This window comes from Lithobates pipiens, unplaced genomic scaffold (assembly GCF_037356315.1).
Source record: "Lithobates pipiens isolate NorthernLeopardFrog02 unplaced genomic scaffold, aLitPip1_a1.2 Scaffold_3, whole genome shotgun sequence".
Taxonomy (NCBI): Eukaryota; Metazoa; Chordata; class Amphibia; order Anura; family Ranidae; genus Lithobates; species Lithobates pipiens.
In genome coordinates this window covers 141,161,567-141,305,745 of record NW_027507790.1, presented here as the reverse complement: position 1 = coordinate 141,305,745, position 144,179 = coordinate 141,161,567, and the positions used below count along the sequence as shown (strand labels likewise).

General features: G+C 43.4%; 1 protein-coding gene across 1 annotated transcript; it reads right to left on the bottom strand.

Annotated features, from left to right (window-relative positions):
- Nucleotides 1–31,096: 31,096 nt before the first annotated feature.
- Nucleotides 31,097–141,258, bottom strand: SLCO4C1 (solute carrier organic anion transporter family member 4C1). The gene is made up of 13 exons (XM_077462334.1): nt 140,584–141,258; nt 110,817–111,080; nt 103,338–103,532; nt 102,859–102,955; nt 99,758–99,879; nt 80,220–80,335; nt 59,816–59,960; nt 54,562–54,757; nt 52,760–52,916; nt 46,541–46,737; nt 43,800–43,864; nt 41,916–42,053; nt 31,097–34,471 (listed from the first exon to the last, which is right to left on the bottom strand). The coding sequence occupies exons 1-13, from the start codon at nt 140,999–141,001 to the stop codon at nt 34,347–34,349; spliced, it is 2,235 nt and encodes a 744-aa protein (XP_077318460.1). The 5' UTR covers nt 141,002–141,258; the 3' UTR covers nt 31,097–34,346.
- Nucleotides 141,259–144,179: the final 2,921 nt, after the last annotated feature.

The following is a 144,179-nucleotide window of genomic DNA, read 5'->3' as shown; positions in this document are numbered from 1 at the left end:
CAATGAAAATTATGATGAAATCACATTTTTTACATACAGAAATCTAGACACACTGGATGATGATATAGGGGCACATAGTATAGAAACAACTTATATAGGGCACTAAGGGGGCACACGAAATATAATAAAGAATTTTTGCAATAAAAATCTCATTACCCCTTTGTAGAAATAGAAAGACGTGGACACTTATCCCAGCGTCAAAAGTCATAAATTAATTTTAAATTTCTCCACCCAAGCTGAAGGGGTTCACAAGCAATATGTATAGTTATGTAAGACCCATGTATGTTTATAGCAGGTTAGGAGCAGGCACCCAAGAGTATAATATTTCCTGGATAGGAAAATAGATAATAAAATAGGCTAAGTAGAAGTTTTTGCCAAGGTCAAATGTTGCACAGAGACTCCACAGAGGAAATCCAAACGTGTATAAGTGAAATATAATGATTTATTAAGGAAAGTAAATAATATAAATACAACCACATAGTGCAATAAATCAACCAACCAACAGAGGCCCCAAATAACAACAGACAGATATGTACAATAAATGGGAAATACCAGGATTATAAACGATAGGCAGGCCAGGGTCATGCACAGAGGATCAGTAGACAAACACAGGGCAGTCCAGAATCAGAGGCACAAGCCAGGCCAAGGTCATACACGGGGAGATCAGCAGATAGGGTAAGGACCAGGACAGGGAAACAGGATCAGAAACACGGGTCACAGGTTCAGGACACAGGAACAGGTTCAGAATCAAGATCACAAGCAGCAGGTCAGGGCACAAGGACAATACCAAGGCAAACATGTGAATGCTTGCTAGCTATTTATAGGCCTGTGATTGGCCTCAAGTGACACCTGATTGCAGGAGGTGCTGTCTTCTCCACACTGCCAGGATCCATCTGCTGGTGGACGCCAGTAATGCAGCCCAAAGATGACATAACATCAGCAGGGAAAAGCACTGTCAGGAGTTCCAAACTGCCAGGAGACACCTGCTGGTGGACCTCAGTACTGCACGCCTAAAGACAGATATTATTACCGGATAGAACATTTCCTGACAGTACCCTCCCTCAAAGGAGCGGCCCCAGACGCTCCAACTAGTTGCTGCTGGGACAAGTCCATGGCATCAAGCTGGGCAGCAGGTGGAGTCACATTAAGCTGGATATGAAGACAGTCTAAAATATTAAACCAGGCGATGGGCATCTCAAGCTGGACAGCAGGCGAAGACATAACAGGCTTAGCAGCAGGCACATCGAACTGGCGGCAGGCTTCGGGTCGTCGGCAGGGTCCGGGTTGTTGGGCTTGGCAGCAGTCACCTTGAACTGGGAAACAGGCACATCAGGCGGGGCAGCCGGCACAGGCACATCAAGCGGGGCAGCGAGTACATCAAGCTGGGCAGTGGGCACGGGCACTTCAAGCTGAACAGCAGGCACAGGCACTTCAGGCTGGACAGCGGGCACTTCAAGCTGGACAGCGGGCACAGGCACTTCAGGCTGGGTAGCGGGCACGGGCACTTCAGGCTGGGCAGCGAGCACTTCAAACTGGGCAGCGGGCACTTCAAGCTGGGCAGCGGACACGGGCACTTCAAGCTGGGCAGCGGGCACAGGCACTTCAGGCTGGGTAGCGGGCACGGGCACTTCAGGCTGGGCAGCGAGCACTTCAAACTGGGCAGCGGGCACTTCAAGCTGGGCAGCGGACACGGGCACTTCAAGCTGGACAGCGGGCACTTCAGGCTGGGCAGCAGGCACAGGCACTTCAGGCTGGGCAGCGGGCACTTCAAGCTGAGCAGTGGGCACAGGCACTTCAAGCTGGGCAGTGGGCATAGGCACTTTAAGCTGGGCAGTGGGCAGTGGGCACTTCAAGCTGGACAGCGGGCACTTCAAGCTGGACAGCGGGCACTTCAAGCTGAAAAGTGGGCACTTCAGGCTGGGCAGCGGGCACTTTAGGCTGGGCAGCGGGCATGGGCACCTCAGGCTGGGAAGAAGGCACGGGCACCTCAGGCTGGGAAGAAGGCATGGGCACCTCAGGCTGGGAAGAAGGCATGGGCACCTCAGGCTGGGCAGCAAACAGGAACACCTCAGGCTTTGCAGTAGACAGAAGCACATCAGACCGGGAAGCTGGAACATCGGACCGGTATGCTGGCACATCGGACCGGGAAGCTGGCACATCGGACCGGAAGGCAGGCAGCAGCACGTCAGGCTGGAAGGCAGGCAGTGGCATGTCAGGCTGGAAGGCCGGCAGCGGCACGTCAGGCTGGAAAGCCGGCAGCGGCACGTCAGGCTGGAAGGCCGGCAGCGGCACATCAGGCTGGAAGGCTGGCACTGGTACGTCAGGCTGGAAGGTCGGCACTGGGACATCAGGCTGGAAGGCTGGGACATCACGCTGGACAGCAGGCACTGGGATGTCAGGCTGGAAAGCAGGCACTGGGACGTCAGGCTGGAAAGCAGGCACCGGGACGTCAGGCTGGAAAGCAGGCACCGGGATGTCAGGCTGGAAAGCAGGCACCAGGACATCAGGCTGGAAAGCAGACACTGGGATGTCAGGCTGGACAGCAGGTACTGGAACGTCAGGCTGGACAGCAGGCACTGGAACGTCAGGCACATCAGACTGGGGCACAGGAACTTCAGGTGGAGACACTGGCTGGATAGCAGGCAGATGTTTTGCAGAATCAGGTGGGTGATCAAGTTCAGCTGGCATGCAGCCAGACTGGAGCAGGTTGGTTAGTGTGGAGGCAGGTTGTGTTACTGGCAGGATCAAATGGGTAGGAAAGAACTTCCGTCTCTTTTTAGATTTAGCTACAGAAGTCCTGTAGGTAGCTGAAGATCTATAGGTAGGGGATGAAGCAGACTGGAGAGAAGGGTTGGAATATGGCAGGGAAAAGGTAACAGTGGCTGGGGGAAGTTCTTGAGGGATAGTAGGCAACGGGAAAGAGGCAGTTGGATTAAAGGCAGGGTATGTGCAGCAGGAAGAAACAGGGTAAAAGTAGTGGTTGTACAAACTGCGGGTTACATATTACCTGTTTGACAAGGGATTGTACAGAATCAACACATTCTATTATCATCTGTTGGGAACAGGCTGTGTAATGCTCAAAAAAGTAAGGAGAATCATCTTCCAGAAGCCATACCAGTGATGTGACCTGATTAAAGTGGAGGTGATATATATGATATACATATGAATGCCACCTTTAATTACATATCAATGCAGCTGGCCGCAATCATTTACTTATGAATGCTGACACTATTTACATATGAATGCTGGTATTTACATGTAAACACTGGGTCTGCAGGTGAATCATCTGTACACAACAATAGGGCAGAGCTGGGCAGCCTTAGTACCAGCACTTCAGACTGAGATATTGGGACACAGCACAGGACTACCACTTCAAAGGACAAGGGAAATTTAAACTGGGATAGTTAGCAAGTATGAGGCAGCTGCTTTGGGCCCCACATCAATGACAGGGCCCAGGGCAGCTGCCCCTTTTGCCCTGCCTTAAAGACAGCCCTGATTGCCCACATTCTGTATGATGATTGGGACACATTTCTGGCTTTAAAAAAACAGAAGCTTATTGTAGTTTTTTTCATTGATATGCCTATGTTTGCTATATATGTTGTAGCTGCATGTGCAATATGTTAGCATACTGTACCAGAAAGTTTTTCTGTCACCCAAACATGTTAGCTCAGGTAGAATAATGTACTGTATCGCCATAACCAGCTATTCAGCAGCTATCATTTTGTCCCTTTTACAATAAGTTTCTTGCTCGCCCTAATAACAACCCAATATCATTTATCATCTGTGTATGGTGTGATATTCCATCCCTGTATAGTGGTTTCTAAAACAGTACGCACTATCATTTGTGTTGTGTGATAATCCATCCATGTACAGTGTTTGCTGCCAAGATTTAAGCTATCATCTTTGTGGTGCCATATTTTAAGCTATCAGTTGTGTCATTTTTTTAACCCTGTATGGTGGTTTCTATGCTGTTTTTTTTTGTTTTTTCAATTATTTTATTTATTTTAAACATAGGACAGACTCAAGAGCATACATAAGAAAAGAGTAGAAAAAAACAAAAACATTCACAGGTTTATACATGCTTAAAACACAATTTTATATCATCCAGCAATAAATCGAGTCTACTTCAAAGATAACTCCTAGTCAACCCAATATCCTATGTACTGCCTCCCTTGTATTCCCGAGCTTGGCCCAGTCAATTTTATACCATTATATATTAGCAAAGCAGAACAAACAAACAAATGTAGGGGCCATAACCCTTGGCAGGGCGGCCTTAACTTTTGGGCTTACCGGTTACCTCCACTTGGCTTGCTCTTCCACGTATAGTACCCAACAACTTTGGACGCTGACACCATAAAAGTCCTTTAGAAAAGGTTTTTATTTGCAGGGGTAACATCCAACAACACAGTCTCATATGGGAACAGAGGGCAAGGGTGAAGAAACTCAGGCACCTTGAACCGCTAATATCAGAAATTCTCTAATACCACTCAGAGAGTAGCCACTCGCAGCTGGGCACTTCAAGGCTGAGCAAATCTCTAGCCAGAGATTATGGCAGTCAGCACTTTGATCAATAACTTGTGAAATCATTGACCTTGAGTAACTGGTAACAGAAGTGAACAGAAACCTTTTTCCTCAGTACCTGGAACATTCTCTGTCTCCTTGGCAGTACTGGAAAAAGCGTGAATTCGTCAGTGTCCTTCACAACCCAGCAACCAGGCACTTCTCAGGATGCCAGCTTGTTGGCCCTCCTCCGAAGAGTCCTCCCCCGGTCGCTTACATGAGCTGCGGTGCCCCCCCCCCCAAGCTGAGAGCACACCCGGACGCCTTGAATCCTCCCTCAGTTACTGCGCCTCGGACCAGCCGGTTCCAAGACTCAGGAACAGACTGATCCCTACCCCAGACCAGACGGATCTATTGGGGTTAGCCAACCAAAGCATGTTGTGGAGCGACGAACGCTCCCATGACCAGGACCCCCCGCAGGGCTACCCCGGTCCAGAATCAGGAACAGGCCACTATGGCCTCTTGAACAAACAACCAGAACACGTGACTTCAAAATCTTAAGTACCCTTCCCCAGACTCCTCCATGGGGCCCGGCGCACCCACTGATTGGCTCCGGGGAAGCTGATACCCAAAACATCCAACCAGGCCTGGTTCTGGCCTGTCATGTGCACCTAACTGTACACATGACCAGGCAGAACTCTACCACAGCCCAGCCAAACTGATGTCAAAGTTAAACCCACACAATTAACCCTCAGAACCCCTTTACTGTTCTGAGGCAAAAACTATATTTGTACATGACAGACACTTTGTCCAAAGTGTCATCGCTACACAAACAAAAAAAGAGTCAATCCATGGAAAGCCACCTCTAGTATACCTACCTCCCCAGAAGAGTTGTTAAGTAAGATCCTTAAATGTCTACCTTAACTATTCAAATTACCATCAAGAAGGGTACTTCCCACCTCTGAGACCAAAGAAGTATTCCAAGGGGACCAAGTCTCGGAATATCTCTCTTGTTTTTGTTGTGTAGAAAGTAGGGATGAGCTTCGTGTTCGAGTCGAACATACGTTCGACTCGAACATCGGCTGTTCGCCCGTTCGGCGAATTCCGAACATTATGGGCCGTTCGCGCCAAATTCGTGTGGCGCTCGCAGCCCACAATGCACTGCGATGGCGCAGTGCATTGCTGGCTCATGATTGGCCAAGCATGCACTGTGACCCCGCATGCTTGGCCAATCACAGCGCCGGCAGCGAGGAAAGCCATGATTGACCACAGGCAGGATGCCTGTGGCCAATCATAGCTCAGGCTGTGTAGTACACGCCCCACACTATATAAGGCCGCCAGCGCGGCGGCCTTGTGTAGTGTGTTGGCGTCTGAAGCAGTTAGTGGGTATTCTGTGTACCTTCAACACAGTATACACCGATCGTTATCGGCCGATTTTTTGATCTTGCTCTTCTGTAGTGGTTGTTGTCTGCGTGCCCTGACCGCAGTATACACCGCTATATTCACCTCACCTATATAGCTAGCGATATATCTATCTTTTATAATAGAGCTTGCAGTCAGTGTTAGGAGCTTGTGCGTGCTGTCTGCGTGCTCTGTACCCAGTACACACCGCTATATCCACCTACATAGCTCTTCTCTATTTGAGCCATCTGCCACCCGCAGGAGTTATTGAAAGTTGTGCGTGCCTCCAGCACAGCACAGTATACATCTGTATTTACCCTTTATTGCTGGTGTTCTATAATAGGCATCTGCAGGAGTTAGTGGGTGTTGTGTGCCTCCAGCACAATATACACCTGTATTTACCCTTTATTGCTGTTCTCTAATAAAGCCATCTGCAGGGCTTAGTGGGTGTTGTGTGCCTCCAGTACAGTATACCCCTTTATCTCTGGTGTTTTATAATAAAGGCATCTGCAGGAGTTAGTGGGTGTTGTGTGCCTCCAGCACAATATACACCTGTATCTACCCTTTATTGCTGTTCTCTAATAGAGCCATCTGCAGGGCTTAGTGGGTGTTGTGTGCCTCCAGTACAGTATACCCCTTTATCTACCCTTTATTGCTGGTGTTCTATAATAAAGGCATCTGCAGGAGTTAGTGGGTGTTGTGTGCCTCCAGCACAATATACACTACCCAACTGCTGTTTTACCCAACTCCCTTCAGGCCATTACCATGTCTGGAAGGCCAGCAAGGAGAGGCAGACAGGCGCGAGCCGATAAAAGAGGGCAAGCAGGCTCTGTGTCTAGAGACAACAGTGCTGGTCGTGGACGTGGTGCATTGTTATCAGCACGTGGCCATGGGACACGCTTGTGCTTCTTTTCGGCAGCTGGACATGTTGAGACGCAACATGCCAACGACTTGGTAAAGTGGATGACCAAGCCCTCTTCATCCTCCTCATCATCTCTCACCCAGTCTCAGGGTACTAGCAAAGCAGCTGCCAACGCATCATCTTCCCTCGTCTCAATGTCATCATCAGTGACTCCTTCCCTAAACCCACCACGTCCTCCTGAGGAGTCTCCTGAACTCTTTGAGCACAGTGTTGGGTACATGCTCCAGGAGGATGCCCAGTGTTTTGTAGGCTCTGATGATGACACTCAGCTAGAGGAAGGCAGTAGCGTGAATGCAGAGAGAGGGGATGCTCAAGAAGGACAGCAATCTGGCAGTCATGTTCCACAAGCTGAGGCATACTGCCAGGTTTGCTACAGCGATGAAGAGGGAGGGGATGATGAGGGCACTGACTCCATGTGGGTGCCTGGTAGGAGAGAGGAGGAGGAGGAGGAGGCACATGTCCAACGAGGCAGGATGCCCTCCGGGGGCCAGCTTAGGGGCAGCACACCGACTGAATCACACCGCAGAGCTCCGCCTGTGCAGGGCGCTGCCTCTGCGCGTTATTCTAAAAGTTCTTTGGTGTGGGCCTTTTTTGAGATGAGTGCATCAGATCGCACCACTGCCATTTGCAACATATGTCTCAAGCGTATCTCGCGTGGCCAAAACATCAGCCGCTTGGGCACCACATGCTTGACCAGACATATGTTGACCTGCCATGCAGCTCGTTGGCAAGCGTACCTCAAAGACCCACACCAAAGAACAAAGCGGACCTCTCCTTGCTCCTCATCAGCTGGCATCTCCAACCCCACTAGACCTTCAGTCCTCTCTGAAACCTGCTCTGAGAGGAATGAAGGTGTAGAATTAGGTGTGTCACAGCCAAGTGCTTCCAGGCACTCTGCTAGCAGTACACCCACGTCCGATTATAGCAGGCAAATGTCCCTGCCCCAGCTGCTGGACCGGCGAAAGAAGTTCACTCCCAGCCATCCACATGCCCAGCGGTTGAATGTTAGCTTGGCTAAATTGCTAGCACTTCAACTGCTGCCTTTTCAGTTGGTAGACTCGGCCCCCTTCCGTGAGTGTGTACAATGTGCGGTTCCTCAGTGGCAGGTCCCCAAACGCCACTTTTTCTCACGGAAGGCGATTCCGGCTCTCTACCGGCATGTGGAAGGCAATGTCCTTGCCTCGCTGGACAGGGCGGTCAGCGGTAAGGTGCATATTACCGCTGACTCATGGTCCAGCAGGCATAGACAGGGACGTTACCTGTCTTTCACAGCCCATTGGGTCACTCTTCTGGCAGCTGGGAAGGATGCAGGACAAGGTGCAGTAGTGTTGGAGGTTGTTCCGCCACCACGCCTCCAAAATGCTACTATTGGTTGTGACACATCTCTCTCCTCCACCCCCTCCTCTTCTTCTTCCTCCATGGCCTCTGCCAGTGCTCTGTCCTCAGAACCAGCGGTGCTCCATAGGCGTTCCAGGGGATACGCAAGTACGCAAGCAAAACGATGCCATGCCGTGCTTGCGCTGGTTTGTTTGGGGGACAGGAGCCACACTGGGGCGGATGTTTTGTCAGCTCTGCAGGGGCAGGCCGAGAGGTGGTTGACGCCACGCCAGCTTAAGCCAGGAATGGTGGTTTGCGACAATGGCACCAACCTCCTCTCCGCCCTCCGACAGGGACAACAGACCCATGTGCCCTGTGTAGCTCACGTCCTTAACCTGGTGGTGCAGCGGTTCTTGGGCAGGTACCCCGGCTTACAGGATGTCCTGAAGCAGGCCAGGAAAGTCTGTGTGCATTTCCGCCGATCATTTAATGCCTGTGCTCGGCTGGCTGAGCTCCAAAAGGAGTTGAACCTGCCCAAGAACCGCCTTATATGTGACATGCCCACCAGATGGAACTCAACATTGGCCATGCTGCAGCGGCTGCACACGCAGCAGAGGGCCATCAATGAGTACCTGTGCGACTACGGCACCAGGACAGGGTCAGGGGAGCTCGGTTTTTTCTCACCACGCCAGTGGGGCATGATCAGGGATGCATGCACTGTCCTGTCACCGTTTGAGGAGGCCACAAGGATGGTGAGCAGTGACAGTGCATGCATCAGTGACACTGTACCTCTTGTCCACCTCTTGGAGCATACGCTGCGTGGAATAATGGACAGGGCACTTGAGGCAGAAGAGAGGCAGGAAGAGGAGGACTTGCTTGCCTCTCAAGGCCCCCTTTATCCAGACAGTGTTACTGCTGTGCCACCCATCACACAGGAAGAGGATGAGGAGGAGGAGGAGGATGATTGTGTCAGCATGGAGGTGGAGGCTGGCACTCAGCATCAGCAGCATCAGCAGTCTTGTAGGGATGATTTACAGTCCCAAGAAACCCGTGGACTTGTACGTGGCTGGGAGGAGGTAGCTGCGGATCATGTTGTCCTTAGTGACCCAGAGGACTCCAGACCGAATGCCTCAGCTAACCTACGCTGCATGGCCTCCCTGATCCTGCAAAGCCTGCGGAAGGATCCTCGTATTCTTCGGATCAAGGAGAGGGACCATTACTGGCTGGCCACTCTCCTTGATCCACGGTACAAGGGTAAGGTTGCCGACCTTATCTTGCCATCGCAGAGGGAGCAGAGGATGAGACATCTCCGGGAGGCTTTGCAGAAAGGTTACAAACTCCTGGTCCTGGACAACATGTTGCTGAGGCATCGGTCAGAAGGAGCGGTGGAGAAGGTGGCCGTCTGACTGATGCTTTCAGACAATTTTTTAGTCCGCAGCCCCAAGGTATGATCGGTTCCAGCAACCATCGCCAGGGTCTGATTTACATGGTGCAGGAATACCTAGGGGCAAGGTCAGACTTGGACACCTTTCCCACCGAAAATCCTCTGGCTTACTGGGTCTTGAGGTTGGATCACTGGCCAGAGCTTGCACAGTATGCAATTGAGCTACTGGCCTGTCCTGCATCCAGCGTTCTTTCGGAACCACCTTCAGTGCTGCTGGTGGCTTTGTTACCGATCACAGGGTGCGTCTGTCCACCGAATCAGTTGATCGACTGACCTTCATCAAGATGAATCAGTCTTGGATAACCCACAGCTACCAAGCACCTGAAGCTGATGTAACCGAATAATTTTTTTGAAATATCACATCCCTTCAAGACTGCCTATGCTGATGCTGAGTGACTGTCCTATTATGTTGATTGTCTATCCTCTTCCTCCTCCGCTGATATGTTGGAAGAACATTTCTGGTTCTGGGTGATGCCATCAGCCCAATTTTTCTGCCCCTGTTTAACAGGGGCATTTAATTACAATTTTTGATGCAATGCTTTGCAGCAGGGCTAATTCCTGCAATAAAACTAGAGTATATGGGAGAGGTTGCAGTGTCGTGGCACCAGCACCAGTGCCTAAGGCCCAATTTTTCTGCCCCTGTTTAACAGGAGCGTTTAATTACAATTTTTGATGCAAATGCTTTGCAGCAGGGCTAATTCCTGCAATAAAACTAGAGTATATGGGAGAGGTTGCAGTGTCGTGGCACCAGTACCAGTGCCTAAGGCTCAATTTTTCTGCCCCTGTTTAACAGGGGCATTTAATTACAATTTTTGATGCAATGCTTTGCAGCAGGGCTAATTCCTGCAATAAAACTAGAGTATATGGGAGAGGTTGCAGTGCCGTGGCACCAGCACCAGTGTCTAAGGCCCAATTTTTCTGCCCCTGTTTAACAGGGACATGTAATTACAATTCTTGATATAATATTTCACAGGAGGGCCCGTTCCTGTGCCCACCCAGAGTAACTGTGAGGACTTATAGTGTTGTGGCACCAGCACCACAACCACCAAAGGTCAATTTTTCTACCACTGTTCAACAATGGCATGTAATTACAATTCTTGATATAATCGTTCACAGCAGGGCGCTCCAGCGCCCACCAAGAGTCACTTTGAGGGCTTACAATGTTGTGGCAAAACCAACACCTTGTTCCGCCATTTCTGCAGAGCATATAGGGCAGGTCCCTACTTTCAAACATCCAACTTACAAACATCTCCTACTTGCAAACGGAAGGAGACAACAGCAAGTGAGATGAAAAAAGATGTACGACAAAACAAATTATACAGGGGTGATAACCCTTCCCTATGTTTTCCAAAAAGCTTAAAAATAGTTTTTTTGACTGGAGCTACACTTTAAAAATGTACCAGTTGAAAATTACAAACAGATTCAACTTAACACAACAAACCTACACAGTCCCTGTCTTGTTTGCACCGCCTGTATACTGCTGTTCTGAGTATATAGGGCCTGGGGGCCACACGCATTTCCTTTTTTTAATATGGATACGGGGTTCCCCTTAACCACTTGCCGACCGCCGCACGACGATATACGTCGGCAGAATGGCACGGGCAGGCATATGGGCGTATATATAAGTCCCTGCCTTCCCGCGGGTGGGGGGCCCGATCGGGCCCCCCCCCCCCCCGGTGCCTGCGGCGGTTGGCATTCGTTCGGGAGCGATCCGGGATGAGGGGCGGCCATTCATTCATGGCCACCTCCTCGCGATCGCTCCCGACGAATAGAAATGCTCCGTGACATGTGATCTCTCCTCCGTGTCGGTATTTTTCGTTCCGGCACCAAGGAGAGAGGATCGGTGAGTTGCACCAACACACAACACGTACAGTAGAACATGCCAGGCACACTCACACCCCCCCTTTAGCCCCCGATCACCCCCCCCCCCAATTACCCCTGCCCCCCCCCCCCCCCCAGTCACAGTGACACCAATTGCATTTTTTTTTTGCATTGGTGTCATTTGTGACTGTAATAACTGTTAGGGCAGTTAGGGTTAGCCCCCTTTAGTTCTAATGTGCCCCCCTAACCCCCCCAATAAAGGTTTAACCCCGTGATCACCCCCCGTCGCCAGTGTCACTAAGGCTGGGTTCACATTGCAGCGGTTTATGAGAACGAATGTGATTCGCACCGCACTGCAGTGCAAATCACATCCGATCTCTGTGCGATTCGAGTTCAGCCATACAGATAGTATGGCTGAATTTGCGTCCGCACCCGCCGCACCCGCCGCAAATTCGCACGGGACCCTTTTTTTGGTCCGCAGCAGAATCGGATCGCATGGGTGTTCACACCATGCGATCCGAGTTTGCAGATCGCACTGCGATATGCGAACTGATCTGGGGGTGTCATTAACATTTCACTGACACTCCCAGCAGTTCGCATAGGGCAGTGTGAACTGCCGCCGGGAGGCATGCGATGCGGGAACCCGCCGCGGATTCGTGGCGTTCCCGCATCGCTCCAGTGTGAACCCAGCCTAATAAGCGATCAGTTTTCTGATCGCTGTATTAGTGTCACAGGTGACGCTAGTTAGGCAGGTAGGTATTTAGGTTCGCCGCAACTTTTTATAGCGCCAGGGACCCCCATATACTACCGCATAAAGCCCCCGATTGCCCCCTAGTTAACCCTTTCACCAGTGATCACCATATAACTGTTACAGGTGACGCTGGTTGGTTAGTTATTTTTTTATAGTTTCAGGGCACCCGCCATTTATTACCTAATAAAGGTTTAACCCCCTGATCACCCGGCGGGTGTCATTTGTGACTGTAATAACTGTTAGGGCAGTTAGGGTTAGCCCCCTTTAGTTCTAAGGTACCCCTTAACCCCCCCAATAAAGGTTTAACCCCGTGATCACCCCCCGTCGCCAGTGTCACTAAGACTGGGTTTACATTGCAGCGGTTTGAGAACGGATGTGATTCGCACCGCACTGCAGTGCAAATCACATCCGATCTCTGTGCGATTCGAGTTCAGCCATACAGATAGTATGGCTGAATTTGTGTCGCACCCGCCGCACCCGCCGCAAACTCGCACGGGATGCTTTTTTTGGTCCACAGCAGAATCGGATCGCATGGGTGTTCACACCATGCGATCCGAGTTTGCAGATCGCACTGCGATATGCGAACTGATCTGGGGGTGTCATTAACATTTCACTGACACTCCCAGCAGTTCGCATAGGGCAGTGTGAACTGCCGCCGGGAGGCATGCGATGCGGGAACCCGCCGCGGATTTGTGGCGTTCCTGCATCGCTCCAGTGTGAACCCAGCCTAATAAGCAATCGTTTTTCTGATCGCTGTATTAGTGTCACAGGTGACGCTAGTTAGGCAGGTAGGTATTTAGGTTCGCCGCAGCTTTTTATAGCGCCAGGGACCCCCATATACTACCGCATAAAGCCCCCTGATTGCCCCCTAGTTAACCCTTTCACCAGTGATCACCATATAACGGTTACAGGTGACGCTGGTTGGTTAGTTATTTTTTTATAGTTTCAGGGCACCCGCCATTTATTACCTAGTCTCACTAGTGTACCCCTAAATTTAGGGGTGTCTACTTTCCAAAATGGGGTCATTTGGGGGGCGTTTGTGCCATCTTGGCATTTTATGGCCTTCAAAACTGTAACGCCCTTAGAAAGCCTGAAGGCGGTGCTTGGATTTCGGGGCCCCGTACGCGGCTAGGCTCCCAAAAAGTCCCACATATGTGGTATCCCCGTACTCAGGAGAAGCAGCAGAATTTATTTTGGGGTGTCATTTCACATATGCCCATGGCATGCGTGAGCAATATATCATTTAGTGACAACTTTGTGAAAAAAAAAAAAAAAAAAAAAGTTTGTAATTTTCCCGCAACTTGTGGGAAAATATAAAATATTCCATGGACTCAACATGCCTCTCAGCAAATAGCTTGGGGTGTCTACTTTCTAAAATGGGGTCATTTGTGGGGGTTTTGTGCCATCTTGGCATTTTATGGCCTTCAAAACTGTAATAAACAAAAAAGAAAAAGTGTCCCCAAGGTGGGGCTTTTTACCAGCATGTATTACCTGTGGAAGCTAATAAATTTAAATGTAAAGAGATACTGACATGTTGCAGAGAGGCTAGTAATATAAATATTTTATTGATAAAAAAGGAGGATTACAGTGGTCAGGAATTGAGCTCCACTATGTGAATAAAAATGCATAGTGTTACATGTATAAGCAAAAGTACACATATACATACAATTATAATGCTTGGAACATAGTATCAATACAATAAAAGATATATGCGTATAGATAATATAAACCCTTTACGCGTTTCGACCCTCTCAGGGGTCTTCTTCAGAAGGTTATTATCTATTATAGAAAAGGGGAAAAAACAAGCATAAGTATATATCCATACATGATACACTGTGTTGTGCTGAAGATGGTCTGCTGTAAGCAGAATATACATCAAACTTTGTAAGATTGCACAGTTAGCGATCAAGTAATGTATATTGTAACAATAAATACCTATATTAATCACAAAGGGAATCCTCTTTAAAAGACCGGACAGGACTCCGTGACTTCTCCCATAACCTTCATGGATGTGCCGACTTTGTGTAGCTGGAAAATAATGACTAGCTCTACCACAAAGGGAGAGCAAGAAAAATGGATCCAAGGGGTGAATGGCTTACAAGGGATCACATCCCTATTGCTACCTCCAAAATACGATAATGGAGGAGGGTATGGGTATGGATGAACAGGATTGGGAGACGGGCAACCTACAGAGAAAGAAAGAGTATGAGATATATATATATGTATATATATATATAAAGAATGGCCCTATTTAGGAGCTATCACTTCTGTATAGAAAGATAGAAGATACCCACATGCAGTGTCAGTAATATACACATGTCAGGGGTATACGTATGTCACAGTGAATTCTACTATTTCAAAGTAGGGAGCTGCACTCAGTTAGAGTATAAACAAGTACATGCCCAGAGAGAAAACCAACACCAAACAGGAACACCATATATAGAAAGAGTAAAAAAAGAAAAAGAGAAAAGAAAGAAAGGGTGAACACAAACTAGTGCAAAACAATCGTGCAAGGTAGACAAGACCCAAACGTGACTAAGATGGGGAAGTGAAGGAAAATTAGAAATAAAAGTGCAAAGATGTTGCAAAGTCCAATATAACCCAGCGTGACCACGGTGATGCTGGGATTGGGCAATATATGTGTACCTGTAACCGATTTCCAATGGGTCCACATTGAATAGCAGAACCAAAAGGAAAATACTATGGTAGTTAGTGGTAACGTGATTAAAGGTGATGGCCTTTACAATAAAGCCCCTCACATTCATATGTTTTCATAAAGCGAAAGAGGTCTTATGTCTGCAAATAAACAAGAGATAGTTTTATGCTCCTGCTAGCAGGACTATATATGGTGCAAATAAAGAAAGTAAAAGGGCATTGAATGAAGAGACCCAGGAACTTACCCCGATACGTGAAAACAATGCAAGTGTTATCCTGTGGTTGAAGGAATAGTTTACCAGTGTGAGAGGGTGGGGTATATATAGCCCAAGTTGAGTTGATTTGTCAATCATAATCTCCACCTGTTATACCATAGCCCTTATTGGTCGCCTTGACAGCCGACCGGATGTGGTCCCCTCATTGTGGAACCCTTCATTGGTCCTATGGGCTTTTCAAAGTAGGGAGCTGCACTCAGTTAGAGTATAAACAAGTACATGCCCAGAGAGAAAACCAACACCAAACAGGAACACCATATATAGAAAGAGTAAAAAAAGAAAAAGAGAAAAGAAAGAAAGGGTGAACACAAACTAGTGCAAAACAATCGTGCAAGGTAGACAAGACCCAAACGTGACTAAGATGGGGAAGTGAAGGAAAATTAGAAATAAAAGTGCAAAGATGTTGCAAAGTCCAATATAACCCAGCGTGACCACGGTGATGCTGGGATTGGGCAATATATGTGTACCTGTAACCGATTTCCAATGGGTCCACATTGAATAGCAGAACCAAAAGGAAAATACTATGGTAGTTAGTGGTAACGTGATTAAAGGTGATGGCCTTTACAATAAAGCCCCTCACATTCATATGTTTTCATAAAGCGAAAGAGGTCTTATGTCTGCAAATAAACAAGAGATAGTTTTATGCTCCTGCTAGCAGGACTATATATGGTGCAAATAAAGAAAGTAAAAGGGCATTGAATGAAGAGACCCAGGAACTTACCCCGATACGTGAAAACAATGCAAGTGTTATCCTGTGGTTGAAGGAATAGTTTACCAGTGTGAGAGGGTGGGGTATATATAGCCCAAGTTGAGTTGATTTGTCAATCATAATCTCCACCTGTTATACCATAGCCCTTATTGGTCGCCTTGACAGCCGACCGGATGTGGTCCCCTCATTGTGGAACCCTTCATTGGTCCTATGGGCTAGGTATATAGACGACATCCTCCTCCTATGGAACGGCTCCCCAGAGTCTTTGGTTGAATTTTTTGATGATTTGAATCGCAATGACAGGGGTATTTCACTTTCCTTTGAAATGAGTTCCTCCAAGATTAATTTCTTGGATTTAGAGATAGAGATTGTGGATAGTAAATTTGTGTTTAAGACACATTTTAAACCAACGGACCGAAATGGCTTTATTTCCCTTGACAGTTGTCACCATAAATCATGGTTGAGTTTGGTTCCACGCAGCCAATTTTTACGCCTGCGGAGGAACTGCACCGACCTTGATACGTTTAAGACTCAGGCAGAAATCCTCAAGCAAAAATTTGAGGTTAAGGGGTATGATGCTAGGATTCTGGATGGAGAAATACAGAAAGTTATTGACACCAACAGGGAAACTCTCGTTGCGGAAAAAACACATAGAGAGTCTGATGACACTTATAGATGGTCTATGCTGACATCTTTTTTCGATACAGCATAGACAAATTAAGACCATTATAAACAAACACTGGGATGTGTTGAGGAGTGATCCGGTTCTAGGCTCTAAGTTGCCAGAACGGGCTAAGGTTCTCTTTAGGGGAGCACCCTCTTTACGGAATTTGATTGCCCCTAATGTTATCAATCCACCTAGGCGCCCATCGTTCTTTCATAATCTAACGGGCTATTATCCCTGTAAGAAATGTATTGTGTGCCAATTTAACACCGCTGGTAGGCATAAAACAACCGAGTTCACATCGACAACAACCAATAGAACACATACTATTAAGTCATTTTGTACCTGTAACACCAGATACGTAGTGTATCTAATAACTTGCCCATGTGGGAAACAATATGTGGGGAGGACCACGAGAACAATTGCAACTAGAGTAGGAGAGCATATATCCCTGATAAAAAGTAGGATTTCTAAACATACTGTCCCGAGACATTATAGGGAATGTCACAATAGCGACCCTACAGGCACACAGTTTTTGGCTATCGATAAATACACACCCCCTTGGAGGGGTGGAGCCATGATTCGTGGTGTTTCCCAGTTAGAGACCTACTGGATATACACGATCCGATCCCATTTCCCGTTTGGTTTAAATATAGAATGGGACATTAATGCGTTCATTAATGATGGGTAGGTCTAAAAAATGGCAAGGTTCTGATGGTTCTAGCTTCCAGCTGTTTGAATTTTTGTTGTTCGCCTTATGTGAATATGGATTTTTCTGTATATTTTATTTTCTGTGTAGCTGCTATTTATGTAATGTATGGTTCCTGGGATAGAATTCTATCTGCCTTTTGTGTCAACGCATTGGTTTCTATGTGTTTACTGACATACAGTAAATTACGGTGTGTCTTATATGCACATATGTGTATTACCATGTACATATTTATTCTTGGTAATTTCTGGGATTTAAGTTCCACTTTAGTGAGTTTGTAGTAAAAATCTTTTTACTTTGTATAATCTGACATTTTTGACAAGCATAGTCCGGCATGTAATATTTTTGCCAAATTTAAAACTGGCATGTAATATATTTGTTACGTTTTTTTACATTTTATTTTATTTTTTATATTTGTTTTTGCTTTCTTGATATGAGGGTAGTATATTAATTTTATTTATTTTTTCGCCTTTTCCTTTTTCTTTTCTTTTTTCTTGTACCGTTTTTTGAGACCCGGAATTGTTATAGGTTCAGTTCGAATGTGTGCGCTTCGGCGCACGTCCATTTGCGCTCCACCAGCAACCGGTAGTGGGGCGTGTCTATTGACATCATTTCTGGTGTCTGATGTATCCCCACATTAAAGTTTTATTTTACAAGGTGTGCGCTCCGGCGCACGTCTATTTGCGTTCCATCATTAACTGGCATTGGGGCGTTTCTATTGACATCACTTCCGGCGTCTGACGTATCCCCACGTGGGAGTTTTATATGTGCGGTGCGTCTTAGCCTCTGTCTGGTCGTAGCCCAGCGTAGACCGGAAGTGATGTCTGAGTGGCTTTGGGTCGCCCCTCTGATTGGCTGATTAGTTTACTGTTACCCATGACCCGGAAGTGACGTTTAGTATATAGCGTCGCGGTCTTTAAATACTTATTTTTCTGGGTCATGGAGCGATCTTAAAGTCAGTTGTGATACTAATTATGGAAGGTTATGGAATTATGGAAGGTCTTATTCTCAATATTTCGGGACATATGATTATGGGGTCGTTTATATGATAACACGGCAACGAGGCGTGGAACGCACGCCGGACGCCATGTCAAACCGGAAGTAACATGCGGTGACACAGGCAGATCGAATTTTCGCCCAGATTGATATGTCCAGTATATAAGTAAGTGGTCTGCAGTGGAGTAGTACCCCAGATGACGTCTTTTGAAGATGAAACGCGTCGGGACTCCTACTGCAGCTCTGTTTTTTATATGATATAAGCGCTTAATTCATTGGATACATGTAAGTTCATTACTTATTTTATTAAAATTTTTTAAACGGATTTACACTATTGTGGCCCTCATTTTCTTTCCGTATGAGTTCTACAATGTGCGTTGGATTTTAAAGCGGAAGATTTTCTCATCATTTGAGTACTTGATTGAAAATTCCCTGGAGAGTCTTTTATGTCGGATAGCTCTATATAAGAGTGTTCAAAGCCTGAGTGATCCTTCGAATGTATATTCGTTTGGATCCATTTAATCTGGTAAGCTTACATCCTATTTGGTGATGGAAATGCCACAGGGTGTCTGCATGCGGTCTTCATAAGAAGAAGGTTGATGGTTCTTTCCCTCTCACGTGTGGATTGGATTTAAATTAAATAAGAGACTTTTTCTTGTATATCATTTTTTGGACTTTTTTTGGATTTTTTCACATTATTTGATCTTTTTCATTTCACTTTATTTTTTCACGATTCTATGCAAGTGTGGTGTATTCTGAGAAGCATCATTTATGAATGTTATTTAAGTTTGACACTTATATAATATTGTTATATCACTAAGTAGTTATAAATAGGTTACTTTTCTTTTCTTTTATAGCGCTACACTATAATTTAACATTTGGAATTTTGTTCACGGTTTTATATCCTTGTGATCGTGTTAGCAGCTTCTTTTCGTTTATAGTTTTTGGGGATAGCGCAGTGTTGATTGTTATTGACAGTTTTTGGATACTGATCAGTTCAAGCAACCATCGCCACCATCTGCATTATATGGTGCAGAAATATTTAGGGGCAAGAGCAGACTTGGAGACTTTTCCAACAGAGCATCCACTGGGTTACTGGGTCTTGAGGATTGACCACAGGCCAGAACTTGCTCAATATGCAATTAAGCTACTGTCCTGTCCTGCCTCCAGCGTGCTTTCTGAACGCACATTCAATGCTGCTAGAGGGTTTGTAACAGATAAAGAGTGTGCCTGTCCACAGACACCGTTGATAGGCTCACATTCATAAAAATTAATCAGCCTTGGATCAGCAGCTACCAAGCACCTAATGCTGATGTAACTGATTGAATTTGCTGTGGATCTGGGATCCCTTGACGACTGCCTATACTGACTATTCTATTCCTCCTCAATCTTGATGATGCTAGCTTCCAGCAATATTTTTGGTTTAGAGCACCACCATCAGCACCCAAGGCCCAATTTTCCGCCCCTGTTTAACAGGGCCATGTAATTACAATATTTGATATAATATTTCACAGCAGGACCTGTTCCCAACAACAGCAACTATGAGGGGTTACAGTGTTCTGGTACCACCAACACCCAAGGCCAAGTTTTTCTACAGAATATATATAGGGCAGGCCCTATAATTTTATATATATATATATATATATATATACATATATATATATATATATATATATATATATATATATATATATTGTGACAGAGCGAGGCTCTGTCCCTGTGAAATTGGAGGAAAGAGGGATCTCCAACCCTGTGTCCAGGTCTTGGTGATAACGAGCAGGGTGTGTGCCCAGCTGCACACAGGCCATAAAACAAAGGGGCTGTTGGGAGTAGAGTGTGAAGGATGGTGGAGTGGAGTAGCTTGCTGCTGTGCATGTCCAAAGAGCCCAAAGCTGTGTGCGTTGAAGGGTTGAAGCTATGTGCGTCCAAAGAGCCCAAAGCTGTGTGCTTTGAAGGGTTGAAGCTGTGTGCGTCCAAGGAGCCTAAGACTGTGTGTATCCAAGCAGCTCGTTTGAGGGGCAAGTACCTATAGCAGCACTACTGCTGAAGAGTAGCCAGGTGGGCTAGCATTTTCGTTTGGATTTTTCTGTATTTAATTTAAGCTTGGACCCCTGCGTGGGATTACTGGATGGACTAATATTTTGTTTTTCTTATAATAAACGTGGGCTACCAGGCCCTTAACCATCAACGCCTGCCTGATGTGGACTAAAAAATGCATCTACCAATTGAGCTAAACACCCCAATGTCACAATATATATATATATATATATATATATATATATATATATATATATATGTTCAGAGTATATAGTATATATAGTGTCTGGGGGCATGGGAGACCCCCACGCCATTTTTTTTCGAATTTTGGTGCGAGGTTCCCCTTAATATCCATACCAGACCTGAAGGGCCATCCACACCATTTTTTTTGTATTTTTGGTATTTTTATATATTTTTCCGGGATCCAACAATACATTACAGCTGCAGGCAGTTTTAAATGAATTTTTTTCCTTTAGAAATGTAATTTTGCTGTGCCACTGTTATAAACATGGGAAAGATGTGATACTTTACAAGCATGCTAAGGACACCCCCCAGGCATGATATTTAAAGAAATATTTCATTTTTATTGTTTCACTTTAAGCATTATTAAAATCATTGCTCCTGAAAAAATTGGAGGTTTTCAAAACTTTTTTTGCATTGATAAATGTCCCCTGGGGCAGGACCCGATTGCCCAAACACTTTTTATGGCAATAACATATAAGCCTTTGAAATGAGCACTTTTGATTTTTTACATTCGTGTCCCATAGACTTGGTGTTCACACAAATTTTTTGCCTGTTCACATGTTCTGCTGCGAGCCGAAGCGGGGGGTGTTCGGCTCATCTCTACTCATAACTAAGGTCCTGCAGTCCCTTTATAAGCTTTGTTGTCCTTCTCTGGACTCTCTCTAGTTCCAGCACATTCTTCCTGAGGCCTGGTGCCCCAGAACTGGATGGCATACTCCAGGTGCGGCTGGACCAGAGTCATATTTTTGGCACCCAAATGCATTGTTTTACATTTTTCTACATTAAACCTCATTTGCCATGTAGTTGCCCACCACATTCATTTGTTCAGATCTTCTTACAAGGTTTCCACATTCTGCAGAGAAATTATTGCCCTGCTTAGCTTAGTATCGTCCACAAATACTGAGATTGAGCTGTTTATGCCATCCTCCAGGTCGTTTATAAATAAATTAGATAGGATTGGTCCAGGACAGAACCCAGGGGTCCCCGCTTTCCACACCAGACCACCGAGTACTCCCCATTTATCACTACCTTCTGAACTTGCCCATGTAGCCAGTTTTCAATCCATGTACTCACCCTATGGTCCATGCCGACAGACCTTGGTTGGTACAGTAAACCTTTATGGGGAACTGTATCAAATGCCTTTGCAAAATCCAGATGCACCACGTCTACAGGCCTTTCTTTATCTAGATGGCAGCTCACCTCCTCATAGAAGGTTAATAGGTTGGTTTGGCAAGAACAATTCTTCGTGAATCCATGCTGATTACTGCTAATGATACTGTTTTCATTACTAAAATCTTGTATATCATCCCTTATCATCCCCTCCAAGAGCTTGCATACTATTGATGTTAGGCTAACAGGTATGTAATTCCCAGGGATGTATCTTGGGCCTTTTTTTAAATATTGGAGCTACATTGGCTTTTCTCCAATCTGCTGGTACCATTCCAGTAAGTAGATTGTTCGTAAAAGTTGTGAACAATGGTCTGACAATTACATGACTTAATTTCTTCAACTACTTCAGAAGTATTTACCCCCTTTCTAACCAGAGAGTTTTTTGCGATTCGGCACTGCGCCATTTTAACTGACAATTGCGCGGTTGAGCGATGTGGCTCCCAAACAAAATTGGCGTCCTTATTTTCCCAGAAATAGAGCTTTATTTTGGTGGTATTTGATCACCTGTGCGTTTTTTATTTTTTGCGCTATAAACCAAAAAAAGACAATTTTGAAAAAAAAAAACATTATTTTTAACTTTTTGTTATAATAAATATCCCCAGAAATATCTAAAAAAAAAATTTCCCTCAGTTAAGGCCGATACGTATTCTTCTACATATTTTTGTTAAAAAAAAAATCTCAATAAGCGTTTATTGATTGGTTTGCCCAAAAGTTATAGCATCTACAAAATAGGGGATAGTTTTATGGCATTTTTATTAATATTTTTTTTTCACTAGTAATGGCGGCGATCAGCAATTTTTATCACGACTGCAACATTTTGGTGGACACATCGGACAATTTTGACACATTTTTGGGACCATTGACATTAATACAGCGATCAATGCTATAAAATTGCATTGATTACTGTAAAAATGTCATTGGCAGAGAAGGGAGTAACCACTAGGTGGCAGTGTAAGAGTTAAGTGTCCCTAGGGGCGTGTTTCTAACTGTATAAGGGCATGGCTGTGTGTGACATCACACTGATCTTTGCTCCTGATGACAGGGAACAGACGATCAGTGTGCTGTCACTAGGCAGAACAGGGAGATGCTGTTTATATTGGCATCTCCCCGTTCTTGAGCTCCGTGATGCGATCGTGGGTATGCCCGTGGCGATCGAGTCTGTGGGACCCGCGCGCATGGCAGGAAATACAAAGTAACGTACGGGTATGTTACTTTGCCCAGCCGTGCCATTCTGCCAACGTATTTATACAGGAGCTGGTCGGGAACCGGTTAAGGACCTTCGGGTGCAAGCCATCTGGTCCTGGTGATTTATTCGTTTTTTAAGTCTATTTCCAATTCTATCCTCTGTAGCCATTAAGGTGCTTCCTGTGATTTGTCATGAGGATAAACATTGCAGTTTTGGTTACTGAAGCCCCCCCCCCCCCCGTTTCCCTCATGAAGACTGAGGAGAAGAATAAATTCAATACCTTTGCCTTCTCTCCATCCTAGTAACCAGATTCCCTTCAACATTCTTTATGGAACCAATATGGTTCGCTATGTGTCTTTTGTGTTCTGTCTTGGCTACCCTGATTGCACCCTTACATTTCTTGTTGCGTTCTTTGTAAAGTTGGAATGCTGGTGATGATCCCTTAACCTTGTGTTTTTTGAAGGCATTCTCCTTTGCTTTGGGATTTAAGCCACCCAGGACTTTTATTAGCTCTTTTAAATTAAATTTTCCATTAGGATACACTGGCTAATACCCTTATTTTATATGCTTCTAAAACATACCCATTTTTCCTCCATGTTTTTTGTTCCCAAGATTTTATCCCATTTAGTATATTCTAGCAAGGATCGTAGTTTAGGGAAGTTGGCACTTTTCAAATTCAGTGTCTTTGTATTTCCCTTATGTTTCCTATTTGTGTGATTTATACTGAAACGATATGACCTGTGATCGCTGTTCCCTAAATTACCCTGTATTTCCACATCCGTGATCAGGTCTGCATTCTTGGTAATTAGTAGGTCTAGTAACACTTTGTTTCTTGTTGGTGCATTTACCATCTGACCCATGAAATTGTCCTGTGAGACATTTAGGAAATGACGAGCTTTCGATGAATGTGCGGTTCCTTCTGCCTAGTTTATGTCTGGATAATTAAAATCCCCCATTATAATGACACTTCCCATCGTTGCCGCTAATCCAAATTATGATAGGAGGTCTACCTCCCCCTCCTCCCTTTGGTTAGGGGGCCTATAGCATACGCCCAGTATTACTTTCCCCTTGGTTTCCTCCCTTTGTAGCTCTGCTCATAAGGATTCCACCTTCTCCCTTTCTCCATTAGTGATGTTGTCTCTCACATTCACTTGTACATCATTTTTGATATACAGGCATACCCCTCCCCCTTTTTTACCTTCTCTATCCCTGCGATATAGGGAATACCCTTGAATGGTTGAATAATGCTTGAATAACTGTGGAAGATCAGCTGACAAAATAAAAGTATAGTTATTAGATGGAGACAGGATAGGCTTCTCTGAAGAGGAAAGTTTTCAGGGATCGCCTTAAAGTGGATAGAGCGGGAGAAGGTTGGACAGATTGGGGTAGGGAATTTCAAAGGATGGAAGAGGCTCGGGAGGAGTCCTGGAGGTGAGCATGGGAGGGGATGAAAGAGAACCAAAGAGCAGGAGGTCTTGGGAGGAACAAAGAGAATGATTTTATTGGTATTTTGATACTAGGTTAGTGATGTAGCTGGGAGCCAAGTTGTGGATGAAATACAATGTATACTTGCCAAGAAAACAAGATAGTGCCTAAGGCAGACTGTCCCTACCATGAGACAGTGTGACTATTGTCTGTCCTTGGTTTCAGCATGTTTAATTACTTTGTAGGCAGCACATGGAAACAGAACCTTCTTCTAAGTGTTTTTTCCTTAGTATCAAAAAATTTAAATCCTCCTCGTTCAATAGTACCTCTAGTTCTCCCATATTGTACACCAGACTCCTGGCATTGGTGAACATGCCATGTAGTTTAGACCAGACGCATACTATCTCCTTATTGGGTGTTCTGAGGTTGAAAATAGGACTTGTTACTGTACTTACCTCGGGTTTAGGTGCTTTAGTTAACCTACCACTAATGCTCCCAACCGTACCCTCTGGAATTTGTTCCTTGCCAACTATCCCTACTTCTGGAGGTAATAATCTTTATTCATAAATTTAGGCCAGCATGTATTCTGCTACATTTCTTTGGTGAAATTACCCCAAATCAGTGTATATTTTTTAGTCTGTATGAAAGTTATGGAGTGCACAAACTATGGTATATATCTGAAAAGCGATCAATCCTGATGTACTGAAATTTAACATTTTTTTTTATATTTTTCTTCAATATTTTTAATTGTTTCTCTTTTTCATACTGTGACCAGAGCAATACAGTGTCACCATAGTAACACTGCACCAATATGGGGAGTTGATCAGGATTTTTTTTTATTTTTTACTATGATTGTTTATAGTAGTGAACTGTGTATTGTTGTAATTAGCTGTGATTCACCTCAGCTAATCAAAACGGGTCAAATGGGTTGGGATTGGCCCTGTATGATCATGTGTGATCACTGTGACCAATTACAGCGAGCAACACAATTGTATACGATAAATGGCATGAAAGGAAGCCATTCATTGTTTACAACTGTCATGTGGTTGGCTGCGATTGGTCACAGCAATCACATGTTTCCGGCAGTGGGCTGGAACACAGATCAGTCATCTGCTGTGCCCAGACCACGGCCCGGAGCGGTCATGTGAGTCACGTTCTCAGGAAGGCATCAAATAATGTCCTCCTAGAACAATAGGGTTCCTGCCAGTCCAACATTTTACAATGATGTAGGTGGGTAGCAGTTAAACTTTTTTCATCTTCATTTGTTTTGTTTGATACAAGAAGAGACCAAAGGATTTGAGGCAGCCTGCATCCACAAAAGATCCGTGGTTAGTTCTACAAGATGTTTGGAACGACCTACCTGCTGCATTCCTTCAAAAACTGTGTGCAAGTGTGCCCAGAAGAACTGAAGCTGATTTGAAGGCAAAGGGTGATCACACCAAATATTGATTTGATTTTAACACTTCTATTTCTGAAAGCATTCCTAGTTTACAGCATGTTTTCATACCTACCCTGCTTCCCGAAAATAAGACCAAGCGTGATTGTCGGTGATGGCTACAATATAAGCCCTACTCCCAAAATAAGCCCTAGTTAAAGTCCTTATTTTCAGGGTTTATTTGGGGGGTGGGGCTTACATTGCAGCCATCACCAACAATCACACTTGGTCTTATTTTCAGGGAAACAGGGTACCTAAAGCGTTTGCTATATATATATATATATATATATATATATATATATATATATATATATATATATATATATATATATATATATATATATATATATATATATATATATATATATATATATATATATATATATACACACACACACACACATGGTTCTGTATAGCTGGACCGCACTGTTGCAGTAAACAGTACTAATATATATATAAATATATATACAAAGGATCTCCTACTTACAAACATCCAACTTACAAACGACTCCTACTTACAAATGGGGGAGATAACAGGAAGTAAGAGGAAATCTACCTCTAGGAAGGAAAATTCTCTCCTGTAAGAGTTAATATGGGAAAAATGTGTCTCCACTGATGCTTTATCACCAATCCTTATTTCCCTAACAGCCCAAAATTTTCTAAATCCAATTATCATTGGGACAGAAAGTGAGGTGAAATCTTCTGTACAGGGGCACAGACAGCTAAACAAATGTTACAGGGGTGATAACCCTTCCCCATGTTATCCAAAAAGCTTAAAAATAGATTTTTTGGCTGGAGCTACACTTAAAAAATGTACCTGTTCCAACTTACAAACAGATTCAACTTAAGATCAAACCTACAGTCCCTATCTTGTTTGTAACCCGGGGACCCCCTGTATACACACACATATATATATATATATATATATATATATATATATATATATATATATACACACATACACACACACACACATACACACAGTATCTCACAAAAGTGAGCACACCCCTTACACTTTTGTAAATATTTTATTATATCTTTTCATGTGACAACACTGAAGAAATGACACTTTGCTACAATGTAAAGTAGTGAGTGTACAGCTTGAATAACAATGGCAATTTGCTGTGCCCTCAAAATAACTCAACACACAGCCATTAATGTCTAAACCACTGACAACAAAAGTGAGTGCGCCGTAAGTGCAAATGTCCAAATTCGGCCCAATTAGCCATTTTCCCTCCCCGGTGTCATGTGATGCATTCATTTTACAAGGTTTCAGGTGTGAATGGGGAGCGAAGGTGTTAAATTTGGTGTTATCGCTCTCACTCTCTCATACTGGTCAGCGGAAGTTCAACATGGTACCTTATGGCAAAGAACTCAGAGGATCTGAAAAAAAAAAAATGTTGCTCTACACAAAGATGGCCTAGGCTATAAGAAGATTGCCAAGACCCTGAAACTGAGCTGGCCAAGACCATACAGCGGTTTAACAGGACAGGTTCCAGAATAGGCATCGCCATGGTCGACCAAAGAAGTTGAGTGCACATGCTCAGTGTCATATCCAGAGGTTGTGTTTGGGAAATTGAGTGTGTTTGGGACGTATAAGTGCTGCCAGCATTGCTGCAGAGGTTGAAGGGGTCAGCCTGTCAGTGCTCAAACCATACGGCGCACACTGCATCAAATTGGTCTGCATGGCTGTCATCCCAGAAGTCAGCCTCTTCTAAAGATGCAAAAGAAAGCCCGCAAACAGTTTGCTGAAGACAAGCAGACTAAGGACATAGATTACTGGAACCATGTCCTGTGGTCTGATGAGACCAAGATACATTTATTTGGTTCAGATGGTGTCAAGCGTGTGTCGCGGCAACCAGCTGAGGAGTACAAAGGCAAATTTGTCTTGCCTACAGTCAAGAATGGTGGTGGGAGTGTCATGGTCTGGGGCTGCATGAGTGCAGCCGGCACTGGGGAGCTACAGCTCATTAAGAGAACCATAAATGCCAACATGTTCTGTGACATACTGAAGCAGAGCATGATCCCCCCCCCCCCCCTTCGGAGACTGGGCCGCAGGGTAGTATTCCAATATGATCATGACCCCAAACACACCTCCAAGGTGACCTCTGCCTTGCTAAAGAAGCTGAGGGTAAAGGTGATGGACTGGCCAAGCATGTCTTCAGACCTAAACACTATTGAGCATCTGCGGGGCATCCTCAAACAGAAGGTGGGAGAGCGCAAAGTCTCTAACATCCACCAGCTCCATGATTTAGTCATGAAGGAGTGAAAGAGGGCCCCAGTGCAGCCTGTGAAGCTCTGGCGAACCTCATGTCCAAGACAGTTAAGGATAGTGCTAGAAAATAATGGTGGCCACACAAAATATTGACACTTTTTGGACCAATTTGGACATTTTCACTTAGGGGTGTACTCACTTCTGTTTCCAGCGGTTTAGACATTATTGGCTGTGTGTTGAGTTATTTCGAGGGGACAGCCCATTTACACTGTTATACAAGCTGTACACTCACTACTTTACATTGTAGCAAAGTGTCATTGATTGTCACATGAAAAGATATAAGAAAATATTTACAAAAATGTGAGGGGTGTACTCACTTTTGTGAGATACTAATATATATATATATATATATATATATATATATATATAGCGGATGACATTTTGAACAAAGTGTCATACAGATGTAAATTTCGTTTTTGCCTTAGAACAGTAGGGGTTCTGAGGGTTAATTACGTAGGTTGGTCTTGACATCAGTCTGGCTGGGCTGTGTTAGAAGTTCTGCCTGGTCATGTGAGCAGTGAGGTGCACATGGCAGGCCTGAACCAGGCCTGGTTGGACGTTTTGAGTATCAACCTTCTCGGAACCAATTAGTGGGAGTGCCGGCCCCGCTGAGGAGTCTGGGAAGGGGTACTTAAGATGTGTGGGTCACGTGTTTAGAGAGAGGAGGTAGTGAGGCCCGTGTGGTATGGTCTTGTTCCAGGACTGGGGTAGCCCCGCAACATGTTCCTGTTAGTCGCCCCCAATAGACCCGTCTGGTCTGGGGTAGGGATCCGTCTGTTCCCGAGTCTCGGAAACCGGCTGGTCCGAGGCGCAGTAACTGAGGGAGGATTCAAGGTGTCTGGGTGTGCTCTCGGCTTGGAGGGGCACCACAGCTCGTGGAAGTGACTGGGGGAGGACTCTTCGGAGGAGGGCCGACAAGTGGCATCCTGAGAAGTGCCTGGTTACTGAGTTGGGAAGGACAATGACAAATCCATGCTTTTTCCAGTACTATTAAGGAGACAGAGAACGTTCCAGGTACTGAAGAAAAGGGTTCCTGTTCACCCTTAGTTACAACTTGTACACATTCATAGGATTGTTTCAAGTTTTGAGTCAACGTGCTGACTGCCATGATCTCTGGCTAGAGATCTGTTCAGCCTTGAATTACCCAGCTGCGAGTGGCTACTCTCTGGGTGGAACTAGAGACTTTGTTAGATCTGCAGTTCAAGGTGCCTGAGTTCTTCACCCGTGCCCTCTGTTCCCATGAGAGACTGTGTTATTGGATGTTATACCTGTAAAATAAAACCTTTCAAAAGGATTTTATTTGTGTCAGCGTTCAAGTTGTTGGGTATCAACCCTGGGAACCCCTAGACGTGGAAGAACAAGCTAAGCGGAGGTAACCGGTAAGCCCAGTAAGTTAAGGCCACCCTACAAAGGGTTCTGGCCGCTACATATATATACATACACATATATATATATACACACACACACACACACACACACACACACACACATATATATATATATATATATATATATATATACACACACATACACACACACATATATACACAGTATATTGTAAATACATTTTTTTCTATTTTTTTAACAGCTATCACCTAGCCTCTGTTCTCAGCTGCATAAAAGGTTGGGGTGGAGATTGCAAGGAAATGTGCCAGCAAAAGCAGAAAAATAGCAATACACTGATCTTCCCAGTGCAAAGCTATGCAGGGCACGTTAGCACAAGTCTTGGCTATTGCAGGACAAGTGGGCTGAGGTTCCAGCACAGCCAGAAAACTGACCAAGCTAGGACCAAGCTAGCAAAGGAGTAGTCCAAGAGGCAAGGTCTGGAACAGGCAGAGTCGGCAACAGTGATCAGCGAAGTACAAAAGAATAGTCCAAAAAGCTTAGTCAGGAACAAGCAAAAGTCAGCATAAGACATATATTATGTTAAACACCAGGAAACAGGACCTATACTAGGGAAAAGACAGGAAGGGGAAGTGATGATTTATAGGGTCACTACATCAGGGGACTGCCTACAGCTGGTCACAGGGTGGAGCCAGCTTCCAAACTCAAGGTGCAAAACATAACAAGGATTCTACCTCAAAGGAAGTTTCCTGGAGGGTCAGGCAATAGGAACCTGTCCAATGAACCCCCCGTCCCAGAATCAAATCCCGGACAGCATCCTGGGAAATATTGTTCCAAAACATCTGGGGTGCCAAGATTTGCCATTACTGTCCTAAGCTATAAGAATATTGTCAAGACCCTGAAACTGAGCTGCAGCACAGTGGCCAAGGCCATACAGTTTTTTAACAGGACAGGTTCCACACAGAACAGGCCTCACCATGGTTGACCAAAGAAGTTGAGTGCATGTTCTCATCCCAGAAGGAGGCCTCTTTTAAAGATGATGCACAAGAAAACCCACAGTTTGCCAAACACAAAGCGGACTAAGGACATGGTTTACTGGAACCTGACTACTAGAGTAGTACAAAGACAAGTGTGTCTTGCCTACAATCAAGCATAGTGATGGGAGTGTCGTGGTCTGGGGCTGCATGAGTGCTGCCAGCACTGGGGAGCTACAGTTCATTGAGGGAACCATGAATGCCAACAAGTACTGTGACATACTGAAGCAGAGCATGATCCCCTCTCTTCAGAGACTGGGCTGCAAGGCAGTATTCCAACATGATAACGACCCCAAACACACCTCCAAGATGACCACTGCCTTTTCTAAAGAAGCTGAGGGTAAGCATGTCTCCAGACCTAAACCCTATTGAGCATCTGTGGGGCATCCTCAAACAGAAGGTACTAGTTCCGTGATGAACACCAAGAGGTTTAAGGCAATGCTGGAAAATAATGGTGTCCAATATTGACACTTTGGGCCCAATTTGGACATTTTTACTTATGGGGTGTATGCACTTTTGTTACCAGTGGTTTAGACATTAATGGCTGCGTGCTGAGTTATTTTGGGGGACAGTACATTTTTACAAGCTGTACACTCACTACTTTACATTGTAGCAAAGTGTAATTTCTTTAGTGTTGTCGCATGAAAAGATATAATAAAATATTTACAAAAATGTTAGGGGTGTGATCACTTTTGTGAGATACTGTCTAAACCACATATATAAAATATAACATCTTTTTAAAACTTTTCTTCTTATAAAAAAAAATAAATAGATTTACGCAACTTTTTATTCATATAATCTTTATTAAACAGAATGGTATCAATTAGCCAGTTTTACAAGTTCCAACATTCATAGTGACATACACAATAAAAACTATTTTTATTATATATAGATCAGTAGGTGTAAAAGTTCTATAAATTGGAATAAAACTGTGATTTGGAGACGGATTTCTTTAATCCAAATCACAGATGTGGTGGACAAACTTTGACTGTGTCTTATATTGTAAAAAAAAGTAAAAAAAGAAAGGAAGGCATTACCAATGCCCCTTTTTTGTTTCTTTAGTCAATATCAAGTTTGGCACTAGTATAAAAATAAAACGGAAACGCAGTTTTTTAAAATCTTCACACACTTGGAATAGAAAACAGCTGTTTCTAAATTAAACTGATGCCTCCTTAAAGCCTTCAGATTTGTACTTAAGCACCTGGTTTATAGGTTCTTCATAGCACTCTAAATCTATGGTGGGATACAATTTCCATCTTCAACATGGTCATAGAAGTTGTTGCAGATTTTTGAGCTGAATTTTCAGTGTTACCAGCCAAAGTGAATTCCTCACATAATCATAAAAAAAAAATGTACTGTATATGGTTAATCCACTTCCAACCAGTAGAGGGATCAAACCCTATTTGACTTTATATGCAAGAGTTACATTTACAGTATTTAGGACCAATTCACATGCTATGGATTTTAACATGGCATTTTAACGCATGTGCACAGGTTTGTCATTGTATTTAATTGCGCTAGTTCTCATCTGTGCAGTATGTTTATGGGCATTGGCCCAAAAAAAAAAATGCAGCTATTTTTTAATTTGTCTGCACAGGAAAATGCAAACACATAAGTGTAAAGTCTTAGGGCCCATGTCAACAGGCTTTGGGCTTATGTCAATGTCATTAGTTTGAGAAACTTCTAATATCATTCAGCATTCATAGACAGGTGCATTTAACCTGCTGCCTCCTTCTCACTTGCAGTTGACCTGCTTCAAGTGGGTTTTACATTTCCATAGACTTATACAATGGCAGCTTGTCCATTAGGGGGGCCACCAACTATCAATGCATCTGGCCCCCTAATCTACATTCGGGGTGCCGGATGCATGGATTCCAATTTGGGTGTTTTTTTAAGCATTTGATTAGAGCCAGAGGCTCTAAAAGACTTCAAAATAGGGTGGGCTCGGGGCGCAGATCACTGTGTTCCAAGCCCACCCAGTTGTGTGACAATAGCGAATGAATATTCGCTATTCTCACACTGATCCTCCTCACGGCCAATCAGGAAGTGGGTCGTGAGAAAGGACAGACAATCCTATTAGATGCCTAGGAGGAGGAGGGATGAAATGGGGTATATGCAGCAGGTGACCCAATGGTAGTGAGGGGGAAAAAACCCTCCAGCCACCACTGGACTTATGGGAATACAAAATCCATTTGAGGCAAACAAAACCCTATTGACACAGGCCCTTAAGAAAAATGGCTATGGAATTAGTTTTGCACTTACTGGTGTCTTTTAACCTGCTTTTTAATGGGATGATTATAGCAGTGAATTAAATAAATCCTCTTAGATATAAATCAATGATTAATAAAGCACAAAGCCATTACTGTCTGCATTAAATCTGCATATTGATTGGCTATAAATGTAAATGCAGAAATTTGAAAATTGCCTCTTTCATTACCAAATATATGTCTCACATATTTTGCCAATTTTATTGAGAGAAAGTTATAGGTAAAAAAAAAAAATAGGATTTAGCAATACTGGCTTTCCAATGTTATATACCTTGGAATGATTTTGGCACAACTATGCAGTGGTTTTCATGGTTTATGGTGCACCAAGGAAGTACATGTCTTCTGATTTGCTACTCATCTGCAATATCGCATAGATAAATGGTAATATATGTAGCAAAACACAGTACTGTCCAATACTGAATGGCCTATCTATCATGTATGAAATATTATTATTATTCTGCAGGATTTATTTAGGTCCAACAGTTTATACAGCACTTTACAATGTTTGGGCAAACAGTACAGTTAAAATACAATTCAATACAGGAGGAACCAGAAGCCTCTGCTTGTTAGAGCTTACAATCTAAAAGGGAGGGTCAAGTGATACAAAAGGTAATAACTGTGGAAGATGAGCTGATGGACAAAATAAAAGTATAGTTATTAGGTGGAAGCAGGATAGGCTTCTCTGAAGAGGAAAGTTTTCAGGGATTGCCTTAAAGTGGATAGAGTAGGAGATAGTTGGACAGATTGGGGTAAGGGAATTTCAAAGGATGGAAGAGGCCCGGGAGAAGTCCTGGATGTGAGCACGGGAGGGAATGAAAGAGAACCAGAGAGCAGGAGGTCCTGGGATGAACAAAGAGTATGATTTTATTGGTATTTTGAAACAAGGTTAGTGATGTAGCTGGGAGCCAAGTTGTGGATGAAATACAATGTATACTTGCCAAGAAAACAACATAGTGCCTAAGGCAGACTGTCCCTACCATGAGACAGTGTGACTATTGTCTGTCCTTGGTTTCAGCATATTTAATTACTTTGTAGGCAGCACATGGAAACAGAACCTTCTTCTAAGTGTTTTTTCCTTAGTATCAAAAATGGCCCAGACAACTAGGATTACAGGAAAGTAGGAAGTAGTGTGTAGTAGTAGTAGAGTTCACAGTTTAGTTCCAGTAGCAGGGGAAGGGACGGGTTTTCAGTGCTACCTGAACTACCATAATGGATAGTGAAAACAAACAAAAAAAAAACAGTTGCATATTTCATATGATGTGCTTTGGTTTAATGTTCAGAAATACAAGGCCAAACAGATGTGCATTAATGCACACATATGTGGACAGGTTATGATCATCAGTTCACATCTACTATTTCTTTGATTCAATACACAGACATTGCCCATTAATCAGTATTGGGAGTTGTTTTCATTCCATGCATGGAAAGATTTCCATAATTTATGTTTACAGTCCTAATATATATATATCAGTAATCTGTCCATGAAAGTCAATAGGCAAAGGTTAATATAACCTTTCAAAAAAAAAATCTTCTAAAGAAGATATAAAAGAAATTTTACACATTACCCCTTTTAATTCAGATGCAGCAATATTTCACAGGGAAAGCTATTTTCCCCTGCTTGTGTTAATCTTACAATTTACTTGGCTAAGCTTTTGTTTGTGGAAGAGCTATGTCACATTTTTGTTTTTTATGTTATAAACATACTGAATGATCTACACCAGTATGGAATGTTCACATCTTCCTATAGGAGATTGTGTGGCATTCCCTCATAAAGAGTCTGAAGAGATGACTTTGCCGTTGTTTTGTGACGGGTCTTGTGTGCTTGATGGAGGTTTATATATAAAATGAGCAAGGAAAAGGAATATAATTGTGATGACTTTGCTTGCTGCACCTGCAAGGAAAGAAGAACATTATTTTATTATTATGGCGATATGGAGATAGAGTTATAATCAATATTATGATTAAATTGTCTTAAACATAAGCAATGTGTGCGTACATGAGTGTATTTGTGAGTATGCTGTTATATCAGCTTTCTTGAATCAGGGTTGCCCAAAGGGGTTGAAAAGGCATTCCTTAAAATGCAACTGTGCCCAGACTATGGACAATAAACTATGTACATAATTTGAACGGGCAGTATAAGTGCTTTAAAATAAGTCATCCTTGACTTCTTTCGCTGATTTTAATGTGAAGTTAATTCTCAAAAATCCCCAAAGAACACAGAAAACACTCTAGAGTTGGGTCTTTGTTGGTTTCTGATGCCGCGTACACAGGATCGGAATATCCGGCGGACTTGATCAGCAGAGGTCCGTCGGACTTTCTGAACGAGCGCACCTGCCCACACACGACCGGACTTTTCCGGCGGACTAGGTCCGACGGACAATCCGCCCGTCTGTGTGCTAGTCCGCCGGACTTTTGAAATTAATGGACTTGCCTACAAACGGAGAAAAGTCTGTTCATTCTGAACGTGGCTCCAGGTAGATGGGACTAGCGTAGGAAGTCAATGTCGCTGCCTCCATCGGCGAGATTGACACGTCGCTAGCCCTGTCACCTGGTATGGGCTTAAAGGGGAAGCCCTATGCCAAAAAACAGCGTGGGGGTCCCCCCAAAGTCCATATCAGACCCTTATCTGAGCACGCAGCCCAGCCAGTCAGGAAAGGGGGTGGGGATGAGTGAGCACCCCCCCTCCCCTGAGCTGTACCAGGCCACGTGCCCTCAACATGGGGGGTGCTTTGGGGAAGGGGGACCATTCACCTGGTAAAAAAAGTGTAAATAAAAAAACACAAGTTTTTCACCAGGTGAATGGGTAGGGGTACAATGTACCCCATACTGATTCACCTAGGGTGGGGGGCCTTATTAAAGGGGCTCCCAGATTCCAATAAGCCCCCCGCCCGCAGACCCCGACAACCAATGGCCAGGGTTGTCGGGAAGAGGCCCTTGTCCTCATCAACATGAGGACAAGGTGCTTTGCGGTGGGGGGGCCGCAGGACCCCCCTTCCCCAAAGCACCCCCATGTTGAGGGCACGTGGCTTGGTACAGCTCAGGAGGGGGGGCGCTCGCTCGTCCCCACCCCCTTTCATGACTGGTTGGGCTGCGTGCTCGAATAAGGGTCTGATATGGACTTTGGGGGGCCCCCATGCCGTTTTTTTTTATCGTAGGGCTTCCCCTTTAAATCCATACCAGGTGACGGGGCTAGCGACGTGTCAATCTCACTGATGGAGGCAGCGACATTGACTTCCTTCGCTATTCCCGTCTACCTGGAGTCGTGTTCAAAATGAACAAACTTTTCTCCGTGTGTGGGCAAGTCCGTTCATTTCAAAAGCCTGGCGGACTAGCACACAGATGGGCGGATTGTCCGCCTGAATGCCGAGTCCGGCGGACAATTTTGAGTCAAAACTTCTTTCTAAAGCCGCGTACACACGGGCGGATTGTATGGCCTACTTAGTCCGTCATACAATCCGACGGACAGTCCGTCATACTTTCGAATGAACGGACTTGACCACACACGGATGCACAAACAGTCCATCGAAAGCTTGCGCGATGACGTGTACAGCACGTACGACGGGACTAGAAATAGGAAGTCGAATACACAGCAATGCAACCTTCCGCCGTGTAAATCCTTTCTGAGCATGCGCCATTCTTAGTCCGTCGAAATACTTAGTACGCCAGACTGCACGCTGAAAAAGTCAGCTGAAGCCCACACACGAGCGGACTGTCCGCTGAAATGTGTTTCGACAGACTAAGTAGGCCATACAGTCCGCCCGTGTGTACGCGGCTTAAGTCCGCCGGACTTTTGGGAAGAAAAAGTCCGCCGGAGCCCACACACCGCCTGATAGTCCGCTCGTGTGTACGGGGTATAACAGATTGGGAACAGTTGTTGTAAGTCCACATTAGAGCAGGGTTTCTCAACTCCAGTCCTCAAGGCACCCCAACAGGTCATGTTTTAAGGATTTCCCACAGATGAAACAGCTGTGGTAATTACTAAGGCAGTGAAACTGATAATATCACCTGTGCAAAATAATGGAGAACCTGAAAACATGACCTGTTGGGGTGCCTTGAGGACTGGAGTTGAGAAACACTGCATTAGAGGGCTAGTAGTGTACCAAGATCTTTTCTCATATAAAAACACATTTCTTCACATTGATTTTAGAAACCAAGATGAATAGGGGCTTGTTGTAAAGTTATTTTAGCACTTGTTCAGAATAATTAAATATTCTATTGTGCCCAATCTGGGCACCATAGTAAGCACTGGAAAATTGGAGCCAGTGGTGTGGTTTCACTGAAGACTTTACTTTTATCCCAATGCAAACACTGACACCAATGATCTTTTGATATCTGTAAATGGGGATTTCTTCACACTGACTGCCAATGTAAGGGGGCACTACACTTCACTCACCTCTCAGGTAAGTAACCACTGAAAAACTTTTTAGCTGCCTGTAAAGGGGAAATTCTTCCCAATGACCACCAATATAATATGGAACTATGTACAAGGTAAGCTTCCCATTGATCATCAATGTAAGAGAGCATTCTTCCTGCTGACCACCAATGTAACAGAGTAACACTAATCACCAGTGTAAGGAAAGCTTACACTGGCTAGCAATATAAAAGCCCCTCTAATCTAAATGAACAATGTAACAGGGAATTATGCTCTTTAGTCATAACTGTAATGGGCCTTTGATCCACTGAACACCAATGCATGAGGATCATTCACCAACTGGCCATCAATTTTAAGACCCACCCCCCTCCTCCTTTACTGACCAGCAGTATAAGGGCCAATTTCCCACTGACTCCCGACTGTAGTATTATTTTTCATTTCATGAAATTAATGAAACACATTTTAATATAGAGCATGTTTAGGTGTCAGGTATGCTGAGTATAACACATTTATCAACAATTTACTGAGCGCTCACTCATGTGCAGTTAAGCTGAAAATATGACACATTTTATCAGGGGTTTTCTAAATAGTAAATAGATTTTAGGTAAAAAAAGGTTGCATTACAATGAAGATAAACGTTTGCAGAAAATAGCAATTTGAAGTTTTGTAACTACGGTAATTCTGACATTTTCATTCAAATTGCAATGATCAGCACATACTGTATATTTAAATTCACTAAGATACATTAGCCATTTTACATTATGATTATTTTATTTTAAAAATATACAATTAACAAACCTGAATATCAGGTGTGATTTTTTTTTCTCTTACGTCATATAAATATTTAACTGGTAAAAGCCTTATTTGTCTTGAATCATTATTTTTATCTGAATTATTATTTCAGCTGGCATAGGAGTTTCTAGACCTGGGCACCTGGGTTACGTAAGACCCTTGGGGCAATATCATTTAAATAGCCTGTTCTAGCACAGTTCTATTTTCATATCTTCACTACCTGATCTCAGTGTCCGAAGATTTTTCTGGAAAGCAGACTTTCAGACATAAATATGCCCACATATACACAAACACATACATATATACAACCTATGAAAAGGTGAAAGCAAATTGCAGACAGGAAGAGAAGGGGGTGATAATCATGGTTAGCTCATTGGCTGTAGTGTTAGCCCTTGTACACATGGTCGGATAATACATCGGAATGTGTCCTATCGGACCGTGTTGTCGGATAATCCGACTGTGTGTGGTATGCTGATTCCGGACTGATTCCGTCGGACCCAATTTTCCAACTTGTTGGAAATATTTCCCGACCAACTGGGCCGATCGGACATACTCCGATCATGTGTAGAGAATTTTGATCGGACCAAGTGCCACGCATGCTCAGATCAAATTCCTACATCAAAGCTATTCGCTACTAGCCTGAATGTAGTCCCATTGTAACGAAATTACGTCATCACGTTCTGAAAGATCAGATTTTTTGACAACTTTGTCCGACCATGTGTATGCAACAGTTTCGGACAAGATCCGACGGACAAAATCTGACGGACAAAATCCGACGGATTTGGTTGTTGAAATCTCCGACCGTGTGTACAGGGGCTAAGATATATCTGAAGTGGAATGATGTTGAGGTTTCTAACATCATAATAAACCACTATACCTGTTTCTATTTGTTGCAGTGAAACGGGTTATATCAGTTACAGTTAAAGAGAAACAAATGGTTTGCTTTGGTAAAAAAAAGTTAGCATTAGGGTAAAAAAAAAAAGCCTTGAGCCTTGTGAACCACTTTAAGAAAACGTGTTCACAATACTGGGTGTTGTAAAGTCATGAAAATAATGCATTAAAAAATTAAATTTCCATAGAACACTAATGCCGCGTACACACGACCGGACTTAGGTCCGACAGACTTTCGACGGAGTTCTGACGGACTTTCCGAATGAACGGACTTGGCCACACACAATCACACCAAAGTCCGACGGATTCGAACGTGATGATGTACGACCGGACTAGAATAAGGAAGTTCATAGCCAGTAGCCAATAGCTGCCCTAGCGTCAGTTTTTGTCCGTCGGACTAGCATACACACAAGCGGATTTCTCGGTAGGAACTGGGTCCGGCGGAGTTCTGGCGGAAAAATTTGAAACATGTTCCATTTCTAAAGTCTGTCAGACTTTTGCAAATCAAAAGTTCGCTGCAGCCCACACACGATAGAATAGTCTGCCGGAATTGTTCCGTCGGACCTTTGATATTGAAAAGTCCAGTCGTGTGTACGCGGCATTAGTCAAAATTGATAGAAGATCTTTGTTCATTGCCTGTGTTGTTGATAAATGTTTGAAATGTCTCATATGTAATATGTTTGTACTGAGGCATTCAACTTGCTGCACTGAACCACATATCGCACTGACCGCATTAAGGCTTTAATTTGTGTGGATTTTTAAATGCATATTTGTAAAACCATCTCTCTGTCAAATTGTGTCTCAAATGTAAATGTATAAAAAATGGAAAATGAGTACGATATCAAAACAACATTAAGCACTTAAAGAGGAAGTAAACCCTGATGGATTTACTTCCTCTTTGTTTCCCTGCAAAGGCAAAGCATAATGGGCTACTATGCATCGCATAGTAGCCCATTATGTGTCACTTACCTGACACAGGAGCCAGCGATGTCCCCGATTTCCTCAACGGCTGGAAGCATTTATCTTCCTTCCAGGGTCACGGCCTTTGGCTCTGTTACTGGCCGGAGTGGCGTGACGTCACTCCCGCGCATGTGCGCGGGAGCCGCCAGTCACGGCATGCCATTTAATGAAAACTCCATGCCGTGACCTTTCTAAAGTGCTCATGCGCCGAGTACATCTGCGCATGCGCAGAAGGAATCCTCGTACAGGGAATTGTAATTATCTCCTAAACCATGTAGGTTTAGGAGATATTTGCAGCACCTACAGGTAAGCCTTAATCTATGCTTACCTGTAGGTTAAAGTGTGTTGTAAGGGTTTACAACTACTTTGAGGGGGATTTCTCGTAACTACTATTCTTATCTTGATAAAGAAGATCATTGTGTTTTTATATGATCTACACTGAACGTAAAAGAAATCTATACTTTTGCATAGTTATGTTTTAATCCCCTCCTCCAAAGTTTTTTACTGATTTGTCCTTGCTGCTGCAAGCTCCATGGCCAATCCTTTGCTTCTGTGTATGTGTGGAGAAAATCCCATTAATTCTTTGGGGGTGTCTGTTTATTGTTGGAATTCATAATTGACAGCTGTCCATAAGAATGCATGGAATGTTCTCCATGCAAGCAAAGATGGAGTGGGAGACTGGCCAGAGAGTTTGCAGTGTGACTGTGTGGCTTCCTGTGGACTGTATAGCATGGATCTTACAGGTATGAGGACAGGTGAGTATAAAACCCTGGGGGCTTGGGGTGCTAGGAGTTAATTTAAAGGATAACTATACAAAAGGGTAATCATCTTTTAAAGGGACTTCCAAAAGCAGACTTTTCCTTCACCTCCCTCCATAAAGCTCTGTTGCCCTGTCCCCATCTAACACACTTCCACTACACAACCAGCCTCCTGAGGCAGATCTGAAATGCTGAAATGAAATGAATATCTGGCGCACAGACAGGTGGATGATTTGAAAAAAATAAATCCTCAGGGTTTTTAAATAAAAAATCCATGAGTCCAGAATTAAAGCATTGAATATTTAAAACACATATTTAATTTATAGGCAGCAGCAATCCCAAGAGTGTGTCCCAGGAAACGGTAATAAATGACAAAAAAGGAAGGGGACCTAAGTGTAGTATTAAAACATAAGTATTTATTCCTTAAGGTTAAAAACACTTACAAGATGTAAGGCAATTAATCTATGGAATAAATACTTATGTTTACCATCCTTTTCTGACAGACCTGAAATGCTGCCTACAATCCACAAATCACAGTCCTCAACACTGAGACATGTTCCTCATGATGACCCCTGTTCTTGTTATAGGATATTAGGGAAATATTACACAAATTCTTTTTTTCTTAATATCCGTATCAGCAGAGGGCAACTGGAGGCCTGGTAAGCAAGGCAGAAGTATTGCCGCTGTAACTCAAAGTATGGAAGATCATGTAGTTTATATGTATTTAAATGATGTATTATATATTGTAATTATATTGTATTATGCATGTATTATTATTTTTTTAATCAACAGTGTTGCATGTCATTTTCCTTTTATGTCATAATTATGAAATCAACAATATATTCAAAAGAGAGCTTTACTAAATACAGTGAAAGGTGTTCCCAAAATCAGCATATTTCTTTATGGCCTGATTAGCTAATGCTATATAAAATGTGGTGGTGTTGCAAGCCATTTTGGAGTGTCTTCTGGAAGGCCTGGTTCTTTGTTATGAGACCACTGTCAACAAAGGACCAGAGCTCCAATAGCTCTAACAGCACAATGGGGTGGCACAGTGGTGTAGCGGATAGCACTTTCACTTAGCAGTAAAAAGGGTTGCTGGTTCAAATCCCAATCCTGATACTACCTGCTGTTTGCATGTTCTCTCTGTGCATGTGTGGATTGCTTGTAGGTTAATTGGGTTCAGTTTAAATTGGCCCTAGTATATGAATGTGAGTTTAGGGACCTTAGTGTGTAAGCTCCTTGAGGGTAGGGACGGATGTGAATGTACAAGGTATGTGTAAAGCGCTGTGTAAATTAACAGTGCTATATAAGTACCTTATATAAAGAGAAGGATAATGTACATGGTGCTATGCTATAAACCCAGCAACATTTCATTCTAGGTGTGACCAGGATGCTCTTTTTGGAAGAAAGGTAAGAAGTTTGTGCCATGCTGATCCTGTTCAATCCTTAATGGCAGGTATGGCCCTGATCGTAGCCCGCTAGGACTGCAGCAGACTTGAAATAGAACATAACAGTTCATGCGATGTAATGTTTATACAATTAAAAATTAAAAAAATACTTACTGATGCCAACGAGTTTATATGATATATTTGAATTATTATAGATCCAGCAAGCTCCTTTTACTTCACATTCATTCAAGTTCCAAAGAATGCAGCTACTGTCTATAACAACTCCAAATAATATTGGTCCAGGTATAGAACCTCAAAACAGAAACAAACCTAAATTATTATACAAAACAAACTGAACAACCCATACACAATTATTATGCATGGTGCAAATAACAACAAAAAACAATTCTACAAATTGTATCAATAAAATGTTAGAAATGAAAAACAAAACTCTCAATGGAAGAGTCTGACATTAGGTAAAATAAATATAACATAATTAATATTTTATTCAAAATTCAGTTTACCATGCAACAGCAATTCCATCCAAGGACAAAGATTTAATTAGCTACACTGTGAAGTCTATTCATGCATTTTTTCACACAAAATTTTCACACAACTTTAACCGAAGATTCACACATTTTTCAAAATGAATCACATCTTGAGTGAACACATTTATAAACAGACCCCCTTGTGTTTATGCAGGAAGCTGCGCCAAATAATCACATAAACAATATTAGAAGACATTTTGTAAACTATATAAAAAAGTCCTTGGCAAAAAACACTGGTTAATCTTCTATTAACACCTCGGTGACTCCACACATATAGAAAAAAGTGCCCGACCACCGAGATAAGAATGCGCTTACCAAATGGCAAAGCGTAAGGAGCATTTGGCTATGACCCAGCTGTGGCCTTTAGCTTATACCAGGGACCCTAAAACGGAACAGAACCTCATGACAGGGGAAGCCACCTTTATGTTTCACAGGATGGTACCGTACTTAAATGGTAATGCACAGGCTCAAAGAAAAGAGACATTTTTAAGTTCTCTAAGGGGTGATGGCGATGCATTCTCAATGCTTCGCCATCACCCCTTAGAGATCTTAAAAATTGCAATAAAGCAATAAAATGCAATAAGCTATATTTTGCGGATTTAGATTCAGGCCAAATAATATCTTTTAATGTGATAGGGTAAAGTGGTTCACTTTCACTTCAATGCAGTTCAGCTGGGGTGCGAGAAGGGGGTTTGATGGAAGCTTCTCTATTAAAGTGGTTGTAAACCCTTACAAACCACTTTGACCTACAGGTAAGCCTAGATTAAGGCTTACCTGTAGGTCCAAGAAATATCTCCCAAACCTATACGGTTTAGGAGATATTTGCCCGAAGAGGGGCACCGCTGTCTACGGCGCATGCGTGGCATCCTCGATAACGATGATGGCGCGCAATGCCACGTGTCTCGTCTCCCGTGCGCATGTGCGGGAGTGACGTCATCGCGGCTTCGCCGAATGACAGCGGCGGAGCTGCGAGACCCATGAGAAGATGGATGCGGCGGACTACAGGGGACAGCGGTGACTTCGCTGGCTCCTGTGTCAGGTAAGTGACACATAATGGGCTACTATGCGATGCATAGTAGTCCATTATGCTTTGCCTTTGCAGGGAATGAAAGAGGAAGTAAACTCATCAGGGTTTACTTCCTCTTTAAGGGAAGTGTCCCATTGTATGTCTCACATCAACCTTGACCCAACACTGAAGATGAAAACTAGTTAGTGAGTATTTTTTTTATTCAGTTTTAGAAATCAACATTTCTATGAGATCGAATCTCCTTTCCAAACTCATTATTGAGGCACCTGCTATATCTATTGCTACTATGCATTCTGAAAACCTAAGGATATTGAGAGTTGTAGATCGGGGATAGCAATGTCTCTATGTTGAGCTCTGGAAGGGTAAACCCACTACTTTGATTACTAAAGTTTAATGAATGTCAACTATTACGTTATGGGGTTTTCTTTAAAAATAAGAATAATGAATTGAAAGATATATTATTGTAAATAAGGTGACATTTACCCAATAATCTAATTAATGACCATTGTACCCCAAGAGCGAATGATCTTTGCTTGTCTGGCACACACCTGAAAAAAGAAAAATGACAGTTTATATTTAGAAGGTACATTTAATGCATGAAGTCCAATATGTCCCACTCTATAAACCACAAAATACTGTAAACTTCTTACAGTCATTCTAATTAAAAACTCTGTACACACGATCGGACATTCCGACAACAAAATCCATGGGATTTTTTCTGACGGTTGTTGGCTCAAACTTGTCTTGCATACACACGGTCACACAATGTTGTCAGAAATTCCGAATGTCAAGAACGCAGTGACGTACGACGATACAAGAAAATTGAAGTTCAATAGCCAGTGCAGCTCTTCTGCTTGATTCCGAGCATGCGTAGAACTTTGTGTGTCGGAATTGTGTACACATGATCGGAATTTCCGACAACAGATTTTGTTGTCAGAAAATTTGAGATCCAGATCCCAAATTTTGTGTGTTGGAAATGATGATGGAAAATGTCCGATGGAGCCTACATGGTCAGAATTTCCAACAATCGATGCTCCCATCGAACATTTTTTGCGTTGAAAAACCGTGTGTATGTGGCATTAGAGTCTTTCTTTCTGATGTCTTACCTTAGGTGCTGAACTGCAGGAACCTTGTAGTACTTGCAAGTAGGGATGGGCAAACAGTTCAGCCCGAGCATATACCCGGGCCAAACATTGGTTGTTCGGATGTTCTGTGACATTCCATATCAGCCAAGCCGTACACTTCACTACTCTACATTGTAGCAAAGTGGCATTTCTTCAGTGTTGTCACAGGAAAAGATATAATAAAATATTTACAAAAGGGGGTGTGAGGGGTGTACTCACTTTTGTGAGATATTGTGTGTGTATATATATATATACATATATATATATATATATACATATATATATATATATATATATATATATATATATACACACACACACACATTTAATTATTAAATATATTTTTACATACGGCTCACAAAAAAAGTCTCTTTCTTGATATCAGTAATTCACTGAAGAGGAGCACCTAGACTAGCAGAAGGAGGGGCAGCAGTGAAATGCAAACAAGATGTATTGCACTGCAAAATGTGTTTTCCGTCTAACACTCTGTAAAGGAAAGGCAAAACCAATGTGATGTCATAAATGTGCTGTTGCTCCTTTCCTGTCCAGTCACGGACCACGGCAGACTTTATTATTCAACTGCGGTCTAATAAGCAGAGAAGTCTATGAAAATACAGAACTAGGCTGTGCTGCTGAGCAAAACTGGTTTATGAATCCTTTAGCAGATGGTACACGTCACATATATGTATTTCTGTAGTGTTTTAGTGGCTTGCCTGCAGTTTAGCTTTCGACAAAAAGACAAACCCTTGCTAAAATTATGTAAAATTTACACCCTTAACAACATTTTTCAGGATATAACAGTTTACTTTATTTAGACAAACCAATATGTGATTAGTTGGCACGGGTTTCTTCATACTTCTATTCTTAAAGAGTAACTCTACTTTTGTTAAGAAAAAAAACATTCCCCTCTGGGTGATTTATGCACATTGCAAGGATTTAAAAAAAACTTTGTTTCAGATTCCTACCTTTTGTTATTCTGAAGATATAGTTGTTTGTTTGTATGTGCGCATGTGTACAGTAAATCTGTTTGAGAATGGTTTCTATAACTATCAAGCAGCTGCTGCAGCTGCTGCAGCTGCTGCACCTGCAGGGCTCTAATGAGGAAATTGGCAAGGCCTGCATCCCTTTAGATAAGATTTCATTTTTGACACTCAACCGACTTTTAGCCACTTAGAGTTGCAATTGAGAAGCCGTCTACATTCCCACGCTATCATTAGAGCCAGGAGCAACTCCTTTTTCGGAACCCAAGTTAGACCTGACGATGTTGGTTTCGTGGGTGGGGCACCCATATTTAGCACTACTTGACACAACTTGATTGCATCTCTTGTAATATATCATTATATCGGTTATATGTTTGTTTCTAGGCTATGATTAGCTTTGTATAGCACTGTCCTGTCAACCACGACCAATGTAACCTTGTTTTTGCGACACATATGCCGTGTTACGAAGGAGTCATGACAGCACCGTTTGTACTTGATTTATGCCTGTCGCACGTGTTTGTATAATGTGAATTGGTTAATAAAATCATTTATGGAAAAAAAGATTTCATTTTGGTAGCATCTCACTAAATTTTTGTTGTAGGGGATGCCAAACATCTGACTTGTATCTTATTGCAGACTTCAGGGAAAAATCAGTAAGCCACCCTTTTTGACGCCAATTAGAGCCTCAGGCTCTAATCATGTGCTTAAAAAAAAAAAACATTGAAATCCATGCGTCCAGCGCCCTGCATTTAGATTAGGGCCCGGACGCATGGATTAGTCCATGGATGGGCTGCCACTGCATATTGCATTGCATTTTACAGAAAATTACAGAGCTGCAGATTAAAAAAGGAAAGGAAATGCCAATTTTTTCTACTTCACATTCACATCATCTACTGGGGCGCCGTTTCCTTTCTGCCCAATATATCTCTCTGATTTTTATATGCCATTGTACCAATATAATCAATGTTATTCACTTAACCTGTGAGAGGTCATGGGTGATCAGTGTGTATTGAATTAGTAATTCCTGGAAGCACATCTCATTCTAACAAGCTTCCATAAAGTGCTGTACAATGCACGTGTGAATTTGTGTAGCTGACAAGAATGCATACCTCATGCTTACCTCAGAATGGCCATTGTCATTGGTGTCGCAGTCATGAAAGTAGTAACCACCACAAAGAAAAAAAACACCATAAATAATATCAGGTTTTTACAAGTGGAGTCACATTTTCCAGGCAAGGCCTCAAATGCATTCAAACGTAATGTTCCCTTCAATGTTTTCTCTGATGGGTCTCCCACACACGAACAATTGGTGAAAATCTGAAAGAGAAACAATTCACTGAAATAGATCTGGAAAGTATTGGAAATCCTGTACCCCCCACACCAAAATAAGATATAAGAAGGCGCATTTGGGAAAACGTATAAAGTCACAGATGGGTGAATGAATTTGCCTGTGTCTGCACTAAGGAAGGAATATCCTAAATCTCTTTTTACAGTGCCCTCATCCCTGTCCTCCCTCCCCAGCCACTGCTCCCGTCTTACTGATAGGCTCATGGTTGAGGAGTCTTGTACCTGGGTGGGTGGAGCTTGATGAGCAACTGAGAGGCTAGTTCCCCATCAGGACCACTTTCATTTTGATTGACAGTGCAGTTGACAGATCCATAGCTGCTAATCAGTGCAGCAGAAGCTTTCAAATCCACCCACCGTCATATGTTTTCAATCAGAATTAAAGTGGACCTGGTGGGGAGCTAGTTTTTCAGTTCACCATCAGTCTCTGCCCACTCAGTGACAAGTTATTTTCCAAGTATGGGCATTGCCCACATTTGGGTGATGACATCACCTGTATTTCCTTTTCCATTTTGCAATGTACATTTTAAATGTCACATTCATTATACCTTTCTGCCTTAGGCATGGCCCACTCTAAGCAGGGGGTACACCTCTGTACAGCAGCTAAGAGTTGGTATTAATTACTTCTAATCTGAAAACTGGTGGTAATTCTTGAAGGGTCCTAAATTGGCAGTACTAAGAACTACCTGAATTAGCTGTATGTGTCAGTAACTGCCTGAATAGGTGCAGGTAGTAGACATGTGCATTCGTTTTCGTCCGAATGCATTTTCTTCAGAATTTTGGAGATTTTCATGTTCGCTTTAACAAACGATAAAAAACGTGCAGAATTCGAAATCTGAAAGATCCAACATAAAAAATGCTTTATGTTCGTTTTGTTGGGACAATCTGTGTCTATCGAACCTGCGATCTGTGTTTATCGAACCTGCGGCTGAATGTGCCAACCTACCGTATATACTCGAGTATAAGCCGAGATTTTCAGCCTCTTTTTTGAGGCTGAAAGTGCCCCCCTCGGCTTATACTCGAGTCATCGCTGTCTGCCCGCTCGATCAGCGTGTCGAGCAGACAGACAGCGGCCATTCTATTCAAAAGCCGCGCCTCCGGCTCCGCCTTCGCCTGTGATAGGCGGAACACTGAATTTCCCAGCAGCCTGTGTTCCGCCTATCACGGACGTCGTATCATCCTCGTACTACGGACGAGGATGATACGACGTCTGTGATAGGCGGAACACAGGCTGCTGGGAAATTCAGTGTTCCGCCTATCACAGGCGAAGGCGGCGGCGCAGCTTTTGAACTTTACAATGGCCGCCGACGAAGAGGGCACGGGACGGCACGGCACGGGACGGGACGGGACGGGGGCAAGGCAAGGCACGACACGGGACGGATGCAAGGAGGCAAGGCACGGGACGGAGGCTCGGGACAAAGGTAGGCTGGACACACACACACACACACACACACACACACACACACACACACACACACACACACACACACACACATGGATGGAGACACACACAGGGATGGATGGATGGATGGATGGAGACACACACACACAGGGATGGATGGATGGATGGATGGAGACACACACACACAGGGATGGATGGATGGATGGATGGAGACACACACACACAGGGATGGATGGATGGATGGATGGACACACACACACACAGGGATGGATGGACGGACACACAGGGATGGACGGACACACAGGGATGGACGGACACACAGGGATGGACGAACACACAGGGATGGACGGACACACACACAGGGATGGACAGGCATGTCTCACCCTCGGCTTATACACGAGTCAATAAGTTTGCCAGTTTTTTTGGGGGTAAATTGGGGGCCTCGGCTTATATTCGGGTCGGCCTATACTCGAGTATATACGGTAACTCTATTAGTCCAAGATTATTCGCCATAGAGAGAAAAGATTGAACATTATAGACACATGAAGATTCGTCGAAGCAGCTAAAAACATACGATCGCCGCGAGTGGACATTTATGGCTCTGCCCATAGGCTATAGAAGAATTCTAATGTTGGTTGACTAGTAATAAAAATGAATAAATATAATTATTACTAGTCATACAACATTAGAATTCTACTATAGCTTGTGGGTGGAGCATTCGACCGGAAATGTACGATTGGGACATCGTACAGTTTAGCTGCTTTGTTGAATCTTCTTAGAATTTTCGACAGACACCATAAACCATCAATGACAGATTCAACCTTAATTCTGATTTTCAGCCTAATGCATTTTTTAACGAAACAGAATAAATAAAAACGAATTTCGTAAGTAACTAAATAATTTAATTTTTCGGACGAAAACGAAATTCCGTTTTCGGTGTGTGCACATGTCTAGCAGGTATTTCTTAAGGGAACTACAGCTGTAAAAGTGCCCTTGAATTCCCTCTATTGACTAAATAGGAGCCCATAGATGGCATATTTTTATACAGTCCAAAGAATATGGCAGTTAGGATATTACTAAAGGTTTGTAACAGTGACAAATGTGTTCGATAGCCAATGTGTTGAAAGAAATTTTCTGCTTTAATGTTGGTTGTTAGGCAAAATGCTGTTATTTTGTTTGTGACAAACTTTTAGTAAATGAACCATTCAATATTAAAATTAAAAATAAGGATAACACTCATATTTTTGTCTGCTATCTCTTGAAATTTCTGGGGTAGAAGCCTGGTAGTGTTTCTGCCTATTCCCATTTCTGGCATTACAAAAAACAAGTGAATGTCACCCTTCCCTTTTTGGTAATGTGATATAAATCAGAATCCAGTGACAGGCGGCCTTGCTGAGGCAAACAGGGTGCAGCACATAAGTGAGTAGTAGAGATAATATCACTGCAAGTAGTTGATATGCCCATTTTTCTGGGGGCCTAACCATTTAAACAATTCATCAAGTTAACTTGCAGAACTGCCATCAAATGTGACCAGATATACACTGAACATTGTAGCAAACCCTATATTCTGGACTTTTTTATTTTTTTGAATGGGTCCTCAATGGTCAGAGCCCTAAAATGAGACTTGCTATAAGTAAAAGCTAAATTGACGAGGAGGCCAGTAAGTTTAAATTCCTGCCCATTTGTGCACCACAAAGTAATGTTATTCCTATTTTAAAGAAATTAGTGCTATGATCATGAATGTGATTACTCCTGTTCAAATAATAAAAATTACGGTATAAGGCCACAAACACTCATGCTTTACCATTTTAGCATGCATTTATTTAATCCCCATGTTCAACAATAGTTGGGGCCTTAAAGTATAACTAAAGGCAAAACTTTTTTTATACAGTTTTGGATAGAGTGGAGAGATTAGAACCCCTGTCAGTTTTTATTGCTGTCTCCGCCCCATCAGGGAGATTCACCCTCTCTATTTGCCCTTTTTACCATTATCATTGAACGTGAAAGTAAAAGAAAAGCACACATTTTGGGTTGTTCCCAATTAATAGAGAGAAAATCTTCTGATGGGGACACTAGTTGTGGTGACCTGTGGGTCCCCAAGGAAAGCCCTTAATTTGCTGGGATTTCCTCTCACTTTCTGTTTGGCTATAGGACAGGAAGTGAAGGGAAATCTCCTCAATGGGCTAAAACCTGACAAGGTTTATAACCCTCCATTGCTCTATCTAGGGATGAGCTCAGGCGTGTTCGCATGGTCCACTCGCTGAGCCCATCAGGAAGTTGGTGCAGCGCTGCACTAATCACAGGCAGTGAGACATTGCCCAATCTCTGCAGCCGCACATCGAGGCAATGTCTCACTGCCTGTGATTATTGCAGCGCTGTGCCGACTTCCTGGCGGGCTCAGCACGTGGCTCATCCCTAGTTCTATCCAAAATGAAAAAATAAGTTTTGCCTAGCATTCTACTTTAAGTCCATTTTTTTCTACAACATATTGATGCTAATGCCGTATGGCATCCATAACATGCACTTGATGTCCTGAAGAATATCACTCAGTCTGGACTCCACACATTGTTCCCTTGTCTATATAGTCACTTTCTATTTCATCCACACTGTCATTGGCTGGCTTAGAACTGACCCAATGAAACACAGTGGGAGTGTTATTCAAGCTTTAATTGCTTTGCTAGGTGTTGTTAGTTGTCCCGTATGTTAGCATGATAGAGCAAAAGAGACAAGACCAGATATAATCTGTGCACATGTCAAGCATCATGATGCAAATTACTTTAGCTGCTTCACATGGAAAGATAAGTAAATACTTCTTAAATCCATATACTGCAGTCATTTTTAGCTTATTGTGAGTCATTCATTAAAGAATATGTTCATTTTAAAAACTTTATTTTACTTTAATACCTCCTTTAGAAAGCTGTACAGGATCATCACAGATACTATGACTTCAAATGTTCTTGGGTACCCCAATAAAGTAATCTGTTATAATTCTTAAAGATGGCCTCCCTGGCATTGCTTTTGGTATGTATGCTGCCTAGGCTTTCTCACGCTCGGCTAGCTGGGATAAGCAGTGAGCATAAGGCTACTTTCAGACTGGGGCGTTGTGGGTGGCGGCGGTAAAGCAGCGCTATATTTAGCACCTCTTTACTGTCGCTTTAGCAGCGATATTCGGCTGCTAGCGGGGCGGCTTTAACCCCTGCTAGCAGCCGAAAAGGGTTAAAACCACCCACAAAGCACCGCTGCAGCGGTGCTTTGCCGTGGGGGTTTGCGGCACTGCCTCATTGTTTTCAATGGGAAGGAGCACTTTAAGAGCGGTGAATACACCGCTCCTAGAGCGCTGCAAAGATGCAGCTTGCAGGACTTTTTTGACCATCCTGCAAGCCCTCTGGCTTTCACACTGGAGACACAGGAGAGGCACTTTACGGGCACTATAAAGGCAGGGCCAGTGCTATCACTAGGCAAACTAGGCAGCCACCTAGGGTGCACTGCTGCCTAGGGTGCCCAGCCACTGGTGTCTCAGCATCAGCATGCAGCCGCCACTCTGTTCACACAGTGTCAGAGGCGCAAAAGCAGCAGAGGACTGTGTCTGTGTCCCAACTCCGAAATGAATGGAAGCAAGCAAACACTCATTTATGGGCGCAAACATTCATTTATGGGCGCAGGTAGGCTGCATTGATGGGCGCAGGTAGGCTGCATTGATGGGCACTGGTAGGCTGCATTGATTGGCACAGGTGAGGCTGAATTTGATAGGCGCTTCATTAAAAAGTTGGGGTATACATGAGCGGGTCAAAGAGGGTGGAGTCAGGGGTTGAGTCGGGGGGGTGGGGGGCTGCAAATTAGGTTTCGTCTAGGGTGTCCAAAGCCATGCACCAGCCCTGTATACAGGTGCTATTTTTAGTGCTCTAGGGCCTGTAAAGTGCCTCAGTGTGAAAGTAGCCTAAACATCTGAAGCGATACAGGGATTATCTTCCCTATCTTTTTCCAACCCAACCAAAAATACTGCAGCCTGCCTCCTATGCTTGCCTGGAGCGAATTTCATTTTATACTCTTCCAGACCCTTTATAAAAACATTTTTTTTTTTTTCATTTAAATGGTACACGTGATCTTTCTTTAAAGTGGTTCTGCACCTAAAAAAAAAATATTAAAAGCCAGCAGCTACTAATATTGCAGCTGCTGACTTTTAATAAAATCACACTTACCTGTCCCAGGGTCCAGCGATGTCAGCGGCAGATGACGAGCGATCGCTCGTCTCACTGCTGCCACCGCCGCCATCCTCTGTCAGGGAATCGGGAAGTGAAGCATGGCGGCTTCACTGCCCGGTTCCCTATTGCGCATGCGCGAGTCGCGCTGCGTGTCTCTTCAGATCCCCCGCTGTGTCCTGGGAACTGTGTGTTTCCCAGAACACAACGGGGGGGGGGGGGGCGTCTGCGGCGGTCTGCCCGGAAGTGGGTGCAGATACCTGGATTATCCAGGTAACTGCACCCCCCCTCCCCCCCGAAAGGTGCCGATTGTGGCACCGGAGGGGGGAGGGATCAGATTAGTGGAACTTCCCCTTTGAAGAACCGCTTTAAGTGAAAAAAAAAAAAAGATTACCTTAGTTCCATCGCTGGATACTTCAGTGGATAAACATCCAGCATAACAAGATGAAAAATACTGGACTCCATCAACACCACAGACTGGGTCATAAAAGGAACGGGCGCAGGAGCAGTTACTATTACACGAGGACAACAATTCATCCTTTTTATCAGTCCTACAATTACAAATAATGGAAAGAAGTAGAAAAATATTTATAGACAAACAACAACAATCATTTGTTTACATATTGATATTCATTTAACAACTAAAAGCGATTGTAAATGTTCACATTATAAACAACCCATTCAGTTTAAAACAGAAATGAAAGGTAAAACAAAATTTTTGTATAGATACTAAAAAAAAAACAATAAAAATAACTTTCTTCCCTTTTTTATGTGATCACATTCCCTCTGTTCTCAGCTGCATAAGGGGGGGGGGGGGGAGAATCAGGAGCTTCCCAGCGAATGGCTGGGAATGGTGATGGGAATGGCTTCCCAGTGAATGGCTGTGCTGGGGGGCATGTCAGGACAAGTCTGATCATTGGAGGAGAGCACATTGAGTTCCCAGCATAGCTAGAGAACTGACCATGGTGTGCTCTCTTGCTTACTGTGGTCAGTGTTTAATAGAAAAGCAGAGGAACTGGCAGGAACACCAGGGATTTCACACAAAGGGTGTAACAAACGTTTTAAAGTAAGCTGCATTCACATCTGTGTATTGTGATATGCCATTTCCCAGGTGCATTTATTTATTCTGTATATTTGTGTTCAGAGTAAATTGCAATGTACGTATACAAAGTCAAGGGAGGACTAGGCTAGTGGGAAGAAGGATCAGTAATATTAAGATATGTTGTGTTGGTAGTATGTACACTTCCGAATTGAGACATCAATCAGAGTGGTGCTCGGTCAGTGACAAGTGGTGGGCATTATATAGCTACCTGCTCTCTGCTTAGACTTGCAATCATTATCTTTGGTAGAGGGATGTAGCCCAGGACTGACCTCCTTTGCAGTTCTGAGACGTCATGTGACCAGATGCCAAAAGTCAGATTTCTCATCAATACATGCTGCACCATGGCACACCTTGAGTGGTCTACATTGTTTAGCACACATAAATCTGTCCCTACTATAAAAGAGCCGATTGGTTGCACTTGACCCGCAGGCCTAATGCCACGTACACACGACCGGACTTTCTGGCAGACTAGGTCCGACGGTCTTCCCGACGGACTTTCGTCGGCGTTCCTACGGACTTTCCAAATGTACGGACTTGAATGCACACAATCACACCAAAGCCTAACGGATTCTAATGTCACTCGAGTCCATCGGAAAAATTTGAAACACGTTCTAAATCTAAAGTCCACCAGATTTTTCGTCAGTAAAAAAGTTGAAAAATGTCCAGCCGTTTGTACACGGCATTAGGTTCCCAATACGTCCCTCTACAGAACGTTGTAGTAATTAACACATGAACGCATGCACACACAGTAGGTGCAAATCCTGACTAAAAGTATATAATTTACTTTTAAGCTAATTTGGCCTATGCACCACTCCAGCAGCTTCAACTCAGTCATTTCCTGGCAAAATGAATTTGCCAAAGTCCTGCCACATTTCTGTGGATGAGTGGTATCATATAATGTCTTGTAAGACAGAGTTCCTTTGAAAGGGTATTAGAGTGACAGTTTAGGAATAGGAATATAGGAATAGTAAATGGTAATTTTGAATAGTATGTGTAAATAAGCTAAATTAACATGAAAGGAATAAACATAACCACAAAAAGGTAGTATGAATCTAAAAAAGTCACTCATAGCAAGACATCCACCATGTACTTACCCATTATAATTCACTGTAACACCAGCAAATGGCTCATTGCTACACTTTGCAAAAATGAAGACTGTTACCAAAGCCAGAGACACAAAGGACAATATTATTGAGAATCGAATAATGTTTTTACAATCAAACTTGAATTTTGAGACAATGATACCACCGATGACTTGTCCAATTGCTGCTGCTGGAATTAGTGCACCACCTGGGAAGTTAAAATAGGAAGAGCAGGGGTGAACATTAATATGCTTTTTTAATGAACCAGTGCAAGGAGCAAAGTGTTAATGTTGAACACCAGGCAGATATAAAATACATATATTAACATATACTTCATTACCAAAAGTATAGGCATTTTTGCCTTTACATGCACATGAACGGCACCCCAGTCTTAGTCCATAGGGTTCAATATTGAGTTATGGAACTTCCGTAGGGTACCATATTAGTTATGGAACTTGTTTGTGCACTGGTCATGTTGGAAAAGGAAGGGACCACCCCCAAACTGTTGCCACAAAGTTGGGAGCATGAAATTGTCCAAAATTTCTTGGTATGCTGATGCCTTAAGAGTTCCCTTCACTGGAACTAAGGGGCGAAGCCCAACCCCTGAAAAACAACCCCGCACCATAATCTCCCCTCCACCAAATGATTTGGACCCATGCACAAAGCAAGATCTATAAAGACATGGTTGAGCGAGTTTGGAGTGGAGGAACTTGACTGGCCTGCACAGAGTACTGACCTCAACCAGATAAAAAACCTTTGAGATGAATTACAGTGGAGGCTGCGAGCCAGGCCTTCTTGTTCACATCAATGCATGACCTCACAAATGCCCTTCTGGAAGAATGGTCAACCATTCCCATAGACACACTCCTAAACCTTGTGGATAGCCTTTCCAGAAGAGTTGAAGCTGTTATAGCGGCAAAGGGTGGACCAACTCAATATTGAACCCTATGGACTAATATCATTATATCATTAAATCATTAATATCATTAAAGGCAGGCATCCCAATACTTTTGGCAATATAGTGTATGTATAACATATGAATGTGTTCATCAATACATTCTTTATATTATTATTATACAGGATTTATATAGCGCCAACAGTTTGCCCAGCACTTTACAGCATGAGGACAGACAGTACAGTTACAATACAATTCAATACAAGAGGGATCAGAGGGCCCTGCTTATTGGTGCTTACAGTCTAAAAGCGAGTGTAATATAATTTCTGTATGAATTTCCTATTGTTTGTTTTGTGCACAGTTTTTTATTTCAATAACTCCCAAAGAAGCCGCAAATATGGCGAAACATGTTGAAAATGTAACATCACTGTAGCATGAAAAATTGTATTTCAGCTAATTTCTGGCAAATGATATGGTTATTTGGCTTTATTGTAGTTTTAATGGATTCTGAATAAATGGATTGATGATTTTAATGAATATCTGTATACACTTGTGTTACACCTTAAAAGTCCCATTTTACTCTTAATACTTCTGTTAAAATCATTGGGATGTAATACGTGATATAAACCATCTCCTACTTATATCAGACATTGTATAAAATACATATATTAACAATCTCCTGTTTACTCAGCAGCCTCTTCAATACAAAGTCCCGCCTCCTGGACCGGCTTCTATGATAGACAGAACACTGGTCCAATGCCGTCCCAGCAGACGGGACTTCCTATTACAGAGGCAGCTGAGTAAACTGGAGATTCTCGCTGTATGTAATCTGACGGCACTCGTCCCGCCCCCTTCTGCGTTCCCTCCTAGGCAGCCCAAATTGGAGTATCGGCATATAACATGCAAACACTATTTGCACGCGATTTTCAGGGTGAAAAAGTGCATGTTATACAGTAAATCCTGAATAATAATAATAACGTAATGGTAACTATATGACTATACAATATAATGGATATGTGTTGTAAGCACAAGCAATCAACACACCTTTCAAAAGGGACACTTGTTCTTTTGACAATTCACTTTAAAGAATGACTTTCCTCTCATTTCTAATAAAAATACAGAACAAGAAATAAAGGAAAATTTGCCAAAATGAATTACTAAAAACCTAAGGGGTTTTAACCATTAACTATTATATGCAATTTTTGTGTTTTTAGAGGAAGTCTGTCAGATCTTTGCATAACTGTCTCAGATCTATAGTAGTGATAGTTGTCTGTCTGTGAACAGGGGTCACAAATACAAAACATACCCACATCTTCTACTAAATGTGAGACAGACTAATTTGCTAATAACTGATAACTTAAGGCATATATAAAAAAAAATGTACCTGCGTGTTTCAGCTCAGTATTGTATTAGATGGGCTGTTGTATTAGGTAACACTTTGGTTTCCTGTAGTAGATAGTAGTCAACATTTCCTTATATTGCTACAATGTTGCTAAACCGTTCAGGTTCTATTCATTACATTTACAAATTATAGTTCTTCCTCTTTCTGGTTCTGCTGAAAGCAACGTGACGTAGTCACACATTTTTACGCCTCATTCACACAGCACTGCAGTTTTCTGTGTAGGATCATGGCAGTGGAAGTTGCCAACAAGACCCTGTGTATAAGGCCCCTTTCACACTGGGGCGGTGTGGGCATCGGCGGTAAAGCGCAGTTTTTTTTAGCGCCGATTTACCGTCGTTTTAGCGGCCATATGCGGCCGCTATCGGGGTGGTTTTAACCCCCGCTAGCGGCCTAAAAAGGGTTAAAACCGCATTGTCACACTGCCCCATGGAAACACTGGAGTAAAAGGGCCGTTTTTTTTCAGGCGCTACACAGGCAAAAAAGGGTTAAAACCGCCCGCAAAGCGTCGCTGCAGTGGCACTTTGCCGGCGGTTTAGCCGCGCTGCCCCATTGATTTCAATGGGTAGGAGCGGTTTATAAGCGGTGAATACACTGCTCCTTCACCACTCCAAAGATGCGGCTAGCAGGACTTTTTTCACCATCCTGCTAGCGCACCGCTCCAGTGTGAAAGCCCACCAGCTTTCACACTGGAGTGAAAGGGGCCAATTTTTTCAGGCGCTACACAGGCACTATTTTTAGCGCTGTATCGCCTGAAAACCGCCCCAGTGTGAAAGGGTTACAGTGTAAATGGTCACCAACACTACATAGGTGACTTTTGCCACCTACATCCAAGCAACAAAGGAAGGCCAATCCTGCCACCAAATAGGCAATTGGTTCATCATCAGATCTGCTTAGATGGCCAGTGGGAGCAGGCGTTTCTGCCTGGATTTAATTTGATTGGCTTAGCCAAACAAATTCTTTATAAGTAGAAATTGCTCCTGCCACTGACCATCACAGTGGACTTTATTGGAAACCACAACACTGTAAAACTATTCTGGGTCCACCAACGGACAATTCCATCAAGTCCAATGAATAGGGGGAGTAGCCGTTTCTGTCTTTGTATATTATGTTTGGCTTTGCCTCTTGCTGAGTTAACCGTTCAGAGTAGTAGTACTTCATACATGCCCAGGTTCTTTTGGAATATGCCAGAACCAACATGCACCCCTTTGAGTAACTTCCGACCAGGCTGATACCGGTTTCCTGAACATAATGCAGCATAAAGTTTAACCACTTGCCGACCAGCCGCCGTAATTTTACTGTGGCAGGTCGGGACGGTCCCGTGAACCGTCTTAGCTATAAGTTAGCTCGTGGAATCGGGTTATCAGTTGTGCGTGCGCCACGCCGGAGGCACTGTGGGGATTCCGATGCTCGTGGCCGATGGTTGCAATGACCGCCAGCCATGAGCCATCGCGAGCACGAAAGACAGAACATGGAAGTGTGTGTGTAAACACACAAATCCCTGTTCTGTTCTGAGAGGAGTGACGGATGGTGTGTTCCTATTAGCTAGGAACCATGATCCGTCACTTCCTCTAGTCAAACCCTCCCCCTTCAGTTAGAAACACGCAGTAGGGAACACAGTTAACCCCTTGATCGCCCCCTATGGTTAATCCCTTCCCTGCCAGTGATATTTTTACAGTAATCAGTGCATTTTTATAGCACCGATCGCTGCATAAATGCCAATGGTCCCAAAAATGTGTCAAAAGTATGTGATGTGTTTGCCATAATGTCGCAGTCATAATAAAAATCGCAGATCGCCGCCATTACTGGTAAAAAAAAATAATAATAATAAAAATGCTACAAATCTATCCCCTATTTTGTAGACGCGATAACTTTTGTGCAAACCAATCAATATATTTTTTTTACCAAAAATATGTAGAAGAATACATATCAGCCTAAATTGAGAAAAAAATTTGCTTTTTAAAAAAAAAAAAATGGGGATATTTATTATAGCAAAAAGTACAAAACTGTGTTTTTTTCAAAATTATCGCTCTTTTTTTGTTTATAGCGCAAAAAAAGAATAACTGCAGAGGCGATCAAATACCACCAAAAGAAAGTTCAATTTGTGGAAAAAAAAGGAAGTCAATTTTGTTTGGGTGCAGCGTCTCACGACCACTAAAGTGATGCAGTGCAGAGTCGCAAAAAATGGCCCGGTCATTCAGCAGCCAAATCTTCCGGGGCTGAAGGGGATAAGTTCACCTTTGCAGGTAAAAAAATGGACATGTATTCTTATTTTTATTGGGAGCCTGGAAAGCACTGTACTCTGGGCTTTTGCAGGCTCTGTGTGTAAGCTACATTGTTACACACTAGCAGGAAGCGTCAATGAACTACCACAGCGTCGTGGTAGTTCATTCAGAAATGCAAGCCGACAGCCACAAAGGCTGCTGGACCTTGTAGTTTTCAGTTCACAGATCTCCACGTTCTATGCAGTGTGACAGAAAGCAGGGGGAGAAGATCTTCCACCGCCTGCAACATCTGGGACCCGGGGAGGTGCTGGGGCCGATGGATTTGTAACATGTTACATTTTACACCCGGAATATGGGTACATCATGTAACATGTTACAAAAGGTGAACTTATCCTTTAATATGAACAACGTCCTGTTCCTAGTCCTAATTAGAATAATGTAGTGGCCCAGGAGTACCTCCATCAGATCTGCTAGGTCAGCTTAAAGGGGAAAACAGGATAAGTTTACTTATCCTTTAACTCCACCAGAGAAAAATTAGGTCTACTGCCCTGGTAGTTGTGTAAATCTGAGTGCTGGGTGGGCAGAAACAATAATTCCTGGGAAATAGTTTTAATGTCATAATACATTTAGAATACTCTGTAGTAAAAAAGAAAAAACAATCTAATTTATTCCAATCCTCACCAAAAGTTTACACCTACTATAATTGTGATAGTAGATAAATAGAAAGAATAAATAAAATGGACTTACCTCCTAGAATGGCTGCAAAGCTTGATGTCAATGAAAACTGGTTTTCAATAAATTTTGGTAGAAATGCTGCAAAACCAGTGGTGATAAATGCATCAGAGCAGCTGGCAAATGTTAGAGCCATGAGAACTGGGTTCTTTACCATGAGCTAAAACGGGTAAGGGTAAAATTGTTACATAAGGCAGAGAACAACCAAGTAGAAGAATAAAAAGCATACACTGCATTCAGCACAAGTTCATATTAAAGAGAATCAGTCATCCACAGGTATTTTATTATACTAAATCTCTAAACTCTAAGCTTTATTAAAACTAAAGAAAACTAAAGACTATTTGAAGTGTATGTCAAATATATTCATTTTTTTTTTAGTTTTGGATAGTGTGGGAAAGATTAGAACCCAGTGGCGGCCCATGCATTGAGGGTGCACAGGCGCTGCCCCCCCATCCCTAAAGCCACTCCCACCCCACTCCCATCCATGCGCTTGGCCCCTTTCAGAACGCCGGGCGTATGAATTTCTAAGGGAGTGTTTTTTTAAGCACCTGATTAGAGCCAGAGGCTCAATACTGTTCAAAAAAGGGTGGGGAGGAACTGTAGTGTGAAGTGTGAAAAATAGCAAAAATTTATTTGCTATCATCACACAATCGGGTGGGATCGGGGGGCACTCTCTGCCCCCCCATCCCACCCAATTGTGCGATGACAGCGAATAAAATTTTCTATTTTTCACACTACAGTTCATCCCCACCAATCAGGAGGCATGTCCCAATTGGCCAAAGCGCCAGGTGATCCAATTGGATCCAATTGGATGCCTAGCGCTTTGGAAGAGGAGACACATGTTGGAGCTGCTGTTGCTGCTTGCATGCCCGCACTCCAGAGGAGAAGAGGAGAGCACACAACAGCAGTCGGCCTGAACTGGTAAATACCAGACCTCCCGCACGGGGGAGGGCTAGCAGCTGTCAATGCCTCGAGCCCCCAGCCATCCCTTGTGCGGGGGGGACATCTGCGCCCACCAGCTGCCACTGTGCTGTAGCAAACGCAAACTTTGCATACCTGCAAAGAACCAAGGTTTTCACTCCTATAGTATGTTCCTGGTACAATTGAACAACAGTGGATAAGCAGAACATGACATTTGCTAGTGCGGATTCACACATTGATAGACACTAATGCAGACAAGTACAAATTGTGGACCTGCGCTGACAAGTAGCTCCCTAAGAGAACTTGTGCTGAAACATGGCAAGTACCCTGAGGAAATCTTCCTTTAAAAAACACTTACGGACTGCTCGCCGTCGTTTTACGTCGCTACTTTGAAGTAATAAGCCCGGTGTCCTCTTCTTCAGCGGGCGGTCCGCTTAAAGATAAAAGTAGTGTCTGCAGCGGATTCACTTTTTCAGCGGCAGAACAGTGTAAAAATAAAAATTAAAAGGTAAAATAAATAATAATAAAAAATGTAAACACGCCCCGTCCTGCCAAGCTCGCGTACAGAAGGGAACACATATGTGAGAAGTGCCCGCATATGAAAACAGTGTTCAAAACACATGCGAATTTTCAGCGCAATCGTTAGAGCAAGAGCAATAATCCTAACCCTAGACCTCCTATGTAACTCAAAACATGCAACCCATAGAATTTTTTAAATGTCGGAGATTTTTAATGGTAAAAATTTGTCGCCATTCCACGAGCGGGTGCAATTTTGAAGCGTGACATGTTGGGAATCAATTTACTCAGCGTAACATTATCTTTTACAATATAGAAAGAAACTGGGCTAATTTTACTTTTGTCTTATTTTTTCATTAACATTTTTTTATTTTTTCCAAAAAAGTGTGCTTGTAAGACCACTGCACTAATACGGTGCAACAGAAAGTATTGCAACGACCGTCATTTCATTCTCTAAGGGGTTGGAAATATACATATATTGTTTGGGGGTTCTAAGTAATTTTCTAGCAAAAAAAATTTCAAATCTCAGAAAGAGCCTCGGCCCTTAAGTGGTTAAATACAGATGACCAACCATCAGCAATTGACAAAGTTAGTTAGTACATGATTTGCTGTGGGAGAAGAATTAAGACTGCAGATCTCAATGTACTGTATATGTACAGTAAGTATGGTTAGCGGATTATTACTGTAGATTGTTTCTACGTTTGAATATCAGTTCAATGATGAATATAGCATGAGTACAATACAACAATGCTTGTCTCTGGCTAACTATGCTATTGCACAAAAACGGATTCTACCTGCTCCCTTCATCCTGTACTCCTAAAAATAGCCCATGGAATACGAGAACTTGGATGCATACATCCTGCATTTCTCTCAACTGCAGAGAGCCTGTCCATAGGTGTGAGCTCAGAGAGTTTGTGGAAATGATGGGGTAAGAAAGGAGGAAGGATTCCTGTTGCTGCTAAGAAGCAGAAGGACTGTGTTTATTAGAATAAACTGGGAAATACCTTGACATGTACTTTTCTGTTGAAGCTTTCTTCTTACATTGCACTTTGTGCTGAAGATAAGCTTATTGTTTTACCTCTTTGGCAAAATAAAAGCAATTTGTGTTTGTTTTCTAGAGAAATAAAAGGAACTTTTGTTTTTAAAGACTATATATCTGATGCCTTACTTTCCCCCAATTCCCACATACTACATATGCTGATCTATATACCCTGATATGTAATGCTTAGCTATATACCCTGATCTATAAGGCTGAACTATATACCCTGATCTGTAATGTTGAGCTATATACCCTGATCTGTAATGCTGAGCTATATACCCTGATCTGTAATGCTGAGCTATATACCCTGATCTATAATGCTGAGCTACATACCCTGAGCTGTAATGCTGAGCTATATACCCTGATCTGTGAGGCTGAGCTGTATACCCTGATATGTGAGGCTGAGCTATATACCTTGATCTATGATACTGAGCTATATACTCTGATCTGTGATGCTGAGCTATATACCCCGATCTGTGAGGCTGAGCTATATATCCTGATATGTGGTGCTGAGCTATATACCCTGATGTGTGAGGCTGAGCTATATACCCTGATCTGTAATGCTAATCTAAATACCCTGATCTGTGAGGCTGAGCTATATACCCTGATCTGTGGGACTGAGCTATATACCCTGATCTGTAATGCTGAGCTGAACCTGATCTGTAATGCTGAGCTATATACCCTGATCTGCGAGGCTAAACTATATACCCTGATCTGTGAGGCTGAGCTATATACCCTGATCAGTGAGGCTGAGCTATATACCCTAATCTGTGAGGCTTACCTGTATATCCTCATCTGTGAGGCTGAGCTATATACCCTGATCTGTGAGGCTGAGCTATACACCCAGATCTGTGAGGCTGAGCTATATACCCTAATCTGTAATGCTGAGCTAAATACCCTGATCTGTGAGGCTGAGCTATATATCCTGATCTGTAATGCTAAGCTATATACCCTGATCTGTGGGACTGAGCTATATACCTTGATCTGTAATGCTGAGCTATATACCCTGATCTGTGAGGCTAAGCTATATACCCTGATCTGTGAGGCTGAGCTATATACCCTGATCTGTGAGGCTGAGCTGTATTCTCCTGACACTATGGGAGGAAGCAAGTGGAATACAGGGGACGGAATGGGTGTATTCTATAAGGGGTGGGCCTTATGATAAGTGGAAGGGGTCAAAAAGCAAGGACGGGGTCTGGCACCCCTCCATCCTAAAATTTCACCAGCTGCCACTGTTAGAACCCCTGTCTGGCTTCTACTGATGCTATTCAGGGCTCTGTTTACCCTTATTATTTTCCTGCTGAAAATGGCTTTACCAGACAGCAAGAAAATGTAAAACCTGGATACAATTAGCAATACAAATGCGACAGGGTTTCCAAACTTTCTAGAAAACTACTAAAAATATGTTTTTATTTCTGCCTGTGTTGCTGTTGGAGGTTCCCCCTCACTTTCTGCCTGGTTAAACACTGTCAGCATAGCGGGAAATGAAGATTAAAGAGGAGCTCCAGTCTGTAAAAAAATAAAATAAAATGAAGTCAGCTGCTACAAGTACTGTAGCTTCTGACTTTTAATAAAAGGACACTAACCTGTCCAGGGATCCCACAATCTCGGCACCCAGAGCCGATTCGTTAATCGGCTATCAGTTGCAGAGGAGAAGGAGGGGCCGGAAATGTTGTAGATTGTGATCTTACCTAGAAATGGGAACGGGTACCTGTCAAAACCAGGTACCTGTTCCCTTCTCCCACCCCCCAAAAAGTGACAAGTGTGTACACTGGTAAGAAATTCTACCAGTGTATGGCCAGCTTTACAAATGGCAATTTCTGGCTGATTCTCTGTAAATGTTTAGAATTTATAACCCCATTTTCAGAGTGAAAAATAATCAGCAGGTTAGATCATTATCATTTTAATAACGCCTGGATCACACTAATGAAATAGAGGATTATTTCTTTTTGTATATACAGCCATTGCACAAACATTCTCATTATTCCTGCTAACGTTTGGATAAGGAATTAGACAGAGTGCACTTATTGTTACTCATAAGCAGTGTTTGGCCTCATTCAGATGAGCAGTAAACACCTGACAAGGACTGCCTAGCCAGAAGGCCTGGCAGAACCTGTTCTCCTAGGTCAGCTGAAGCTGACCATTGAATACTTGGTTGAGACCTCCCTCCATAGGCAGGGGAGGAAGGAACCTGAGGGCCACACATCCTCCCCCTAGATGTCAGGGCAAGCCCGAGGACTCACACCCTTCATCTAAGTTAGAGAAAAGAACAAAAAGAAGTAAAATAAATAGTGGCCATGCAATAGTGCACTGGCCAGGCCCTGAGGCCTGGAAGACAAAAATTTCCCCAGACTTAGCCAAAAGGCCTAGCCCTAAAAGGCGATGTGCAGAAAAGGTGTTTGCAGCTGTGACCATGTGCCGGTTCACACATTGCAGTCTCATACCGAAGTGTTACTAAGAGCTTCTGGAGGCTGGTACCAGGTCAGCGAAGGCCAGAATTTACAAGACATGTCTAAGCTTCAGAAAGCTTCCCTCTATAGTGTGTATTTGTCTCAATTAAGAGCGCTAAGTCTCATTTCTGTCTGCTGCTTCATTCCTCTGCTATCATCATGAGTCACTTCTGACAAGTTTTCCTGACAGGGGAAGGACCTCCAGCTGCTTGACATCCTCAGCGCTGTTCCTGTGTGCTGTGTGGTGTAACCCTTCCATCCAATCAGCAATCAGAGCTCTCCTCACTGAGCTCTGCAGAGTGTAAATTTTATCTCTCCACCCCCTTTTTTTCTGAACCCTCAGAGAAGCTGTATAAATTCAGCTATTTAAATGGATATATTCAAGAGAAGACTGCAGATAAACAGGTACAACTTATGTAGAAGGATTTGTTTCATCTTTGTGTATCACCTGAGGCCAGTTACTTCACTGGGTACATGTAAGGGTTTACATCCACTTTAAAAGTGTCCCCCCACCTCCCTGCCTGTCTGCTCATGTCCTTTCCTTCCCCCTCCCCTCCTGCTGCTCTCATAACTACTATAAAATCCTCCCACCCGTTTTGTAACATAACGTTATATGTCTCTGTGCCTGTGTTATATTAAAAATATGCTGATCTCTACCTATAATGGAGCAGCTCCCAGCGCTCACACGACTCCTCGGCTCTCTCTCCTCCCCAGCTGATGTCAGGGAGGCCCCACCCGCTGAAGATGTCAGCCGTGCAGAGAGAGAGCCAAGGAGTCACGTGAGCACTGGGAACTGTTCTGATATAGATACAGATCTGCATATTTTTTACATAACACAGACACTGAGGCACATATTGTTATGTTACAGAAGGTATAGAAGGATTTTTATAGTAGTGGCTTAACAACCACTTGTGGCAGCACGCAGGTAAAATCACCTGGTTGTATTCAGGATGGGAAATATGTGTGTCCTAGATTCAGGCTTTATGCAGACTTTTACAATTAGAGGGGAAGAGTTAATGAGCCCAGCTGAAGTAAGTGGGCTCATTAAGACCTCTACAAAAAACCCCAGCATGCATAGGGAGATGCTCCATCCTGGAACCAGTTTTGTGTGTATAGACTGGAGAGTCTGAGATCTGTTCTGTGCGGTGAGTTAACGCCTGTGTGGCAAACCCCTACAATATAGACAGGGACTGGGGCAGCACAAGGCTGCACCCAGTTGTTAGACAGGGAGTCTACGTGTGTAGTTAGAGGTCAAGCTGACCAGGATTTATTTTCTTGTTTTATTTTGTTTGGCTGTTATATGTATCACTGCATGTAGCCTAAATAAACTGGACCTTTTGTTTTTTGCACCTACACCGCTGTCTGCTGTGCCTGACTTTGTGTTGTGAACCCATCCAGGGGGTCACACACACCCGCTACCGAGCGAACCCCCTCACAGTTGGTGGAGAATTTTGGCAGTTTTTTTTTGTTTTTTTTGTTGTTAAGGCCAGCATGGAGGAGATACTGAGGCCGCGTACACACGCGCGGACTGTTTGCCCAACCTTGTTCGTCAAACAGTTTCGGCAAACAGTCCGCTCAAAATTTGCATGAGCGGACTTGCCCACACACGAGCGGACTGTTTCAGCAAACTGTTTGCCAAACAGTTCGCTCAACTTTTGAAATGAACGGACTCGCCCACGTAAGGAGGAGGCAAATCCGCCCATTTCGAGCGCGTGTACAGGTAGGCGGGGCCCGCGAAGGAGACGTCGTGGGCTCCGCCGCCTGGAATGGGCTTAAAGGGGAACCCCAACGCCGAAAAAAATCGGCGTGGGGGTTCCCCCAAAGTCCACACCAGACCCTTGTCCGAGCACGCTACCCGGCCGGCCAGGAAAGGGGGGCGAGCGAGCGCGCCCCCCCTCCTGAGCCGTACCAGGCCGCGTGCCCTCAACATGGGGGGGTGCCTTGGGGAAGGGGGGGCCGCGCGGCCCCCCCACCCCAAAGCACCTTGTCCCCCTGTTGATGAGGACAAGGGCCTCTTCCCGACAACCCTGGCCGTTGGTTGTCGGGGTCTGCGGGCGGGGGGCTTATCGGAATCCGGGAGCCCCCTTTAAGAAGGGGGCCCCCGGATACCGGCCCCCCACCCTATGTGAATGAGTATGGGGTACAATGTACCCCTACCCATTCACCTGTGAAATAAAGTACAAAAAAAAACACAACACAGGGAAAAAATATTTTATTGCACAGCTCCGGGGGGTCTTCCGTCTTCGGGGGTCTTCTCGCCGGACTCCTCCGCTATCTGTGTGTAGCTCTTTTACTAGCGGAGGAGTCCGGCTTTCTTCCTCCCCGCCGCCGGCCTCTTCTCCCGACTTCGGGGGTCTTGTCCCCCTCTTCGGTTCTTCTGCCGGGCCACCGCGCCTTCTTGTAGCTCTTTTACAGGCGGTGGCCCGGTCTTCTGTCGCCGCTGCCTTCCGTTCTTCTGTCGCCGCCTTCGGTTCTTCTGCCGGGCCACCGCGCCTTCTTGTAGCTCTTTTACAGGCGGTGGCCCGGTCTTCTGTCGCCGCTGTCGTCGCCGCCGCCGCCGCCGCCGCCGCCTTCCGTTCTTGTTCTTCTTCTTGTTCTTCTTCTTCTTCTCCTGGAGATGTTGACTCGACGAGCTCTCTGGCCGGAATGCCAGAGCCGCGCTGTGCGGTCACTTATATAGTGACAATGGGGCGGTGTCACATGGTATATGTCACATGGGTTGGTCACATGGGTTGATGTCACATGGGGACTATGACATCGTAAGGGGGCGGGGTCACCATGTGACCAACCCATGTGACATATACCATGTGACACCGCCCCATTGTCACTATATAAGTGACCGCACAGCGCGGCCCTGGCATTCCGGCCGGAGAGCTCGTCGAGTCAACATCTCCAGGAGAAGAAGAAGAAGAACAAGAAGAAGAACAAGAACGGAAGGCGGCGGCGGCGGCGGCGGCGGCGGCGACGACAGCGGCGACAGAAGACCGGGCCACCGCCTGTAAAAGAGCTACAAGAAGGCGCGGTGGCCCGGCAGAAGAACCGAAGGTGGCGACAGAAGAACGGAAGGCAGCGGCGACAGAAGACCGGGCCACCGCCTGTAAAAGAGCTACAAGAAGGCGCGGTGGCCCGGCAGAAGAACCGAAGAGGGGGACAAGACCCCCGAAGTCGGGAGAAGAGGCCGGCGGCGGGGAGGAAGAAAGCCGGACTCCTCCGCTAGTAAAAGAGCTACACACAGATAGCGGAGGAGTCCGGCGAGAAGACCCCCGAAGACGGAAGACCCCCCGGAGCTGTGCAATAAAATATTTTTTCCCTGTGTTGTGTTTTTTTTTGTACTTTATTTCACAGGTGAATGGGTAGGGGTACATTGTACCCCATACTCATTCACATAGGGTGGGGGGCCGGTATCCGGGGGCCCCGATAAGCCCCCCGCCCGCAGACCCCGACAACCAACGGCCAGGGTTGTCGGGAAGAGGCCCTTGTCCTCATCAACATGGGGACAAGGTGCTTTGGGGTGGGGGGGGCCGCGCGGCCCCCCCTTCCCCAAGGCACCCCCCCATGTTGAGGGCACGCGGCCTGGTACGGCTCAGGAGGGGGGGCGCGCTCGCTCGCCCCCCTTTCCTGGCCGGCCGGGTAGCGTGCTCGGACAAGGGTCTGGTGTGGACTTTGGGGGAACCCCCACGCCGATTTTTTTCGGCGTTGGGGTTCCCCTTTAAGCCCATTCCAGGCGGCGGAGCCCGCGACGTCTCCTTCGCGGGCCCCGCCTACCTGTACACGCGCTCGAAATGGGCGGACTTTCCGAGCGGGAACAGTCCGCTCATTTCGAAAGTACAGCGGACAGGCCCACACACGGGCGGACTGTTCGCTCAAACACAGTTTCAGCGGACAGTTTTTCGGAATTTCCGAAAGACTTTGTCCGTCCAACTGTCCGCTGAAACTGTCCGCTGAAAGCCCACACACGAGCGGACTGTCCGCCCAAACACTGTTCAGCGGACAAGGTTGGGCGGACAGTCCGCCCGTGTGTACGCGGCCTGAGACAGCTGGCTCTAGCAAATGCAAACCAGCAGCAAACAAATGCAGCTTTACAAAAGAGCCTTGCAGCTCAACAACAGAGCCTTGCCGCCCAGCAGCAGGCAAATGCAAATCAGCAGCAGACAAATGCAACTTTGCAGCAGAGTTTGGAAGCTCAGCAACAAGCCCAGCAGCGATCTGAAGCCCGCTTCATAGACCTGTTGCAGAAGCAAGAGCAGAATTTTCAACAGCAAATAGAGACATTGATACAGCAACGTCCGCAGACCAATGAAGCAAGTGGGTACAATAATACCGCAACCTTTGGTGTGAGCCGTTTACTGACAAAAATGACTGGAGAGGATGATCCGGAGGTGTTTTTGACCACATTTGAAAGGACTGCTGAAAGGGAAAAGTGGCCTAAGGAGCAATGGGCTGGACTGGTGGCCCCTCTGTTAACTGGGGAATCGCAGAAAGCTTATTATGACCTAGAGCCTGACCAAGCAAAAGACTATGTGGTGCTAAAAGCAGAAATATTGGCACGGCTGGGTGTCACCCTGGCAGTCCGGGCTCAGCGTGTGCATAACTGGACTTTTCAGGTTGGAAAACCTCCCAGGTCTCAAATGTATGATCTCATTCACCTGAGCAGGAAGTGGCTGCAGCCAGAGATTTTGACCGCACCAAACATTGTGGAACGTGTGGTTATGGATCGTTTCCTGAGAGCTCTTCCTACTGCCATCCAAAAATGGGTAAGCCATGGAGACCCAGAAAATGCAGATAAACTTGTGGATCTGGTTGAGAGGTACTTGGCTACAGAGAACTTGACCACCTCTTCCAGGGACTCACGGACTTTCCCCCCTAAGACCAGATCATCCCCAGTGGCGGGTAAGAGGACTCCAAGGGGTGAGGGTGGAGAGAGTGAGAGGGTGGGAGTTCTACCTAAGGTCTGGCGGGAGCAGCCCAGGAAGCCCATGCTGCAAGAGGCAGCGAAAAAAATTATTTGCTACCGCTGCCGGCAAGAGGGACATATTGCAGCCAATTGCCCAGTTGTGGATGAGCCTATGCAATGTGACTTTATAAGGGAGAGACGTCAGTCGCTGTTTGCGACAGTTGCATGCACTGCCATTCGGGGACCTGAGAAACATTTATGTAAAATGTGTATTAATGGTAGACCTGTTGATGTGTTGCTAGATTCAGGTAGCCTGGTAACATTGATAAAAGCTGAATTAGTTACTACAGAGGTCTCTGGGAAGAACAGGGTGGCTGTTATTTGTGTGCATGGGGACACCCGAGAGTATCCTGTAACTTCAGTGTTTCTTGAGACCCCCAAAGGTAACCTCTCTCATCAGGTGGGGTTAGTGTCTCAGTTACCACATGATGCTATTGTGGGAAGGGATTTTCCAAAATTCTGGGAACTCTGGGATTGTCCTGAGGCCCCCATTGGTGCCCCTATAAACCAGGAAGATGACCAGAATTCCTCTGGGAGTGGTGAGGACTCTCCTGAATTTCCCTTGTCGGTATTGGCGGGGGAAACTCGAGAAACTGGGGAGGAGCCAACATCCTCAGATGAAAACACGCCGTCTGTGGAGTTTTCGGATCTTGAGGTTCACAGGGAAAATTTTGCCACAGAACAGTTAAAAGACCCCACCCTAATAAAGGCCCGGGAAAATGTGGTGAAAATAGATGGCGAGTTAGTGAACCCAGATAAGACTTGCCCTTATCCTTACTTCACTATGGAAAGGGACCTGCTATATCGAGTGGCTCAAAGGGCAGAAGAAACCATTGAGCAACTTGTAGTGCCCAAACCTTACAGGAAGTTGGTGTTAGAATTGGCTCATGGACACATTCTGGGAGGTCATCTGGGGACAGAGAAAACCAGAGAGAGGGTATTGCAGAGATTCTATTGGCCTGGGGTCATGAAGGAAATAGAAAATTATTGTTCCTCCTGCCCTGTGTGTCAGAAGTCGGCACCTATGCCACATTTCCGTAACCCACTGGTACCTCTTCCTATCATTGAGGTCCCCTTTGAGAGGATCGCAATGGATTTGGTAGGTCCGATAATGAAGTCTGCTAGGGGGCATCAGTACATTTTGGTTATATTGGACTATGCCACCCGTTATCCGGAAGCAATTCCTCTCCGAAATACCTCGGCCAAAACCATAGCCAAAGAGCTATCCCTTGTTTTTAGCCGCGTGGGTATTTGTAAGGAACTGCTTACGGACCAAGGTACACCCTTTATGTCCCGGGTTATGAAAGAATTATGCAAGTTGTACAAAGTGAAGCAATTGCGTACATCTGTGTATCACCCCCAAACAGATGGGTTGGTTGAAAGATTCAACAAAACCCTAAAACAAATGTTAAAGAAGGTGGTGGATAGAGATGGAAAGAATTGGGATTGTCTAATACCCTATCTGATGTTTGCCATTAGGGAGGTACCCCAATCCTCTACGGGTTTCTCACCCTTCGAGTTGCTCTATGGGAGACACCCAAGAGGGCTGCTGGATATCGCCAAGGAAACTTGGGAAAATGAGAGTTCTCCTCACAGGAGTGTGATTGAGCATGTCGCCCTGATGCAAGATAGAATTGCACAGGTAATGCCAATTGTAAAGGAACATTTAACCCAAGCGCAGTTAGCACAGCAGAGAGTGTACAACCGTGGGGCCAAGACACGTACTTTTTCCCGGGGGGATAGGGTTTTGGTGCTAGTCCCTACGGTTGAAAGCAAATTTCTGGCCAAATGGCAAGGTCCATATGAAGTAATTGAAAAAATTAGTGAGGTGAACTACAGGGTTAGACAGCCAGGAAGGCGAAAGCCGGAGCAGATCTATCACGTCAATCTGCTGAAAGCCTAGAGGGATAGGGAATCCCTAGTCGCAGAGACTTTGTCACAAGTACAGCCTGATTGCTTAGTTCCTGAGGTTGGAATAGCAGACACCTTATCGAAACCCCAACAACAGGAGGTTAAAGAGTTTGTACTTCGTAACAAAGAGATTTTCTCTGAGCTTCCGGGACAAACATCTGGCGTAGAGCATGACATTATCACCCCGCCAGGAGAAAGGGTAAAACTAAAACCTTATAGAATACCAGAGGCCCGACGGGAGGCAATACGTGGGGAGGTTCAAAGGATGCTGGAATTGGGTGTGATAGAGGAGTCCCAGAGTGACTGGTCCAGTCCTATTGTACTAGTGCCCAAACCTGATGGGAGCTGGCGGTTTTGTAACGATTTTAGACAATTAAATAAAGTTACAAAATTTGACACCTACCCCATGCCACGTATAGATGAGTTGGTTGACCGGCTGGGAACAGCCCGATATATGACAACTCTTGATCTCACCAAAGGGTATTGGCAAATTCCCCTGGCCGAGTCGGCCAAGGAGAAAACTGCGTTTGTAACCCCAGATGGGGCATTCCAATATAAGAGAATGCCGTTTGGGTTACAGAATGCACCGGAAACATTCCAGCGGAAAATGGATAAGATTCTGAGGCCCCATCATAAATATGCTGCAGCTTACCTGGATGATGTGATTATCCATAGCACAGACTGGGTCTCACATTTGCCAAAAGTACAAGCAGTCCTAGACTCCATCCGGGAAGCTGGGTTTACGGCCAATCCAAAGAAGTGTACCATTGGACAGGAGGAGGCCAAATATCTTGGGTACACTATTGGGAGGGGGGTGATAAAACCCCAAGTCAATAAAGTCGAGGCCATACAGAGTTGGCCACGTCCCAACAGCAAGAAACAGGTACGAGCCTTTCTGGGAATCGCTGGCTATTATCGACGATTCATTCCCCATTTTGCTTCTCAGGCTGTGCCCCTCACCAACCTGACAAAAGGGAAAGAGTCGGTTATGGTTAAATGGTCCCCAGAGGCTGAGGAAGCATTTCAGTCCTTAAAAACAGCCTTATGTAGCCAGCCAGTGTTGTACTCACCAGACTTCTATAAGGACTTTGTTGTACAAACTGATGCATCAGACGTTGGGTTAGGAGCAGTGTTATCCCAGGTCTGGAACGGGGAAGAGCACCCAGTCATTTACCTCAGCAGGAAGTTAAAGTCCCATGAGGTAAATTACTCCACGATTGAGAAGGAATGTTTAGCAGTGAAGTGGGCTCTAGATTCCCTTCGGTACTATCTGCTAGGTAGGCACTTTGACCTGGTGACTGATCACGCTCCTTTAAAGTGGATGGCTCAGAACAAGGAGACCAATAGAAGGGTAAATAGGTGGTTCCTGGCCCTACAGGAATTTAACTTTACAGTTAAGCATCGCCCTGGTGTTAAAATGGGGAATGTGGATGCTTTGTCTCGGATACATGCGTGTCTGGCTGCTTGTGTTACAACCCCAAGGTTGAAACAAGAGGGGGGGGTAAAATCACCTGGTTGTATTCAGGATGGGAAATATGTGTGTCCTAGATTCAGGCTTTATGCAGACTTTTACAATTAGAGGGGAAGAGTTAATGAGCCCAGCTGAAGTAAGTGGGCTCATTAAGACCTCTACAAAAAACCCCAGCATGCATAGGGAGATGCTCCATCCTGGAACCAGTTTTGTGTGTATAGACTGGGGAGTCTGAGATCTGTTCTGTGCGGTGAGTTAACGCCTGTGTGGCAAACCCCTACAATATAGACAGGGACTGGGGCAGCACAAGGCTGCACCCAGTTGTTAGACAGGGAGTCTACGTGTGTAGTTAGAGGTCAAGCTGACCAGGATTTATTTTCTTGTTTTATTTTGTTTGGCTGTTATATGTATCACTGCATGTAGCCTAAATAAACTGGACCTTTTGTTTTTTGCACCTACACCGCTGTCTGCTGTGCCTGACTTTGTGTTGTGAACCCATCCAGGGGGTCACACACACCCGCTACCGAGCGAACCCCCTCACACACTTTAAAGTTCATTAAAGTGGAGTTCCACCCAAAAATGGAACATCAACACTTTAAGTGATGGTGAGCCCCTGACATGTCACATTTGGCATGTAATTTCTTTTGGGGGGGGGCAGATACCCTCTTTTTAGAGGCATCCAGCTCCCACTTCCTCCCGGGGCTCTGCAGCGCCGGAAGGAAGTTTACCTCTCCCCCTCCCTCCCTGAAATCTTCTGGGACACGTCACAGGTCCCAGAAGATTACCAAGCCATTCACAGCGCACTGCGTGCCTCTCGCATGCGCAGCCGGGCGCCCACAGTAAGAATGCCGATGCCGTGGTTGAGGAGGGGGAGAGGAGAGAGGCTTCGTATATTCACATCACTGGACAGTGGGACAGATGAGTGTCTGATTATTAAAAGTCAGCAGCTACACATTTTGTAGCTGCTGACTTAAAAAAAATATTTGGGTGGAACTCCGCTTTAAAATGATTTTTGCCTTTTTTAATGTAACATAAAACAATGGCAAATACAAGATCAGCAGAAGAGCAACTATTCACAAAGAAGAATCATATGTGTATATAGTATAGGTATAATTAGAAATGTGTCACTGAAATTGAGCCCAAGCTATGTGGGAGTATTCACAGTGGCTGAACAGCTTGGGTAGAATGCCACATCCACCTGGCACTGACAAGGTCATTAAAAATAATTTAGTATATGAATTTAATTACACAGGATCCACCCTGAATCCATCCAAAACCTGAACTCAGTATAACCAGTGTGACGAGAATACATTTGTAAGCCCTTCAGGGTCAGAAAAGCAGTAATGCTGAAAGAAGGAAGGTCAGAGGAGTACTAGTTATCTTGCTAAAGCTAAGTGAAGACAGCCCCCCATTCATTATGTGCGAGCTTATGAGGAAGAGGGAGAGAGAGAGCACAGCACTCCTTGCACCCCTTGCCTCAGCCTTATAGTAAAAGGAGCTTGCGGCACCCCCATTCTTACAATACATGCTGTACCCAGGGCAGCAACCCCCTTCTGCCCATCCCTTGTCCCGGTCCGGAATGTCGGATCACACTGATGATTTAGCAAACCATATAAAAATTGACAAAATATATGTGTACGTCTTTATGTGTTTTGGCATATTTTTAAGTACCCCATTCCATTGATTTTAACCACTTGCCGACCGCTGCACGCCAATATGCGTTGGCAAAATGGAAGTGTGGGAAAATGGGCGTATCTGTACGTCCCCTTTAATTGGCGGGGGTGGTGACTGTGCCCGCAGCAACGGCAGACTCGATGTCAGCCGGTCTCCCGGCGATCTTGTCATGAAGCCACAGGACGAGGAAGTGCCTATGTAAACAAGACATCGGGAGCAGTGATCGCTGTCATGTGAGTGGAAGCCCATTGCCCCCCACAGTTAGAATCTCTCCCTAGGACACACTTAACCCTTTGATCGCCCCCTAGTGTTTAACCCCTTCCCTGCCAGTGTCATTTACAAGTAATCAGTGCATTTTTATAGCACTGATCACTGTATAAATGACAGTAGCCCCAAAATAGTGTCAAAAGTGTCCGATGTGTCCGTCATAATGATAAAAATTTCAGATCGCCGCCATTACTAATAAATAAAACATTAATAATAAAAATGCCATAAAACCATCCCCTATTTTGTAGACGCTATAACTTTTGCGCAATCCAATCAATATATGCTTATTGCAATTTTTTAACAAAAATATGTAGAAGAATACATATTGGCCTAAACTGAGGAATAACATTTTTTTTATATAGATTTTTGGGGATATTTATTATAGCAAAATTAAAAAATATTGCTTTTTTTCAAAATTGTCGCTCTTTTTTTGTTTATAGCGCAAAAAATAAAAAATGTAGAGGTGATCAAATACCACCAAAAGAAAGTTCTATTTGTGGGAAAAAAATGACGTCAATTTTGTTTGGGTGCCACGTCGCACGACCACGCAATTGTCAGTTAAATCAACACAGTGGCGAATCGCAAAAAGTGCTCTGGTGAGGAAGAGGATAAAATCTTCTGGGGCTGAAATGGTTAAAGAGCCCATCTAAAGAGGATATTTCACCCTTGGTAGATGCTGGAGAACTAACAATGACAGTTTCTCTACCTCTGTAGGTGTGCACATTTGCTGTGGGTATTATGGGCTTATTCAGACATGGTTCACATATTTCCTCCTTACCGCCTGTCAATCACTCTCTAAAACACAATCCATCATGGATTACTTTTCAGATGAGCAGTGAGGGCTGACACAATAAAAATGGGCCTGAAGAGAGGTTCCTATCTGCTCTGATGGAATTCTTTATATGTTTAATGCTATGGAGAATGCAACAGAAGAACCTGCAACAAGTTAGGGTGGTTGAAAATGCCTCGAACTCCCAGGTGGACAAGACCAAAGTTGGGAACAATATCAGGGAGATGTCAGTTTTAGATACCCAGGACATTTAAAAAGAGAGGAGGGGATGACTCAGCCTACCATGTTTTACCTCTACCTAAAATGTAATTTTTAGGTAAACTAACCCTTTAATGGAAAATATGCGTTAAGTTAGTAAAATGCAGCATTTTTTTTTATTTTTTTCGTTTTCTTTCTTTAGGCTTTTTTTTTTTCTTTATTGTCATCTGGTTGTCCAGCCAATAAATCTGTTATTTTAAAACTTCTTCTAAAAGCCGGTTCAGACTAGTTTGTGCGCGATCTGGCGCATTCTTGTTTTGACTAGCTTTAAACAAAACAATTAGAACTGTATCACAGTTTCTCTAATGGGTAATGTATGGTGCAGCTGCTCTTCTATTTGCTGTAAACACCCAAAAAAAAAAAAGTGAACAGCGCTACTACCTCCTCTTTAACACTGAATATGTGTATAGTGCAAAATGATTTTAAAGTACAATTGTGCAACATGTAATCAACCATAGAATGGGGTGTGTTTCGTCATCCAGCGTTCTCCAGTTGACGAAACCTGTAGGTTGGGATTTCAGGCGTGACTTCACCATGCATGCCGGGACCATACTCGCGTCCTGAGAGTGCAGCCGGAGTTGGCTCTACTACATGGTAGAGTGCAATATACTATGTCAGTTAGGACACTGACAAATGTAAGTGTTTTGGTGTATTTTTTATATATTAAAGTTCTTGGTGGTTTTACACTATGTAAGCCTTTTCTTCCTCCTTCGGATTTTTTTTTTTTAGGTTAAATAATGTGGAGTACCAGTATGGAGAGCTCTTAAAAAAAACCTACTGAGCCGGGAAGAGTTGCAGATCTTGATCCCCAGATTTACATGTGCTGTGTGCTGGTTTATACAATTACCAGTATTGTTCTATGGTGAGTTTATTTGATGCATTTGGTGGTGTAGATGACTGATATACTGGAATAAGGAAGGGGAACTGAAGAAATCATTATTATTGTTCTTTGAGAATGTCCTTTATTCTTTTTACATGGGACTTTCTTCTTTATATAGGACACTTTATCTATATTCATTAGTGTCTATTGCACATTTTTTATTTTTTTCACTTGCAAAGGGTTATATGTTGGTTATATGTTGTGCCGCGTACACACAGTCGAACCGTATGACGTACTTAGTCCGTTGAAACACATTTCAACGGACAATCCGCTCGTGTGTGGGCTTCAGCGGACTTTTTCAGCGTGCAGTCCGGAGTACTAAGAATTTCGGTTTGCACAAAAATCTTTCCATCGTACTTTGGTTTCAGCGGACAATACGGTCGTCAGTATGCTAGTCCGACGGACTAAGAATGGCGCATGCCCAGAAAGGATTTACAGGGCGGAAGCGCTCTGTCTTGTAAAATTAGTGTTCGTATTGAAGCTAGCATATTCGTCATGCTGCTAATTTTGTGGTTTTTTTTCATATAGCCCATTCTTTTCTTCTTCATAATGCAAGAAAAGTGAAGTTGCTTTGCTGCTTATATTCACACAGAGTTATCACAAATGTCTTTATTCATCCTCATCCTATGATTAATATTCCAATTCGAGAATAAATAAAAATAAAAGCGCGAATCGTCTCTAACCAAACTTCCACTAACGCAAAGTCAGCAGAAGGAGCCCAAAGGGTGCTTTGCTGTGTCTTGGACTTCCTATTTCTAGTCCCGTCGTACGTGCTGTACGTCATCGCGTAAGCTTTTGTCGGACTGTTTGTGTATCCGTGTGTGGTCAAGTCCGTTCAGTGGAAAGTACGCCGGATTGTCCATCGGATTGTATGATGGACTAAGTATGTCATACAGTTCGATCGTGTGTACGCGGCATTGCACAATTGCAGTTTAAAATAATTTTGCACTATAGACACATTCAGTGTTAAAGAAGCAGTAGTAGCGCTGTTGAATTTATTTTAAACATTTCAGTGGGCTGCAAAACCCATGGGAACATGCAAGTGGTAATGCAGGTGTGACAAATTGTGCCACACCAGATTACATGGTACTGTGGTATCATGCAGTGTGGTGAACAAAAACATGTTGCATTTGGTAGATGCATTTGGGGTGTTATTAACATATAATGTCAACCTCGTGCATCTAAGCCCTTGTACACACGGACGGACATTCCGACAACCAAATCCGTCGGATTTTGTCCGACGGATCTTGTCCGAAACTGTTGCATACACACGGTCGGACAAAGTTGTCGGAAAATCCGATCTTTCAGAACGTGATGACGTAATTTTGTTACAATGGCACTACGTTCAGGCTAGTAGCCAATAGCTTTGATGTAGGAATTTGATCTGAGCATGCGTGGCACTTTGTCCGATCGGAATTCTCTACACATGATCAGAGTATGTCCGATCGGAGCAGTTTGTCGGAAAATATTTCCAGCAAGTTGGAAAATTTGGTCTTACGGATATTCCGACGGAAACAGTCCGATGCATACCACACACAGTCGGATTATCAGACAAAACAGTTCGATAGGACACATTCCGACAGATTCTCTGACCGTGTGTACAAGGGCTAACAAGGACAGTGCATTCCCATGCAGTTCTGGATATGTGCACAGAAACATGCCTTACCAGAACTGCGTTCTGGTGTGAACATGCGTTCTGGTGTGAACATGCCCTAACAGTCCAAGCTGTCCACTAAAAATGGCAGTAAATATTTAGACAAATGATAAGATTTAGCACTTATATGATGGTATAATAAACAACTAAAGTCCATATAGCTGAATATAGACAGATGAAGGCACCACACCAGCTTCAGTGTGATAGGCTACACACACAACACCACAAGTATTCTAGCAAGTCTCCTTACCAGAGGAGTTAGACCCTCAAATTATAAAGCAGTCATATGCGCACATAACACAGGATTAACCAAAGCTTGGCACTAGACATCAGGTATAAGGCTCACATCCGGGTATAAGGACTGTATTAGCAGGCCCCGTCCATATGTGGCACAAGCCACAGACATTGTGAACATTAGCATAATCAACTTCCAACAGCACAACAGCTCAGTAAAGTGTAAATTAAGGATCCCATAGTGAAGTACATAATAAATGTACAATATCACTAATACAAAAAATGTACCTACAAATGTCCAATGTATAAAAACGTCAGATCGAAATAATCAAGATGGTCATGGCTAATAGTGTGATTGCGTCATGCATCAAGGTCCAGTTTACGTGTTTCGTCATCAATAGACATCATCAATAAACTTGCAAGTGCATCTAAAATTACCTCCCCTCAGCCTTACAATGCTTCTCTCCAAAAATGTCTCTGTTGCTCCTTAATCCAGAGTGGAAACAACCCAAGACAGTCAGTGCATTACTGGCCAGATCCCCAGGTGAAAATAAAGGCAGACCACCACGTTTAGGAATTGGTAAGCTGCATTATAGTGAACTTTTATTTTTGGGTTTAATACCGCTTTAACAAACATTAACTCTAGTGCACTAATATAAAGTGGAATCATTATTACCAGTGTAATTTAAGAGAGGGGGTAGTGTGACCTTTGGAGAAAGCCGTAAAGGTATAACTGCTACTCATTGTAAGCACCCCTGTCAGTGTTAAGCGGTTTGTCTCAATCCTCTAACTGCTACTTTGATTTGAAAGCTTGGTCCAATAAAGTAAATTGGAAAATAATGGTCTATGCTGGATCACCAGGAGAAAATAGAGGAAAACACTCAAAAAAAATGGATGCCACTTCCACATCTAAGCTGTAATTTAATACATTTGTTGTTTTGAGGTTTAATACTGCTTTAATGTATACCTAAAGCCCAAAAATGTTATGTTAGTTTTAGATAGAATGTAAAATGGTTACCCTTGTCAGATTTTTATTGCTGTCTTCTTCCTCATAACCCCAGGAGCTCATGCACACGGCCATAAGAAAATATGCAACCGATACACTGGATCTTGTTGGCAAAGGCTGGCAGCAAGATCCTGTGCAGTGAGCGCTTTGTACGCTGTATGCATACAAGATCTGAGTTACAGCATAAGGCCCTAATGCTAGGACACAGAAGACCGACAGGGGCACCTATGGCTTGAATTCAAGTCTTGTATGGCAGCCTTTATGGAGCACAAGGAAAACACAGTGACAATAGCTGCAAGACTAACATCTGTACCCTTATTATCCCAGCTGCACTGCTCTGCTGAGGCCATACCTCAGTTTAAACCATTATGCATATATATTCTTGTTTTCTCACCCAAAGAGACAAAGGGAAATCTTTGAAATTTGTTCCAAGGTTTTTAGCTTCAACAATGCCTTCACTTCCATCGTTATGTGCTTCTGATATTCTTTTGAGCTGGATAGCTGATGTACCTGTAAATCATAATACATATTAAAAAAAATCTGTTAATTTAATGTGTGATGCACAGCGTGAATAAATCTACATGTAAAGGAGTTGAAGCTACATGTGTGGCATAAGTGAATCATATATGTGTTACCTGCCAAATGATTTGCATTTCTTTACATTCATTTTTCAGATTTACGCAGCTCTGCCACTCGACACACCAATGTCTGGCAGGGTAGGAAACCTTTTTTTTCCTCTGCTGCAATTACCCTAGGTTCACACCTATGCGTTTTTTTTTGTGCATTTTACAGTTTGCAGAAACGCACTACAGTCCATTCAATATAGTTTCCTTTGATACAAGTTCATCTATGCGTTTTGCGGCCGGTGCATTTTTGGAAAGGGTCAGGGAACTTTTTTCCACATTTTGCAAATAATAGACTTCAATGGAATCGCACCAGAAACACGAGTGTTGTGTTTGTGATTCAATTTTTGATGCGTTTTCACTATATATAGCTGGTTGCTAAGCAGGGGGCCGGAAAGCCGCTCGCTGTATCTTGAGTCATCAGCTTTCAGTGGGGTTCCCCACTGACAGCTGAATGTAAAAAACGAATTGCTAGAAAAAAAAAAATTTGAAAAAAAACAGAGTGGGGGATATACCAGGTCCTTCGGTTATAGTACGGATTCGGATTTTTTTTAAATAGTGTGGGGTACACCTCAAAATCCAAACCCTTATCCGAGCATGCAGCCCAGCAGGTCAGGAAAGGGAGGGAATGGTCGGATATTGTCAGGGTCTGCGGGCGGGGGGCTTATCAGAATCTGGAAGAACCCTAGATCCACTACCCATTCACCTTCATAAAGAGGTCTTCTCCCGCTACCGTCTCTCCCAGTGCCGTCTTCTCCCGCTGCTATCTCTCCCAGTGCCCCCCCCCCCCCCTTCGTCTTCTCCTTCTGCTTTCTCTTCTCTGTGCTGTCTGCTCCCCGCTGCTGTCTTCTTGTGCTATTTTCTCCCGCTGTTGTCTTCTTTTTTTAATATTTCACAGATTTTTGAGGTGAATTGGTAGGGGTATGATGAACCCGGTACCCATTCCCATAGGGGGCTTCCAGACTCCGATAAGCCCCAGCCCACAACCCGGACAACCATGTCTCCATCAAAATGGCAGAGCCCCCCCCATGTACCCCCCCATGATGAGGGCATGTGGCTTGGTATGGTTCGGGGGTGGGGGGGGGTCGCTCGCTCCTCTCCTCGCTTTCCTGACCTGCCAGGCTGCATGCTTGGATAAGGGTTTGGTATGAATTTTAAAACAAAATTGACGTGGGGGGGGGGGTCCCCTCCGAATCCATACCAGACCCGAGGAGCTGAGGGGGACCCCTCGTAATATTTTTTTGGAGGCAATTTTTATTTAATTTTTTTACATTCAGCAGCCAGCTATGGCTGGCTTAAGCCAGTGACTGGACAGTGAACTGGTATGCTTATCTCCCTGTCTTGGCTTGCATACACACGGTCACAAAAAAAGTTCTCTGAACTTTCGACTGTCAAGAATGCAGTGACGTACAACACTACGACGAGCCAAGAAAATTAAGTTCAATGCTTCCAACATGTGTCAAATTGTTTCCGAGCATGCCTAGGAATTTTGCGCATTGGAATTGCTACAGAAGATTGGAATTTCCGATCGGAACTTTTTCCGTCGGAAAAATAGAGAACCTGCTCTCAATCTTTTGCTGGCGGAATTTTCAATGGAAAGTCCAATGGAGCATATGCACGGTTGGAATTTCCGACCAAAAGCTTTCATCTAACTTTTGCTGGCTGGATTTCCCATTGTATGTAGGGGGCTTTAGAACCTGGTACCAAGTCATCTTAGGGAACTGCATTAAAAAAAATACATTTAATGACGTATTAAATTGGAATTTCAGCTTAATAGTAACTCAAAAATGTGCCCCTCCCCCTCCTCCTGCTTCCTATGTTGCCTAACCTGTGTAAAAACAATCTGTATACTTACCTAATTTTAGTCCACTATGGTCTGTTTATGTGATCCTACAACTCCATCTTCCCTGTGACAGTGAGCTGCAGTTGCAGGGGAGTGCAAGTAGTGTCTGGCTTGTATATGGGAGCCTATGAGTGACGCCATGGCTCCCAGAATTCCCCACTGCATTCACATATGTCTGCCAGCCCAAAAGAGAGGCGCCATATTGTACAGTATGGAACAATGAATCAGAGCTCTCAGAAACTTTGATGGTGAGGTTATTTGAGATCTGCAGTTATCATTACTTTCTCTGATATATTTTAATGTATCCTACCCAAGCCAGGAACTATTGTAGGGAAATCTTGCCCGTTGAGTTCCCAAAAGAAATAATATAAGACAGGGAGTAACTTATGTTCCACTAATACCTGAAATCACTATTGGATGGACTGAGTCTTTAATTAAAGGAGCCATCTGCTGTTATTGAAAGTGCTGGTTCCTGGACTTTCATAATAGTTCTCAATTCACTACCTAGTGAGTCACTGCCCTGGAACAGGTATGTAGCCAATGCAGTCCAAATTATTTTAGCTTTGTTACTCAGCAATGATTTCAGAAAGAATGAGGGTGACTGCTATAATTTTATTGTCATACTGTATATCTGTATTGTCAGATTCCTTTTAATCAAGAATCTCCCAAAGGGTTTCCATTCTGTCGAGTCATTGTCCGACAGTAAAGCTGAATATAAACTAGTATAATAGTGCAAAAATTCTATGCACATTTGATGACGGGATGAAAGTTGTTTGGAAGGACTTTAAACTTTTGTTTGCTTTTAACATTCAATTTTAAGAATAATGAATGTAATTTCCCAAACAAAAGCCATATACCCTGTAAGAAATTAATTTGTTTTAGAAAATTATTCTATCCTGCACCTTCAAATTTTCTCTTTACTGTGGTAGAAAAATGAAAGCTGTTTTGACTACAATAACAATAAGAACATTTAACAAATGTTCTTAAATTAAAACATTTCTAACAAAATTCTAAGAGTGTATAACCATATGGCAGTTACTTTCTTAGATAACCACATCAAAGTAATTCATATTATACAACACTTCTTTGTAATGTAGAGTAATCTGAAGGTGTAAGGGGCCAGTGAGGTGTGAGTGTCCCCCCTTCCCCCCTTCGGCGTCCACTATAGAGAGCAAGCATACACCCAGCCCTATTAGGTGCATGCAGATAGGAGAGAGCAACGTGGGAGGGTAAGTCACAAAAATTTGGTGTGCTGCTGTGCTTCCTGTGGTGTATATTTGGACTTTTAGAGGAATGTGGGACCCTGCCCACAGCTGATAAAAATGGATGCCCAGCTGACTTTAAACCCCTGTGATAATGAATTGTCTTCATCTTCTTCTTCAATATGAATGAAAATACATCTACTGTTCAAACTGTCTCTCAAACTGTACTCAAAAAACAATTGAAGGGGAGAATACAGTTGAGGAGGTCTGTTTATTCTTTGATACAACACAACAAATGTTGCCAACCGTCCGTATTTTTCCGGGCAGCCCCTAAAAGCAGGGCACTTTTCTCCTGCCCGTAAATTCGTAGCTAGACAAAAGTGCCAGTAAAAATGACTGGGACTGGCTTGGCTCGGAACTGCACATGCGCAGTTCCCGGAGATGCCCGAGCTGAGCCGATCAGATCCTGTATTCCCCTGGCAGCAGCAGGCAGGGTCCAGGGCAGTGGCAATGTGCAGGGCCCAGGGCGAGTCTGGCAGAAGCTGTTGCAGCGTGCCAACTGAAGTCAAGCCAGGGATGATCATGGTGGTGGTGCATTCCTGTCACACCACCCAGGAGCTGAACGGACAGAACAGAGAAGCTGAAGGTAGCCCTCCCCTGTTGACGGTGAGTGTTTGAGTCTGACATCTCCTGTACCATGCTCCCAGCCTCTGACATCTCCTGTACTGTGCCCACAGCCTCTGCTGACCATCTCCTGTACCATGCTTACAGCCTCTGCTGACCATCTCCTGTACCGTGCTCGAAGCCTCTGCTGGCCATCTCCTGTACCATGCCCACAGCCTCTGACATCTCTTGTACCATGCCCGCAGCCTCTGCTGACCATCTCCTGTACCATGCCCGCAGCCTCTGCTGACCATCTCCTGTACTATGCCCACAGCCTCTGCTGACCATCTCCTGTACTGTGCCAGTAGCCTCTGACATCTCCTGTACCATGCCTGTAGCCTCTGACCATCTCCTGTACCATGTCCGCAGCCTCTGACCATCTCCTGTACCATGCCCACAGCCCCTGACCATCTCCTGTACCATGCCCACAGCCTTTGATATCTCCTGTACCATGCCCACAGCCTCTGACATCTCCTGTACTATGCCCGCAGCCTCTGACATCTCCTGTACCATGCCCACAGCATCTGCTGAACATCTCCTAAACCATGCCCGCAGCCTCTAACATCTCCTGCACTGTGCCCGCAGTCTCTGACAATCTCCTCTATCTTGTCTACAGCCTTGAACCATTACTTGTATCATGTCTGCAATCTCTCAATATCTCCTTGTATCCTGTCCGCAGCCTCTAACCATCTCTTGTCTTGTATCATATCTGCAGTCTCTGAGGGGGAGCCTGGAGAGGAGTCAAGAGTGAGCGTGCCGCTGGGATGGTGGTCATGGGAGGAGTTAGACATGTGTGGACTGTGGGGAGGAGACTAAAGGATAAAACCAGAGCCAGCAGGTTGGAGCCTGGAGGACTGTGCGACCGAGCCATGCATGGTACACCTGAGAGGAGGTCAGTGACAGCGCCTCGAGGCCAGTGTATGGTGGGAGTAAATACAATAATGTAAGGGGGCACTGATATAAGGGCCCCCTTTTATCAGTAACCCTCCCCCTTGCCTTAGTGTATTCACTCTACGGAAGGTGGTTTCTGGTCACCAGAGTCCGCCCCCCCCCTCACATCAGAGTTCCCAGCATTGCCTTTTACATCAGCGTCTGCAGGATTCCTCCTTAAAGCACAATGGGCAGACTCAGTGGAATTGGATGTAAGTGGGAGCTCTGATGTAAGGGGGAATGCAGTGGACTCTGATATAAAGGTGATCTCTGGTCACCAGAGCCCCCCCCCTTTACATAAGAGTGCTGACTTAGATCATGCTCTGCAGCCTTCCCCTTTACATCAGAGTTCCCCCTTGGATCATGATCTGCAGCCTTCCCTTTTACATCAGAGTTCTCTTGCACTTTAAGGGGGAATCCTGCATATTGATGTATGAGTGATCTCTGTGCTGGCCAGATTATATTAACCAGGCCTTCATGTAAATGGAGAAATATGTTTTTTGACTGTTGTTTTAACTTACACACCTTGATAATAACACTAGTTACATGTTTATAGTTTAAATATTGATATTTGTGCTGTTTTGCACTGAAAATGGCCCTTTTATGTAATTTTCTGCAGTGTCGGTAAAAAAATGTGGCTCTGCTAGCAAATTTCATAATTTTTGCCAGTAAAAAATGTATGCCGTTTGTAAATTTTGACTTCCTATCAGTATATTTCACTTCAGGGGGTTGGCAACACCGACCTCCACAAGGCAGTGGTTTCAACCGGGCAAAGAGAGGAACACGGCATCTTGTCTTGTCCTGCAGTGGGACTGCGCTGGAATGGCCTCCCAATGCAATCCCACTGCATCTGGTGAGCAGTGTTAATTTAGTCAACAAAAACATTTTCATCAGTGGCATTTTTACAGTGATGAAAATGAAAAGTACAGCACATTTTCGTCCACTGACAAAAAATATAATGAAAATTGAATCGTAAGTGTGACGAAAATGTAAGGCAGGGACGTTTACCCTCGTGAACTAACTTCCGGTTTTCACAGAGCTCCGCCTGCTTTAGCTCCCAGCAAGCAAGTGAGTTGAAGTGATTGTGTGCACCATGTCGATTGTCAGAGATCAGAGAAGCACTGTGCATTACAGCCAGGCCTGACTTATGAGATGACCGCAAGGCACCCCGGTCCAGAGCAGGGAGCAGAGCAGACTGTGAGTGTGTAGTACATTACAATTACAGCAGGCCTGAGGTCTCCCTCAGACCACCGGCCATCCAGAGCACTGTGTGTGTATTACACAGGCCTCCTCTGACCACTGTCAGTGGCATCCATTGCACTGTGTATTACAGGCCACCCTCAGACCTGAGACCACCCATCAGCACTGTGCAGCATTACAACAGTCTTCAAAATGTAAAGAAACGTACTTAATCATTAGAAAGCCGGGTTAGTGGCATAGAGAATACCTTTCCTCTATTGGTAACAGAGATGAAGTCTGCTACACGCAAGCTTAATACTACTACTATTTCTAAAGTTGAAGACATGGAGAACCATTTAGGTTGTAATAATGTTCGGGTACTGGGTATACCAGAGAAGGCCAAGGGTAATGACCCAATTAAATTTACTGAACAGTGGCTCATTGAAATCCTTGCAAGGACTATCTTTCTTCATTACTTATAGTAGTACAGGTTCATCGGGTCCCTAACCGGCTTCAGAAACCAGGAAATACACCACAGCCCTTTCTAATACGCCTCTTAAATTATCGAGACAAGGGGAATATTTTGCGAAGAGCACAAGTAATTAATTATATTAGATATAATGGATCTAAAATTATGTTCTTCCCTGACTTTTCATAAGAGGCTCAGAAACTAAGGTCAAACTTCCAAGAAGTTAAGAAACATCTGTTACTCTAAGGGTTAGAATATTCTATGCTCTATCCTGCTCGCTTGCGGGTGGTCCATGAAGGCAAAGAACAAGTATTTGAAACACCCCAGGATGCACAGGACTGGCTTAAAAATTAGACCTTGGGGCGATGGGCCTATTCTATTAGGAAATTCACACAAAGCTGGCTGTGGGGACAACGGTGCACAATTAGGTATAAGCCAGGTTGTTGGAGGCGATAGCCACTAGATGTTTTTTTTTCCTCTTTTCTGTGGCTTTCTCCTGTGTGGAAATGTTTTTTTTTTTTTTTTTGCAGGGAAGGGGGAGGGTGGGTGTGTTTTGTTTTTTCCTCTTGGAGTATTTATAATGTTTTATACTTATGTGCTTTTTATTATTGTACTTAGTGCATGTTGGCTGTCTAGTAGTTTAATTTTACTTTTGTACTTATGGTAAATCAATCAATTAGAATTGGAATGTCAGGGAAATGAATAATGCTTTAAAAAGACAATCTGACTTTGATTATATTTCCTCTTTCCGCCCTGCCATCGTCTGCCTGCAGGTGACAGACACACGCCACATGCAATGTGACTAGATTTTTGAAACGTGTTTTTGTTCAAGAAGCATACCTTTCGTTTTTTACCTCCCATTCAAGGGGGTCTCTGTTTTAGTTTACACTGGCATATTGTTCTCATGCAGTAGGACTATGGTAGACGTAAATGGCAAATCTATTTTTTTACAATGCAAGCTGGATGAACTTGAGTTAATTCTGGCTGCTAGATAAATATATACCTCATAGGGCTGGGTTGTTTAAGTCCTACTATCAGGATCTATATACTTCTAGGGAAGACTATATGTTATCCGAGTTACAGTATGCAGCTAATTAAGTAAAACTGAGAGGTTTCAGCAGTCATTTGCAAATAAATTTTCACAAAATTACTCTGCTCGTCTTTATTGGCCAGCAGGGAGCGATAACATGAGTGATAGGCCACAGGGAAGAGGAACGGCTAAGAAGTGCTTAGATGATGACAATTTAACATGGTCTAGTGTTTCTCAACCTTTTTTTCAGTCAAGACACCCTTTAAAATTATGGACAATCTCCAGGTACCCTTTAAAATTATTGAAAATCTCAATGCACCTTTTAAAATTATGGACAGTCTCTGCACACCCTTTACAATTATGAATAGTCTCAAGGCACTGCATTCTACAATGTAAAAAACGATTCTAATAGTTTTACATAATGCAGCAGCATCAACAGATGTAGCAAACCCAACATCAGAAGTGGTTTATTCTTACAAAGCAAATACACTTTTGCAAACTAGTACTGACTAGCACTGCAGTGTTTCTCTCCATCACTCAGCTAATGTGACCCCAGTTTTGCTAGAGAGGGGCAGGGGAGGGTCAAACAAGGATGCTATGTAGGCGATCACCACCCTTCTTATCAACACTGATGACATCACTAGTTGTTAGGATGCCAATGGCTGGAAGGTTGAAATGGTGAACAAAAAAAACCTGTGGCTTTGTGTAACTAAAAGGTAGGCTTGATCCACCTGCTGGCTTGTATACATTTTTGGGCAATTTTTAGGCATTTTGAGAAGAGGCACCTCGGGAAACCTCAAGGCGGCCCTGGGTGCCTGGGCACCCTGGTTGAAAAAGGTTGGTCTATGTTATCTTACAAAAGAATCAGTTTACAAAAACAGCAGTTATTTTAAAATGAGCCCAATGAGATTTCAAAATTACAGTCATGTGGCTAAAAAAAAAAGTCATTATTCTCATGTATCCTTATCATTTTGTTAAAGCTTTGCGGACTGAGCCTATGGTCTTGATAATCTAACAAAGTCTCTATTTTCAGTAGCTCTTTTTTTAGACGCACAAAAGGATTCAAAGAAACGCTTCTGGCATGAAATATAAGCATTCTGGTTCATCTATACACAGGAATACTTTGCATACTTAGACCTTAACTTTCATTTTACAGTGCATAGTTGAAATCTCAGACTACTTTCAGTATTTATCATGTAACAATGCACAGGTTTTTCTCAAGAGTGTCACCTTACGTTATGATAGAAGTTACAGCCATAAAATTCTTCATAGCACTAGCACCAATGAAAATGGATAGTATAATGTGATGTAATAGATCCATTAAAAATCAGAACAGATTTTCTAGCTTCATTAGCTCTAGTCACTTTCACCCCATGTGCAGGGCAGGACTTAGGGTGCTGGGGGCCACTGGGCTTGAGTCACTTTCAGGCCCTACCTTCTATATTAATTTGTCGCCATCTGGTGCCATAACAATATAATCAATCCAATCATTATTTGAAGTCCCAAGCTACTTTTAAAAGGTGACTGGTACTGTAGACAGTGTTAAATGCTAAAAAATGTAATAATCTATTTATATGATCACTGATTGAAGCTTGAAAAGCTTTTTTTACAATAAATAAATAATGATTAAAAAAGTTCAAAGTAATCATGTGTTTATTGCAATGCACAAATGTCTTGGTCAGAATGAGAACATAAAACACTTACCTGGAAAACATATTGAAAAACAAACAACTACCTTGTAAGGTTGCAATCATAACAAATCAATTGCAATAATAGAACAAAATAACTCATTGAACAAATTGCAAGTTAAATTGTGTGTGTGTGTGTAGTACGTAAGTAAGTGTTGTAGTGAAAAATGTTAACTATGCACACAAATTAGAAATGAAGATTTTTTTTTTCACAAAATTGTCATTGTAATAGGTTATTTCTCTCACATGGCATGTGTATACCACAAATGGCACCCCAAAACACATTCTACTCCTCCTGAGTATTAGCATACCACATGTGTGTGACTTTTCCACAGCCTGGCCACTTAGAGAGGCCCAACAGGCAGGGAGTGCCATCACGTGTTCTAGGAGCATAAATTACACATCTAACTTCTTGACTACCTATTACAATTTTGAAGGCCCTGGAGCACCAGGACAATGACACGTGACACTGACGTGGCACTGATGACAGATGGCACTGATACGTGGCACTGATGACACTGATGTGGCACTGATCACAGATGGTACTAATACGTGGCACTGATGACACGTGACACTGATGACAGATGACACTAATATGTGGCACTGATGACACATGACACTGATAACAGATGGCACTAATATGCGGCACTGATGACATGTGACACTGATGACAGATGGCACTAATATGTGGCGCTGCTGACAGATGGCACTAATACGTGGCACTGATGACAGATGGCACTAATACGTGACACTGAGGTCACGTGACACTGATAATAGATGGCACGTGACACTGACAGGTGGCATTGATGACAGATGGCACTGATACGTGGCACTGATGACACGTGACACTGATGACAGATGGCACTGATAAGTGGCACTGATGACAGGTGACACTGATGACAGATGGCACCAATAGGTGGCACTGATGACACGTGACACTGATGACAGATGGTACTTATACATGGCAGTGGCACTGATGACAGATGGCACTTATACGTGGCACTGGGGACAGGTGGCACTAGGGACAGATGGCACTGGGGACAGGTGGCACTAGGTCCAGGTGGCACTGGGGACAGGGGGAACTGATGACATGTGACACTGGTGACAGATGCTATTTATACGTGGCAGTGGCACTGATTACAGATGGCACTTTTACATGGCACTGGGGACAGGGGGCACTAAGGACAGTTGGCACTGGGGACAGATGGCACTGGGGACAGATTATCATGGCACTGACAGCACTTTATTTTCCACTTTTTTTTTTACTCACAAGCTGCACGTCGTTCTCCCTCCTCACAGACTGTCTCTGTGTGAGGGGGAGAGCTGGCGATGAGAGATGATCTCATGAGATCATCTCTCATTGGACACTCAGATCAGAGCTAAATGGTTGCTGTGATTGGCCATTTAGCATGATCTGCGATGGCTGTGTCCAAGGGACACTGCCAACACAGAACTTCCCCAAGGCGTGCCGCGGCATGCATTGGGGAAGTAAACAAGAGGATATCCAGGGACATCCTCCCAGCAGTTGGCGTCCACGCTGTAGCCTGCTATAGCGCAGACGCCTAGTGTAAAGAAGATAAGGACACCGGGAAACAGGCGGGCCCGCGGGGCCCCCTATTGGACGGGGCCCATGGGCTTGAGCCCCGTCAAGCCCTATGGAAAGTCTGGCCCTGCCCATGTGTATTTTTATGAAATAAACCATAGCTCCCAGCTGTCCCTCTATTGGGACCAAATCCCTCTGTCACTCAGTTGTCGCTTATCTCTTTACAAAATGTACTATTTTACTACCAAAAGTGTTATGCTGCGCCAAACTTTTTGTCCAACCTCTATATTACTGCATTATAAAAATAAATAAAAAATAGAGGTCAAAAAAGCACTTGTGTGGTTTAAGCCAGTCATTTTGTGCCCATTAGATATTTGTGGTCCATGTAACCAGGCCCATGGCAGGGGTGTGTTCTTTGCCTACATGTCGCTCTTTATCATTTCAAAACGTTGGGAAGTATGTAAATGTATGAGGCATCATGTGCTTAGATCTGTATTTATGTTACTTGTTTAAAACCTTGTTTACATCAGCCGCTGCAATTGCCGGCCAAGCAGTGCGAGGCAGTGCAAGGCACTGCTGTGGAAAATGCATGCGAAGCAGTGCGAGGCACTGCTGTGGAAAATGCATGCAGTACTTTTTTTTCAAAGCACACCACCCACATACCTCCGCCAGTGTTGCCAACCGTCCGTATTTTCGTAGCTAGACAAAAGTGCCAGTAAAAATGACTGGGACTGGCTTGGCTCGGAACTGCGCATGAGCAGTTCCCGAAGATGCTCGAGCTAAGCCAATCAGATCCTGTATTCCCCTGGCAGCAGCAGGCAGGGCCCAGGGCAGTGGCGGTGTGCAGGGCCCAGGGCGAGTCTGGCAGAAGCTGTTGCAGCGTGCCAACTGAAGTCAAGCCAGAGATGATCATGGCGGTGGTGCATTCCTGTCACACCACCTAGGAGCTGAGCGGACAGAACAGAGAAGCTGAAGGTAGCCCTCCCCTGTTGATGGTGAGTGTTTGAGTCTGACATCTCCTGTACCATGCTCCCAGCCTCTGACATCTCCTGTACTGTGCCCACAGCCTCTGCTGACCATCTCCTGTACCATGCTTACAGCATCTGCTGACCATCTCCTGTACCATGCTCGAAGCCTCTGCTGGCCATCTCCTGTACCATGCCCACAGCCTCTGACATCTCTTGTACCATGCCCGCAGCCTCTGCTGACCATCTCCTGTACCATGCCCGCAGCCTCTGCTGACCATCTCCTGTACTATGCCCACAGCCTCTGCTGACCATCTCCTGTACTGTGCTAGTAGCCTCTGACATCTCCTGTACCATGCCCGTAGTCTCTGACCATCTCCTGTACCATACCCGCAGCCTCTGACCATCTCCTGTACCATGCCCACAGCCTCTTACCATCTCCTGTACCATGCCTGCAGCCTCTGACCATCTCCTGTACCATGCCCACAGCCTCTGATATCTCCTCTACCATGCCCGCAGCCTCTGACATCTCCTGTACTATGCCCGCAGCCTCTGACATCTCCTGTACCATGCCCATAGCATCTGCTGAACATCTCCTGTACCGTGCCCGCAGCCTCTGACATCTCCTGTACTGTGCCCGCAGTCTCTGAGAATCTCCTGTATCTTGTCTACAGCCTTGAACCATTACTTGTATCATGTCTACAATCTCTCAATATCTCCTTGTATCCTGTCCGTAGCCTCTAACCATATCTTGCCTTGTATCATATCTGCAGTCTCTGAGGGGGAGCCTGGAGAGGAGTCAAGAGTGAGAGTGCCGCTGGGATGGTGGTCATGGGAGGACTTAGACATGTGTGGACTGTGGGGAGGAGACTAAAGGATAAAACCAGAACCGGCAGGTTGGAGCCTGGAGGACTGTGTGACCAAGTCATGCATGGTACACCTGAGAGGAGGTCAGTGACAGCGCCTCGAGGCCAGTGTATGGTGGGAGTAAATACAATAATGTAAGGGGGCACTGATATAAGGGCCCCCTTTTATCAGTAACCCTCCCCCTTGCCTTAGTGTATTCACTCTACGGAAGGTGGTTTCTGGTCACCAGAGTCCGCCCCCCCCCTCACATCGGAGTTCCCAGCATTGCCTTTTACATCAGCGTCTGCAGGATTCCTCCTTAAAGCACAATGGGCAGACTCAGTGGAATGGGATGTAAGTGGGAGCTCTGATGTAAGGGGGAATGCAGTGGACTCTGATATAAAGGTGATCTCTGGTCACCAGAGCCCCCCCCCCTTACATAAGAGTTCTGACTTAGATCATGATCTGCAGCCTTCCCCTTTACATCAGAGTTCCCCCTTAGATCATGATCTGCAGCCTTCCCTTTTACATCAGAGTTCTCTTGCACTTTAAGGGGGACTCCTGCAGATTGATGTATGAGGGATCTCTGTGCTGGCCAGAATTTTATTAACCAGGCCTTCATGTAAATGGAGAAATATGTTTTTTGACTGTTGTTTTAACTTAAACACCTTGATAATAACACTAGTTACATGTTTATAGTTTAACTATTGATATTTGTGCTGTTTTGCACTGAAAATGGCCCTTTTATGTAATTTTTTTGCAGTGTCAGTAAAGAAATGTGGCTCTGTAAGCAAATTTCAGAATTTTTGCCAGTAAAAAATTGATGCCGTTTGTAAATTTTGACTTCCTGTCAGTAAATTTCACTTCAGGGGGTTGGCAACACCGACCTCCGCAAGGCAGTGTTGTCAACCGGGCAAAGAGAGAAACACGGCATCTTGTCTTGTCCTGCAGTGGGACTGCGCTGGAATGGCCTCCCAATGCAATCCCACTGCAATCCCACTGCATCTGGTGAGCAGTGTTAATTTAGTCAACGAAAACATTTTCATCAAAGTTTTCGTCAGTGGCATTTTTACAGTGATAAAAATGAAAAGTACAGCACATTTTCATCCACTGACAAAAAATATAATGAAAATCAAATCGTAAGTGTGACGAAAATGTAAGGCAGGGACGTTTACCCTCGTGAACTAACTTCCAGTTTTCACAGAGCTCCGCCTGCTTCAGCTCCCAGCAAGCAAGTGAGTTGAAGTGATTGTGTGCACCATGTCGACTGCCAAAGACCAGAGAAGCACTGTGCATTACAGCCAGGCCTGACTCACGAGATGACCGCAAGGCACCCCGGTCCAGAGCAGGGAGCAGAGCAGACTATGAGTGTGTAGTACATTACAATTACAGCAGGCCTGAGGTCTCCCTCAGACCACCGGCCATCCAGAGCACTGTGTGTGTATTACACAGGCCTCCTCTGACCACTGTCAGTGGCATCCAGAGCACTGTGCATTACAGGCCATCCCTCAGACCACCATCCGGCACTGTGCAGCATTACAGGCCTCCTCTGACCACTTGCAGTGACATCAAGGGCACTGTGTATTACAGGCCACCCTTAGACCTGAGACCACCCGTCAGCACTGTGCAGAATTACAACAGGCCTCCTCTGACCACTGGCATCCAGAGAACTTTGTATTACAGGCTATCCAAGTCAGACCTGAGACCCCCATCCAGCACTGTTTGCAGCATTACAGGCTTCCTCTGACCACTGGCATTCAGAGTACTGTGCAGCATTACAGGCCTCCTCAGACCCCTGTCCAGAGCACTGTGGAGCATTACAGGCCTCCTCAGACCACTGTGTAGCATTACAGGATTCCTCAGACCACCATCCTAAGCATGATGCAGCATTACAGGCCTCCTCAGACCACCATACAGAGCACTGTGCAGCATTACAGGCTTCCTCAGACCACCGCCCAGAGCATTCTCCAGAATTACAGGCCTCTTCAGACCACCATACAAAGCACAGTGCAACATTACAGGCCTCCTCAGACCACTGTGCAGCATTACAGGCCACCTCTGACCACCTTCCATAGCACTGTGCAGCATTACAGGTCTCCTCAGACCACCGTCCATAGCACTGTGCAGCATTACAGGCCTCCTCAGACCACCGTCCAGAGCACTCTGCAGCATTACAGACCTCCTCAGACCACCAACCAGAGCACTGTGCAGCATTACAGGCCTCCTCAGACCATTGTCCAGAGCACTGTGCAGCATTACAGTGAATGGCAAAAGCTCATATTGTATGACCTACTGCTGCTGCCTTTTGTGGAACTAAAACCCTCCAGAGTGACACCATATGCCTGCCCTCTTTGATCTACTCAGCCACCTTGAGGACTTTAAACAGAACACTAGCTATCAAGACCTTGCGACAATTGCACAGGAGATAAAAGATAATGTAAACCAACGTTGCTTCATTCTTAGATCCAATTGATGTGTTCTTGCCACTTGCAGTAGCTGCTTTTTTTGTCAACCCTACTGTCTGTAAAACCCTTGTTGATGTGGCGGATGAGAATATTCAGGAACTGCTTAAAAAAAAGGCAGCGGAGTATGCCGTAAGAAAATCTGCAAATCCAAATCCACACAGAGAGGGTATTCAGTGTCACAGGTGACCTTTCTAGAGGACGGTGGAATAGAGCAAGGGTCTTGTTGGCACAAAGTGTTTTCCCTAAAATGAATCGAAGAACAAATAGAAGTGTTTTATTCTCCAGGTATTTCTATTTCTAACATAAGAAGCATACCTAATACTTGTGGGCTGTGCTTATTGCAGTAGGTAGAATCAGCATTTTCAACAACAGTTTTAATTGTCAATTTAAATTCATAGGAATACAAATGCCATTAGTATGTGGCACTTCAACAACCACCACTTTTTATCAACTTCTCTCTCTCTTAGCATTGGCAAAATTTGACAATAGAGGTACAGGCATACCCCACTTTTAACCTCCTCACGCCCGCCCTATAGCCGAATGACGGCCGTAGAGCAGGCGCTTTCGTCCGGGTGGCCGTCCCTGGACATCCTAATGTTTACTTCCGCAATGCGCGCCACCGCGGGCATGCATCGGGGAAGTTCTGTGTTTGCCGTGTCCCCCGGGGACAGGCAAACACAGATCGCTGTAAACGGCCAATCACAGCGGCCGTTTACAGCGCGATCGGCGTGTCCAATGGGAGATGATCTCATATGTAAACATATGACATTATCTCTCAGTGCCGCTCTCCCTCCTCACACAGACAGAGTGTGAGAGGGGAGAGATGAACGGCTGCAGCGGCCGTCAGTGTAAAAAAAAAAAAAAAAAAAGTAAAAAAAAGTGCCATCCTCCCCCAGTGCCATCCTGCCCCAGTGCCATCCTGCCCCAATGTCATCCACCCCAGTGCCATCCTGCCCCAGTGCCATCCACCCCAGTGCCATCCACCCCAGTGCTACCTGCCCCCAGTGCTACCTGCCCCCAGTGCCACCTGCCCCCAGTGCCACCTGTTGTCAGTGCCATTTGTCCCCAGTGCCATCTGTCATCAATGCCACGTATAAGTGCCATCTGTCATCAGTGCCACGTGTCATCAGTGCCACATAGTGCCATCTGTCATCAGTGCCACATATTAGTGCCATCTGTCATCAGTGCCACGTATCAGTGCCATTTGTCATCAGTGCCACCAGTGTCACCAGTGTCACGTGCCATCTGTTGTCAGTGTCACATGTCATCAATGCCACTTATCAGTGCCATCTGTCATCAGTGTCACGCGTCATCGGTGCCACGTATTACTGCCATCTGTCATTGGTGGCATGTATTAGTGCCATCTGTCATCAGTGCCACGTATTAGTGCCACGTGTCTTCAGTGCCACATATTAGTGCCACGTGTCATCAATGCTACGTATAAGTGCATGGTGTCATCAGTGCCACATATTAGTGCCATCTGTCATCAGTGCCACATATTAGTGCCATCTGTCATCAGTGCCACGTGTCATCAGTTCCACGTATAAGTGTCATCATTGCCACGTATCAGTGCCATCTGTCATCAGTGTCATGTGTCATTGTCCTGGTGCTTCAAAAGTGTAATAAGTAGTCAACAAGTTAGATGTGTAATTTATGTTCCTAGAACACATGATGGCGCTCCCTGCAGGTCGGGCCTCTCTATGTGGCCAGGCTGTGAAAAAGTCCCACACATGTGGTATTGTAATACTCAGGAGGAGTAGCAGAATTTTTTGGGGGGGTGTCATTTGTGGTATACACATGCCATGTGAGAGAAATAACCTATTACAATGACAATTTTGTGGAGAAAAATAAAAAAAATGAAAAATCTTAATTTTGCAAAGAATTGTGGGAAAAAAATAACAACATCAAAAAGCTCACCATGCCTCTTACTAAATACCTTGGAATGTCTACTTTCCAAAAAGGGGTCATTTGGGGGGTATTTGCACTTTCCTGACTTGTTCGGGTCACAAGAAGCGAGATAGGCCACCAGTACATCAGATGTGATCAATTTCGTGCGATTCGCACCACAGCTTGTAGACTCTCTAACTTTCACAAAGACCAAATAATATCCACTAATTTGGGTTATTTTTACCAAAGATATGTAGCAGTATAAATTGTGGCCAAAATTTATGAAGAAAATTTATAATTTGCATAATTCTGTCACAGAAACAAAGAAATATGCGTTTTTTTTTCAAAATTTTCGGTCTTTTTTCATTTATAGCGCAAAAAGTAAGAACCCCAGAGGTGATCAAATACCACCAAAAGAAAGCTCTATTTGTGGGAAAAAAAAGGACAAAAAATGGGTTCATTTGGATACAGTGTTGCATTACTGAGTAATTGTCATTCAAAGTGTGAGAGCACCGAAAGCTGAAAATTGGTCTGGGCAGGAAGGGTGTTTAAGTGCCCAGTAAGCAAGTGGTTAAGTACACAATGGGGTTTATTTACTAAACCTGGAAAGTGCAAAATCAGGCTCCCTTCTGCATAGAAAGCAATCAGCTTCCAGGTTTTATTACCAAAGCTTAAAGCGGGAGTCCGCCGGGACTCCGCGTTTTTTTTTTTTTTTTTTTAAGTCAGCAGCTACAAATACTGCAGCTGCTGACTTTTAAAATGGTGACACTTACCTGTCCAGCGCGCCCGCGATGTCGGCACCCGAAGCCGATCTCTAGATCGACACTCGGGTGTTGCTGCCGCCATCTTGGGTATGGGAATCAGGAAATGGAGCCTTTCGGCTTCATTTCCCGGTTCCCTACTGCGCGGCGCAATCCGGACGGTCCCCGCTGCCTTTGGGAACTGTGTGTTTCCCAGCAGGCAGCGGGGCACTTGCGCAAAGGGGCGGGCAGTTGCGGAAAGGGGCGTAATCTACAGCTATCCCGGAAGTGGGTGCAGTTACCTGGATTATCCAGGTAACTGCACCCCCCTCCCCCCTGAAAGGTGCCAATTGTGACGCCGGAGGGGGGGGGGGATTCCGATGAGCGGAGGTCCATTTTAGGGTGGACCTCCGCTTTAATTGAACAATCTGGGGTTAGAAGCTCATTGGTTTCTATGCAGAAGTGAGAAGGATTTTGCACTTTCCAGCTTTAGTAAATAAACTCCATTGTGTACTTAAAAGTGGGGTATGCCTGTAAATATCACACAAAAAAGAAAAGTAGATCAGTTAGGCTGGGTTTACACCATTGTGAATTGGATGCGGGATTCCCAACATCCATTTCACAATAGCAGGAGATTTTTACCGGCTCAGATACCTCCATAGGAGGTCCGGAGCATTTTTCAGAAAAACGATGTGCGTCTTTTGGTCAGTTTCAAGTGCGAATTCAGCCCGAAATGCGGGCTGAAATCCGGACCTGAAACGGTGAACCAGCAGGCATTGGACCCCTGCTGTGAGACGGATCTGTCTTAGGTGTGACCCGAGTCTAACTGTCAAAAAAGGGCAGCCTTATGTCAGGGTCCGGACCCTAGTAGTCTTTTTAGTGTGATATTTACCTCTATTGTCATTGATTTGCCGAGAGAGAGAGAGAGTAAGAGGAGCTAATAAAAAGCGGTGACTGTTATAATCCACACACTAATGGCATTATTGTAGACTGTGCACTTTTTCTTTGAACATAACTGATAATTAGAACTGTTGAAATAATAAACTGATAGGAAACTGTATCTTATTGTAGAAATAACCATTACCCTCAAGTATTGGTTTATTATGTTGTGCCAGACTGCCAGGGACAGTGCCTGTGCTTCAGAAATGTTTTGCTGTGTTCTAAAAACCCCAAAAACTCTTTGCAAGATGATGCCAGTGCTACCATGCAGTGCACCTTTACATGAACTTTAACAGTTCAAAAAACTGAAAAGAAGTTCTTTTCAGTTTCTTGAACTGTTAAAGCCCATGTAAACGTGCACTGCATGGTGGCAACATCACGAAAAGAGCTTTTAAGGTTTTTTTTTTTAAATTATTTTAACCTTACACTTCTGTCAAAAAAGCAAAATTCTTGTAACAAAACTTGGTTTTGCTTAAATAAAGAGCCATTATATAACGACTAAATCTGTGTCTGTAGTGCATGTTCAAACCCTAATGCCATAAATAATAACATATTTGATTTTTCACTGCAGGATCATATAATGAGTTTGGAAATTGCAGAGAAATGTTTAAATAATGCATTACAATTTACCTACACCAATTAGATTTTGGACTAAAATTAGTTTTAGTTGACTAAAATCGACTGTACATTTAGTCGACTAAAATCTACTGGACATTTAGTCAACTAAATACGACTAAAACTAAAACAATTGCAGATTAAAATAGCACTAAAATGCCAGACTAAAACCAAATCAAAATTTTCTGCCAAAATTAACACTGCTGGTGAGCCTTGCTTAAATCTTTATTTTATACCCATATTCTGTTGTGATGTTAGTGATAAAGTCTACTTGTAAGTCACTTGACTCAACATATCATTCTCACCTGGTAAGTGTTTTGGAAAGCAGGAGAAAGGCATAATAAGTAGCCATGTTGTTAGGCCTACGACTACAAATGCAATCCACCACGCACCAAGCCAACGGGGGTCATCTGGAGAAAGCGGAGTACTTTAGGGAACATCAGAGAAATGATATGTCAATATGAGTTATGGCAAAATAAACCAGATTAATGTATTACATTCAATTTTGTTATATAATCAAGGACAACAAAAACTTGCAAATCTTAAATTACTACACATAAAAACAGACATTTGTCAACATGGCCTATTCTACTCCAACAAAATCTTTGAATTGGGGTTTTCCGGCAAGAAGGTCCTGCTGTCTGTCCTCTGTAAAAAAGTGGAACCCCAATCAAAGGTTTAGGATGGATTGTGGAAGGGTGAAGCCTTTCAGGTTTCTACTGCAGGTTGTGTCCCTGTTGATAATACTTCTTTTCACTTTGTATCTCAGTGAGAGTAAACAAGTGGAAATCTCTCCAGTGCAATGAACCTAAAACTCATATCCATGCAACAAAAACTTTGAAACTATGTGAAAACTAGAAAGTCTTCTCAATGTAGCCTAGTTTGAGCACACAGCTGCCTTGATGTTATAAGCTTCTTGTATGTGATTCTGCATGGGAACTCCTTAACACATATTATATTATACACTAACCCTTTCATACAAGTGTTCTCACAACATCCAGGCTAACCCCCCATTGCTACCTTGCGGATCCAAGCAGTGACTGAATCTAACAGGATACAATTGCTGCTCGGCTTTTTCAATTGCCTTCTTCAATTTTTCAGTCAAAGTTTGTTGGTTAGGTGGTTTGTTAGGTTGTGCCTACCTGGCCACCAAGGGCTGGATTTTCAACCAATTTAGGAGGATTTTGCATGTAGCTTGGATTTAATACTGCTTGAACAAAGAATATGACCTCATCAACAAACTGTTGATCATTCATTATCTAATCACAAGCTGTGTAGGGCATACTAACCAAGAGTCCCAAATTTGGCAGGGCAGTCCCATTTTTTACTCCCATCTCAGTTTTGTCCTACGAGGTGTGCTGGAAATACAAGCTCTCTAAGTGGTTTTATGTATGAGGCATCTAAGCCTAGCACAAAGCTGCTGATACTGACAGTCTGCTGACACTGTGTTGCAGTACCTCTCCTTTCCATTAGTGTGTAATGTTGTACGGGGGGGGGGGTTGGTAGAGCATCTCTCACGGACAGGCACTCTGGCTTCTGAATAGAATAAGTTAAGTGCCTCTGTAATGCTATCACATCACATTGTGGATGGGCTCCATGTCCACCCTTAGTATGTATGCCTACCATCTGCCAGCATCAGAGAATCAGAAAGAAGATAACTGCACCAATCGGGGATGAGGTGTTGAGCAGCAGAGTTGTGCTGAGAGAAGGGGGTGTGCGCTCGAGGAAGTGATGCGATGGGAGGACATTGGAGGCATTTGTATGCAGTGGTGTGGTGGGAGGGGGGAAATGGAAGCATTGGTGTATTAAGGGGCATTTGTATTCTGAGGGGGGCTTTGGAAGCAATGGTGTGCTGAGGAGATATTGGAGGCACTGGCATGCTGAGGGGGGTTACTGGTGTGCTGGGGGTGGCACTGGAGGCAATGGTGTGTTGAGGGGGGGGGGGGGAATGGAGGCATTGGTTTGCTGGTGGGCACTGAAGACAGCGTACAGCGTGTACAGAGGGGGAGGGGTACATTGGAAGTACTGGTGTGCTAAGGGAGCATTATGGCAATGGTTTGCTGAGGGTGCATTGGGGTGCTGGGGGGGTTATTGGAGGCATTGATGTGCTGGGGGGGGAAGCATTAACAACATTGGTGTGCTCGGTGGTCATTGGGGGAAGTGATATGCTGGGGGACATTAAAGGAATTGATGTACTGAGGAGAGGGCATTGGTGTGCTGAGGGGGACATTGGGGGCAGTTGTGTGCTGGGGGGGACATTGGAGACAGTGGTGTGCTGGGGGCATTGGTGGCACTGGTGCATAGGGGGCATTGGAGGCATTGGTGTGCTGAGGGGGGCATTGGAGGCAGAGCATTTCAAAGGGGAGCATTGGAGGAGTGGTGTGCTGGGGGGGCATTGGTTTGCGGGGGGAAGGTATTAGAGGCATTGGTGAGCTGGGGATCATTAATACTGTAATAGCAGATGTGAGTCGTGGGGGGCATTGGATACAGATGTGTGCTGGGGGGGCTTTGGAAAGCAGAAGTCAGCCTGGAGGGTCGTTGATGGCAGAGGTGTGCACAACAGTCTGCTGGGGGGATTTAGTTTCATAGTCGGCATTGGTCTGCTGCGGTATACATGGATGTGCTGGGAGGCATTTATTGGCAGAGGTGTGCTGATGTACAAAGGTATGCAAAGGGGTACATTAGCAGCAGGTGTCCTGAGGGGGTACAGACATGTCCTGGAGGGGTACAGAGGAGTGCTGGGAGGATACAGAGGTATGCGGGGGGGGGGTACAGACATGTGCCAGAGGTGTGCTTGCACATCATTCGCCAAAAAGAACCATGTGTGCCACATTATTTTTCACCACAGGGTACTTAAGGAAGCCCCAGGTCTTGTACCATTCGGCTGCACCGCCACTTATGAGTTGTGCACTCCCGGATTCATGCACTACATTTAGTCTGATGCAGTGCAATTTGAGCCCATTCCAAATGAATGAGCTCAGATAGCACCACACTGGATGGCATGTGAATTGAACAGGAACATGCTGCGATTAATAGTGTGAACCAAGCTTTATATATGTTTAATTTAAGCGCAACTACAGGAATTCAGCCATTGTCTAAAATGTCCTAGCTTTCTAGGGAGTTAAGTCCAACAAAGTACATGCCACCTCCTGGACTTATCTCTTTAACTTACCATTTTTTTAATTTTTACTGAGTGGCAGCAGAATAGCTAGGACTATACTTCCATTGCTTTTAGGTTAGGAGGGCGATAGGTTGAGCACCCATAATACACGGTATAACAAAATGCTTCAAGGCATATTTACAGACCAAAAGGCATCAAATAAGAGACAAACTTATTAGGGTTTATATATTTTAAAATTATTTTAAAATGGTATGATATATTTACTAGATAAAGTAATGCACTTGCCTTTTCTCTTTTTCAAAGTCAATATAAATATTTAACGTCTGTGAACCAATTAAATAGCCAACTGCAGGGCCCACTACAGACATTCCATATGCAATTCCTGGAAAATAAGATCAAATATTAGATTTAGGTTTATTTGACATTATTTTGTAAGTATGTCTTTTTTTATCTAACTAAAGCTATTTAAACGTTGAAAGTATATATCTGCACTGAGATTTCCCCCAGCGCCACCTTCCCCTGCAGCTGACATACACAAAGGAAAAGGTATGCTTACACATAATTGAACTAATATAGGCACATGTCCATATTATCTCATTTATTTATTATTTATTATTATTTATTTATTTATATTTATCTCATAAGAATCCCTGCACTTTTGTAACTTCAGGGTTCAGACCGAATCCAAGAACATCCTTAATCAATGACAAACACTTTATCTCCAGTGTCAATATTTAAGATATATATCAGAAAAGTTTAATTACCTATGTACAGTGAAGATTTGTGCGTTGGAAGGCTGTCATCAAAAAAAGCTGTTCCCAGAGTATATAACGGGGTTCCTCCTACTCCCATTAGCAGCTGACCAAGAATAAAGACATACAGGTAGTTTGAGAGGGAGGAACCTTTTTTTCCAGTACACTCTGCCCCAGTGCTGTTAAATCCAGATGTTTCACAGAAATCTGGAAAATAAATTTATTTCTTAATGTATAGCACTATATTTTTTATAAAAATTGGAAAAACAAATGCGCTAATAAATGAGCTCATAAATAAAAAGTGTAAGCAGCAAAACGTCCTTGCGAGACATATACACAGTACACAAAACATAACATAAAAATATATAGGATCGCGCTAATTAAACAATTATAAATTCTGATAAAAAATATATGTTAACACAGTGCACAAGTGTTGTGATAATATATTGTAAACTCCTGGTGTCGATCTCCACCATCCACCACCTTGTAGTGACCTTAAAGTGGTTGTAAACCCTTACAAACCACTTTGACCTACAGGTAAGCCTAGATTAAGGCTTACCTGTAGGTCCAATAAATATCTCCTAAACCTACACAGTTTAGGAGATATTTGCCGAAAGACAGGCACCGCTGTCTAAGGCGCATGCGCACCTCAGTTAACGGTAATATGCTGCGAGTGACGGCTCCCGTGCGCATGAGCGGGAGTGACATCATCGCGGCTCCGACGAATGACAGCGCCGGAGCAGCGAGACCCATCAAGAAGATGGGACAGCGGTGACTTCGCTGGCTCCTGTGTCAGGTAAGTGACACATAATGGACTACTATGCGATGCATAGTAGTCCATTATGCTTTACCTTTGCAGGGAATGAAAGAGGAAGTAAACTCATCAGGGTTTACTTCCTCTTTAAACATCAGTGCCTCCACCAACAGCTGAAAAACTTGCTTACCAGCTCCTGTGGACCCTTCATTACAAGGGATCGTTTGTACTTGTGGCTTTAGCCCAGCCAAGGCCTTTCTCCAGATCCAGTTACTCTCCTGCACAGGATCACCACTTGGCACTGTGTTACATGTGAGAATTTCTCCAAAAAAAAAAAATCCTCCACATGGTGTAAAATCCTTTTAAAATGTACTGAAATCAAAAATATTGCACTTACAGCATCCGCTGATTACATGCTCCTTTGGTTTAGTGTGTCAGCCGGCACACATACAAAACCTGTCCTTATAGGACACGTGCAGGATTGGTGATGTCAGCGTGTCGGTCCGCTCTATGAGTTTCATTGACACCGTCCAATGGCACTATATTTTTTATATTACATGTCCAAATCACACTTGCATGAAGTTTGAAGTTTCCTATGAATGAGTTTTTACTATAGCATTATGTACATATTGAGGCTCAGAGAACCCCTGCTTGGTCTGATTCTCAACACATCAACACAAGTGATGCCTGAATACGATACTCAGCTTGGAAAGACTTAGGCCGCGTACACACGGGCGGACTGTCTGACGGACTTGGTCTGCTGAAACGTGTTTCAGCGGACAGTCCGCTCGTGTGTGGGCTTCAGCGGACTTTTTCAGCGGACAGTCTGGCGGACTAAGTCTTTCGGAATTTCCGTAATATTGTCCGTCCAAACTTGGTTTCAGCGGACAGTCCGCTCGTGAGTAGGCAAGTTGGACGGACTAAGTATGGCGCATGCTCAGAAAGGATTTACACGGCCGAAGGTTGCATTGCAGTGTATTGGACGTCGTATTTCTAGTTCCGTCGTACGTGCTGTACACGTCATCGCGCAAGCTTTCAGCGGACTGTCTGTTCATCGTGTGTGGTCAAGTCCGTTCATTCAAAAGTAGGACGGACTGTCTGTCGGATTGTCTAACGGACTTAGTTGGACGGATAGTCCGCCCGTGTGTACGCGGCCTAAGCCATATATTGAAGGAACATAGTATTTTCCAAATTCTCTTTTTGCATTTTTGTGAATTTGCAGTGAGCTTCAGGTAGCTAGGCTGTTGTCGTTCTCTAAGCATGGAGTGCTTTATTTCAGCCACTTGGATGAGTAGCTTCAGCTGGGTGTGATAGCGATATCATTCTGTGTTAAGGATTTTTAATACATAGGCAGGCTTGTAGGGACACCTGGCACTTACTGGGAGAGAAATTAAATATCTAAGGCAGTGTTTCTCAACTCCAGTCCTCAAGGTGCCCCAACGGGTCATGTTTTCATGCTTTCCATTACTTTGCACAGGTGATTTGATCAGTTTCACTGCCTTAGTAATTACCACAGACAATTTGTCTAAAGGGAAATCCTGAAAACATGACCTGTTAGGGCGTCTTGAGGACTGGAGTTGAGAAACACTGATCTAAGGCACTTCTTGGCACATGGTATTCCCTTCTGAGCGTATGCCCTGCGGGATGCTGAAAGGTTCTGCCTTTGTGGGAAAACCCTTTGAAGGTACCTGCTGCCTTGGAGTTCTATTTAAGCCTAGAAGAAGCAAACTACAGTTGTCTCCCACAAAGGAGGTGGCCACTGACTGGATGGGAAGTTTTCCAAGCTGTCCTGCCTTAAATCTTAAATGCCTAAACTGAGGTACCACTAGTATCTCATTTGTCCAAAAGCCACACTTTTAAATGTCCAGCCAGTATAGCCCTGTGGGAGAGAGACTTAGAAAATCAAGAAAAACATGCAGAAGTTCAAGCACTGTGTTTTATGTAGCAACCTACAGGCACCTTGTGCTCTCTCCAACCTCCTTTCTGATCTTTATACAAATGTGCAATAAAACTACTAACTAAAATGACTGGTCCCCGTCATTCTGAACTTCCTGAGAAAAGAAGCACTCCCTGAAGATTGTGCCTGAGACTTTTATTGTCAAATAAGTAGATAAGTGGGTCTTATTACCAAGAGTACTAGACCATCATAAAATATTTTATTACCAGGGAGAGTGAAGAAAGCCAGGAACTAGGGAAAAATGAAACACCTTTACAGCCTTGCTCTATAGATCCATCACAGGATGGCCAATTTTTCAGTTAAAATCAGATAATTGCATTTTAAACTACATCAAAACAAGAGGTGTTCAAAGCCTTACAGTCTATTTTCTTTAGAAAGCAGCCACTGCCTGAGTAAAAGAGCCTGTCCTCTGCAAAACCGAGCTGTCTATGTGGAAGCAGTAATCTCTCTGCAGAGTTCCAGCACACCGACAGATAAATCAGGCCTATAGATGTGCAATCAGTTTATGGAAGGAAGTTCATGCTTCCTGCTGATTGGAGAATTCTAGGTCTGAAATAGAGAGGAAGTATTTTGGGTATCTACAGAGGGACCATGGCTTTCAAATAGAGGTTCCCTCTTTTCATTATGCTGAAAGGGTAGAGGCTTTTCTACTCAGGCCATGGCTAGTTTTTTTTTAAAGTGGAAGTAAACCCTCCTATCATTTTCAGCCAAAAAAGCTGCCATCTTGACCTCTGTATAATCTTCAACTGCCATGTTGTGTCACATGTGATCAGTTATGACACCAGCCATTGGATGGTTTAACAGTTTGGTTGAGAGCACAACCAATGTGACAGTTACATTCCTGGCAAAAAAAATGTAGGTTTTCCCAAGCACAAAAAGCTGTTCAATGTCATGCTAGATTGTCCATCATAAATAGGCGGGTCCAAAGAGTCATTACTTTAAAAAACAAATGTAATGGAACCAAAAAGGTAATAGAATTGAGAAAACAAAGCCTGTACATACATATACAGTACATATGTTAATGGAAAGGTTTGCATCCAGACCTTGCTTATTATTTTAAAGAGCAGCATCGTATTGAAGATAAATATTGACACCTCTGTTTTCTTGAGGGACAGTAAACAGCCAATGGATGTTTAAACACTAAAGACAGTCTTACGTAAATCTAAGTGTATCTATGCCATTAGCTCCACCAGTACCATAATACTAATATAACGTAGGAATAAAATATGTACATATTTAAAATAATTATGAAAAAAAGCAATAACAACCAAAAATCCATACAAAAAATGCAGATATTAGTATCCATAAATTATGCATCTTCTATATTTGACTGATGTTCTTCCAGTAGTGCATCAATTCACACCACCACCACAAATGCAAACTAACTGCCAACCCACTGACCTCTAACTTAAAGAGGAGCTCCAGTCTGCATAACAGTATTTGTAGCTGCTGACTTTTGATATAAGGACACTTACCTGCAGGGGCGGACTGACCATTCGGGCACTCGGGCACTGCCCGAGGGCCCCACGCCACTAAGAGGCCCCATCAGTGTTGCCAGTCTCAATAAAACCAGGGACAGTATGTAAAAATCTGTGTTTTTTAAAAAAAATCCCAAGATTATAGCTGCCCCACCTCTCCAGTACCTTTTCAGTGTGTGTATGTGTATTCTGGTTGTGTATACTGTGTGTGTATGTATACTGTATGTGTGTGTATACTGTGTGGTCCCATAATCTATTGCCTGGGGTCCCCATAATCTCCTATTGCATGGGGGCCCCATAATCTCCTATTGCCCGGGGGCCCCATAATATTCTCCTATTGCCTGGGGGCCCCATGAGTTGTCAGTCCACCCCTGCTTACCTGTCCAGGGATCCCACGGTATCAGCAGCACCCCTAGCCAATTCCTCAATCAGTTTTGGATGCAGGCGCAAGCCTCTGTAGTAAGGGAAACAGGAAGTGAAGCCTTGTGGCTTTGCAGCCTGTTTCCTACTGTGCTTTCTGAATAGTCCCGCCATCTTCTGGGACCTCTGTGTGTCCCCAAAGGCATTGGGAGAAGGAGAAGGGTCTGGAAATACTGTAGATCACTGTGAGGCGATTTTACCCAGAAGAGGGAGTGGGTACATGTCAAAACCAGGTACCCTCTCCCCCCACTCCCCCAAAAAGTGCCAAATGTGGCAGTGGAGGGGGGAGGGTGCGTACAATCGGAGCTTCCCCTTTTGGGTGGAGCTCTACTTTAAGAAAGGTCAATAAACGCTGTAAGATAAGCCAAATAGTCCTCCAAATCGATCACACCATTTATTAGTAGAGCTTCTGAGACACAATCCTATCCTCTTCATTGCTCCAGGGAACACCACAACATCAGGCCACAAGAAAAATATAAAATAAGTGTAGTATTTTATTAGGCAGATAAAAAAGCATAAAAAAATGTATTCCACTTACTTTTAAAAGTGCCCAGCCTCAGAACCAATATAAACAGCTTTAAAATGAGCTAGCACCACCATGTCTCCAACTTGGAGCTGGCATGCGTTCTAAACACTGGAATTTCAGGCTGGGCCCGGTGGCTTCCTGAAGACACGATTGACACTCCACATATGCTGTCACTTTTGGGTCCATTCTGACATCACATCCAGCTTGAAATTAGGATAGGATGATGTCTCAGAAGATCTACTAATGAATGGTGTGATTGATTTGGAGGATTATTTGGCTTACCCCACAGCGCTTATTGACCTTTATTAAGTTAGAGGTCACTGGATTGGATGTGATTGCGCATTTTTGGTGGTGTTGATGGTAATTTGAATTGATGCATTACTGGAAGTACATCAGTCAAATATAGAAGATTTCTTCACTTGTTGTAGGGATTATTATGCATCATTTATGGACACTAATATTTGTATTTTTTATGGACTTGGTTGTTTTAGTACTTTTTTTAATTTTCATTTTATAATTACTGAAGGTGGAGTTTTCACTTTAAGATGGGCAGTGTCACATTTACATTATTCACATTAACAGGTCCAGCGCCTTTAAACACAATATTTAAAATAATGTTTTGAATGAGAAAACAGTTTAATGTTCACATTTCTCTGTGTATTCAGTCATTAGAAAATTAATTCAGGAGTGCTCTGGGCCATCCAAAGAATAAATGGAATAGCTTAATCTTGATTACTAGAGTTACTAGGGTAAATTTTGGCTACTAGGGTTACTAGGGTACATTATGTTTTGTATTATTACTGTCTGTTTATTGAGAAAAATCATTTTTGGTTTTCTTCTACAACTTAGAGTAGTTACACCATAAATGCAAAACATTGCTCAAGTAAATAATTCAGCAGGTTTTGCTAGTTGCAAGCACATCAAGGTAAAGTACAGTTGGGGCCATAAAATGAGAAATCATAGACAAAGGTAAAGGGAATATTGTTTAGAAAAGCAAGATACATATAAACAACTGAGTAACACAGTCAGAGAGTATTTTTAGCGGCGTTTTACCGTCGGATTTGCAGCGCATTTCAGCCGCTAGCGGGACACTTTTACCCCCCGCTAGTGACCGAGAAAGGGTTAAAACTGCCCGCAATACCCCGCAATATTGGCGTTTTGCCGGTGGTAATACAACGCTGCCCCATTGATTTCAATGGGGAGCAGCGGTGGAGGAGCGATAAACACACTGCTCCTTCACCGCTCCAAAGAAGCTGCTGGCAGGACTTTTCCTGACGTCCTGCCAGCATAACGTTCCGGGGTGAAAGCCCTCGTGGCTTTCCCACCTGGAGACAGAGGAGCAGCAGTTTGAGGGCGGATTGCAGGCGCTATTTCTAACGCTATATCACCTGCAAAATGCCCTCGTTGTGAAAGGGGTCTAAGAGAGATCCACTTTATGGATTAAACTTGAAAAACTGTAAGATAATTTAGCAAAACTGGGTTTAGTAGTTGAGCATTAAAGAGGAGAAATAGTAAGTGACGTAAAGAGAAAACGTGTAAAACATGAGTAGAATGAAAAGTGGATAAAAGGGAAGGGGAGTTAGGCAACTAGTGTCCTCAGTCATAGAGGTGGAGACGTGTCCTCTTATTACCCAGATAAGGGAGATAGGGAGAAACAGGTGGGTGTTGCCGGAATTATCTAAGAGAGTCTGTCACAATATGCCACAGTTTACAAACCTTTTTTTTTTTTTTTTTATCGACGGAATCATTGATAACAGCTGCAAATTATTCCATCTGTTTGACACCCCTAACCCTGGTGTGAAGCTCCATCAAAGAGGGAGCTCATGTCTTTTACAAGTGGGGGCAACTATACATTGCGCTTTGGTGAGAACATATGGCAACAATTGTTTAGATGTCTTGGAAAAAACTGAAGGAGGTAAACCTTAAAGGTACGTTTTAGGCTTAAATGGAATCCAGGCATCAAAACGTTGATGGAGTAGGTTATGAACGGCCTAACAATAATGTAGGATAAGGGGCAATACCAAAATATATGTTGGACTGTGCCAAGAGCTTTCTTGCAGCACCAACATCTATCATCAGCCAAAGGGTAAAGAGCGCACAGCCTATTTGGGGTATAATACCAATGGAAAAGTATTTTGTATTGATTCCCTTTGTACAAAATACATAATGAGCCTTTGGCCGCTTGAGACAGGGTTACATTTTGTTAACTACTAAATATTATTTATCACAGCAACTTAAGAAAAAAAGTTTGTGAAACAATAATTTATTTTAATAAAAAATTAATATTAAACCAAATAGAAAATGCTCCCACTCAAATGTTATTATACTTATCTTTTAAAACAGTTTATTAACTTACCATTATATCGGTTTCCATACTGGTATGAACTGGTAGTAAAATGAGGTATGGAGAACACTATGGATCCCAGTCCAATCATAAATGCTGAAAAGGCAAGCCATCTAGGCTTGTGTCCTCTTTGTCCATAAAAAGACACAAAAAGTGACAAAACACAAAATGCAATATCGTAGCTGGCAGAGACAAGCCCAGTGAGGGAACTGTTTAAGTCATAACGTTTCTCAATAGTAGAGATGACTACATTTACCAGGCCATTCACAGCAGTACCTGCAAAACAAAAAGACAGGAGGCAGTGTAACCAGCAATTACTAATGCAGATGTAAATTATTCATACTGTTTAATAATGGAAAAATATACATTTTGCTGGGAAAATTATTTGATAAGTTGATGGCAAGAAAAACATGGATCTATAAGGAATACATAGTGGTATATTTTTTGACTGATCCTGCCCATTCCGTCAATGGACAACTGTCTAAGGCCATTTTTAGATTACAGCAGACAACCCACACTAATAGAAATTTAGGAAAAATTCTACCAGTTCGCTTTTTTTTTTTTAGCTCACAAAAGTCCCTACTCATGCAACATGTATAAAAAAGGTCACAGTTTCCAAAAAGGTCTATTGGTTAATTCCAGCACTGCATGAATCTAGCAATATACAGCAGTAGTATAATTCATCGAAAAAGTTGTACTTTTATCATTAAAAAGCAGTCCTGGAGCTTCAGTTAAAGAGGAACTTTGCTCCCACCTTGCGTTATTTCTTTTACACCTCCTTACCTTTTATTATGGCTTGTCTTTGTTTCACATACACATATACCCAGTGAATCCAGTATTGTCCTTCTGAGATTCACTGCTCAGGTATAACAGCCCAGGTCTCACTTGGTCATCCTCAGTAAGTGTGAGCCAGGTGCCTGCAAAGCCACAATGACATGCGCCAGCCATGCTCCACCCACTCCACTGTCCTTACTCCTGAGGCCCCCGGGGACATGTGATTGGAATATCCCAAAAGATGCAGGAGAAGGGTCATTGTCATCTAGGTGAGAATGAAAGCAGGGGAAGGGGCGAGTCCAGCTAACGAAAAAATGTAACAAAGGAAAAAAAATGGCAGGCGTGCATGGACCTAAAGACCTAATGTCAGCTTTAAAATGGAACTAAACTCATCAATTTAACAGTTTAAAAAAAAAAATTAGACTCCAGACATGCCGGGAATGCTAAACATCACGTTTGCTTGTGCTCTCAACCAAACTGTCAAATCATTCAATGGTTGACATCATAACTGATCACATGTGCAGCACCATGGCAGTTCAGATCAAACAGAGGCTAAGATGGCGGCTTTGTTGGTTGAACTTCCCCCAGTGATCATACTACAACATTACAACTGCACGTTACAGGATGAGAGGGTACAAGCAGGAAGTTGATCTATATCAGTATTTGTGAAAAGGCAGTAAGGAGCTATTAAAGCTGAACTAAACCCTCCTGACATTTACAGCCAATGAAGCTGCCATCTTAGCTTCTGCTTAATCTGCCTTGGTCAAGCCATCTGATGGATTGACAGTGCAGATGATCACAGAATTGTGAGAGTTCTCATCCGCAACATGCCTTGTAACTGTTTCTTCCCCCCTTTTTTTCCCTTTTTTACTTTTTTACTTTAATATATTTTTATTAAGATTTTTAGTAGCCTCCCTGGCGGTATTCCCGAGTCCGGCTCGGGGTAAGATTTAAATACCATAAGCGGTATTCCCGAGCCAGACTCGGGATCGCATCGCTGGATCCATGAAGGGGTTTGCTTACCTTGTCCCCTGGATCCAGCGATGTCTCCCCGCTGTGATCAGCGAGCCGTCCTCCGCTCGATCTGTCATATCGCCGGCCTGCGTTCCCTGCGAGCGTTGCAACGAACAGGGACGGAGTTCTGCGCCAAATTCTAAAAGTAAAATACACAGTATAGATACAGTATACTGTAATCTTACAGATTACAATACTGTATCAAATAATTACACATCCCCTTTGTCCCTAGTGGTCTGCCCAGTGCCCTGCATACAGTTTTATATTATAAATACTGTTCTTTATGCCTGGAAACTGGAGATTGTCCATAGCAACCAAAAAGTGTCAGTTTACATCAAAAGTGGTTATAGACCAGCTAGAAAACATTGATAATAAATTAGAATCACTCGCAGTATTGAGCGATAGTAATTTGTGGGGAAATTCATCATCAAACACTAAAAGTAATGACTGTGACATTCTGCAACTCAGCATATTTCAGTGTTTTTGATTTGATTACATTATTGAATAATTGTTGTTATTATTATTATTTGTTATAATTATTTATAGTTATTTATTTTATTATATATATATATATATATATATATATATATATATATATATATATATATATATTATATTATAATTTATTATAATTTATGATTTCATATTTCAAATTTTATCATACCCGGGGTGTCTATTAGACTCTTGTTTGGACAGATTTAAGTGAGTTATTTCTAAGAATTACAGGCCTACAATATAAAACGCCAAATTTCCATGCAAAATAATGGTACCGCTTTCAGCACCTAAAATCTGAAATAATCATACCGCCAGGGAGGTTAAGACTTTCATCATAAAGAGTCACACCAAAAAAATAATAATACATTAAGTATATTTAGTGGCAAGTTTATGGCTCTTAGTATACATTGCCATAGGAAATATTAAGACAAAATTGCAAATATACATTAAAAAGTTAAATACCAAAAACCGTGTAGTGTAATGATGGGCACATTGTCAGCAATTGATGGGCACAGTGGTTGCAATTGATAGACACAGTGGCTGCAATCGATGGGCGCACTGGCTGCAATTGATGGGCACAGTGGTTGCAATTGATGGACATAGTGGCTGCAATTGATGTTTTTTTATGAGTATTTTTCAGAATTTTTCAGTTTTTTTTGCGCCCCCCCAAAAAAAAATTTGAGCACCAGCCGCCACTGCCCCCCAACCCCCACCCCCACCCTACCCCCACCCTTCATGACCAGGAATTTTTTTGTTATATGACACTGTGCTACACAAATGAAATTTATATAGTTTTTTTTTCCACGAACAGAGCTTTCTTTTGCAGGTATTTGATCACCATTGTGTTTTTTTATTTTTTGCGCTATAAAGGAAAAAAAAAAAAATCCCAATAAGCATATATTGATTGGTTGCGTGAAAGTTATAGTGTCTACAAATAATGGTATACAGTATATACTGGTATTTTTATTTATTTATTTTTATATACTAGTAATGGCGGGACTGCGATAGTATATTGGACAATCTGACACTAACTAACACGTTTGACACTTTTGAACCAGTGACACTAATACAGTGATCAGTGCTAAAAAATATACACTGTCACTGTACTAAGACACTGGCTGGGAAGGGCTTAAACATCTAGGCCGATCAAAAGTTTAAATGTTTGGCTTATATGTGTATAGTGCACTCTAAAGGAGAATCAAGTAAACTGGAATCCCCCACCATGCACAGCCAGGTACACCAAATTTTCACAGGCACTCGAGTCAGAGAACAGTCTGTGACTTTGTTTTTGCTATTTATTGAGGGTAATAACTTGTATAGGGATGGGAGGTTATGGGATGCACATTTGACTTCAACAACAACTTCAGGAACAACTCTTCCTATATATAGTCTCTATATACAGCTCCTCTTCTTCCTCCTCTTCCTTCCTTGCAGAACCCAGCTGGAACACTGTGAGTACCTGACAGTCAGTCAGATGCAAGCAATGGCCCATTACAGGCAGGAACTTCAGGCCCCTTAGATGTGTAGCAGAATTTCAGTGTCCAGCTTGTATCACTCCTGTGTCTACTGATCACAGCACCTCCTCTTTAAGCACTGCCAACCCACCTGGCTGCAACTTCCCCTCTTACTAGCCCTCCAGACTAACTTCTCCCCACATTCCTCCAGACTGATACTGACCAGCCCACAGACTCAGGAGATTTCCCAGATGTGCTGACCTGCTCCTGCTTGTCAGGTCACCTGAGACCAGGTGACAGATGCACCCCGTAGGAGTCGGTAGTGGACCTTAGGACTGACTGCTGCAGATTGTACCCAGGGAGATTCAGGACACGGGTCAACTGGATCACTAACACAGATCCCCGTAGGAGCTAGAGCATAGATTCCCCAGGGCGCGGAGTCTAAGAGCCAGCAGGTGTTCACCAGAGCCTCCAATGGTGAGGATGGACTTCGCTGCAGTCTGGCTCCAGGTCGCGGCCCCCAGGGTCTCACAGCTCACACTCACAGTAGACTACAGGAGAAGGAAGCAGCAGGCTGGAACAACAAGAATAGTAAGGGGGTAAGGCAGAGGTCAGGGCAACAAGCAGACAGCAACAACAGAGTACACGCCAAAGGTTCAGGGTCACAGGCAGACAGGGATGGTCAGGGACATGCCAAAAGGTCAAGGTCACAAGCAGACAGGAATCGTTGAGAACATGCCAAGGTCAGTAACAGAGACAAACGAAGAGCACATGGCAAGCAGGAAACAAAGCCAAACACACAATAAATACACAATGGTTGATCAGCAACCCTGGCTTACAGTGCACAGGTTAATATAGGGTTCCCTGATAGGGTCTGGGGTGGAGCCATGCTTAGAGGAGAGGTTATAAAAACCACCAGGTGGAAGTGGCTGGCCTCTTAGTCTGAACACATAAGGAGAGGTAAGCAGAGGAAGATTACTGCATAACCATGACACTGCTGTCCTCTCTCCTTGCTCCTGTGCCTCCAAGAAGGGCTTCCTCCATGTGTGTTTTGGCAAGATCCTTTCAGCACCTGAGCCCCAGGCCTGAGGTCACACCCCCAGACTAGGGGGCACCTCAAGGGCCACCGACAGCCACCTCACCACTCCATCTCCATCTTCCACCCGACTGCCCCTCTCTGGCATGACTCATTAACAAGGTGGCCTGCTCCCTTCCAGCCCTTTACTGGGGATTGGCTAAGGCCCTCATAAATATTCCAAGCAGCTCCTCCTAACCTCCACCCACTATGTCTGGAACATTCTCCAATGTCCCAGAAAACAGGGGAAGGTACCAGAAAAGCTGCTAGGTTGAGTCCTCCAGCCCTGAGTCACTGAGGGCGCTATGTGTGTACTATGAGGTGCTTTCACTAAGGGATGTGAGGGTTTTTATTCTGTGTGGTTTCCCAGGTAAAAAGAAACCAGCACATCCTGCTAACAAGACAGAGCTCTGTATTGTTTACATTGACAGAGCTCTGTCCTGTCTTGCTGGAGGTCATCCATTGACTGGCACCCGCTAAACGGCTTGTGCTGTGACTCATTACCCTCTATCCAGAAAAGCAGAATTTATATATATATATATATATATATATATATATATATATATATATATATATATATCCTACCCCGGTCCAGCTTCAGGAACAGGCAGCCCTGGCCTAACGAACGAAAAACCTGAATACGTGACTTCAGCCTCTTAAGTACCCTTCCCCAGACTCCTCAGCGGGGCCAGGCGCACCCACTGATTGCCTCCGGGGAACGCTGATACTTAAACGTCCAACCAGGCCTGGTTCTGAGCCTGTCATGAGCCCCTTTACTGTTCTGAGGAAAAACTCAATTTATACATAGTGGACACCTTATCAAAGTTGTTGCCGCTACATATATATATACACACACGTGATTCTGTGCAACCGGCCCGCACTGTTGCAGTAAACAGTACAGTACAGTGCGCGGTCAGCAAGTGGTTAAGGATCAGATTACAAGCAGCCTGTTTATTCTCTTCATAGATATTCCAATTCTATTTTTTCCGTTATAGGAAAAGCTGTAAAAAATCAAATATTTCTGCCAAATCTCTTATTTTTCGTCTGATATTATACAGGCACTCACTGTCATTACCTTGTCAGGAGTTAAAATTATGTTCTTAGGCTGTCAAAATGCAGTTAAAGACTGTTGTTTGCTAATAGCACACCTACTTTTTGGTTTATGCTTAGCTATACAAACAATTTTAGGACAGGGAAGATAAATAAACTGTATAACAATGAGAATAACTGTTATGTGCAAGAACTGACTCCCCTGTGACTATGACATCATTCCCCTATGAGATGAGCCATGGTAATTTTTTTCCAGAGCAGACACCATGATATAATAATTTTGCATGTTCAGTTATTCTGTATAAAACCAATGCAGCGCTCTATGGAATCAGCATGAAAAAAACGTTGCAGATGATCATGATGAAAAAAACGTTGCAGATGATATGCCAAGTAAAGTTCATTTATTAAATGCACACTTAGGGTATTTAAAAACAACTGTCAGATAGGAATGAGATAGTAAAAAACTCATTGCCATTGTTGATGTACTGTGAAAGAATATATGCACAATACCACCATTGATCCGGATGACGAGGGGTTAACATCGACAGGTCAGTTCCAAGTGTCAGCACGGGGATATGTAACCCGATCTTTGGAGGAAATTGCCAGAATGGAAAGCCATGGGTCACAATCATACGATCGGTGGCTTGTAACAGGAGGTGTATTGTAGTGCACACCGCTGGAGGTTAAACTCAAACAGGCCGATCAGGTTAGCTGAGACCAGGCAACCTGGATGACGGGGAAGTCGGAGCCAGAAACAAGGAGGACTCGGATGTGTGGAGGTGGATCGCAAGCTCGGTGTTGCCGTGGCGACCATGGCTTACATGTCTGGACTTTGACAAGGCGCCTGCGTGCAAAACATGTCATTGTGACCCATGCCTTTCCATTCTGGCAATTCCCTCCGAAGATCGGGTTACCCATCCCAGTGCTGACACTTGGAGCTGACCTTTCGTTGGATAACCCCTCGTCATCCGGATCAATGGTGGTATCATGCAGGGCCGGGACAAGGGGTGGGCAGGAGGTGAAGCTGCCCTGGACACTGTGGTATCATGTGAGGTTTGGGGACACCACAAAAAAATTGGGGGGAGGGGATTTTTGTTGGCATGGGAAACATGGGTGGGACGGCAGGAGGTAAGAATCGTTCTAGGAGGGGAAATTTGGAAGGTGTGTTAGGAGTGGTGATTTGAGGGGAGATGGGGAAGAGGATTTATACTAGGATGGGGGATTTTAGGGGTTTGTTCTAGAAAAGCTAATATGGTGGGGGGGATTTGTGCGAAGAGGGGACTTTTTTGGGGAGGGGGATTTGTGCTAGTAGGGATGATTGAAGACAATTGGCGTAGGGGGATTTGTGCTGGGAGGGGATTTGAAGGCGGGGGGGGGGGGGGGTTTGTGCTGTGAGCATATGTGAAATGAGAGTATTTTCCCATGCAGATTAGCGCTCGCCTTTTTTTTTTTTTTTAAGGGGAGGGGATCATTGCTAACACATAATGCTCATACATCTTGGGTTGAGGAGGGGGCACAATTTTGCATGTTCGTCCTGACGGGAAGTGAAGGGAAGTCTTTCTAACAGAATCCCATAGAACAGTTAAAACTGACAGGGGTTCTAACACTTCCACACACTATTCAAAACATAAAACAAAAGTTTTGGTCGGTTATATGCTTTAAAAGACAACTTTTGCAGTTCAGGCATGCCTTTTCTACCCAGTTTGGGTCCTCCTGACTGGAGGTGCAGGTAGAAGATCTGGAATCATTGCTTAGGGATGAGGACCTTCCTAAAGCCCTGTCCGTTATTTACAAACAATTATTCATAGATACCACTAAGGTTTTGGCCTCATGTCCTGTGGCATGGTTGTCATACTTCCCGCAGCTTGATAATGATGACTGGATGCCATGTGGAACTCTAATTTCTCTAGACTGGTGTCAGCACAGGACCACCTGATACAATTTAAATTTCTTCATTCAATTTATTATAACCCAGCTAAACTGGCGAGAATTTTTCCAACACACCTTGAGCTGTTGGAGATGTGCTGTCCCACTGGGGTGGATTTGTTGCACATTTTTTGGCACTACACCCCCATTCAACAGTTTTGGGTGGAGGTTATGATTTGTGTCAGGTCAGTCATGACAATTACCATTAGACCCTCTATAGCAGTTTTTTTGTTGGGCCTGGTAGATCAATTGGTACCCAAAAAAGGTCATCCGTATGCAACTTACCTTGCTACTATACTATACACGTAAAATAATTATCTTGTTCTGGAAGAAACCGGTGGCTCCTACCATTATGGTTGGAAGACAATAATAAATATTACCTTACCACTGTACAAGGCCACTTATGTCAGTAAAGGAGTACCTAGTAAATTTGACAAGGTGTGGGGCAGTTGGGTAAATGACACTTCTACAGCTTCAAATTGATCGTCTATAGATTAAAGGTTCCTAAGATTAACACGCCGATGCTGAGTATCTGTGGGCCTTGGTGAGCAGTTCAATCAGTTCCTAGTGGTATACCTGCGAGGATGAGATTTGACCTTGTAATTTGCTCTACAGTATCCCACAAAAGTGAGTACACCCCTCACATTTTTGTAAATATTTATTATATCTTTTCATGTGACAACACTGAAGAAATTACACTTTGCTACAATGTAAAGTAGTGAGTGTACAGCTTGTAGAACAGTGTAAATTTTCTGTCCCCTCAAAATAACTCAACACACAGCCATTAATGTCTAAACCGCTGGCAACAAAAGTGAGTACACGCCTAAGTGAAAACGTCCAAATTGGGCCCAAAGCATCAATATTTTGTGTGGCCACCATTATTTTCCAGCACTGCCTTAACTCCCTTTGGCATTGAGTTCACCAGAGCTTCACAAGTTGCCACTGGAGTCCCCATCCATTTCTCCATGACGACATCACGGAGCTAGTGGATGTTAGAGACCTTGCACTCCTCCACCTTCCATTTGAAGATGACCCACCAATGCTCAATAGGGTTTAGGTCTGGAAACATGCTTAGCCAGTCCTCACCTTTACCCTCAGCTTCCTTAGCAAGGCAGTGGTCGTCTTGGAGGTGTGTTTAGGGTCATTATCATGTTGGAATACTGCCCTGCGGCCCAGTCTCCGAAGGGAGGGGATCATGCTCTGCTTCAGTATATCACAGTACATGTTGGCATTTATGGTTCTCTCAATGAACTGTAGCTCCCCAGTGCTGGCAGCACTCATGCAGCCCCAGACCATGACACTCTCACCACCATGCTTGACTATAGGCAAGGCACACGTGTCTTTGTACTCCTCACCTGGTTGCCACCACACACACTTGACACCATCTGAACCAAATAAGTTTATCTTGGTCTCATCAGACCACAGGGCATGGTTCCAGTAATCCATGTCCTTAAGCTGCTTGTCTTCAGCAAACTGTTTGTGGGCTTTCTTGTCCATCATCTTTAGAAGAGGCTTCCTTCTGAGACATGCAGACCAATTGGGTGCAGTTTGCGACATATGGTCTGAGCACTGACAGGCTGACCCCCCCACCCCTTCAACCTCTGCAGCAATGCTGGCAACACTCATACATCTATTTCCCAAAGAAAATCTCTGGATATGACACCGAGCACGTGCACTCAACTTCTTTGTTTGATCATGGCGAGGCCAGTTCTGAGTGGAACCTGTCCTTTTAAACCACTGTAGTCTTGGCCACCATGCTGCAGCTCAGTTTCAGGGTCTTGACAAACTTCTTATAGCCTAGGCCATCTTTATGTAGAGCAGCAATTATTTTTTTTCAGATCCTCAGAGAGTTCTTTGCCATTAGGTGCCATGTGGAACGTCCAGTGACCAGTATGAGAGAGAGTGAGAGCGATAACACCAAATTTAACACACCTGCTCCCCATTCACACCTGAGACAGTGTAACACTAATTTATCGCATGACACCAGGGAGGGAAAATACAGTAGCTAATTGGGCCCTATTTGGACATTTTCACTTAGGGGTGTACTCACTTTGTTGCCAGTGGTTTAGACATTAATGGCTGTGTGTTGAGTTATTTTGAGGGGACAGCAAATTTACAGTTATACTCACTACTTTACATTGTAGCAAAGTGTCATTTCTCCAGTGTTGTCACATGAAAAGATATCATAAAATATTTACAAAAATGTGAGGGGTGTACTCACTTTTGTGAGATACTGTATATGTGCTCTTTGTTTACTGCTGTCTATGAAACTTGTCACAGTTTTGGGTTTAGAAGTAGTTGCATTGTCCACAGGTGCTGTTGCATTGTATTGCTTGATGTTGAATGTTTAAGTTTGTAACTTTATTATGAAAATTTCAATAAAAAAGAATCCCCCCCCAAAAGACAACTTTGAAAGCTGTCATTGCTGACTGTCTTCAGAAAACCCTAGTTTTCTGGCAGTCTGCTTTTCTATAAGTCAGTTCTTTCTGGGACAATGACATGACAAACAATGAAGTCAGAACACCTTATTTGCACAGTTGTTATAGCTCAGTGACTCGGGAAGTATTAAATCCATTAAATCAGCATGATTGCCAGGCAATTAACATTTTCAATGGAGATGTCAACAATGGCAATAACAATCTATATATTATATTCAGAACAGTTTTTCTTTAATTTGGAAGTTGTCAGTACCATGGTGCTACACATTTTACTGTTCAAACATAAATAAACTCACATTTATCAAATAATATTTCCATCTTGCACATCAATTGTTTTCCTGCAGTTATCTGAAGTCACCACACAAACTTTTTGAAGTTAAAGGTATTTCGTAACGTAACATCTATAATGAGTAAATCACAAGTTACCTTGCCATTGCAAGAGCTCTGTTTATCCATATGGGAATGTGTAGGTGCTCCATGCATCCCTTTGCAGGCAGTCGCTTTCATGTCATTTGGGATGCAGTGGCTTCATGGACACAGGCACTGCATCCTACACGGGTACATGTGGCCCTCACATGGGTAGTACAAATAAGTGGCCACTGCCCCCACCTATAACTGGTCTTTGCAGTAAATAGCACTGGAAGGGTGACGTATGTCAGACAAAACCAAAGAAATTTCCAAGCTCAACTTACCAACCAGCCAGTGACCAACCAAACTGACCTGCCTAACAATATGCATTAAAACAGGGGTACATGCCTCGTCAAGGCACCCCATTTTCTGTGGTCCTAACTCTAACTTATGGAAGCACATGCATGTTAATGGATAGGCAGAGGGCAGGTGAGCCTGGAAGCAGCCCACACTTCTTTAAAAGGCACAGGGGCACACTGAACATCCAGCACATAGCACCATGGCAGCAAAGGTGTCAGTGCACTGCCTGACCAATATATTAAAGATACAGTTACAGATACAGATAAGTGGCCAGTGCTGTCATTCTAATATTGTCTATTTAGTGCTTTCTTAGCCACCAACCAGAAACAAGCATACACATCAAACATACTGCAGTCAGTGACAGCCAGGCACCTCGAATTTTGAAAAGGAGTTCAGCAATGCAGCCTCCATACATTTCTCATTACAGGTTGCATTACTGTTGGAACACTACACAGCAAACCTGAATCTAGGCCTCAGAAACAGAGAAAACCCATGCTGCATGCTCTACTGCCCATTACCAATGGAAGCCTTCAAGAATCACTATAATATACTGATGGAAGCTTTGTTTATTACAAGCATGAAACATATACATTGCTACATACAAAATAAACCTTCAAAAACAAAATTCAAAACAACCAACACAAATTAAAATGATCCCCTATATAATCTAAACAAATATTATTACGACTATAATGCCCTGTACACACAAAAGGTACGATCGGATTATATTGTTGTGGGCTCTATTGTTGTGGGCTCTATCGGACTTTTTCCGTCAAAAATTCAGATGGAAAAAATTGAGAGCAGGATCTAAAATTTTCCGACAAAAAAAATCCCATCAGACTTTTTCCGATCGTTTGTAGAGAATTCTCATCAGTCAAAGTGCCACACATGCTTAGATCAAATTACGAGACCAAAGCTATTGGTTACTTGCCTCTACATAGTCCAGTTGTACACAACGAACGTCACCACATTCCGAACGATTGGATTTTCCGACAACTTTGTCCAACCGTGTGTATGTAACACAAGTTTTGGACAAAATCTGTTGGAAAAAATCGGATTTTGTGGTCGGAATGTCCGACTGCGTGTACAGGGCATTAGAGATATTAAAGGAAAAGTCCAGCCTGAGCTTTTTAGGCTGGGTTTCTGCTCTGGGTCACAGGAGTGCAATTCGTTTTGCACTTCTGTGACCCGTTTTCAGTGGAGAGCGGTCTGAAGTCCACTCTCCGCTGACATCACTGCCATCAGTCGAGGCAGTGCATCATGCTGACTTCCTAAGTCTGGATCCACCAGCTGCCTTGATTGATGGCAGTCTCAGCGAGCCGCTGAGATAGCCGATCCCCGCCCCTCCACAGCTCAACACTCCAATGAGCGTGGAGAAGCAATGAGGAGATACGCTGGCTGACAGTCAGCAGCTCTCCTCTCTGGGAGATGAGAGAACCTAGCCATCAGCGATGTTCCGTGGCTTTGTTCTCAAAGCACAGACAGCGGGGGACAGATGCAGCATCGGACAGATGCAGCATCAGTCTGATGCTGTATCCACCTAGGTAAGAATGAATCTTTTAATTAACCATTAGGCGTCCGCACTATAGCCGAAAGACGGCTGCAGTGCGGACGGCAATTGCCGGGAGGCCGTCCCTGCAACAGGAGCTCCACCAGCAGCACCACGACCGGAGCCACATCCCTTCTTTGACGTTCTCCTCATATTTTCCAAATTTAGGATCTTGCCCTAAATGGGTGTTTTTCCAATAGCAGAATACACCCAGAGTATGTAAACGGTGTATCTGAGAGCTACAGAAATGGCGGAAATGTTATTAAAAAAAAAATGTTTTGCCCTAAAAAATTTTCATTTGAATAGCACAATAGAAGAAAACTATATAAATTGTGTAATGCACACCTCCACATATGCAGAAAACACTGCAAATGTTTTTTTTTTTTTGCACTAAATGAGTGTTTTTGCAATAGCAGAATACACCCAGAGTATGTAAACAGTGTACCTTAGAGCTACAGAAATGGGGAAAATGCTATTCAAAAAAAATGATTTTGCCCTAAAACATTTTTATTTGAATAGCACAATAGAAGAAAACTATATAAATTGTGTAATGCACACCTCCACATATGCAGAAAACACTGCAAAATATATATTTTTTTGCCCTAAATGGGAGTTTTTGGAAGAGCAGAATGCACCCACGGTATGTACAGGGGATATGTCACAGTAACATGTGCAGTGCTGGTGCACTGTGCTTGCAGATAAAAGTTATATTTTCTCTGGCACTGTGCTCATGGCAGTGTAAAAAGACTGTGCACTGCAACCCAACCAGGTAAATCTGTGTAGATCGCTGAGTTATCAGAATAGATTTCTGAATCTGGACTCCTAGATAATTCTCTCTCCCTCAAAGCACCAACAGGAACCTTGCCCTACACTGTCTATCTTTTCTCTCAGTGCAGTTTAAAAAGCTTGTGCACTGCACCCACACAACTAAATCAATGTAGATCGCTGACTAATTAGAATAGATTTCAGAATCAGGACTCCTATCTAATTCTCTCCCTCAAAGCAGCAGCAGCAACCTTTCCCTACACTAGCTAAAGCAGAGTGACGTGCTGTGCTATGTGCCTCTGGCTTAAATAGAGGCTGGGTCACATGCTGCACTGGCCAATCACAGCCATGCCATTAGTAGGCATGGCTGTGATGGCTTCTAAGAGCACATGAGTTAAATGAATGTTAATTGGCTGCCCTGCAGCTGTTAAAAAAGCGCCATTACATTACCGAACTCCGAACCCAAACATACAGTCAATTGTTCGGGTACGGGTTCGGGACCCAAAAAGCCAAAAGTTCGGTACGAACCCGAACTTTACAGTTCGGGTTAGCTCAACCCCAGTAAGAAGTTATTCATTAAGATGATGCGCACAACCAGTTTCTGCTCTTAAAAACCTTCATGTTTACTGGAAAACTACAGTGTACAACCGCAAATAAAATCAGTTGATTATATTTGCGTTTGTGCACTGTGGTTTTCCAATAAACATGAAGATTTTTAAGAGTAGAAACTGGTTGTGCGCATCATCTTAGAGGAAATATATTATACAGATTTGGGCCAACATATGGGACTGGACTTTCTAGTAGATATACGCAAACTCCAAAGCATTGACCATGCATGACCAAGCAAATGGAATTTACAATGCACCCACATGCACACAAGCTCTACAATCGGAGTAGTTCTAAATAGAAAAAGTGCAGCATCCTAATGCTAATGTACACTAGCTAAATTGTGGCTTGTTTAAGATTTTCACTTATGTTTCTAGGTATATCTCTATGCTTTTAATATTTCTAAATGTGTATACCATGTAGAAATACAACTGCATTAAGTGTACACAGCTATCATTAAAGGAAACTATCTGTGTGTAAGAACAGAGGTTCAAGCACCAGCTGGAGATAGTAGACTCCATGCACAGGTGCTTGAAAAAGAAATTCCAATGATTAATGTCCATACATACGCTACATTTTTCTACTTCTAACATGCCTACAGCAACATAGTGTATAGGGTGTTTTGTTTTGACACGCCATTTAGTTTAGAGCATTTTATTTCGTAGAGTGTCAGTCACTTTACATTTATTTTTAATTGAATTAATTGTCAACAGTAGACACAAAAGCAGCATTATTTAGGTGTTCACTACACATAGCAAACAAGGACTAAACTGAATGCATTGAACATTATTGTATGATCAGCTAGAGCAGGGGTCTCCAAACTTTTCAAACAAAGGGCCACTTTAATGTCACGGGCCCAGCAGCAGTGAGTATAAATATGGCCTCAGGGTTGGTGGTCAATAGAAGTAATCCCCCTATTAGTAGAAGGAATAGTATTCCATCATTGGTATCGGTGGAAGATATAGTGCCCCATTGTTGGTGTCAGTGAGAGGAATAGTGCCTCATATCAATGGAAGGAGTTGTGCCCCTTGTTTATTTGCAATAGTACATAAGGGCTACTGTGACCAATAAGGGTATGCTGTAGTATGAGGAAACATGCTCTTCCAGAGATCCCATGAGTACAATGTCTATGTAAAAGTTAAAATAGAACCGTTGGAAAAACTTATAACCCCTGTAAGATTTTATTTCTTCATCTGTATGCCATTGCAGAGATTTCCCTTAAATTCCGGTCCCATAGCCAAATAGGAAGTGGGAGGAAATCCCTACAAATTAAGGGAACTCCTTGGGGACCCCCCAGGTCACTAGAACTAGTGTCCACATTGCAAGATGTCCCCTACTTTTCTGGGGACAACCCAAAAATGTGCAATTTTATTTACTTTCCCTTTCAATGATAATGCTAAAAAGGGTAAATCTCTCTAACAGGGGCACAGCCAGCAGTAAAAACTGACAGGTCCATCCAAATCTAAAAAAAAAAAAGTTTTGCCTTTAGTTATGCTGTAACCGCTTGCTGACCATCCACTGCCATTATACTGTGGAAGGTTGGCTCTCTGGGGCGTCTACGTTGGCCACTTTAAGAGCGATAGGGGGCACGTGCGCTCGCCCGCCGTGCAACGCTGGAGCCAATGTATGTGGCTGGTAGCCGTGATGTCCGCAAGCCTCCCACGATTGCTCCACAGAGAGCCAGAATTGGGATCTGTGTATGTAAACACACGGATCCCCGTTCTGACAGGGGAGTAGAGAGAGATCTGCTGTTCCTAATGATCAAGAACAGCGATTTCTCTCCTCCTCCAGTCAGTCCCCTCCCCCCACAGTTAGAAACACCTCCCTAGGGAACACTTAACCCCTTGATCGACTCCTAGTGTTACCCCCTTCCCTGTCAGTGACATTTATACAGTAATCAGTGGCTATTTTAACTACTTGCCTTCTGGGCACTTAAACACCCCTCTTGCCCAGACCAATTTTCAGCTTTCAGCGCTCTCACACTTTGAATGACAATTACTCAGTCATGTAATACTGTACCCAAATAATTTTTTTTGTCCCTTTTTTTCATACAAATAGAGCTTTCTTTTGGTGGTATTTGATCACTTCTGGGTTTTTTCTTTTTTGCGCTATATATCAAAAAATACCGAAAATTTTGAAAAAAAAAAACACATCTTTCTTAGTTTCTGTGATAAAATTTAGCAAATTATAACTTTTTCTTCATAAATTTTGCCCACAATTTATACTGCTACATATGTTTGGTAAAAATAACCCAAATTAGTGGATATTATTTGGTCTGTGTGAAAGTTAGAGAGTCTACAAGCTGTGGTGCAAATCATAAAAACTGATCACACCTGATGTACCGGTGGCCTATCTCATTTCTTGCAACCCGAAAAAGCCAGGAAAGTACAAATACCCCCCAAATGACCTATTTTTTTTTTAAGTAAACATTTCAAGGTATTTAGTAAGATGCATGGTGAGGTTTTTCATGTTGTCATTTTTTTCCCACAATTCTTTTCAAAATTAAGATAGTTTTTTCCCACAAAATTGTCATTGTAATAGGTTATTTCTCTCACATGGCATATGTACTCCCCAAAATACATTCTGCTGCTCCTCCTGAGTATTATGATACCACATGTGTGGGACTTTTTCACAGCCTGGCCACATAGAGAGGCCCAAAATGCAGGGAGCCCCATGTAGGAGCATAAATTACACATCTAACTTGTTGACTACCTATTACACTTTTGAAGGCCCTGGAGCACCAGGACAATGACATGTGACACCGATGTGGCACTGATGACAGATGGCACTAATACGTGGCACTGATGACACGTGACACTGATGTTGCACTGATGACAGATGCCACTAATATGTGACACTGATGACACGTGGCACTGATGACAGGTGACACTAATACGTGGCACTGATGGCAGATGGCACTAATACGTAGCACTGATGACACGTGACACTGATGACAGATGGCACTGATACATGGCACTGCTGACACGTGACACTGATAATAGATGGCACGTGACACTGACGGGTGGCAGTGACAGGTGGCACTGGGGACAGATGGCATTGACAGGTGGCACAGGAGACAGATGGCACTGACAGGTGGCACTGATAGGTACTGTGAGGCACGTGTGTTTGTGTGTGTGGCAATGTGTTTGTGTTAAAACACTCACGCTGCAGCCGCAGGTTACTCTCCCTCCTCACACGCGGTCTCTGTGTGAGGAGGGAGAGCCGGCAATGAGAGATGATCTCATATGCTTACATATGAGATCATCTCTCATTGGGCACTCCAATTGAGTGTTAAATGGGCGCTGTTATTGGCCATGTAGCACGATCTGTGATTGCCCGTGTCCAAGAGAATTTCCCTGATGCGCACCCACGGTGCTGCATGGGGTACTAGTAAACAGGAGGATGTCCAGGGACACCCTCCCAGCAATTCAGCCCTGCGCTGTAGCCGTCTTTTGGCTATAGCGCGGGCGCGTAGTGGTTAAGCTCTGATCACTGTATAAATGTCAATGGTCCCCAAAAAAGTGTCAAAACTGTCCAATCTGTCTGCTGCAATGTCCCACTCCAGCTAAAAATCGTAGATCGCAACCATTAATAGTAAAAAAAAAAATCTAATAATAAAAAGGACATAAATCTATCCCCTATTTTGTAGACGCTATAACTTTTGTGCAAACCAATCAATATACGCTTATTGCAATGTTTTTTTTTTACCAAAAATATGTAGAAGAATGTATATTGGCCTAAACTGGTGAAGTAATTTTTTTTTATAATTTTTTTTTTTGGGGATATTTATTAACCACTTAACGACCAGCGCACGCCGATGTACGTCCTATTTTTGAAGAGGGATATCTCGGTAACGGCAGCAGCTGCTGCCACAACCGAGATATCCACCTCTTCAGGCACCGGTCGTCTGTACGATAACAGATTCGCCGCGAGATCACCGCTAACGGCGGCGGGAGAGGTGCCACCCCCCCGGAGGCGATCGGGTCCTTTTCCTAGCTGGGTATGGAGATGAGTGAGGCTAAGATGGCCCCCACTCGTCTCTATACCATAGGAGGGCGGAAGCGACGTCAAATGTCACTTCTGCCCATACCTATTAAAGGTATATTTTTTTTAAATGTCTTTTTTTTTTTTTTTTTTTTTGCATTTTAGTCCAAATATGAGATCTGAGGACTTTTTGACCCCAGATCTCATATTTAAGAGGACCTGTCATGCTTTTTTCTATTACAAGGGATGTTTACATTCCTTGTAATAGGAATAAAAGTGATCCATTTTTTTTTTTAAAAACAGTGTAAAAATAAATAAAATCAATTAAAATAAATAAGGAAAAAAAAAAAGTTTTTAAAAACACCCCGTCACGACGAGCTTGCGCACAGAAGCGAGCGCATACGTGAGTAGCGCCGCATATGAAAACAGTGGTCAAACCACACATGTGAGGTATCGCTGCGATCGGTAGAGCGAGAGCAATAATTCTAGCCCTAGACCTCCTCTGTAACGCAAAAAATACAACCTGTAGAATTTTTTAAATGTTGCTTATGGAGATTTTTGAGGCTAAAAGTTTGACGCCTTTCCACGAGCGGGCGCAATTTTGAAGCGTGACATGTTGGGTATCAATTTCCTCGGCGTACCATTATCTTTCACAATATATTTTACTGTTGTCTTATTTTTTTTATTCAAAAAAGGGAATTTTTTCTAAAAAAAAGTGCGCTTGTAAGACCGCTGCGCAAATACGGTGTTAAAAAAAGAATTTCAATGACCGCCATTTTATTCTCTAGGGTGTTAGAAAAAAACAATATAAAATGTTTGGGGGTTCTAAGTCATTTTCTAGCAAAAAAAAATGTTTTAAACATGTAAACACCAAATCTGAAAAAGAGGCCTGGTCCTTAAGTGGTTATAGCAAAAAGTAACAAATATTGTTTTTGTTTTTTTTTCAAAATTGTCGCTCTTTTTTTGTTCATAGCGCAACAAATAAAAACCACAGAGGTGATCAAATACAACTAAAAGATAGCTCTATTTGTGGGGAATAAAGGACCTACATTTTCTTTGGGTCAGTTAAAGTGGCACAGTGCTGTATCGCAAAAAATGGCCTGGTCATTAAGGGGGCAAATCCTTCCGGTCCTCAAGTGGTTAAAATATATATATAAGAAATAAGCAGCACGTATATCCAATTGGTTCAAATAAAAAAAATTAAAAATGTAAAAAAATTGAACATTAAAATTGTGCTACAAATACACACTTTTAGCGCCATTTCACAATGTTGGCTACGATATTCTATAACTCAAACATTATTCATGTGATAAGATACATAAATCCCCTTAGGAAAGCTTGTGATGAAGTCCAGTGTTCTCTAATTACGTTCACTCATGTAAAAACTAGTTCCAAAAAAAGGGCCTGCCAAGGCTTCTGTATGCTATGCATACACCTTAGTGTCTCAGTGCCTGGCTGAATGCTAGTAGCTGGAATCTGAAAAACAAAAACTCAGTACATGAAACAAACCCTGAAGTAATTTGCTGCAGTCCTTTGCTTGGTAGCTAAACCTATGTTACAAGAATCTCTGTCCAGAATTAAAGAGGAACTGCAGTCTGCTCACATAATTTGTAATAAAAGCAACATCTCTGCCATTCTGAAGCTTCCTTCCAAGCACTTTGCATATTATATTATATATACTGTGATTCTGTACCTGCCAAATATGCTGCAGAAATCTCTCTCCACTAATTCTGGCTGCAGCCATTTTAACTGTGGGCAGCTAAAGCAGCTGCCTGTTCACTTCCTGGATTTACACAGACACACCTCAAGCTCTGCAGCTCTCATTGGCCCTCTTATGACTCACCCCCCCCCCCCCCCCACCTTCCTGGCAAAGTCTCACAAGAGTGAGAGAGAGAGTTGTGTATGATGTCATAAATCTAGGCTAATGACAGACAAGAAACAGGAAGTGGGCTGTTCAAGGTATTTACTGGCAGGAAAAAAATGTTTTACTATCCAAAGTTAAAACAACAAGGGCAGAAGATTTCATAAATGGAAACGTTTAAAAAATGACTCAATGTCCGCTTTAAAATAAAAGAAGTCTATTGTTTCAGATTGAATGTAACATACTTCCCATTTCAGTGTGGCAATACAAGCTGAAATGTGCTGTGTACATTCATGTACATCAGTAAATAATATCCCTATAATTGACATGTTGCTTGTATAATTATATCACACAGCAGAAAGATATGCACCCATTTCTGCAATCTAGTTAAAGCTTGATAGGAACAGCCTAGGACTAGGTGTTACAATTATAAAAGCACTTATTTAGATCAAATTAGCAATTTAACCACTTCAATACAAAGTACTTCCGCACCTTCCTGCCCAAGACAATTTTCTGCTTTCAGTGCTGTCACTTTTTAAATGACAATTGCGTGGTCATACTACACTTTACCCAAAGCAAATTTTTATGATTTTGTTCCCAGAAATAGAGCTTTCTTTTGGTGGTATTTTATCACCTCTGTCATTTTTATTTTTTGCTAAACAAATAAAAAAGAATAATAAAGTTTTTCTTTGTTTTTATTATAAAATGTTTTAAATAAGTAAGTTTTCTTCTTCACTGATGGGCACTGATAAGCTACACTTGTGGGCACTGATAATGCGGCACCAATGAGATGGCACTGATGAGGGGGGCACTGATGGGCACTGACGATGGGCACTGATAGGCAGCACTGATATGCGGCACTGATGGGTGGCACTGATGGGTGGCACTCATAGGTGGGCACTGATGGGCAATAGCACTGATATGCACTGATAGGCGACACTGATGGACACTGAAAGGCTGCACTGATGGGTACTTGTGATGGATCTGATCACACACTTTGATTGAGTGCTTCCGTTAGTATATCCCGCTTCCTCCAGTCTGACTATCAGAGAGATATATTCTCATAGCTGCATTGAATACAAGTCTAGCTGAAAATAGCTATAATAAAGCTATAATAAAGGGGGGGCTAGCATTGGGTCAAAAGATTTGGTGAGGTGGTCCCATCCCTGTTGAATTGCAAGAAGAAAAAAAACCCTAATTGGGTGGGATTTTAAATGACCACCAACACCAAATAACATATATATTAGGACGTAATTCCCATAGTAGACATTGCACGTCAGCACACGCGGTGGGCGTGTGAGGCATTGATGCCATCTCCGCCCATAGCGTTGCGTTCCAAGGTGGTCCGCTCACATTAGGACTTAACTACCCTTAAATATGATTGGCTGTTTTAGCGGCGACGTGGAAACATGTTCGCCGCTCGTCCACCCTTTTGACATGTGATCTAAAGCAGCCAATAAGCTGGCGATTAGGCGGCAATTTAAATTGTATCAGCTGTGACTCTCAGAGTGACACCCATACGCTCTGCACAGAGGAACGCTCATCTGATAGTAAGTACTGATATGCCAAATTTGCTCTATATCACTATGCCCTTTATGTAGGGGACAAAATTAACTTCTTCAATTATTGTTTCAGGGAAATAGGCTAAGGGGCTTCATTCCTAGCCCCCCCCCCCCTCTGGTTTACCCTTTGTGGACGGGACAAGGCATTTTGGGGTGCAGTAAAGATATTTGCTAGTGAAGCTCTAATCTACCACAAAAGTGATCTGCAACGCCCATGAGTCTAATTCTCTCCCCTTTACGGATACTCTCTGGGTAAGCAATGAATGATGGGAGATATGTCTTCACCTCTTCCCAAATATTCTAATATATGTTTCCTTTAGGTATACCTTATCTATATACTCCTCTTTATCTCTTGGGATAAGGAGGTGTTCTGTCTATGAGCTGTGTCTGGCCAAATTCTATTAAGTTTGGATCACAGTGATTTTTTTCTATACATCTGCACGTGGTCGGGCATTTTCTATTTGGTATCTATATACTATTGGTATGCAACCACTTCCTTACACAGAGGTATATATGATAGTAATATGGGTATTGCAGATTCAAAACATGAGATTTTATGTATATATGTATATATGTATATGTATATATGTATATATATATATATATATATATATATATATGTATATATATATATATATATATATATATATATATATATATATATATATATATATATATATATATATAATTTATTTTATTTTATTTTTTGAGGGGATATCAGTGAACCATGGGGGGATACGAGCCAATGAATTACCTGCCATTATTGTCAAAGAGGGTAGTCAAAATGATTGACATCACCAGATCCTCTAGAATCCCATTCTCTCGTTCTATACATGTTTTGAAGTCATTATGAAGAGATTTGGTGCCGGTGACTCTCAGACACCCAACAATCTCCTAGTGTTATCGTTAATGTAGCAATAAGAGAAGTTGTAGAAGATTCGGCTTGTGATAATCTGTGCTAGGATCAGCAGGGTATTCATAGAATTAGATTAGGAATCTGCCATCACTTCTTTGAAGAATTTGATCTAATTGCACTCCCTCATAGAAGTAGGTGTTGTCCCATGCAAAAGTGAACACACCACTTCTAATCAAAAGACTACCCCAGCCTCAGAGCTGGTAATCCTTTTTTTTTAACCTCTTCAAAGTCTATTGTAGTATGGATGAGCTGGATACAGCTATCAAGAAAATATATAATGTAAAAAGTAGAGCGGTCACTTGCATTCCAGTACAGCAATGGTTTTCCTTATACAAATTCCACAGAAAAACAGGAGTGGGGGAAAGTTGCAGCATATAGTTCAACTCCCACATTAATCAGTTTGGACCTAATATAAGAACCAAAATAGCATATAATAGGCAGCACTAGGGTCATCAGTTTGAATTCCAACCATGACACTGCACGGAGTTTGCATGTCCTCCCAGTATCTGTGTGAGTTTCCTCTGGGCATTCCAGTTTCCTCCCACACTCCAAACAAAAACATGCTGTAGGTAATTGGCTCATGTCTAATTTGGCCCTAGCATGAGTTTTAGTTATGCTGGGTACACACAAAAAACTTTACAGATACCTGTGCTAACACATCCAATGTTAGTGCGCTGATCTCCCCACTGAGCTATTGTATTCTGACAGGGGGCCTGCCCCCCTAGCCCCCCCCCCCCCCCCGACAGAACAAAGTGATTAGCCAATGGCTGATCGGATGCTGGCTTTCCAGCATGGTTGTTCAACAGACTAGTCATGAGACAAGCTTCTGTCAGAAGAGGAGCTGTACTCACGGGCTGAAAGTCGGCAAACCGACCGTTTTCAGCCTGTGTGTACCCAGCTTTAAGGACCTTAGATTGTAGGCTCCTTGAGGGCGGGGACCGATGTTACTGTATAATAATATGTAAAGTGTGGTGTAAATGCGTGATGGAGCTATTTAAGTATCTGAAATACATAAAAAATATATAAATAACATTACTCATAAAGTGCAGTACTTGAACTTGAAGTCATGTCGGTTCCCTGACAGGTTTAAAACAGGTGTAAATCTCAGTCACTATAATCTCATATAAGCATTAAATCCAAATGTATTTTGCAGTACATGGCTTAGTGTCAACATCACTTTTTAGCAGAAGCAAGGTGAACCTGAGGTGCAAGCTCTCACAGTTGACCTGCAGGAGACATTTGCTAATGTGAAAGCAAGCCCATGGCCAACTCTCCTCTCATCTCACAGGTAAGTAATTCATTATAGAGATTATCTTTTTAGCTGGCTGTATATGGTGATGGGAATTCTTTCCACTGACCACCAATGTAAAGGGTATTCTTTGCACTGATCAACAATGTAATAAGGTATTCTTCGCACTGACCATCAATGTAAGGGGGAACGACCCTGACCACTAATGTAGGGGACATTCTTCTCACTGACACCGAATGTAAAAGAACAATATTTCTAGTAACAACAAACAATGTCAGGAACCCTTATATTACTGGCCATAACTGAACAGCAATGAAAGGGAAACATTCTCAAATGACCATTAACGAAAGAGAGTACTTGATCATTTAACAGTATGACCACCAGTGTAAGGGAATACTTATCGAGTGAACAACAGTGTAAGGAGGCACTTCTCCACTGACCTCCAATGTAAGGAAACCCTAACCCACTGCCAACCAATGTAAGGTGGTACTTCTACAATGGCCTCCACTGCAAGGGGACTCTACCCCGCTGACCGCCAATGTAAAAGGACCCTATCTCATTGACCATTAAGGGAACACTACAGTAACTACTAATGTAAGGGGCACCTACACATTGACCTCCAATGCAAGGGACACTACAATTTTCACTGGTTGGGTTTTTTGGATAATGTTCTTAATATTCATCCATAATTATTACACAAAAGAAAAATATTGTCATATAGAGTAAGAGGTGTTAAAAATGATCAAGTTATTCATTAATTTTGTATCTGAAACTTACTGATTACAGAGATGTGTTCTAAGGTTGGCAAAGGCTAGCTTACACAATTTTTAGGTCAGGAAGTATTACAAATGTTGTTACATAACTTTCTACAATATTACTGACTTTTAAGTATCAGAGATACTGGTGTGCTTGTCAATCTATGCACTGTAATGTCTAAAAAAACACTTTAATGTTCTGCACAGCCATTCAATGCCTCTGCCCTACATATACCCCACCCCATCTTTTGCTGTTTTAAATGTCTCACTCAGTTTTATATTCACAATTCATTTTTAGCATATATGTACATATATGTACCGTACAGCTGCACAAATATTAAAGTGTATTCCCTTCATTTCCTGTACTCATGATGCAACAGGAAGTGAGAGGAATTCTTTCAGACAGTTGTCAGAGAACAAGTTGATTCAATAGAATGATTTCTTGCCATCTGTAGTAAAAAAAAGGGTTCCTCATGTTGGGATTTTAAACGGACCACAAACAGTAATCATAAAAAAAATACAAATTTATTGATATATATAAGACAAATGACAAAAATAACAAAAAAAATTCAAGATGATAAAAACAAACACATATTGCTGGGGGCAGATATAAAGCCAGCTGAAAGGGAAGCCTTAAAGTTGTCAACCAACATAGCGTCCAACGCATTTCAAAAACACAGCGTAGATCTCCTAAAGGGCTTGAAACTTCCAAAGCTGTAGCTTAAAGTTCTAAGTGTAAGCGTTCCACCGAACAGCAGAAATAACTTAACAAGTAAAGAGAGCAAATGGTCCGTCAGAGCCACGCATGGATACCGGCCAGAATGTCATTGACTGATGGTAATTCACATGTGACACAATAAGCACTCGAAGGGGGTACAATTGGCCAATGGATTTGACTACAACATATCTCAGATTTGCAGGGACTTCAAAGAGCAGAGGATATTTATCATCCAAAAGCGTATTATGTCAATAATAGACAGCATATCGGTCATATATAAGCGTCCAGAAATCACCAGACAATTGCATAGAGGTCTATCCTATGGCTAAGGTCCCCATATAGTCTTGCACATGGAGTGTTATAGTGTGGCTCCTTCCGTCCTGCCATCTGTAGTTCTGGTGAAAACTCCAAAATCTTGGATTTCCCATAATGTTCTGTCAATGGTCACCAGGACAAATAGAGTGCTTGACAGGGCTTAAAACCTTTCCCCACCCTATCCAAAACTGGGAAAATGTGGCTATAGATACACTTTTATGCACATTACATTTCCTGTTTTATCCCATTTCTAAAATGTTTTAATTTTAGGCGTAAAAAAGCACTAAATGCAATGTCCAGCACCAAAACAACCAATTAGAATCCATCCAAAATGAAAACAAATTCTGATATGGGATACTTCACATTGTACCTATTGTGTTGCACCATTTATTTAAAACGGCCAATGAACTGGATTACAAAAATACATTGATGGATGGGAAATCCATACATTTTTTTCAATTGGCCAACCTAAGTTTGTGTGGCCAATTTTTGAATCTAAATGGTTACTATGATCAAGGCACATTTTCCAGTGTAAATCAGCACTCGACTGTCTACTCCAGTCTTCTGTGTAAAAATTAAAAGTCAGCAGCTACAAAAACTGTAGTTGCTGACTTTTAATAAACAGCCTGTCCCAGGATCCAACGCTGTGCTTACCCCAGCCATTTTAACCTCCCATGTTCTTTCCCTGGCACTGGCATCTTAACCACTTCAATACTGAGCCCATTCACCCCCTTCCTGTCCAGGCCAATTTTCTAAATTTTGTAAATAAGTAATTTTTCTCCTTCACTGATGAGGCTGCACTGACTGTACTGATAGGCTGCACTTATGGGCACTGATGAGGTGGCACTGATATGCAGCACCAATAGGCGGCACTGATATGCAGCACGGATGAGCACTAATAGGCAGCACTGATATGCAGCACTGATAGGGACTGATAGGTGGCACTGGTGGGCAGCCTTTATGGGCACTGATAAGCAGCACAAATGGGCACTGATAGATGGCACTGGTAGGTGGCACAGATAAGGAGGCAGTGACAGGCATCACTGATAGGCAGCATTGATAGGCACTGATTGGCACCACTGGTGGGCACTGATTGGCATCACTGTTGGACACAAGCGGGCATCACTGTTGGGCACGGTGGGCATTACTGGGGGCACTGGCAGGCATCGCTGATTGGGCTGCAGTCATAATCAATGCACTTGAGATGTTCAAAGCTTGAGATATTTTTTATAACCTAACCCTGCTTTAAACTTCTCCACAACTTTATCCCTGACTTGTCTGGTGTGTTCCTTGGCTTTCGTGATGCTGTTTGTTCACTAAGGTTCTCTAACAAACCTATGAGGGCCTCACAGAACAGCTGTATTTACACTGAGATTAAATCACACACAGCACAGATTAACTCTATTTACTAATTAAGTGACTTCAAAAGGCAATTGGTTCAACTAAATTTTAGTTAGGTTTATCAGAGTAAAAGAGGGCTGAATACAAATGCACACCACACTTTTACATATTTATTTAAAAAAAATGTTGAAAACCATTTATTATTTTCCTTCCACTTCACAATTACGTGTCACTTTGTGTGGGTCTATCACATAAAATCCCAATAAAACACATTTACAATTTTGGTTTTAACATGACAAAATGTGAAAAATATCAAGGGGTGTGAATACTTTTTCAAGGCACTGTACTTTTCCCACAAAGCAGAGAATTATATTGATTACTTCCCCTAATAAAAGCACCACACACTGTACACAGAAACACAGGCTAGGCACACATTTAACCCTTTGATCGTCCCAGCCAGTATCATTAGTACAGTAACAGTCCATATTTTTAGCAATGATCACTGTATTAGTGTCCCTGGCTCCCAAAAACTGTCAAAAGTGTCAGAATGTCTGTAGCAATATTGCAGACCCACTATAAGTCACTGATCTCTGACACTACTAGTAAAAAAAAAAAAAAAAAAAAAATCCCATAGTTTGTAAATGCTATAACTTTTGCATAAACCAATCAATATACGCTTATTGGGATTTTTTTTACCAAAAACATGTAGCATAATACATATTGGCCTAAATTTATGAAGAAATTAGATTTTTTTCATTTTTGTTTTATTAACCACTTTAAGACTGAGCCTCTTTTTTTAGATGGGATGTTTACAAGTTAAAAACTGTTTTTTTGCTAGAAAATTACTTAGAACCCCCAAACATTATACATTTTTTTTTCTAACACCCTAGAGACTAAAATGGTGGTCGTTGCGGTCTGTCAGAAAAATTGATATCCAACATGTCACGCTTCAAAATTGCGCCCGCTCATGGAATGACGACAAACTTTTACCCTTAAAAATCTCCAAAGGCGAAAATTCTACAGGTTGCATGTTTTGTGTTTCAGATGTGGTCTAGAGCTAGAATTATTGCTCTCGCTCTAACGATCGCAGCAATATCTCACATGTGTGGATTTAACACCGTTTTAATATGCGGGAACTACTCACATATGCGTTCGCTTCTGCATGTGAGCTTGGCGGGACGGAGTGTGTTTAAAAAAAAAAAGTCGGTGCAGCGCTGCGATAATCACAGGCAGTGAGACATTGTCCCGATGCATGGCTGCAGAGATCGGGCAATGTCTCATGGAGAGATCGGTCAATGTCTCATGCAGAGATCGGGCAATGTCTCATGCAGAGATCGGCAATGTCTCATTGAGAGATCGGGCAATGTCTCATGCAGAGATCGGCAATGTCTCATTGAGAGATCGGGCAATGTCTCATGCAGAGATCGGCAATGTCTCATTGAGAGATCGGGCAATGTCTCATTGAGAGATCGGGCAATGTCTCATTGAGAGATCGGGTAATGTCTCATTGAGAGATCGGGCAATGTCTCATGCAGAGATCGGGCAATGTCTCATTGAGAGATCGGGCAATGTCTCATTGAGAGATCGGCAATGTCTCACGCAGAGATCGGGCAATATCTCATTGAGAGATCGGGCAATGTCTCACGCAGAGATCGGGCAATATCTCATTGAGAGATTGGGCAATGTCTCATTGAGAGATTGGGCAATGTCTCATGCAGAGATCAGGCAATGTCTTATTGAGAGATCGGGCAATGTCTCATGCAGAGATCGGCAATGTCTCATGCAGAGATCGGCAATGTCTCATGCAGAGATCGGCAATGTCTCATGCAGAGATCGGCAATGTCTCATGCAGAGATCAGGCAATGTCTCATGCAGAGATCAGGCAATGTCTTATTGAGAGATCGGGCAATGTCTCATGCAGAGATCGGCAATGTCTCATGCAGAGATCGGGCAATGTCTCATGCAGAGATCGGCAATGTCTCATGCAGAGATCGGCAATGTCTCATGCAGAGATCGGGCAATGTCTCATGCAGAGATCGGCAATGTCTCACGCAGAGATCGGGCAATGTCTCATGCAGAGATCGGCAATGTCTCACGCAGAGATCGGGCAATATCTCATTGAGAGATCGGGCAATGTCTCACACAGAGATCGGGCAATATCTCATTGAGAGATTGGGCAATGTCTCATTGAGAGATTGGGCAATGTCTCATGCAGAGATCAGGCAATGTCTTATTGAGAGATCGGGCAATGTCTCATGCAGAGATCGGCAATGTCTCATGCAGAGATCGGGCAATGTCTCATGCAGAGATCGGGCAATGTCTCATGCAGAGATCGGCAATGTCTCATGCAGAGATCGGCAATGTCTCATGCAGAGATCGGCAATGTCTCATGCAGAGATCGGGCAATGTCTCATGCAGAGATCGCCAATTTCTCATGCAGAGATCGGCAATGTCTCATGCAGAGATCGGCAATGTCTCATGCAGAGATCGCCAATGTCTCATGCAGAGATCGGCAATGTCTCATTGAGAAATCGGGCAATGTCTCATGCAGAGATCGGGCAATGTCTCATGCAGAGATCGGGCAATGTCTCATGCAGAGATCGGGCAATGTCTCATGCAGAGATCGGCAATGTCTCATGCAGAGATCGGGCAATGTCTCACTGCCTGTGATTAGCGCTGCGCCGACTTCCTGGCGGGCTCTGCACATGGACCATGCAAACACGCCGGAGCTCATCACTACCCTGGAATACCAATCTCTGATGTTATTACCTATACATGTCAGCATCCAGTTATATTTTGTGCATTTAGGAATGCATCCAGCTCTTTTTGACGCTTTACTGAGATGGCCAGAACTAATTCTCGAGGGACACTATTCCACATTGTGCGGATAAAATTTGCTGACCTTACCAACCAATCAGCTTTCAACTGTCATTTTTGAAGTCCAGATTTAAAAATGATTCACGGAACTGGACTGGTTGCTCAGAGCCATAATTGCTATGTAAACACATAAATCATGCATATGGGTTTATTATAGTTTATAGTATGACTACGATAACAAGGTAAATGACACGTATGTATTCTTTGGGACTAAAGTGACAACACATTTTGTTTCTTTCCAGTGTAAAAGGGACGTGTCTTCCCCCACTACAGACAGGAATTCAAACAGGTTAGATTTCATTGAAGTTAATGCGTGAGGAAGAATTGGAGAAAGGAATGCTGCTCACCTTGCATGATCGCCAGAAGGCTGTACATTACTAAATAACCCTTAGGATTGTTACAACACTGCAGAAATCTCGGCGTGAAGCGTCCCCAGCCGCATGGCCCCTCTTCATACTCTTCGCTGCCAGTGGGACCCTGGATTTCCTTTTCCGGTACTCCAGAACTTGGGACCACCTTTTTAATGTCGTTATCAATAGTCTGCAATGCCACCTCATCTACAGTGGTGAACGTTGGGTTATCTATCCCTTCTTCCATGGTGTAAATCTGAGATTTCAGCCTGGGATGAGGAGTTCTGGACAGTCCCTTAAAGGATCCCTGTAGAGGTAGCAATCCTTCAGACAGATTATCTGTGCATGTTTCAGATGTCTTTATGCTTGGCAAGTGAAGCAAGACCAGATGATCGCTGTCAATAAAATTAGACATCTGTTGAGTCACAAGAAGGTGGGAACACCACCTTGGCTTAAGTTCAGGGAAAACCCACCTGTCATGGACCACACCTCTGCCTCCTCTTTATGTCGCCTCTCTGGCTCTACACTAGGAAGAAAGAGGTAATCAGGTGACTTGTGACGACAACGCTTACAAAACATTACCTGGTGCTGCGTTCTTCTTGTCACAAGTGTACATGTAAATTGTGGGCACTTGTGACATTCCGCTCTTATCTGCAATCACATATTTTTAGCAGAAAAAAGAGAAGTTACGGCAAGTGCTTCTCTGTGGTAACAAAGTAGGAATTGCTGTTTCCTTAGTTAGACAGTCAGGTCGTTTCTACCTATTACTTATTGACTTTACTTTATACACAGAAAGCAAAGATCACATTCACAGTGCCCAGCTTCCATGGTCACTCCGTTAATCTAAAACTATTGTGAAACTGCATTCTTCTTCTGCATGCTGAGATTTGTAGTTCTATAACTGTAACCCTTTAAGCCTGCATTATGGTAACATGGCTAACGCCGATAACTCCTGTACTAATAAAATTAGAAATAAAGAAGAGCAGGAATCCATGTTTTATGTATGCATAGAAAACACCATCCCGAAATCTTTGCAGCAAAACGCGCTAATGTTTCATGCATACAGAATATCTCCCAACTGTCCCTGATTTCGAGGGACTGTCCCTGATTTCGAGGGACTGTCCCTCCGTCCCTAAATCTTCCTTATTTGTCCCTCATTTTGGTCTGATCTATATAGTTGTATATAAAATGCACTTTTTATCTTTCAAAAAGTGTTATCCCAGCGCTAAACCTTTCATCCGAATTCTAAATTGCTGCATTTGTATATTTTAACCACTTTCAGACCGGACCATTTTGCTGGTAAATGACCAGAGGTCTTTTTACACTTTGGCACTGCGCTGCTTTAACTGGTAATTGCGCGGTCATGCAATGTTGTACCCAAACAAAATTTGCGTCCTTTTCTTCCCACAAATAGAGCTTTCTTTTGATGGTATTTGATTGCCTCTGCGATTTTTATTTTTTGCGATATAAACGTAAAAAGACCGCAAATTTTGAAAAAAAATGATATTTTCTACTTTTTGTTATTAGAAAAATCCAATAAACTCAATTTTAGTCATACATTTAGGCCAAAATGTATTCAGCCACATGTCTTTGGTAAAAAAAAAGTCAATAATTGTATATTTATTGGTTTGCGCAAAAGTTGTCACATCTACAAACTAAGGTACGTTTTCTGGAATTTACGCAGCTTTTAGTTTACGACTGCCTATCTCATTTCTTGAGGTGCTAAAATGGCAGGGCAGTACAAAACCCCCCCAAATGACCCCATTTTGGAAAGTAGACCCCCTAAGGAAATTGATAAGAGGCATGTTGAGCCCATTGAATATTTTATTTTTTTGCCTCAAGCGATTGAATAATGACAAAAAAAAAATTTTTTTTTTTTTTTTACACAAAGTTGTCACTAAATGATATATTGCTCACACATGCTATGGGCGTATGTGAAATGACACCCCAAAATAAATTCTGCTGCTTCTCCTGAGTACGGGGATACCACATATGTGGGACTTTTTGGGAGCCTAGCCGCGTACGGGGCCCCGAAAACCAAGCACCGCCTTCAGGCTTTCTAAGGGCGTAAATTTTTGAGTTCACTTCTCACTACCTATTACAGTTTTGAAGGCCATAAAATGCCAAGATGGCACAAAACCCCCACAAATGACCCCATTTTAGAAAGTAGACACCCCAAGCTATTTGCTGAGAGGCATGTTGAGTTCATGGAATATTTTATATTTTGCCACAAGTTGCGGGAAAATTACAAACTTTTTTTTTTTTTTTTTTTTTTTCACAAAGTTGTCACTAAATGATATATTGCTCACACATGCCATGGGCATATGTGAAATGACACCCCAAAATAAATTCTGCTGCTTCTCCTGAGTACGGGGATACCACATATGTGGGACTTTTTGGGAGCCTAGCCGCGTACGGGGCCCCGAAATCCAAGCACCGCCTTCAGGCTTTCTAAGGGCGTAAATATTTGACTTCACTCCTCACTACCTATTACAGTTTTGAAGGCCATAAAATGCCAAGCTGGCACAAAACCCCCACAAATGACCCCATTTTAGAAAGTAGACACCCCAAGCTATTTGCTGAGAGGCATGTTGAGTCCATGGAATATTTTATATTTTGCCACAAGTTGCGGGAAAATTACAAACTTTTTTTTTTTTTTTTTTTTTTTCACAAAGTTGTCACTAAATGATATATTGCTCACGCATGCCATGGGCATATGTGAAATGACACCCCAAAATAAATTCTGCTGCTTCTCCTGAGTACGGGGATACCACATATGTGGGACTTTTTGGGAGCCTAGCCGCGTACGGGGCCCCGAAAACCAAGCACCGCCTTCAGGCTTTCTAAGGGCGTTACAGTTTTGAAGGCCATAAAATGCCAAGATGGCACAAACCCCCCCCAAATGACCCCATTTTGGAAAGTAGACACCCCTAAATTTAGGGGTACACTAGTGAGACTAGGTAATAAATGGCGGGTGCCCTGAAACTATAAAAAAAATAACTAACCAACCAGCGTCACCTGTAACAGTTATATGGTGATCACTGGTGAAAGGGTTAACTAGGGGGCAATCAGGGGGCTTTATGCGGTAGTATATGGGGGTCCCTGGCGCTATAAAAAGCTGCGGCGAACCTAAATACCTACCTGCCTAACTAGCGTCACCTGTGACACTAATACAGCGATCAGAAAAACGATCGCTTATTAGGCTGGGTTCACACTGGAGCGATGCGGGAACGCCACGAATGCGCGGCGGGTTCCCGCATCGCATGCCTCCCGGCGGCAGTTCACACTGCCCTATGCGAACTGCTGGGAGTGTCAGTGAAATGTTACTGACACCCCCAGATCAGTTCGCATATCGCAGTGCGATCTGCAAACTCGGATCGCATGGTGTGAACACCCATGCGATCCGATTCTGCTGCGGGCCAAAAAAAGGGTCCCGTGCGAATTTGCGGCGGGTGCGGCGGGTGTGGCGGGTGCGGCGAATGGCTGAACTCGAATCGCACAGAGATCGGATGTGATTTGCACTGCAGTGCGGTGCGAATCACATCCGTTCTCAAACCGCTGCAATCTGAACCCAGCCTTAGTGACACTGGCGA

Coding starts and splice junctions, on each gene's coding strand:
- SLCO4C1 (XM_077462334.1), bottom strand. CDS start 141,001: ATGTCTAATTTTATTGACAGCGATCATCTGGTCTTGCTTCACTTGCCA. Junction 46,738..52,759: donor TATCCAGCGATGGAACTAAG/GTAATCTTTTTT, acceptor TTTCTCTTTCAG/ATTTTCACCAATTGTTCGTG. Junction 34,472..41,915: donor ATATAAACTCGTTGGCATCA/GTAAGTATTTTT, acceptor CTTTCCTTGCAG/GTGCAGCAAGCAAAGTCATC.